At 35.8% G+C, this 120,977-nt stretch overlaps 5 protein-coding genes and 1 long non-coding RNA gene across 12 annotated transcripts; 4 read left to right on the top strand and 2 right to left on the bottom strand.

Annotated features, from left to right (window-relative positions):
* Positions 1 to 1,207: 1,207 nt before the first annotated feature.
* Positions 1,208 to 62,111, top strand: LOC115437818 (discoidin domain-containing receptor 2-like). The gene is made up of 17 exons (XM_030161169.1): positions 1,208 to 1,324; positions 3,654 to 3,760; positions 9,369 to 9,471; positions 21,466 to 21,703; positions 26,121 to 26,268; positions 31,606 to 31,708; positions 31,890 to 32,073; positions 37,501 to 37,741; positions 41,788 to 41,850; positions 42,892 to 43,028; positions 45,389 to 45,599; positions 50,763 to 50,977; positions 51,266 to 51,393; positions 53,401 to 53,616; positions 53,700 to 53,934; positions 59,179 to 59,328; positions 61,285 to 62,111. The coding sequence occupies exons 2-17, from the start codon at positions 3,685 to 3,687 to the stop codon at positions 61,417 to 61,419; spliced, it is 2,583 nt and encodes an 860-aa protein (XP_030017029.1). The 5' UTR covers positions 1,208 to 1,324; positions 3,654 to 3,684; the 3' UTR covers positions 61,420 to 62,111.
* On the bottom strand, positions 16,179 to 34,326 carry LOC115437820 (uncharacterized). Its single transcript, XR_003937986.1, has 3 exons — positions 34,217 to 34,326; positions 28,367 to 28,370; positions 16,179 to 16,190 (listed from the first exon to the last, which is right to left on the bottom strand). It is a non-coding gene; the product is annotated as an uncharacterized LOC115437820 (long non-coding RNA).
* Positions 62,112 to 64,150: 2,039 nt separating the features above from the next.
* LOC115437819 (3-keto-steroid reductase-like) lies at positions 64,151 to 75,136 on the top strand. Its single transcript, XM_030161170.1, has 9 exons — positions 64,151 to 64,338; positions 65,864 to 66,067; positions 66,152 to 66,244; positions 66,373 to 66,487; positions 67,400 to 67,594; positions 69,657 to 69,761; positions 69,847 to 69,903; positions 70,997 to 71,095; positions 74,953 to 75,136. Exons 1-9 carry the CDS (start codon positions 64,304 to 64,306, stop codon positions 75,085 to 75,087), a joined length of 1,038 nt encoding a protein of 345 aa, XP_030017030.1. The 5' UTR covers positions 64,151 to 64,303; the 3' UTR covers positions 75,088 to 75,136.
* Positions 75,137 to 80,905: 5,769 nt separating this feature from the next.
* serbp1b (SERPINE1 mRNA binding protein 1b) lies at positions 80,906 to 91,113 on the top strand. 6 transcript variants are annotated; one of them, XM_030159604.1, is made up of 9 exons: positions 80,906 to 81,281; positions 82,046 to 82,226; positions 83,462 to 83,602; positions 84,031 to 84,102; positions 84,323 to 84,397; positions 85,604 to 85,799; positions 86,122 to 86,187; positions 86,732 to 86,920; positions 89,380 to 91,113. In XM_030159604.1, exons 1-9 carry the CDS (start codon positions 81,026 to 81,028, stop codon positions 89,437 to 89,439), a joined length of 1,236 nt encoding a protein of 411 aa, XP_030015464.1. In that variant the 5' UTR covers positions 80,906 to 81,025; the 3' UTR covers positions 89,440 to 91,113. The 6 variants fall into 6 exon arrangements, with proteins under 6 accessions (XP_030015464.1, XP_030015465.1, XP_030015467.1 ...); XM_030159605.1 differs by having other exon boundaries at positions 80,907 to 81,281; positions 86,735 to 86,920; XM_030159607.1 differs by having other exon boundaries at positions 80,907 to 81,281; positions 85,604 to 85,790.
* Positions 91,114 to 91,947: 834 nt separating this feature from the next.
* LOC115436696 (UDP-N-acetylglucosamine/UDP-glucose/GDP-mannose transporter-like) lies at positions 91,948 to 105,660 on the top strand. 2 transcript variants are annotated; one of them, XM_030159611.1, is made up of 13 exons: positions 92,162 to 92,352; positions 92,953 to 92,986; positions 93,424 to 93,510; positions 94,716 to 94,783; positions 97,180 to 97,251; positions 97,334 to 97,402; positions 97,492 to 97,594; positions 97,675 to 97,767; positions 102,323 to 102,390; positions 102,466 to 102,544; positions 104,242 to 104,324; positions 104,405 to 104,457; positions 104,528 to 105,660. In XM_030159611.1, exons 1-13 carry the CDS (start codon positions 92,162 to 92,164, stop codon positions 104,536 to 104,538), a joined length of 1,011 nt encoding a protein of 336 aa, XP_030015471.1. In that variant the 3' UTR covers positions 104,539 to 105,660. The 2 variants fall into 2 exon arrangements, with proteins under 2 accessions (XP_030015470.1, XP_030015471.1); XM_030159610.1 differs by having other exon boundaries at positions 91,948 to 92,352; positions 104,405 to 105,660.
* Positions 105,243 to 118,244, bottom strand: mier1b (mesoderm induction early response 1b, transcriptional regulator). The gene is given in 14 exon segments (XM_030159603.1): positions 105,243 to 106,804; positions 106,806 to 106,990; positions 108,055 to 108,182; positions 111,302 to 111,429; positions 111,736 to 111,830; positions 111,935 to 112,016; positions 112,860 to 113,011; positions 113,163 to 113,235; positions 113,758 to 113,825; positions 113,925 to 114,054; positions 114,146 to 114,331; positions 116,465 to 116,613; positions 117,387 to 117,411; positions 118,178 to 118,244. Coding segments are annotated over 14 exon segments (1,542 nt in total). The 5' UTR covers positions 118,187 to 118,244; the 3' UTR covers positions 105,243 to 106,672.
* Positions 118,245 to 120,977: the final 2,733 nt, after the last annotated feature.

Here is a 120,977-nt window from a genome sequence, read left to right on the forward strand (position 1 = left end):
CACTGCTCTATCTCATGCCCTATTTTTTATTATGTACTGTTTGGTAGAATATATTTTGAGGCACTATACTTTATTGGAAACTGTTTTGAACATAACAGTCTACTGTTTAGGTATGTTTTGCCAAGAACATCCACTAGTTGATGCTGTGTCTTTGACAATGTTAAGCCTTTTCTGTGGCAGCAATGATAAATCCTCTCCAGACAAAGTGACTAAACGGTAAGTATATTTTTTATACATATACCACATGAGGCACCAAAAAGAGTCCATTTTTAGACCAAGTAATTTTCCACAAACATGCTCCAAATTGTCATTGTTATTTTATGGTAAACATAGTGAAACTACAACTCGGTTCTGCTCATTTCTTATTATTTAAACATTTTATGCCTGAGCAAATTTAAGGAGTAACCTATAATAAATATTTTTACTGTCAAAAACATGCTCTACTAAATTTATATTCATTATTGATACACTATGTAAATCAGTCCCAGATTTTAAAACGATATATAATTCTCAAAAATGTGGAAAATGCAAAGACAAAATGTGAGAGAACAGTATCAAACCCATTCAATTTATTTCACTCATTAGACAGATGTAAAGATGTCATATTGAAAATATTAATATGGCCTGTAAAAGTGTAAAAGAAGACATTAAAATACATCTAGACATGTGATACATATTGGACTTTCCAAGCTTGAAGTCTTTGTGATTCATACATTGTTTATTGTGACCAAAACAGGCATCTGCATTCTTTCTGCTGCAGCTTCTGTATCCGTGCATTTCCATTTTAATCCCAGTTATGACTCATTTTGTTTGTATGCTGTGTTACTTCTTCTGAAGCGACACGTCCCCTGCAGTAATTAGCAGGTTCTCCTTTGCAGTAAAAGTGAACTCGGGTCTGTTTTTGTCGGTAGCTGCCAGATATACTGCTGCTCCCGGCTGCTTCTCCAGGCCATATAATTGGAACCATTTGTGGATCAGGTGGAATTCTGGGACTCTGGCTTCACCTCAAACTCCCAAAGCGTGTTATTTTCTCTCTCTTTCCTCTAGCCAGAAAGCCTCTTACATCAGCCTCCGTTTCCCCTCTCTCTCTCTCTCTCACTCTCTCTCGCTCTCTCTCTCTCTCTCTCTCTCTCTCTCTCTCTCTCTCTCTCTCTCTCTCTCTCTCTCTCTCTCTCTCTCTCTCTTTCTCCCTCTCTTTTCCATTCTCAGAAACTCCTTCCGAGGAAGAGGTCAGCAGTTTGCTGTGTTGAAAGCATCAGCTCATAGATGTGGAATATTCCCTGAGACAGATGGTTTCAAAATAAGGAAAGAAGAACTTGAAAAAGTAAGTCTGATGCTTATTTTTTCCTCATCTAAAAGCATTAAAAAAGATGCTTAAACTTACTTTAACTAAAGGTTGGGCCATTTTGCCTGAGAATAGACAGAATATGTATGAAATTAACATAAATATCAGTACATGATAAAGACTTGTATGTGTGTACATAGTGGTGGAATGTAAAAGTACTTTAACTCAAGTACAATTTACAGGCAGTTTAGCAACTTTGTGCTTCTACTCCACTGCGTCTCAAAGGAAAATATTGCACTTTTATTCCAGAAAATTCATCTCACTTTCAGTTACCACTTACTTTCCATATGTGACTAAAGGATCAAATGTTCCCTGTCTGTCCTGGTTCATAAACTAAATAAATAAACCTTAACAACTGGAACATACCCTGAAAACAGGCCTGTTTTTCTGAGCTTATAAAAGTCAACTTTTTAGAGATATGTGGTCTATACAGAACAGTGGTGCCATAAACACATGATGATCTTATGGAATATGTGGCTTTGCTGTAAACGAAAGTACACGACAGTTTATTAAGAAGTTAAAGTGCATGAAAAGCATGAACATCTAAAGCAGTAAAATGCAACATAAACATTCAAGCAGCAGTAAAATGACTCCTAAAACATCAAACACTGACAGGAACCATTGTAACCACGGTAACTACTTCTTTTACTTTCCATACTTTTAGCTTTAAAGACCTATAACTGGTTTTGTGGTGACATGCGAATGAATTTTTCTCTTCTCTTTAGTGGTTTATCAGCATTTATTATAATATAATATTCCTCTGCATTTTTTTTTTTTTTTTTTTACAGTTTTTATTTATTTCTCATTTTAACACAATCCAATCTCCTCAGGTTGAGGCGCAAGAACAGAAAATAACCAAATGAAAAGAACAGCCTGTGTTTGTGTCAGAATATGTTTAGGTCCCTTAATAAACACATTTGTCCCTGAATGTCAGCCATTTTCCCCAGTTTTTTATAAAGACGATTTCTTTCAGCTTCAGTTTATATGCAAGATGTTCCATGACGAGTATATCATCCATAATTGAAAGCCATTGTTTGTAAGATGGAGCATCAGTCTTAAGCCAATTCTTTGTTATGGCCTTCTTCTTGGTCACCAGGAGGATTTTGACAAGATATCTGTCCCCTTTATCCTCTGCATTCTTTCAGTGAAAAGCAGGTATTTTCCTTATGTTTAATTAACTGACTATGATGGTGTTCAATTAAAGCTCAGAGTAAGTTCAAAGGTTATTATATCAAAACAGAGAAAACTGAGGAAAAAGTGACTTTTTCAGAAAAGAATATATAATTAAATGAACATTTTGGTTATATAATGTAAATAGTGTTGAATGAGAATGAGTTCATTGTTCTGGCTTGAAGTCTAAGGACAGGAGTGAGCATTTAAAACGTTATTATGTTCAGTTATTTGATGATGAGAAGGGGGGTGGGATTAAATAAGTTTTTTTTCTTCCCACACTTTTTCGAATGTAGATGACTGATTTTGGAATTTTGAATTAGCATGTATTCTGTAAATGCTTGAAATAAACAAAAAAATGAATGAAATGAAATGAATTGAATGAACATAAAAACAAGTGTGTACAACTACTATCATTTATCAGACTACATGCTTTATGGGTGAATTGGTGTAGCAGAAGATGACTGTATTTCCACGTTCACTATGTTCATATATGATGACCATGAAAAGCCAAGAAACTGTATTTTACTTGAATTATTTCAACATATTTGAACACATTTTAGATCGGTAGATGCTTTGTTCACGTGTGGATGCTAATATGTTTGAGAGTTAAGTACATTTTGTAGTTGTAATGTAATTATTAGCTCAAGGAAATCATGGAATATGTGGTTTTGTTTAATTTGTATGTCCAGTAGCTCTTAAACTTACAGGAAAATCAGAGTCATGTTAGCTCTTATTCAAATGGAAACTTGATTCAATATGTGCACTTTTACTTGTGAAAGACAGTAATAGTATAAATGACACATACACATGAATACCGTCGCTGAACCTATCATGCTTCATACTCTAAGTGCTCCTTGTGAACATAATATAGTCCATAAATCACTGCAACCCTCACGTGGCTTTTACAAGGTAAATAAAGCCCGGGTTCACACTGAAAGTACTGTGGTGAAGAGAGCAGGACTGTGGATTACAAGAGGGACTCTGTGTGCATTTACCACAGCGTATCTCTCCGGGGTTGTGGCTTGTTACGCACTGTACGACCATTTGTCACATCCCTCTATCACTGAAAGACAAGCTATTACTCATGTGAAGTTTTAAAAAATAAAAAGTGCATCTCATCTGCTTGGCATTTTAGGAGAGCGGCTCCAGGAGACGAGATAAAGGTCATGGAGGTTCAGTGGATCACACATCACGTCATCTTTACGCTTTTGGCGGCCACTGTAAGACCCCAAGTTAACCCAGGTAGGGATTAACTTTCTGTTTTCTCGTCTTAGTCACTCATTAGTTGCATTGTGTAGCTATCATAGGCATCAAACTGCTGCACGTGCCCATCAGATAGATAATAATTGAAGTTTAACAAGTTTTTAATAGGTGATTATAGGATTAAATATGAGCCAGTCACTGTGGAGATGTCACATATGCAGTACACCTAAAATAACTTTCTTCATTTTCCTGAGGTATGAGTTCTGAATGTTGACAAGATGGAAAAGGAAAGCAATTTTAGGTGGGTGGGCTTATAATGGACGAACGTGTATGTATGCATGTATGTGTGTGTGCGTGTGTGTGTGTGTGTGTGGTTTACCTAATGGTCAGACAGCAAACATCCAAAGAACAGACAGGCCTTTCACAAGCAGGGGGCATTAAGGGAAGAAAAAAAAAAAAAAAAAGGTAGCAAATTTTTAGGCGTAGTTGCAGGTATGACACACACTCTATTTCATACACACACTCACACGTTGTGTTTCCATGTGATTAGAGACGTTACATCGGAGACTCACCTTAAACCACAACATACATAACTGTAACTCTATGTAGTGGGATTCATATTTATTATAATATTTTTAAAGCAGTTTAAGGTAGCACTGATATTCCAAGTCATGTACCAGAACATACTCACAGCTTCGAAAACCACTAATGAATCAGTGCTATGTACCCACAGACTGTATCAGACACTGAATCCAGTATAAAGCTCATTGTTTACATATATCTGTATTATGGTATCATCAAATTTTTCCCTTAACCTCCTAAGACCCACTGTCCACATTTGTGAGCTAGAGTTTCACAACTTTTTACAAAAAAAAAAAAACAAAAGAAAACTGTCCACCACAAAGGACATTCCATAAAAATTTTAAAAACTACACCTGAAAAAACTGTTGCATCATGACGTTTCCAATACAGGCACTTATTTAATAAAAAACAGAAAAGTCCTCCAGGCTTATCGGATAAAGGATACGATGTTTGGACACTTAAGGGGATAAAGAAAATGCATGATTTATATGAAGGTTCTAACTTGCTATCCTTTGAACAAATACAAAAGAAATGCAATCTTCCTAAACATTACTTTTTCAGATATCTTCAGATTCGTGACTTCATAACTAAAAAAAAACTGCTTTCAATACTAATAGCACAATATCATCAGTGGAGCAGTTACTTCTCCAGGGCCCAGTCAAGAAAACCATATCCCGTTTCTATAATGTGTTGAATCAGACTGATGGGTTGAACATAAACACTCATAGTGTAGCACAGGTGTGGCAAAATAAACTTGGTGTAGACATCAGTAAAGAGGAATGGGACACAATCTGGAACCATACAAAAAAAAATCTCGGTATGTAACCGCGCAAGGCTGTTGTAATTCAAAATTCTGCACCGTGTGCAAATTTCTCCTAATAAAAGACACCAGATGAATAACCAGCTTTCACCTCTGTGTTTGAAGTGCAGGTCTACTATAGGAACCTATATACACTGTGTCTGGTCATGTCTAAAAATTCAATCCTACTGGGTAGATATTTTACAAGATATGGAAAAGATTCTCGGAGTGTCTTTGAAACTGGACCCTTTATCTCTACTCTTGGGACATCCAAGTGGGGACATTATCGACACCAGCTTGAAAAGACTGTATGATATCTTCGCATATGCTGCAAGGAAAAATATTTTCATGTCTTGGATAAATGACAAACCTCCCACTAAAATGACTTGGCATAAAATCCTTCTGGAATGCTTTCCTATGGACTATTTGACCTGTTTACTTCATTCTTCCAAGGGACAGTTTATGAAAATTTGGACTCCATACTTCCGTTTCACAAACTCATCAGTCACTTCTATGCTTTCAGACCTCATCAATGATTGAAAATCTTTGGTGCCTGTTTACAATTAGATCACCACTGATCTCACCTGTCACTGCTTGATTGTCTGATCTTTGTTTTATCTTCACTCTAACTCCAGACTGTGGACTAATTGCTTTATCTTGGATTAGTATACCTTTTTTTTTTCCTTTCTCTCTCTCTTACTCTGCTTATCTTCCAGCAGCTTCATTTTTTTCAAATTTTCTTATAAACCGGATGTTGTACTGAGCCATTTGTTGAAAAAAAAAAAAAAAAAAAAATGTAATAAAATCTAATAAAGATAATTGAAAAAAAAAAAAAAAAAAAGCTTCTACTTTGTTGACATTTCCTGGGTCTTAGGAGGTTAAAACAAAAATTCAAGTGGTCAAAATAATACTGTGACTAATAATTGTAATGTGCTGCATCAGCTGATAGTTTACATTATAGCTCTGTTAGCTTAGCTCTGTTTTTAGACACAAAACAGTCACAGTAAAACCACAAATCACCTGTTTTCTGTACAGTTTGTGTTGCTAATAGCTGCACTAAACATCTGTTTGAAATCAACCAAACCGTGTCAGATGTGTCATAGTTTAGTCTGAACCATGGATCAACAAACAGCAAGTTAGAAGAGATAATAACATCCCATAATAACTTTATACTTTCATAAGACTCATAATTAATCTCACCCGTGTAGAAGAAACGCTGCCATTTCAGCATCAAACTCCATTCTTTTCATTTCCAGCTGTGTCCAGTGGAGAAAACAACAACAGTGCTTCTATCTTTTAACACTTCGTCACTTTCTTTCACACTAGAAGTTGTTTCCTCTTATCCTCACCTCAGCCCTGGTGTCATATGAATCTAGCCAGCATGTCCATGTGGGTTCCATTTGGGCTGCGTGTAAGGGTCCCATGTGGGTTTGTCCACAGTTTCCAGGGTGACCCCACGTGTTTGCCCAGATCAGAATCAAAATCAGAATCTCTTTATTGTCATTTTACCAAGAACAATGAAATTGAGGTAGAGCTCTCAGGTTCAGTGCAAGAATTTACAGACAGACAACAAATATGAGTAAAACAACAACACATAGTAGTAAAACAATAACAAATATGAGTAAAACAACAACACATAGTAGTAAAACAATAACAAATATCAGTAAAACAACAACACATATCAGTAAAACAACAAGAAATATCAGTAAAACAACAACACATCAGTAAAGCAGCAACACATAGTAGTAAAACAATAACAAATATCAGTAAAACAACAACACATATCAGTCAAACAACAAATATCAGTAAAACAACAAGAAATATTTGTAAAACAACAAGAAATATCAGTAAAACAACAACAAATATCAGTAAAACAACAAGAAATATTAGTAAAACAATAATAAATATCAGTAAAACAACAAGAAATTTCTGTAAAACAACAACATATATCAGTAAAACAACAACAAATATCAGTAAAACAACAACAAATATCAGTAAAACAACAACACATATCAGTAAAAGGCACAGTTATTTACATTAAAAAATAGAAAGTATTGCAAACTAAGAGATTTGTAAAAGAATTTAAGTCGTGCAAATAATATTAGAAGTGCAAATGACATGAAAGAAAAATATTGTGGGATAAATAATGTGAAGAATGAATAATATGAGATATTCAGATATCTGATTCTGATTCTGATCTGGGCAAACACATGTGGGGTCACCATGGAAACTGCGGACAAACCCAAATGGGACCCTTCTGGGGCCCACATGGACATGCTGAATGGAACTCTGACCCCATGGAAATCTGACCCGTGGGTCACTTTTCTAATATGGAAAACTGACCCACCCCATAGCATTTTGAGCCCTTATATGAATTTGTAGTGTATGTTAATGAAAATGTTGTGATTCATTTCTATATCATGATAAGTTTAAATATATGTGTATAATTTGACATTTTTACCAGAGACAACTACATTTATTCATTCATATAGAAAGTGAAGTAAATAATCTGTGTTCATTTTCGAGTTGCTGAACATCATAGACATGAAATCAACCCTAAATTGTGAAAAAATTGTGTAAAAAACAGGTTTTATGTATTTGTTTTCTAATATATATATATATATATATATATATATATATATATATATATATATATATATATATATATACACACACACACAAAATCTACCCTAAATTGTGAAAAAATTGTGGAAAAAATAGGTTTTATGTATTTGTTTTCTAATATATATATATATATATATATATATATATATATATATATATATATATGTGTGTGTGTGTGTGTGTGTGTGTGTGTGTGTGTGTGTGTGTGTGTGTGTGTGTGTGTGTGTGTTTAAATGGGATAGACTCCAAGCAACCCCCGTGACCCTAGTGAGGATAAAGCAGGTTCAGAAAATGAATGAATGAATGTTTAAATACATTTCTGTTGCTGTAGAATTTCAATTCCTTGTAAATATTTATGTTTTATAATGTAATGTAGTTGTGATATATAATGTAGGTCACTTTTCCTTGCTATAGAATTTTGACCCTTTGCCTATGTATATGTTTTATTATGTAATGTAGTTGTAAGATGTCATGTATTATGGCCTAGATACAAAATAACAATGTCTTACAATACTCTTTCAATATGATACAGTTATAGTTATAACCATGTTGTAAAAACTGTAAATGCATAATTACTGTATGTTGCACAGAACATTGTACCAGTATATAAATTTGTAATATCACGTGCTTGTACATTTCTGCAATGCATGATTGTTAATAATTTTTTGTGCTTTTCATAACTTTTTTTGTGTTTTACTGGTGAGTCAACATTGTAGAAGATGATAATGTTTCCACGGTAACTACAGAGCCTCTGAATGTCAAATGGGTCATATCTGATGACCATGAAAAGATGAAGAACTGCATTTTCCATCAATTATTTACATGTATTAGTGTATCAACAGGGATTAAACAGTTTATATCAGTAGATGATTCTGGTAAATAGTGGATGTTTGGATCTTTATGGGTTAAACGTGTTAAAACTAAATTAATTAGGCCGTTGAGTAGAAAGTACAGATATTTGTATTTAAATGTAGGCAGTAAAAGTGAAATATTCACTGAAAAATAAATACTCAAGCCAAGTATAAAAACCTGAAATACAGATATAAACATTTTGATTTTGACTTGACCACGTTTTCTATTTTCACAGTAGGATTATTTGTTCTCTGTTGAAGTGCACGTCAGGCGTTTCGCTGTGAAGGTGGATACAACACAGACTTCCCCTAATTACCAGGTAGAGACGGTGAGGCTAAACAGTGAGTCTGGCAGATGCAGAGACTGAATCACATTAATACTATGGTGTAGCCTCTGTTGTTGTCAGGCTGATATGTGCCCACGCAAATAGGCACCAGATGCTTGTATTTAAACAAAAATACAACAACAAAAAAAAAATTCTCCTCACGTGGCTCTGGTTGAAATCAAAAAAAAAAAAAAAAGGAATGAAAAATGAAGAGCAGGCAGGCTTAGAGACCACTCCCATCTCATTTTGCTTAGACTGGCACCTACACAGTGATGCCTCTGTTTGGCTTTAGAGGCCTTGCGGGGCTGCAGGAAGGGGGCAAGAGGAGGAGGGGAGCGCTGACCGCCTAACACTCAACCCCTTACATCCTGCAAAAAAAGGATAAAAACTCACATGTGTAAATAAAACATACATTCCTATAATGTGAAAGGCTTGTGTGTCACTGACGGTTTCTGTGTTTGTAGAAATGTGTCGTTATCCCCTCGGTATGACCGGTGGGCAGATCCAGGACGAGGACATCTCTGCTTCCAGTCAGTGGTCAGAGTCGACGGCTGCACGATTCGGAAGGCATGTCTGCTTCTTCTACTCCCTTCTCCTTCGTTTTAACTTCTTTCACGTGGCAGTAGACCAGGGGTGTCAAACTCATTTTAGTTCAGAGGCTAAATGCAGCCCAATGTGATCTCAAGAGGACCAGACCAGTAAAATACTATCATAACAACCTAGGAATAATGTCAACTCAGAACTTTTCTCTATGTTTTAGAGTGGAAAAGGGTTAAATTACATCAAGGAAAATGTTTACAGCTATAAACTAAACTTAAAAATAAAAATAAATAAAAATAAAAAAAACGTGAATAACATGAAAAAACTGAAATTTCTTATGAAAAATAAGTGCAATTTTAACAATATTCTGCCTCAGCTTATCATTTACACACATGCTTTACAACTTAGAGATCACAGTGGATTTATAAAGACAGAAACCATTTCATAACAGGTAGAATATTATTAAAATTACACTTACTTTACTTAAGAGATTTCAAGTTGTTCATATTTGATATTTCTATTCGATATATTTGTATAATGTTAACTGTTTTTAATATTGTACCGAGATGTAAAATAAAATCTAATTCCACTGTACTACTTGTGATTGACAATGACAAACTCGATTCGATTCGATTCAATTCGATTCGATTCGATTTGATTCGATTCTATGATAGGCACCTAAAATTAAAACAATGTAAAATTGTGCCTATTTTTCTTAAAACATTTAATATTGTCCATATTTGTTCAGGTTTTTCACATTATTTTATAAAAGGATAGTTTTGTAAATGTAAACATTCTCAGGGCTGCTACAAACCAATATCACTTCATGTGTTTACTGCATTTTAACTGTATTTTAACTGCATTTTAAATTGGATTTTAAACTGTATTTTAATTGTTTTGCACTATGAAGCACTTTGTGACTCCCTGCCTGTGAAAATTGCTCTGTAAATAAGATTTGCTTTCTTACTTACTTACTATGTAATTTAACTTTTTTTATACTAAAGCAAAGAGAAACATTTGTAGTTGTCATTATGATAGTATTTTACTCGTCTGACCCATTTGAGATCACATTGGTTTGTATGTGAGCTATGAACTAAAAATATTTTCACATCATTTGATTGTTACAGCTTCAGTGTAATTTTTGCATTTCACTAATTCATCCCACGGGCCTGAGTGGACCCTTTGGTGGGCCGGTTTTGGCCCACAGGCCTTATGTTTGACACTTCTGTATTAGACAATATTAAGCACAGGGGTGTAAGAAAATATCGGTTCCGCAATATATCGTGATATTTCATTTCACAATACTGTATCGATATTAAAAGTACTGTATCGATTTTTTTATTTATTCAAATGCAGATATTGTGGAGGTTCATTTTTGTTTTTTTGTTTTTCTTTTTTGTTTCTATTTTATTTATTATTATTCAACACTCTTATTAAATAATGTTCGTTCCTTTGTTGGGACTGAACTCAAATACTGTTCTGATGTTAGTTCTGAACTAATAGAATCTGAACATTTGAACAGGATCTGAAACTGTAACGTCTGCAAAAGAGAATTTCAGTTTGAACACAGGAACATTTTGTGATATAGCATTAGATCCAGTTCTGATCAAATAAAAATGTGTTTAGTTTTTGTGCAGGTTTCTGGTGTAATTCAATTCTTTCAGGAAATAATCATTTTTAAAAAAGAAACCAACAAAAAAAATTGCCTTTTTAACAGTATCATGATATATCGTGATATATCGTATCGTGATCCTAGTGTTGTGTTTTGTATCGTATTGCCAGATTCTTGCCAATACACAGCCCTAATTAAGCAGAGGTGTGGAGAGAGTTTCTACATCTTTCAAACATTCCATCACAAGTAAAAGTCTCTAGGTCTCTGGAGAAATGTGGATTAAGTATTAAAGTATTAAAGTAAAAGCCCTGGTTTTGTCCGTCAGACTGATGTGATTATATCTGACATAATTAGAGTATTAATACTGATGCATTGTTGTCTCAGCTTGTTACTGTTGTTTCTTCCGGAGGCGGAGTTTGATAAACAGAAACAAATCAACCTGTGATTAATGGGAGGTGAAAGAAAAAAACACAAGTTCTGACACAGTCATCTGTTTTCAGTTTGCGGGCTTTTTCTCTCATCTTTAATTTTTGGTGACATATTGGATGATTTACATATTTATTGGAGCGAAACCATATGAGACGTTTAGGGGGGAAAAAAATCAGTATTTAGTGGAGCTGCTGACATCTCATAAATACATGAAATGTGACCTGACTTTGTGCTGCTTTATGTGAGTCAGAAGACAAACCACTAGTTTAATCTAAGGCCTCATGCAATAAAAGTCAGACTATAAATTTGTTCTTCAGTACCACATTTAGCTGCAGTCAGTTTTTTTTTTTTTATATGTATTGAATCATCTTCCAGGTATAAACATGTTTCAAAAGTAATCCAGACTCTTTGTAGAGGTCATGTCTAGTTTGTTGGCTTTATTTCTTCCTCTTCAATAAATTGCTGTGTATTTTATTACACTGAGATCTTTTTTTTTTTAAATAATTTTATTTGTGGATTTTCAACAGCATAACATGGATGTATCATACAATCTGTACATTTCTGCTGACTTTTTGAACACAAGTCCCCACCCCTAACTTAAATATAAACACAAACATGTAAATATATTTACCAGAAGACATCAGGATTATGAACAGGAGGCATATAGCATTCATACAAAGTCTAGATGTGATAACATAGTAAAAGCAAAAATAAATACATAAAATTGAATAGATACACTATATTGCCAAAAGTATTGGCTCACCCATCCAAATAATCAGAATCAGGGTCGCTCTCAGGAGCTCAGTGAATTCCAGCGTGGAACTGTGATAGGATGCCACCTGTGCAACAAATCCAGTGGTGAAATTTCCTCACTCCTAAATATTCCACAGTCAACTGTCAGCTGTATTATAAGAAAGTGGAAGTGTTTGGGAACGACAGCAACTCAGCCACGAAGTGGTAGGCCACGTAAACTGACGGAGCAGGGTCAGCGGATCCTGAGGCGCATAGTGCAAAGAGGTCGCCAACCTTCTGCAGAGTCAATGGCTACAGACCTCCAAACTTCATGTGGCCTTCAGATTAGCTCCAGAACAGTGCGCAGAGAGCTTCATGGAATGGGTTTCCGTGGCCGAGCAGCTGCATCCAAGCCATACATCACCAAGTGCAATGCAAAGCTCTGGATGCAGTGGTGTAAAGCACGCCGCCACTGGACTCTAGAGCAGTGGAGGCACCTTCTCTGGAGTGACCAAGCGCGCTTCTCCATCTGGCAATCTGATGGACGGGTCTGGGTTTGGCGGTCTCCAGGAGAAGGATACTTGTGGGACCGCATTGTGCCAAGTGTAAAGTTTGGTGGAGGGGGGATTATGGTGTGGAGTTGTTTTTCAGGAGCTGGGCTTGGCCCCTTAGTTCCAGTGAAAGGAACTGGGAATGCTTCAGCATACCAAGACATTTTGGACAATTCCATGCTCCCAACTTTGTGGGAGCAGTTTGGAGCTGGCCCCTTCCTCTTCCAACATGACTGTGCACCAGTGCACAAAGCAAGGTCCATACAGACATGGATGACAGAGTCTGGTGTGGATGAACTGGACTGGCCTGCACAGAGTCCTGACCTCAACCCCACAGAACACCTTTGGGATGAATTAGAGCGGAGACTGAGAGCCAGGCCTTCTGTCCAACATCAGTGTGTGACCTCACAAATGCACTTCTGGAAGAATGGTCCAAAATTCCCATGAACACACTCCTAAACTTTGTGGACAGCCTTCCCAGAAGAGTTGAAGCTGTTATAGCTGCAAAGGGTGGACCCACGTCATATTGAACCCCATAGACTAGGAATGGGATGGCACTGAAATTCATATGTCAAGGCAGGTGAGCAAATACTTTTGGCAATATAATGTAACAATTATACATATATTAAAAGAAAAAGAAAAAAAAAAGACAAATAAAAATATGTACCATACCTACAGTTATCCAGGTGATGAGTGGTGATTTGGTGTTAAAGTCATGATATATTGCTCATTCTATAAGTTTCTGTGAATTTTAGAAGAGGCTGCCATGCTTTATAGAATGTTGCAGTTGATCCTGCTAACGTACATCTCATCTTGTCCATATGTAAAAACCTCATAATGTCTGCGATCCACTGATCATGTGTGGGAAGGGATTTCTGTTTCCACCTCAAAAGTATAAGACATGGTACAAGTAGAGAAGCAAAGGCAACAGCATTTGAATAATATTTAGAAATATGAATGTTTGGGGGAATCACTCCAAAAAGTGCTGTCAGGGCTGAAGGTGGAAAGTTAATGTCATATATTTTTGAAAATGTAGTAAATATAGATGTCCAATAGTTATGAAGATTAGGACATGTCCAAAAAGTGTGGAAAAGTGAACCGGTATATGCTTTGCAAAGACTGCAGAGCGGGTCAGTGCCCGGATAAAATTTGGCTAACTTTTCCTTGGAAATATGTAAAAGGTGAAGGATCTTAAATTGGAGGAGTCCATGTGTTGCAACACTGAGATCATTTTAAACCTTTCATGCATGAACTGTGAGAACCTTAGTCAAGATTTTTTTCTTCAGTGTTTTTATTCCTCCTTAGGCAAGAAAAAAACAATGCAATCGAGTTTTTTTTCCTGTGGAGTTACAAAAATATTCATGCATTTAATTTTTGAAGTAAAGAAACGTGTTTAAAACCCAATATCAGAGAGGGATATAAAAACAATGAAATAAAAACATGTTTAATGCTGCTAATCTGATGTCTTCTCACATTTTAACATGCTAGTAATTCCTGTCTTCATCGAGATAATATGCAAAAAAAAACCTTCTTGTCTAACAAATAACAACTGATTTACACTAAAACATGTCACTGCAGATCAGGTTTATCAAGAACAGCAAAGTTACAGTAATGGTATGAATGTCAGGGTATGAGATGGTGCGTAAGTGTCCACTGTGTTGGCTGATATGGAACTAAAACAACAAAACCCATTAACTCTTTCATGCACGAATTATTAGAACCTTAATCAGATTTTTTTCCTGAGTGTTTTTATTCCTCTTAAGGCATGAAAAAAACCATTTCAATTTAAAATTTTCTTCTGAAAAATAAATTAAAAAAAAAAAAAAAAAAAAAAACTAAATTAATTAAATAAATAAATAAAAACATTAAAAAAATAATAATGAAAACAAATTCTTATGAGCGTATTTTTCGGGAAGTTGCAAAAATGTCCACTCAGCTGGACACCACACGTTTAATTTTTTGACGCACAGAAACATGTATTTACTGATAAATTGTGTGAAAACTATGGGGAGGGCTTGTGATTCTGGGGGTTTATGCTCAGGAGAGATCTACATAATGTTACCAATTCATGCCAGAAAAGATATGTAGTGTCTTAAAACTTTAATAAAGATATATGTAAAAAAAAATAAATAAATAAAAATAAATAAATAAAAATAAAAAACAAAACAAAAAAAGAAAAGAACAACAAAATCCATGAATATACAAGAGAACAGCTGGAGAATAGCTGTCCACTGGAGTGACTTATGCATTAAAGGGTTAAAGCCCTTCACACATCTGTTGACATTCTGTTTGATGCAGCTGGCGGCATCTATCATATTTAATGCAGGTCATTCATAACAGTTTACTGAGGTTATGAGCATTTGTTTAATCTGACAAGCCTGTCATACCAACAAAAGTCAGATAAAATGTCAACTTTTCTTGCATTAGACCCACTTGTAAAACCATCAACTGTGCAGGGAGAGTTTTTATATTAAAACTAAGTAACTAAAACTGTAGTGGAGTAAAAAAACAAATGTACTGACAGTCAATAAAAATGCATCACCATGAAGATATGCTACTTCATGTCTTCTGAAAAAATAACCTGTCCTAAATGTAGGCTGTCGTTCGCAGAGGGTTGAACTGGAATAATAATTAAGCAAAACAAACAAAAGCAGAACAATACAGCAAGATACTTTTTTTTTTTTCCTGAGTGTTTTTATTCCTTTTTAGGCATGAAAAAACAATGTTATTGAAATTTTATTTTTTTTTATAAACCTATTTTTCATGGATTAACAAAAATATCCACTCAGCTGGACACCATACGTTTAATTTTTGAAGCAAAGAAACCTGTATTTACTGCCATACTGTGTGAAAACTATGAAATAAATGTTTTTTTAATGTTGCTAATCGGATGTTTTCTCACATTTTAACATACTATAATAGTTGTTATTACTCACTCAAATAATACGCAAAAAACAACAAAACAACTTTTTTTTTTTTTTTTTTAAACCTGTTAATTACAGTCTAATAACAATTATCAATTGATTTACACTCAAATATGTTGCTACAGATCAGGTTTCTCAAGAACTGCAAAGTTACAGTAACGGTATGAATTGCAGTGTATTATGGGATGGTGCATAAGTGTCCACTGTGTTGGTTGATATGCAACTGAAACAACAAAACCCATGAATATACAAGAGAACAGCTGGTGAATAACTGTCCACTGTAGTGACCGCTGTGCATGAAAGAGTTAATATAGAGAATAATTGTGAACTGATAACCAATCCTTAACATCTAATTTACAAATACCTCTGAATAATTGCAGGCTTTTGACAAAATCTCTGAAAATTCCCCTAAATTATATAATAATAGACAATCTGGATAAATTTCTATTCACAGGACAAGGTTATAAATCTATATACAGAACACATATTTCACCATGTCTGAGTACTGACATTCATTAAAGGAGTAATATTTGTCTTTTTAAATGGAATTATGCATTTTCAAACATTTCCCTGTGGTCTACATAAACTGTAAATGCTCTGCTTGGGTCTGAATTCTTCACTAATTCAACTCCACAGGTCCATCTTCAACCCTATTTCTGACTAGTGACATGAGAAAGGTCGTTTTGAGCGCTGGCCCTTTAAATGCAAATGACCCACCCCCTCCAGGTTGTTGGCTGTGCTGCTCTGTCCCATTCAACCAACAACTGAACATTTTAGGTAATCGGTTCGAAGTTTGGACATATTTTCAGTTTTTACTAGAACTGCTGCTTAGGGTGGTCCAACAATCCTGGTACAAAATAAAGTTTCAGATAACCTCAATTAGAACCCTGCATTAGGTTTTGGTATTCAAATGATGATTTAGGAAAAAATTTGGAAGAAAAAGGAGATATTTTAGAGGTTGCATAAAGCCTCTACATCAGAGCATGGTTTGAAGCCCCATCACCAGCCAAAGCCCCTGCAAATGTTTTGGCATTCCTTAAAAAGTTGTCACAGTCTGAAAATTCAGATGTCATAAAGCAGCCTTAATAGCTTTGGTCCACATCTGTGGTACTGGCATTCTGGGACTCCAGTGTGACACCAGAGCAGAAGCAGCTGATGGATGACAACATGATGGAAAATGCAGGTTCTTTGGGTTCCACTAAAGCGTTGGGATGTCCTTAATCCATCAGATTCTGAAGGGACGCAGATCAGGGCTTTTGTCCCCACCAGCACCATGCGTTTGTTTGAAACTTTGGATCTGCCACAAACATTCTGAACAATTCCTCCAGTAGACTGGGCTGATGATGCAGACTTTCAGAAGGAGGAGAAAACTGTGCATTCCAGAAAAGTTGTCAATGATGTCACTGACAGAGGGGCGGAGCTTATTCCAGACTTCAACTGTAGCTGAACAACAAATGCAGATCACAAACAGTACTGGCAACAAGTTGTCAAAGAACACAGGAACATTTTTGGTCATTTCAATAAACCAACAGTGGTTGCTGGACTTTCTAAGGAACATTTTTATGCGAGTTGCAGTTTGATTTTGAGAATAAAATTACAAATTATTCTAATCTGCTTTATTCATTTGGCTAGTTCTGTTATAGGATATATGAGCAATCTGCACCTGTCTGTGCAACCTCTAAATATTAATTAATTTGCAGAAAATTTGGACCGAAGTAATTTGGCCAGATATGGAGCCAGATGCAGGGTTCTAATCCAGAGAATCTGAGAAAAAAATTTTGGACCACCCTACTGCTGCTGCTGCTGCTGCTGACAAACAATTATGGCATACCCTGAGAAATGTTTGTCGGAAGTTTTGACCTTACACAGTATGTACAAATGTCGTGACGTAACTTGTTCCTGGAAGGAATTAAAACAGGTTGTAGAAATCCACTCGATTTTGGCCGGAATGAATAACTTTGCAGCACCTGGAGGGTTCAAATTCAAACTTTATGAACTATTAGGGTCCAAATACACAAATAAATGTACCAAAAAAGACTAATAAAAATGGGTTTAGTAAAATATGACCCCTTTAAGTCTTGACTGAATGCGTTATACATCACAAAATGCCTGGTAATGTCAGTTTTAGAAACTCGAAAATTGGGTTGATCTGTTTTCATTGACTGTCAGAACACAATATGATGAGTTTCTTTTTTCCGTCCATAGTTGCATTAACCTACAAAGACCCAAACAGCCACCGACGACCAAAACCATCTGCTGATCTAAAATGTTTAGTAACTTCTGATCCACTAATCCTATCACTACATGTAAATAATTGGCGTCATCTTTTCATGGTCATCAGATGTGACCCATTTGGACATCAATTTGGTCAATGACAGTGGATGGAGACACTTAGTTTATGTTCAGTTAATGATATATTTTGCTGAAAAAGTCCCATTTTTTGTTTCAGTTTTCTCTGTCTTTGATATAATAACCCTCAACTTTAATGAACATCTACATGACCAGTGAATTGAATACAGGAAAATACCAGATGTTCACTGAAAAAAAAAAAACAAAAAAAAAAAACGTAAAATACAAAGGATAACGTCATAATAAATAATGATAAATCACTTAAGAGGAGTTAAATATAGAGAAAACAATTTTTGGAACTGGCACAAAAGTAGAATTGGGTCTTTATGGGTTAATTTGTGCCATCATGTGTTGATAATGGGAGAGTGGCAGCAGCACATTGGTGTTCAGGTCTGGACTCTGTGGTGTCCAATTCATGTGTGAAAATGACATTTCATGCTCCTGAACCACTCCTTAACAAATGGAGTCTAATGAATCCTGGCATTGTCCTTTCTTTATGCTCCTGACTAAATTAATAGCTGTTTCAGAAATGAGAAGCTACTCACTGCATCAGTTGAGGTTAAATAACCTGTTGGACCTGAAATATATTAATCACTGCAGTAATTATCCAGTGGAAGGCCAATCTATTTGCTCTGTTAGATCGAGTCGAAGGACTGTTTTAAAGCAGCACCAAATGGAAACACTTAAAGAACTGCAACAGTACCAGTCATGTTCCACTGTTGAACAGTAATCCATAAATATGAGCTCATTCTTCAGTGTTAAGACATTAACCCATAAAGACCCACACTCTCAAAACTAAAGGTACGAGATCAGAACATTTATGTACCTATAAGTACATTTTTTAAGAATGTTCTCTCAAAAGTACAATATTGGTCTTTAGGAGGCTAGAATTGCACCTTTAGACTATGAAAAAGGCTCCAAAGTTCTGTAAAGTACAAATGTGTACTATAAGGTACCCTGCAGCATTAAAAACTGTGTGTAGACCATGAGAATAGGCTATAGGCTAGGAAGACTGAACAGTAGGATGAATTAGAGTTCAAACATTAGGCTGAGCACATTATTTATTATATATCCTACTGTAATTACTCTATATTATATTTAATAATAATTTGTGTTTTAATTTAATAGCCCAATTAGCTCAATGATAATAGCCTAATAGTTTATTTATCTTATTCGAACCTCTGATTATTGCCATAATCTCTGTTTTATCCAGTTTTCATTCACACCTCCATGTCTTGATGTCGTAGCTTGCCTATGCCGTTTTTTATTTTTTTGTTTTTTTCTATTAGGTCACCGGTTCAAACTTTAAACATCATGGCATTATCAACTATACGAGAGTTTTCTTTCTATATAAAGTACTTAAGGTACAAAAATGGACCATTTCCAAAGGGTACAGAAATGTCTCTCAAAAAAGTACACCCCCAGAGACAAGCACTTGTACCCTTTTAGGTACAAGCTGGTACCTCGATTTTTGAGAGTGCAGTGCTACATATGTGGCAGTTCCAAACTAGTTTTTTTTCTCTATATTTAGCTTTTCTTAAGTAATTTATTGCCATTTTTTATAATATTGTCCTCTGCATTTTGTGGTTTTTCAGTGAGAATCAAGTATTTTCCTATATTTAATTCACTGATCATGTAGATGTTCATAAAAGCTCAGATTAAAGTTGAAGGTTATTCTATCAATAACAGAGAAAACTGAAGAAAAAATGACTTTTTCCGTAAAATATATCATTAACTGAACATAAACCCAGTCTGACCATCTACTGTCATTAATCCAACGCCATGGGTTTTACTGGTGAATCAATGTCGTAGAAGATGATGGTGTTTCCACAGTAACTACAGAGCCTGTGAGCGTCCAAATGGGTCATATCTGATGACCATGAAAAGATGACAAACTGTATTTTACACCAATTATTTACATGGATCAATAGTTATTTAACCGTAGATGGTTCTGATTGACAGTAGCTGTTTGGGTCTTTATTTGTTAAATCCTTCAATAACATTTAACCCTTTGACAACTACAATCTCCCCAGCGCTACATTTGCACTTTACAGCATTCAAATTGCTGTAACTCCTGAACCAGTTGTGCTATCCACACAATTCAAATGGCATCAGAAAGCTGAGATCCTAAGCTGTCCAACACTATATAACACTTTGCAGCAGCAATGTGAACTCTATTACAAGTAGAAAGGCTCTTTTTCCGTGACTTCCGCACAAGCTTAAAAAATGTCTGGAAATAGCATCAACTATGAAGCCATAATATGGATACTGAATGTTCAAGACCAAAAAGTACATTTGAGCAGATGTAAAACAGTTGAAAGTTTAGTTTTTCAATCTCAGAAAGTTTCATTATGGACATTTACAGTTGTTTCAGATAATAAATATGCTAAAAATTTATGAAGTTATTTATTTATTTATTCATTCATTCATTCATTCATTTATTCATTTATTTATTTTTACTACAGTTTTTTGTTTGTTTGTTTTGTTTTGTTTTTACATATAAAAACAAAGAACATAGTTCCGTTGTTTGATCCAAAAGTCAAACAAATAGACAAAAAACATGCAGAACAAACCCCCCTCCCCTGGCACACATCCCCTCCAGATTACAGGAAAAACAAAAACAAATAAATAAATAAATGGTAAATAAATACAAAATAGAAGTGCAAAATTCCCGCTTTAAATGTTACCACAAAAAAAAAAAAACTAAAATAACAATAATAATGGTAATGATAAATCACAACTGCTAAGGCACACCAATACTGTATAATACAATACTCAGTCAAGAGAAACATGACAGATAGACACTGTTTTAAGCATTTAGTATTTATAATAATGATAATTAATGGCCAGATATTGAAAGTTAAGTTCTTCCTGAAAACAAAGGTGCAAAAGAATTGGCAAAAAAAGACATTTTCTGACACTTTTATTGCAAAGAAAACATGAAGACACCTAGGCGGCCTGTTATAATGTCAGTCTTAAAATTAAATATCATGAAGTTTCTTCTTTAAGGTCAAACACAGTTGCAGTTACAGTCTGTACTAACTTCTTCTGTTTATTCCAGGCTCACCACTGTTTTGTAGCTCTGGGCTTGAATAGACAACATAAAACTGCCTAAAATAATGCATTGCCTGTTGAAGTTAAATGAAGTGAAGCTGTGAATAAATCCTGTACTTTTAAAAGTCCAGTACCAATGTAGTGTACCAGTGTTGAATTCATTGAAAAGTCCATGCATAATAGATAAGTACACTCTTGACTTGAGTTTTCCATCTCAATAGAATTTGCCTTCTTCACTATTTCTTTGTCCAGCTTTTATGTATTTTCTGTCTTTATATTTCTTTCATCTTCAGCTTCTTTTCTTCGCCGTCTTCTCCACCTGTACCCGTCATCCTCCTTTTCTCTCTTTGATTCGTTCTGTCCTTTTCAGACTTGAGTTTGACAACGGAGATGGGGACGGCGCCTGGTGCCCTGACATCATGTCAGAGCCGGATGGCCTCAAAGAGTACCTGCAGGTGGATCTGCGCTCGCTGCATTTCATCACGCTCGTGGGCACCCAAGGTCGCCATGCCGACGGAATGGGAAATGAGTTTGCCCAGAGATACAGGATCAAATACAGTCGTGATGGCAGCAACTGGGTGGGCTGGCATGACCGAAAGGGGAGGCAGGTGAGTGGAAAGACAGTAAACACAATACTATTATCACTAAATGCATTAACCTCACATCTTTTTATCAAGTATGTTGGTGTATAGAGCATAAGCACGACAGTTATGTATATTATAGTGAATTATAAATTGCACCCTTACCCATAAAGTTGGAATAAATAATTTTTCCCTCTTCTCATGAATGTGATTTATTCTTTGTAGAGTTGCGGAAAAAATTATTCAACAATCAAAAGCCATCAAAAACAATGGTTATGCAATCCAGTACAAACTCCTGTGTGTGTCATGTGACTAAAACAGACAGAAAAGAAAACATGGAATGCCTAAAAGCACTGTTTTTGTCAGTACAATGACACAGATATTGATGTAAGAACTGAAGTGATTTTGGTTATTATCAAGAAACCATGGAAAATGGTTAGATATCAGCTCTGAAATTAAACTACTATGAGCTATTTTTGTTGTTATCATTATATTTGTCCAAACAAGTGTACCTGTAGTTGTACCAGGAATTAAAATGACCAAGAAATTGAAGAAAACAAGGGATGGTCTAACAATTTTTGTCCACGACTGTAGGTAAAGTGTAACTGGGACTCGGTATGTAATCATTGCACCTGGTTAAAAGTGATTATTTATGTGTATAAATAGGGGGAAAAAAGAGAAATGTGTCTGAAAACAACATTTTTCCACTTTTATGGGCAAAAGTCTTTGTTTTGAAGATCCTGTGAACACATCTGATTGAGTTTAAAGATTTTCTGTTCAATTGTTTTAGCAAAACATGCAAGAAAGGAAAGTAAAAAATTCTATTTCCTTGGAGATTTTAATATAGTCATAAGATAAAGTAAACAAATTGGTGTACAGATTAAACATCTGGCAGCTGATGTGATAGTAACACACAAACTGGTGATGCCAAACTGTGACAATATTTGACTATAAGTAAATTCAAAACCTTAATTAAGCTTAAGTATATAAATGTACTTTGCAAAGCATACTAAAGTATGCAAAATGACAGTAGATATTATGTGGTAAAATGATCCCTTGTAGTGTTTATTACAACCCCATCTGCAAAACATTATGTACAATGTAAATTAAAAAGAAAAGCCAGTGATTTGCAGATTTCACATATACATATTTTGGTCACAATACAACAAAGAAATCATATGTAATGTTTAAACTGAGAAAATGTACTATTTAAAAAAAAAAAAAAAAAAAAAAAAGGAATTTTGTGATGAATGGCAGCAATATGTCTCAAAAAATGTTAGGATGGAAATTTTGGAACATTATCAGAATAATGTTCCTCAGTGTGAAGTTGCAAAGACTTTGAATATGTCCATTCATCTACGGTATATAATCAAACATAACATAATCATATTTGAGGAAGACAATTCTATGTCACATACTACATCTGTTATAAGATTATGGCTGCGTAGTGGCAGAGTCTGGGTGCTGACATGGTCTGTTCACAGTCCAGACCTTAAACCTTCTGAAAACATCTGGTAACAGAAACAAACTAAAAGTACAACAAGTGGTGCCAGGCACAACAAACCCCACCCCTCACACGTGTTGTAGTTTATTTTGGCATCGATCCAGCTGATGTCATCATGTCTATGCATGTGATGATGTCAGCATATTAGTTGCCTCTATATACGTATGTACCAAGTTTGAAGTAGATTGAAACAAAATTGATGTTTTTATGGACATTTGAAATTCCCCCCATTATAAGTAAATGGGGGGGGGTTTAAAATTCATTGAAAATTTGAACTTTGACCTACTTTTCTCAATATGTTGAACAGAGGACCCAATAGACCCAGAATACATCTATTCTGGGTCATTGGCAATCTATAAACCCAATTTGATTTGATTTGATTTGATTGGATGGATGGATGGATTGATTGATTGATTGATTGATTGATTGATTGATTGATTTCAAACATGCAAAGAAACAAAGTAAAACAAAACAAAATAAACAAAATAAAACATTTAAATGAACAGAATCTATCTTCAAGCACATACAAGTCTGAATTTTGCATAGTCGAAAAGGAGTAGGAAGAAGTATAAACTTATTTAATCCTACCCCTCAGTGCTTTTACACCTTTATCACTAACTTGATACAAGAATCAAACAAGACTATTTTCCTAATTTTGGCATCGAACCACAACAAATACATAATGCAGTAACAGAATTATACACAACAATATGATCATGGCAGTCCAGTCATATAAACAGACTCAACAATTCAACCATTTTCTTCAATAATTACAGCAGATTTATCAGTACAACATCATCCATAAACAAACGGGCCTCAGTGTCATTATTAAATACTTTACCTGTCAAGAATCATTTTTTTTATTTAATTTTTTTTTTTTATTATTTGGTATGAATTCAACCAATAGTTTTGCTGCTCCAGACATTTGAAATTTTGCCCATTATACATAAATAGGAAAAAAAAAAAAGACATAAAAAAAATTCATTAAAAATTTTAACTTTGACCTACCTTTCCCAAAATGTAATGACCTCTATTTTGGGTCACTGGCAATCTTTAAAACCAATTTGGTATGAATTCAACCAATCGTTTTGCTGCTAGAGTGTTAACAAACAAACAAACAAATAAACCGAACCAAAAACATATTACCCCTTGCCTCCCCTTCAGAGGGCGTCATAATATGAACATCTGCTGAGCAGCTAGAATCTTATATCAGACAAGAATGAGACAACATTCAACTGGTCTCCAGATGTTTACAGACCGATGTTAAAAGAAGACCGGATGCCGCACAGTGGTCAACATGGACCTGTCGTAACATGTTTGTCGAATTCAAAATGATCCTATTTTCTCTCAACTTTAAAATTCTAAATGTATGTTTTATATGTTGTATTGTCATTTCATTGCTTTTCACTCAGTGTCTTTAGACGTCACACAGCTTCCAAACTGTTTTTAGAATTGAGGGTGTATTGATGCCATTATTCTATGTAGGTATTTTAAAGCTAAATTTTAGACGTATATTTTACTTTATTTTTTAAATTAGCCTTAGATTTTAGTCGATTTTCATGTATTAATTTATTTATTAGTTATTTATTCTATATTGCTATAGCAAATACAGGCCCTCATTAACTAGTTCCATTCTTTCTCTGTGATAGAATGATAAATAAACTCCTTTGAATCCTTTTGATATATGATGTTTTTGTATTTATTTTGCTCCTTCATCAACGTGTAAGTTGTAATATATTAGTGTAGGTGTGTAAAACTGAGCTACTGCTTGAGCTACTTTAGATACAGTTGGTGGTTTAATCTACACAATACATCGTATTCTATAAAATTCTCATGTTTGTTGCATTGCTCACCTGTGAGAACCACGTATCTTTAAAAAGTAAAGTTTTCATTTGTACAGGAAAACATGGCTTTTTACAGTATATTGAGAATAATAAGATGAAGAGGGAGGAGAATATTCCCAACACTTAATCATTTAGTTTATCCCTTATAAACATCTATATATTTAGATGTGGTAAGGTTGTAAATAATCCCAAAAACTTTGTGATGATGCACTTCCCATCAAATCCCACAGGTTTGGTTCAGTGTTTACTCTGTAGTTAAGATGAAGGAGGTGAATTTTAAAGCAGTTTATCAGAAACGCTTAAAATCAACACATTTAGAGATTCACAGATTTCACAGGACAGAAAGAAGATGAAAAAGTTTAATACTGGTCCTCAACTGAAAAGCAGTATAACTTTACCAAGTTTGAGACACTAATAAGGAAAAATCGAGTCAAAACTGCTGGTTGGCTGTAGTTTCCAAATTACAGTCTTGGGTCGGAATGTGAAATTGTGAGAATTAATGAGAGAATGGGTTTTTACCCAAAGGAATTTTTGTCTCAGAGCTACCAGATCTACTTCCAAACACTGTCTGCACATTACAATACATTCACTTTACTGGTTCTTTACAGTGGAACATTTATAAATCTATTGTATAAATGTACATAAACCAATATATATGTGTAATAACACTTTATCGTATACATGGAAAACATCAGCTAAGTAGCACTTTGATTTGTTTCCAATTCATCTTATTAAAATATGTAAGATTTAGAACATTTCATCTATAAGGCAGATCATTTCTGAAAAATTGTAGCTCAGTGTTTTCTGATAAATGTAGTGAAGTAAAAATTATGTTATTTATCGCTGTAGAGTAGAAGTATAGACCAGCAGAAAGTATAAAGCGCCTCACATTTGTCCTTAAGAGCAAAAAGTCATAAAAAAAAAAAAAAAAAACTAAATTACATTCTGATCACATATTAATAGGAACATTATTTCATGTAGCAGCTGCTCAGATCCACTACAGAGCCTCAGCGTCTTGTATATTTATGGTGCGGTTGGATTTTTATCCCTGACACGTTTCAGTCATAACTCTTGTCGTCTGCTGCTGCTCTGCCAGGTCATTGAGGGGAACAGGAATGCTTATGATGTGGTGCTGAAGGATCTGGAGCCTCCCATCATCGCTCGTTTTGTCCGTTTCATGCCTGTGACCGACCACTCCATGATCGTGTGTATGAGAGTGGAGCTCTACGGCTGTGAATGGCTCGGTTAGTCATCCAACAACACACACTATAACGTACACCTTTAGTATCTGCATTTTTACTCAAGTCTGATTTAACACTTTTGGACTTTTTTTGCGTTTTTATGTTTACATGTGAGGGAGTTTAGGTATTCTTAACAAAACATGACATAGCCTGATGGAAATTACGTGATTGGTGTAGGTTAAAAAAAAAAAAACGTTAAGATAATAAATAGCATAAATAAGGTCATAAGTAGAATACATAAAGTTAAAGTTTAAAACCATGTGTGGCAGTATTAAAAACTTTATGTTTGATTTGTGAATTTGTGCATTGTATTGTTTACATGATGTTGAATGCAATGTGTTTGTTAAAATACTTATTTAAAAATAATATCAATAATATGGAAAGTCAGTGCAAATGTTTTATGTTTTTGTTTAAAAAAAATGGAAAAGTACATTTTACATTATGTGTGACATGAGCCTTGAGAATGTAGTTGTAGAATGTAGGGTTAAAGCTAACAGGAAGTAGGAAGTAGAGGAGAGGAAAGAACATAGTGAAGAAGAGGACTGTTAAAGGACGATTTGAGTCTCCGGACGATGTGAGTCGCACACGCATAGAAGCATTTTTCTTTTGCGACTCACTACGGCAACCTCACTAGGACAAATCACAGTTGTATGAGTCACATTATGTAAAAGTTTACCTTCAAGGAGTATCATTCTAGCAATCAGAAGTGATTTTGAGAGTCATTTTACATGCCTACTTTCAGTTTCTGTCACAGCTTAGACAGCTAACAAATGTTTTGATCTGAATCTGGGGGAAACTGAGTGGTGGAGGGTAATCGCAGCTCTATGCCAACGATGCAGTCTTCGAGGTTGCCATAGCGAGTTGTTTGTCCTAACGAGGTTACCGTAACAAGTCATAAAAGATGGCCGACAGTTAAATGCTTCTACGCATGCACGACTCACATCGTCTGGAGACTCAAATCGTCCCTTGACAGAGGACTCCTATTTTTTGGGACATTTTGCCTGGGGCTGGGGTTATGGCCACTGATGTGTTTGATGCGGGTTCTTGTGTTGGCACAGTGTCATAATCGGGTTATACCTTAACCCCATAGTCTTTAACACTTCCACAGACTCCCATTGTAAAAAATGGCGGACGGAATATGGACCTACTTCCAGGTTCTGGAGGGGCCGATAGTTCCAACATTGAGTGTAATGGCGTTGGAACACATTCATTTCTATTGCAGCTGATCTATCAGTTCCAGCGCTAAGTTGATAAGATATCATCATCTTTCAAATTATCAAGTGTATTTCCTGTATTAGCAGACATTTATATTGTAAATTCTGTATTCTTTGGTATGTGTTAACGTTTGTATAAATTTGTCTTAAACGATTCGATTTTCAGCTGTAGCCCTATAGAATTATGTTGAGTTTTTAATGAGTTTAGCATCTGTGCTAACTCTAGCATGCCAAGTTATGCGCTATGCTATCTGCTGGTTAATGTCGTATTGTGTGTGTTATCAGAGCAGAGCTCAGCAGGCACACAGTGTTCACAGCTAACCACTGTTTTCTGCTTGTACCTCAGTCCTATAACAGTAAAACTTCAAAATGGTAAATTGTCTGTCTCATTGTGAGTACAGTACAATTGTGATTTTGTGATTTAGTGATTTATTCCGAACATGCAATGAAATTTAACATATATGCACTTGCAAAACATACATAATAATACAAATATCAAGAATCATAACAAACTTAGTCAGAAGAAAAGCACAATAATTCCATTTACATGCCCGAAAAGGGGTGGGAAGAAGTGCAATTTATTTAATCCCACCCCCTCTCCCTACAATATTATTAATAATATATGTCCCTCTTCCTTTTACATTACTCTTCTATATTTTGTAGCAAGAATAGGATACCAAATTATTTATTAATTGAGTGTTGATTTATTGATTAATTTAATTATAGATTTATAACCAAACTTAAACTTAAATCAACTCAAAACAATAATTTGGAAATTTTGCATAGGTTGATAGTTTGTTGACTGCACAGTGAACCCATGTGTGAATAATAGTACACAAAGCACAACTGAGGCAATGGATTTATATACATATAAATACTTTATTAACTAAACTAAGACACACAAATAACATAAAGACAAGAGACAAATACAACAAAAGGAGCAGGAGATTATGGACAGGAGAATATGTAAATTAAGTTGGCAGATAGCTATATTCAAGAGATTATAATGTTAGTGAGGTTACGTTGAGGTAAACCTACTTAAATTGGAATAACACCAACTCAGATAAATCAGGAGCAAGTTTTCTTACAAGTTGTTGCGGTGCGGATGCAGCAACTGGCACGGCCTTGACGGCGGATGGATGAAGTCTTCTGACGTAGTTCGAAGCAGGAACAGGCTGTGAAGCGACGTGCTTGCGCTGGAGGCCTGAAGGTCTGGAGTTCTGAAGTTCTGATGGCTGGAGGAGGTTCACAGCTGGCTCTGGCGGCTGGTTCTGGAAAGCTCGCCAGGAGAAGTGGAGAACAGCGAAGATGGTAAAGCTCTTTGGAGAGCTTAGAGGATAGAACAGCTCTGAGAGCCAAGGAGATGGTCAAGACTCCTTGGAGAAAGCTCTCTGCTCTTAGGTGAGAGCTCAGAAGAGGTGGAGATAGCTCTTCTCTTTGCGTAGGTGAGAGCAGCAAGGGTGGAAAAAGCTCTTTGCGTAGGTGAGAGCAGCGAGGGTGGAAAAAGCTCTGCGTAGGTGAGAGCAGCAAGGGTGGAAAAAAACTCTTTACGTAGGTGAGAGCAGCGAGGGTGGAAAAAGCTCTGCGTAGGTGAGAGCAGCGAGGGTGGAAAAAGCTCTGCGTAGGTGAGAGCAGCGAGGGTGGAAAAAGCTCTGCTGAAAAGTTGGTTTCATTTACTTTTATAGTTTGTCCAAAAACCAACCCGGAACGCCTTCCTCATGAATATAGATGAGTCATCGATGCCTTGGGGCGTTGCCTTCTTTGTCTGTTTTCGACGGGAAAACGCTTCCTCGTGAATATTCAAAAATATCACGTTTCTCTTCCCTCTTGGGAAGACAGAGGGGGAGAGGACTGTGGCCTTGTAAGAAAACTTTACATCCTCAGATAAGATTCTTAAACTTTATACATCACCTGTAACCTCACTTAAGCATCAGTAAAATAATAGCATGATTATTCAGACATGCTATAAGCAGTGATACTCTTACTTTCACATAATTCACCGTGAACATGATCAGGATACACATATGTGAAACCACAGGTCAGGCGAATGGCTTAAGTATTACGTGCATAAAAGAGTTAACGTGCTGAGTTAATCAACATTAACACATAATGTAATACATTATTTACATGGCACCTAGAGTGATTTTGTCATTCAGTCCTTTGTTCGTTTCTGGGTTCATCTTCACCTCTGGATAAGCAACAAGATAAAAACAGATGTTGAGAGGACAAAGTCGACTAGTTGTAAACACCAGTTTATGGGTCCTCAATTTACTATGGCCGAGGAAATGGCTCTTGATGAAGAACAGATGACAATAGCTGAGGAAGTATTTTTTTAAGTCCATTAGGCTCATTCCTTAAGATCATCTGTCTTCGTAAATGTCATTTGCAAAGGATGTCCCAGCATTGACCTGGTGACGGACCAATCAGCATGGTTGTTCAGGAATTTGGTTTGACACGGAGAGGAAGATAATATAATTTATGATTCTGTTTTTGAGTCTGTTCACTCACTCCACCGTCATCCGGCTACAATTTATATATCTATTCACACACACACAAACACACATACACACACACTCATTCATCCATGTACACATATATACGTTTATACATATACACACATACAAATACACATATAATCTTTTACCAATGCCTTTCTTAGTTGTGCTAGCTAATAAATAAACAAATAATAACTAACTCAAGGAAGGAAATATATACATAAACAACAGTGAACATGTGGTGAATTGCAGAATGGATGAATTTGTAAAGATAGCACCACTCACATAAGTAGCCTACCCGAGCTAACACCAACCTTTACCCCCAAAATGTAAGTTTTCAAAGTAATAAAGTCAGTCCTTTCAGTGGTCAACCCCACTACTCAAAAGTAGAACACACACAACAGTACATACGGTAGTGACACGACAGTTGTGTGTGGTTTATTTTCAGATTTACCATGTTCACTGCTGTTTGTCCAATAGACGAACATGACAGCGCTTGGTTTGTTTGGAACAATTGTGGCTTACATGAACCACGTGATCACCGGAGCAACAACATCAAAGCGTGTCATAACTCTGTTTTTAGGGCTCTGCCTAACCCTAGCCCTAACAACTAAAACGTAACCCTGCCCCTGGGCGAAAGACGTACAATGAAATGCCCCCTAAAATATGAGTGCTGGTGAAGAAGGAGCCAGGAGGATGTTTGAGTGAGAAAAGATATTTGAATGTGAAAGCAATGATTTTTTGTTCATGATTGACTAGATAATAATCTGAGTAAAAACTTGAATATTTTATATATCTATATCTATATCTATATCTATATCTATATATATATATATATATATATATATTTTTTTTTTTTTTTTTTTTTTTTTTTTTTTAATCTGTATACTGCATGTCTATCATAGAGTTAAAGTGATTACTGTGATTATAAAAGAGTTCATTTAAAGGGTAAATGGATTAAAAGAATAAGTTACATTTTGCTAAATACATTACAGAAGACAGAATAGAACATAAGTATAAAGGAAAGTTAATTAGAGAGAAGAAGTAAGAGATTACACATTTAACAAGTACCAGGGTAGTTACCCCTGTCAAAGCCTGGTGAGAAAAGGGGCGAGACAACAAGCTTCCCTGAAAACACAATTTGCTCTAAAATACTGACAATATGCTATTTCTATTATTCTGCATCTTCAAGCATCAAATAGAGCTATTACCGATGTATGATTCATGCATCAGTCTTACTATTATGAACAGCTACATATAAGACGTACAGTAGGTGGTCTTTATAAACAGAAACAGAAATGAATACAGTAATTTATTTTTTATTCGAGGCAGGTCAGAAACAGCAGATATAACATCCATAAACCACCTGATTTTTCTTTTCACTTTCGCAAAACAGAAATTTGTGCTATTACAACTAAGTAAAAGTGTTTTAGAAATATTTCTCTCATTTCTGGCCATGAAAACATAAAAAAGCCAAAGCATAGTAGTGCACACTGTAGTAATTTTTGACATGTGATAGAATAATCTGAACATAATGTGAAATTTCTCCCGGACCTTCTGCATGAATGGACTTGGTGGTGCAGTATTTTCAAGGCTGAAGTGAATTCTCCGTCTGAACGTGTCTATTTCAGACGGCCTGGTGTCTTACAGCATTCCAGATGGGCACCAAATGATCTACAGAGGCTTGGATGTCTACTTTAATGACTCTGTGTACGATGGAGCATCTGCAGAGAGGTCAGGGTTTTACTGCCGCTTACACACAGAAAACAACTTGTACCAATTTGTGTCATTTCTTAAAATAAAGATTCGAGGCTGTAATATAAAGTTTTATATGGGGCTGAAATAGCTGTTGGTAATTCAGAGATGATTGCACTGACTCCTCGTTGTCCGTTTTGTCCATCTGTCTGTCCTGCAGACTGACAAAGGGCCTCGGTCAGCTGACAGATGGCACCTGGGGTCTGGATGATTTTCTCCACAGTCACATCTATGGCATGTGGCCAGGCTACGACTACGTGGGCTGGAACAACAAAAGCTTCCCGAAAGGTTACGTGGAGATGACCTTTGAGTTCGACCACGTCCGAAACTTCACTTCCATGAAGGTAAAAAAAAGTCACTGTGAGGAGGATTTAGAGCAGGGGTGTCAAACTCATTTTCTTCCGTGGGCCACATTCAGCCTAATTTAATCTCCAGTGGGCCGGACCAGTGAAATAATAGCATGATAGCCAATAAATCCTACTATAACGGGCGTTTCTGTGTCCGGCGCGTGTCCCGATGTTGCAGCACAGGAGGGCATACGGGTGCAATGACGCTGTTGCACCACAGGAGGGCGTTATCGTACAATGGCACCACAGGTACAATGCTGCTAGTAATTACAATTCCAAATTGTTTTACTGCAAAAAAATAACATTCAATAATACCAATATTTACGTTTACAAACTATCCAAACAAAAAGGATGTGAATAACCTGAAAAAAAATAAATTTGTTTATTTTATTTAATTTATTTTTAATTTATTTGCACAAAATAAAAACAGCAATAGAAAAAACAATAACATTCAAACAAGTAACAAAATTGTCCAGGAGAGGTTAGAAGCCAAAAAGAAGGCTTATATGAATACCTCCCCCGGTATGAACAATACACAAAAACAAAAAAAAAGAATTAAAAAATACAATATAACTGAAATAATAAACTAAAGTAAAAACAATAACAATGTAATCCACATTACAAATCATCAAATACAAATCAAGTGATACACAGCCTTACATTTTGTCATGAATTAAACCATTTTTTTTTAAACAATGATAAAGTTAAGAAAGATAAGTGCAATTTTATTATCAATATTATGCCTCGACTTATCTTTTCTACATATGCATTACAGATCAGATCTACAAAGTTACAAAACATTTAATAACAGGCAGAAAATTGCTAAAATTGCGCTTTATTTTCTTTAGACATTTCAGGTTGTTTATATGTGTTCAGGTTATTCACATTTCATTGTTAAAGGATAGTTTGTTAATGTAAATATTTTCATAATTTAAGGTTTTTTGCACTAAAAGAGAAAAAAATGGTGTTGTCATTATATATAGGTTATTATGATATTATTTTTGAGTTTGATGCCCTAACTTGCACTTCGCAAATTCATCCCACGGGCCGGATTGGAACCTTTGGCGGGCCAGTTTTGGCCCCCGAGCCGCATGTTTGACACCTGTGATTTAGAGATAAGCAGCTAAAGAGTGGGATATTTTTAAAAACCGCTGAGTTGACACTATGTTAAACTGAGCTATTTCTCTCTGGCACAGCACCCATTTTCTCTGACTGCTGAGGATTTTACTGGGACAAAAAGCTTAGAAAATAGAAGCAAAATAATATGCAGTAAGGGAAATTATCTTCTCTGGATAATCAGCCTATTTGTCAAAGATAAGTGCTGTTGCTAAAGATCAGAAAGATACAGCATCTTGAAATGTTTTAAAGCACAATTTGAGAAAAAAAAAGAATGACTGATGGATATTACTTCCTTTATAATAAAAGGATGTTTGACCATTAGGAAGATTGCTTTTGAATGTTTTGATACAATTCAAAGTTAAAGTGATAATGCAGAAAAACAGACGTTTCTATGAGCGTATGTAATAACAGCCACAACAGACACATAAAATATATTAAAACTGCAGAATAGCATGCATATAAAAACACATTAAATATTTTAGAATAAGAAAACACCACATAAAACATAAAAATAAAGGAGGCTTTGAACACAGTGTTTCACACCAAACACATAAATATATGACAAATGCATGAATTAAACCTGAAACACTAGTCGCATTTCCAATGACGCTCAAATTGCGCAAATATAACTTGCACATAAAAATTTACCTAATGGAAAAACAACAATTTTGGCAAAAGTCTCATTTTTCGATAAAAGTTTTTGCGCTGGCAAGAGGTGGTTTTTTGGGCGTAGCGCAAATGGTATATCACGCAAAACTGCAATAGAAAGACCTTTTTTCGCAACTAGAGTCGGGTGACTTAAAAAAAAACGGATGTTGACGTACGTTACAACAAGCAAAGACGAAGAAGAAACATGTTGTGGTATGTGTGGACACAGCAGGAAACCCAATCATTTTTTAATTTAGTATGAAATAGAGGGCTAATATATAATAATAATGAATATATCTGTAAATCAACACCATATTTATGTTTGTTACCATGTTTATGGAATGACCTCTCATGTCATCTCAAGATAATAAACAAATCATCACATTTGTGATTTAATGGAAAAACCGACATTACGCACTTCTGTTTTTTCAACATTTAGTTAATATTGGTAAATTTTGGAGCAGATGTCCAACAGAAAAGCAAGTAATGAAAGGCATATTCTTCATTAGATGTGTCCTCATACTAACACACACCATGACACACCTTACACTGCTGACTTACTCCCACAGATTCCATTAGTTTAATTGTGTTTTCATAAAAATAAATTACTTTTCATAACTCATGTTGTCTCCCTTTTTGCCCCAGTCTTAATCCAGCCTGTGACAGATCATAAATAAAGTGCAGTAAGTTAAGCAGAATTCAATAATAACACTAGATAAAATAATGTGAAGAGTACAAATAAATTTAATAAAATCTTTGGCCAAACGTTTCTATGTCATTTAGTTTTTTACAGTTCTTTTCAGTTTTTGTAACACAGGACACGTACAAAGTCAGTCAGTATTAGTCAGTGTCAGGCGACAAATATATCATTCCAGATCCTAAAGCTTAATGTGGTTCATTTTCAGCCTCTGTTTTACTTTTGTAATGAAGCGAATGAAGTTTGCCATAAATATCTGCCTTAAAAATACATTGTTTTTACTGTGTAACTCAGATAGAACCTTTTGGAAGTCTATCTATCTATCTATCTATCTATCTATCTATCTATCTATCTATCTATCTATCTATCTATCTATCTATCTATCTATCTATCTATCTATCTATCCATCCATCCATCCATCCATCCATCCATCCATCCATCCATCCATCCATCCATCCATCCATCCATCCATCCATCCATCTATCTATCTATCTATCTATCTATCTATCTATCTATCTATCTATCTATCTATCTATCTATCTATCTATCTATCTATCTATCTATCTATCTATCTAAGGTAATAAAACAGAAATCATCACCATCATCATAATGAGAATGGATGAATATACCAGAAACATCTGTTTTAGAAGTGCAGTGTTTTTACTGTGTAACTCAAACAGAACCTTTAGTTTTTAGAATTTAGAATAAACTTTATTGTCATTGTACTCCATGTTACAATGAAACTGTGCACACACACACACACACACACACACACACACACACACACACACACACACACCCCAGTGCAATTCAGCATAAACAAGATAAAAACACAATAGTATATAGATAAGACTTAAAAAAATATAATGATAATAAAAATCTTAAAATAAATATTTAGACAAGACAGTTAAAACTTAAAAGCTTTAAAATTTTAAAAGTTTAAAAAAAAGTAGTACCCCAAGTTTACTTATTTAAAAGCCTTATAGCCCAGGGATAAAAAGTGTCTCTGAGTCGGTTTGTTCGGCTCCCCAGAACCCGATACCTCCTCCCTGAGGGTAGGGGGTTGAAGAGGCACCGGCCAGGGTGGGATGTGTCCAGGAAGATGTTCCTTGCCCTCTTCAACCCCCTAGAGTTCGCAATAAGTTCCTTATTTATGAAGTTAAATATAAACTAGCGTGTTGACCCGTGGGGAGCCATGAGTTCTAGATGATTCTATCATTCTGGGTAAGGCTATTGTAAGGCTCTTGTATTCCAAAATTACTGTCTCACAAAATATTGGTCCTATCAACAAGCCATTTTTGCTAGTCTCTTCCTTGACCAAAAATACATAAGTATACCAAAATACAACAGTCAGCGCTTTCCGGATTTTACGTGATGCCCGAGACACACACACACAGAGACCACTTCCCTTTTATAATATAGGATGCGCTTTACATACAAGCAATTTTGCACTAGACTGCAAATACTTTCAAAGTTACATCCATTGAAGATTAAAGAAAGAAATCGTTAATTATTCTTTTTAATTTGTCAGTATATACAGTATTTTCCATGTGGACATGCAACGCACACTGAAACTGACCCTCTGCTTTTCACCCACCACTAACTGAACACACATGAACACACTGCAGAGCAGGAGCAGTGGGCTGTCACGACAGGTGCCCAGGGAGCAAGCAAACTGTTGGCAGGGAGCCAGCCAACAATTTCTCTGCTGGTTGATTATTATTATTATTATTTTATTACCGTGTTAGGACTGAAACATATTGACTATGAGTGACTGGATGTCCAAATAAGAGAAACTAGACAGCTGAAATGTGCTTAGAGGTCTTATTTCTGTCTTCGTGCATAAGAAATCAATCTAAGTGAATCCCCAAAGGAACTTTGTGTTGGTAAATGACAGTTGTTCAAATGTACAAGATTTCAGTTCTGTTCAACATGTTGATGCTCATATGAACTATGTTTTCAGCTCAAAAATGTCCAATTTCAGCACAATTAATGCTATATTTTCATGTCACAAATGTTCAAGTTATATTTGACCTGAATTCACCTGAAAAACAAATATTCTATTCTTTTAGATTCCCCAGTTTTTCTTCCCAGATTCTCTCCTACATATCACATGTTTTATTTGTACAGGTTGAATCTGGAGTATGGTGCTGATCCATCCTGCTTATGTTACACCAATACATACATGAAGAATGGCACACAGCACTGTTTAAATCAACAGTTTTCTAATAATAAGCACTTTTATAAAGAAATAACAATTCTATATTGTTCTTTCCTCTTTAGTCTGATGATAAACTGTACAATAAATAATTCTGATCCTAGTTTTTGCACAGAGATCATTAGTGTAAACGGTGACATGGCTGCAGAGCATCAGTATGATGGGATCCACAACAACCATGTCACATCCGTCCACTGACACATTTAGTGTTTTTGTGTCAGCTGGTATTGTTTTAGATCCGCAATACTAACATTTATGAATAAGAGGAGAATTAGCAATAGTAAGTCTATAAGTTTATTCCTAATAAAGTACTGGTACTGACCAGAGCATCATGGGTAATGTCACGTCCGTCCACCAGCAAAAGTTTTCACATACACGTGCTATTCCAAATCCAATATTCATGAAAATAGAGCTTCCACTGTCAAAGAATATCAGTAGTCTGTGCACAAATGGATTAGCATTATTTACACACACTTCTATGCATTTCTTACAACTTTTTTTTTTTTTTTTCGACAAAATGGACACTCATTTGACCCTCTAAGGAAATTTTAGCCGTAGACAGCTCCGCTTTCCCTGATTTTAAAACATGCAGGTAAGATTCAAAAGTTGTTGAACTTATTTAGAATAACCATTTAGTCTTTGAGGGTTATGGGATATGTGTCACAGTCAGTAAGTGTGGAAAAGCAGAATATCCAAACCAGACATATCTGTGCATGTTTATTCTTCATATATTCCACCACAGGTTCACTGTAATAACATGTTCAGCCGAGGGGTGAGGATGTTCAGACAGGCCACTTGTTACTTCCGGTCTGGATCAGAGTGGGAGGCTGACCCCGTGTCCTTCAGGCCCACTGTGGACCGTGGGAGCCAAAGTGCCCGTTTCATCACCGTACCCCTCGGAGACCGCACAGCCAGCGCTATCAAGTGTCGGTTCCACTTCAGTGACCTGTGGATGCTGTTCAGTGAAGTGGCCTTCCAGTCAGGTAGGGTGGCAGTGGGTGTGGGTGTGGGTGTCGTCATCCTGTCAACACCTCATTAATTTATAATAATTTCATAATGTAACTCATGTTAGGTTTGCTGTTTGTAACTTAGAATTTCTCCTGAGGTCTATTTCCATCATACTTAGTAGAATTATATATTAACTACTGAAACTGTTATATGAGCAAAATCTCACTTTAGAACATTAGTTGGTTGGTTGATGTATTTATTTCAAATGTTAATGTCAAAACAGAAGAAAATAAATAAACAAAACACTTAAACATAAGACATTGGACTTATAATATGAGTTAAAAAGCCTATATTATATTCAGATATTTATATCGGCCATTAACTATTTGCTCATTTGCACATATCAATAGCATAACAAGTTTTTATTATGAAACACTTCTGATCCTACTCTACAACTCCGACGCCATTAATTAACACTTTTCACTCAGTAACCTTCAAACTAGCATGTATTGACAGTAAGTAAAGAAGTTGTACAAGAATTTACATAGAACTTAATCAGTCGGTACTTGTGTTTTATGAATAAGAATTAGTCGTCTTTATTGAAGTGTTGTAGGTAAGCTTTGATTTATTGATGTTGTTGCTTATACTTAATAATTGAAGCCGTAGTCATAGTAATGAATGTATGTATACAGCACGACTGAGCCCAAAGCAAATTTACATTATATCCTGATTATATCCATCCTTCCATTTTCTGAAGTGTTTATTTGTCATGAGCCAGGGTCTATCCTGGCTATCTATTGGCAAAAGTGGGGTACATCCTGGATTTTATTGCCAGTTCATCATAGACCTTGTATTGCAATTGTATAGAATATTTTCTGAAAAAAAAAAAAAAAGTAGAATGACCAGATCTTAACCCATAAAGACCCAAATATCCACTGGGAACCAAAACCATCAACTGATCTAAAATGTTTAATAACTTTAAAACCACTAATCCTATCAATATGTTGAAAATGTGGTGTAAAATGCAGTTATTCATCTTTTCATGGTCTTGAGATACGACCCATTTGCACATTCAGAGGCTCCGAAGTGAACATGGAAACACCGTCGTCTTTTTCAACACTAATTCACCAGTAAAACCCATGGAGTTGGATCAATGACAGTGGATGGACACATTTGATTTATGTTCAGTTAATGATAGATTTGCCTGAAAAGTCACTTTTTTCTGAAGTTTTCTTTGTTTTTGGTACAATAACCCTCAAATGTAATCTCATCATGTTCAATAAAGTACATGATCTGTAAATTTAATATAGGAAAATACCTGATTATCACTGAAAGAATGCAACATTTAGAGGATAATATTATTAAATATGGTGATAAATCACTTAAGAAAGGTTAAATAGAGAGAAAAGTTCATTGGGGAACTGCTGGAAAAGTAACACTGGGTCTTTATCGGTTAAAAAGGATTCTATAAATTTAAACTGGTGAAAATAGCACAAAAAACTAATGGTAAATTTGCACAGCACTTGTAAATGGGAATTGCATGACCAACTGTGAGGTCAAGTCACTAATATCATAGTGTAGTTATGCCATTTGGATTGATTTAAGTCAAGGAATATTAATTTGTTCTTTATGCTAACACGAAAAAAAAAAAAAAACTATATGTCATCCAATATTTCATGCCTCTCCATATCAGAGATGCCTCCTCTCTGTTTTTAAATCCCTTCTTCAAACCCATCTTTTCTCCTTGGCTTTTGAAACCATGTGAGATATTTGAAGGTACTATCTTTATTCTGTTGTTTTTATTTAGTAGTGGTTTATTGTTCTTATTTATCTATTTTATTTATTTTGTTATTTTAACTTGTATGGCTTTTTAATCTATCCTATATTTTATTCTGTTATTTGGGTTTTATTTATTCTTCTGTATAGCACTGTCTTTTCTTTTTTGTACAGTTTCTGTGTCTTTAAATCAATTCTGTATTTTATTCTTCTATTTTGGTTTTAATTATTCTTCTGTACAGCATTTTGGTTCACTGCAGTGTTTTTAAAGTGCTTTACAGATAAAGTTGGATTGGATTGGATTGGATTGGATTGGATTGGATTGGATTGGACCCAAAACCAGTCCAAAAACACACCATGTACAGTTCAGCTAGTGATATTATAGTCTATAGTCAGCACTCACTCACTCACTCACTCACTCTTTCTTTTTCTTCTTTCGTGGATTTTATGATTCCAATAGCATGTCATCATATAAAGGGTGAAGTCTTCAGTCACACATCTAGTGTCAGGAGGGTTTGTGGTTTATCACGTACTTTCGTTTATATCAAAATCAAAGTGTCCTGACAGCGCTGATGGTAATCAGGCTGCTATATAATAACTTCAACTCATAAAAGGGCAATCACAGAGTTGAAGATGATGCCGCATGAATTACAGTCAGTTACCAACCAATCTGTTTTTAATTAAATTACAAATGCACTCAGCCTCCTCTGGAGACTCATTGTTTCAACTGCTGTGTGATGCTGGTATCACACAGAGCATCAGTGGCAGAGTTCTACACCCACAGAGTAGGAAAGAGCACTATCGCAGGTCGTTCATCCTCACTGCTGTCAGACAATTCAACACAACAGCGTAACCCTGTCATGTATGTGTCTCATCTGAACTGTCTGACATTTTGTAGTTCCACTCAGTTGTAAATATGTATATAGTCTGTATAGTTTGTAGTACTATTATTAGTATTATTATTGTTTTTGCACTATCTTTTTGCATGTATATAATTTCTTGCATGTTATTCTGTTGCAGCCTTGACCATCGAATTTCCCCATTGTGGGATCAATAAAGTCTAGTCTAATCTAATCTGATCTAATCTAATCTAATCTAATCTAATCTAATCTAATATAATATAATATAATATAATATAATATAATGTGACCTTACCTAACGTAACATAACATAACATAACATAATATAATATAATATAATGTGACCTAGCCTAATCTAATATAATATAATATAATATAATATAATGTGACCTAGCCTAACCTAATCTAATCTAACATAATATAATATAATATAATATAATATAATATAATATAATATAATATAATATAATATAATATAATATAATATATAATGTGACCTAATCTAATCTAATATAATCTAATATAATATAATATAATATAATATAATATAATATAATATAATATAATATAATGTGACCTAGCCTAATCTAATCTAATCTAATATAATATAATCCAATATAATATAATATAATATAATTTAATATAGTATAATGTAACCTAACCTAATTGAATCGAATCGAATCGAATCGAATCTAACATCTAATGTTTATCATCAGTGCTGATAGATAATGTTTCTGCAAATCCCAGATACCTTCAGCGACATAAATAACATTTTAAAATTGGTTTTAATCCAATATGCTTCATCCCTGTCTGTGTCACTTTAGCAGCTGTCAATTATTTTCATGGACACTTCGTTTATTGTGTTTAAGGTTCAAAATAATGAGAAAGCAAAAGACGCAAAGTTCATGGAAGCTGGTTTCTGATTGTGGGGGGCTGTGAGTGTGTGAATCTCTGCTAATCAAAGAAATCTAATTTAAGGGTTTTTGTTCTCTGCAGTTTTCATTATGTTCCATTCTGTGTGCGAAAATGTAGAGAAAAGCCTGAAACTCTGGAAACTCTGATGCAAAACAAGGGCAAATTGCATGCAGGTGCAACACGTGTCACCAGCGCAAAATCTTCTGTGAATAGGTTCGTAAAGTGGAGCAGATTGCTGCTGCAAATGGAGCTCAATTTATGGTGTAGTAAGTGGGTACAGTGCATTCTTTGTGGATTTGACCCTTTCCAAATCACCACCAAAGACAGACTTTAGTCATTGTGGACAGTTGGTATTTTTACATAAGAATAAGCCATATTTATTAAGACTATTAAACATGACCTCATTAAGGTCAGTGTGATGCTTTCATGGCTTAAGATATGTAATGTGTTATTAATTGCATTTTAAGATCCTTGCATCCAGTCTGACATTTCCTCTTTTATCTTTCCTTATCTATTTCTTCCTTTTCCAGGCTCAGCGGTGTACAACACATCTCTGACTCCACGCAAACATGGACATCCCACAAACACACCAGGTGACAACATCTAACAGCTGAATTCACCCTATGACTTACTTCTTAAATTAGTGCATGTAAAAAGAGAGACAGACTGGTTTGATATGCTTCAGGGAATAGAATAGAATAGAATAGAATAGAATAGAATAGAATAGAATAGAATAGAATAGAATAGAATAGAATAGAATAGAATAGAACAGTCTTTATTGTCATTGTAACATGAAACATGTACAATGAAATTAAAAAGTGTCCACCAGTCAGTGCATAATAAAAACAACAACAACAACAACCCAGACACAAACATCACAATAGTAAATAAATAATTATAACAACAAACAAACACACACAGCCATTCATTCAATCATTGCACAGTCTCCATCACTGTATATATGTGTTGTGTTACAGATTGCTTTTTATGGCATTGAGGGTGGTTATTGCTGTTGGGTAAACATTGTTTCTGAATAGAATTTTGACTTGTTTATGGCAGAAAACACACATGTAATTGGTATCATTAAAAATAGCTGCATCCCATTTAGGTGAATCATTTCAAACCTTTGGCGCCGTGCATGCTGGGTCGGTTGGAATATCCTCGTAGCGAAGCGAAATGGAACAGAGCCGTGGTTAATCAATAACACCTCTGCTTTGCATGTGGAAATGTGTAATGAAGAGAAGGTCAAATGATGTGGTGGGAGAGTCAACATGAACTGACTCTCGTTCTCATTTTCTTATTCGCAAGGACATTTCGGAACATTTATATAAAGAGACTTAAATCAGAGTTTAATTAATGTGAATTGGTTTCATACATCAACATTTTTACAGGCCTTAAGTGCAAGTTATAGCAAATTAAAATGTGGTTTAAAAGTCTGGCTTTTTTGGTTAAACAGTGCCCCCTTCTGATTATATTTGACATTACAGATCCTTAAAAATAACAGGCTCCTGCTGCTGCTATCCTTGCAAATAAACATCAATGGGATTAAAATTTTAGGATTTCAGAATATAATAGGAGCTTTATTCGATTCAGACAAATCTGTCTCAAGGATCGGCTCTTATTTGGTCCATTAGGGGATGATCCTACTCACAAAGTGGATGACAGCAACACCCGGATCCTGATTGGCTGCTTGGTGGCCATCATCGCCATCCTGTTGACAATCATTGTCATCATCCTGTGGCGACAGGTCTGGCAAAAGATGCTCGAGAAGGTACGAAGACCTTAAAGTATTCAATATGATCTGATCTATAGTACACTGGAAAAGTCTTTGGGCACCTCTGGGTTTGTTGTTTGTCCAGGGTTGGAATGAACATACATACTTATTTCTCATCCTGTTTTCTTCAGATACAACAAGAACATACAGTTAAAAGCACGCACAGCTTTAAAAGACTGGAAAAACTGAACTGAATGCATTCTAAAAGTTAATGTCACCATTTATTTTGACCTCTGACCTCATGACAAGAAGTAGCACAAACAATTAGAAACATCTGACATGTGTTGAATGAAAGCTGGTATAAAACAACAGAAAATTAATGCAACAAATTGCATATTGTCTGAATAGAAGTATTAACAGTCACACTGAATACTACCACTTTGATTTAGAGAAGCTGTTTTTCTCTTAACCCATAAAGACCCAAACAGCCACCAGCATCCAAAAGCATCTACTGTTGTAAAACATTTAATACCTGTTGGTCCACTAATCCTATCAATACATGTAAATAAATGGGGTAAAATACAGCTTCTTAGATTTAAATCTCATCAGATATGAGCCATTTGGATGTTCAGAGGCTCCATAGTTACCATGGAAACACCATCATCTTCTACAACATTGATTCACAGTAAAACCCATGGATTTGGATCAGTGACAGTGGATGGAGACACTTGTTTTGCGTTCCGTTGTTGGTATTTTTGTCGAAAAGATCATTTTTTTCTTCAGTTTTTGATGTAATAACCCTCAAAAATCTGAGCTTTTATGAACATCTACATGATCAGCAAATTGAATATAGAAACATACCTGATTTTCACTGAAAAAAAAAAAAAATACAAAGGATAATATTATAATAAATGGTGAAAAATCACTTAGAAACGGTTAAATAGAGAGAAAAATTTACTTGGGAACTGCCACCAAAGTAGCACTGGGTCTTTATGGGTTAAACATTTGTTTTAACTGCTGTACATACTTCACATATATCAGACTGTACCTTAATACAGAGACTAAGAAATGCATATGTGTGGTCATTAGAACTAAAGATTCAAGATTTCGTTTATTATCATTGTATACACAGGATACACAATGAAATTCTGATGCACCTATAAAAAATGGTACTTCTTGAGTAAAAAAAAAAGGAAATATACAATGCAAAAAAAAATGTAAATAGCAAAAGCAGCAAAAACAGTAAAAAAAAAAAAAAAAAAAGACACACATTCCACACACTCCTATTCTGTCACAAATTCACACTTTCATACTTAGTTAAAGTGCAGATGACAGTGAGAGCTAAATAAAGTGGTTATTACACATGTTAGATTTTCATTATTACACATTGCTGATTGTGATATTAATTAATCCATACAGACCCAAACAGCCACCAGCGACTAATACCATCTACTGAACTAAAGTATTTCATACTTGTTGATCCACTAATCCTATCATTACAAGTAAATATTTGCAGTAAAATACACTTTGTCATCTTTTCATGGTCATCAGATAAGACCCATTTGGACATTTAGAGGCTCCGTAGTTACCGCGGAAACACCGTCATCTTCTACAACATTGATTCACCAGTAAAACCCATGGAGTTGGATCAATGACAGTGGATGGAAACACTTGGTTGATGTTCAGTTAATGTAATATTTTGTTGAAAAAGTCACATTTTCTTCATTTTTCACTGTTTCTGATTATTATGACAGTCAACTTTAATATAAGCTTTTATGAACTTTACATGATCAGTGAATTAAATATGGGAAATAATATAAATAAATGGTGATAAATAACTTAAGAAAGGTTAAATAGAGAGAAAATAGAGTTTTTATGGGTTAATGTTGATAAGCCAATAAATATTTTGATGGCCTTGGAGTTTTGCACAGTATCAAGGTAAAACAGAACAACACTTGATTGTCAAGGCAGGATGCTGAAAAAAACATACAGATAAATGTTTTCTTTTTTTTTTTTCTTTTTTTTTTTTTTTTACTCCCTGGAAAAATGTCCAAATAAAAGAGGATACACAAGCAAAGGTGTCAGAAAAATGGGCAATGATGACTGGGAGTACAGTTGGTGTCGGCTGCTGCCTTATCGGTACAGACAGCTGCCTGTCAGCCAGCTGAGCCCATAAAAAAAGAAAAAAAAAAAAAAATGAGGGAAAAAAAAAAGATAAATGTTTTCATAATCCTCTTATGACTGTAATTTTGTTGATAATACAGAGACTGTGCATATGTGTGGTCATTATAACTTTACTAAACTAACAAACCTGATACTGGCCTCGGACATTTGCACAGTTCTGTATGTTTGTGTTGTTCTAATGAAAACAGATTTGCATTCCAGTCTGATTTCTCCTCTTTCTGACTCGGTCTTAGGCGTCTCGTCGTATGTTGGATGATGAACTCACAGCTCGTCTTGCCGTCCAGACCCAGGCCTTCTCCTTCCATCACTCGTCTCTGTCCAGCGAAGGCGGCTCCACCTCAAACTCCACCTATGAGAGAATCTTCCCCCTCTGCTCCGACTACCAGGAGCCCTCACGCCTCATCCGGAAACTACCTGAATTCGCACAGTCCACTGAGAACCTCGGTAAGACAATTGTAATCTGAATATATCTCTATTATACTTTCTACTGCACTACAGCTTTATTTACATTTACATTTATGCATTTGGCAGATGCTTTTTTCCAAAATGACTTACAGGATTAAAACCAATCAAATCAATCAATCAATCAAAATTTTATTTATATTGCACCAGATCACAACAAAAGTTATCTCATGACACTTTATATACAGAGTTGGTCAAAACCAGACTCTAAGCCAATTTACAGAAACCCAACAGAATCCTCCAGGAGCAAACACCAGTGACTGGTGACAGTGGAAGGAAAAACTTCCCTTTAACAGCAGAAACCTGGAGCAGACCCAGACTCCTGAAGGATGGACGTCTGCCCCTAAAGAAGAAACTCTGATTTCAGCATCAAACCCCATTCTTTTTATTTAGAGCTGTGTCCAATGGTGAAAATAACAACAGTGCTTCTAACTTTTACCACTTTCTCACTTTCTTTGACTCTATAAGTTGTTTTTTAGCAGTTCTCATCCCATATATTTGTATAAATGTTTATATTTTGTTTAAGCTGGGGAAAAACGTAAAACGCTCTTTACTCTTACTTACTCTTACTATTTACTCTTCAGATTACAGTTTTTATGTCTCCTGTATCTCCAAATGTATTGATTTTTAATATTTCAGATAAACTAAAGTATTAAGTGCTCCTTTATGAGTTCCCCTGTTTGTTAAATTAAATAAATATCTAAATATTTTTAACTGAATACTCCCTCAAACAGATGCTTTCATAAGAACAGTTTGCAAATGTAACTCTGTTCCAAATTTTTCCTCATCTAGAAATATCAACGCAGATGTCTAAATTTACTGTGAATGAAGTTTGTGCCGCTTTGGCTCAGTCAGAATGTGTCTCCACACTGTAGATAGTCACATACATTTATGTACATGACAATAACTACAGGTACTTTTACTTATTTATTGGCCTTAAATAGAAATTTGACATTCTTTTTTGTGGTATTTTGTGCAGATTCGTACATATACTCCAGTACATCACTACATTTGTCCTTCAATTTTAGTCACTCCTTACTTTCCAAATGTGTTTATTTTTAGTGTTTGCGATAAATTAAGGGATTAACTGTTCTTTTATCAGTTGAGAAAAAAAATCTCTGCCTCCTTGAGCCAAATAAACTCTTTTAAAACCCTCCTGTAAACACTGTAGAATACAGATAAAGCTGGAAAGTGAAAACCTTTTTCCCCATCTTAAAAGAAATATAAAAATTTATACAAATATATGGGATGAGAACTGCTAAGAAACAACTTATAGAGTCAAAGAAAGTGAGAAAGTGATAAAAGTTAGAAGCACTGTTGTTATTTTCACCACTGGACACCAGCTCTAAATAAAAAGAGTTTGATGCTTTCCTCTTTAGGGGAAGTTTGAAGATGTAAAGCTTATTAAAATATAAAGTTATTATTTGGTGTTATTATTTTTGCTAAGTTGCTGTTTGTGGATCCATGGCTCAGACTAAACTGTGACAGTTCTTACCTCGTTTGGATGATTCCAAACAGACCTTTAGTGCAGCTATTTTTTATTTATTTATTTTTTTATTATTGACATTCAGCATCAGACATTCACATTCAGTACATCACATGTACATATAGTATACAGGGTGGGGAAGCAAAATTTACAATGAATATTTAGTTGTTTTTTCTCAGCAGGCACTACGTCAATTGTTTTGAAACCAAACATATATTGATGTCATAATCATACCTAACACTATTATCCATACCTTTTCAGAAACTTTTGCCCATATGAGTAATCAGGAAAGCAAACGTCAAAGAGTGTGTGATTTGCTGAATGCACTCGTCACACCAAAGGAGATTTCAAAAATAGTTGGAGTGTCCATAAAGACTGTTTATAATGTAAAGAAGAGAACGACTATGAGCAAAACTATTACGAGAAAGACTGGAAGATACTATTAAAGAAGAATGGGAGAAGTTGTCACCCGAATATTTGAGGAACACTTGCGCAAGTTTCAAGAAGCGTGTGAAGGCAGTTATTGAGAAAGAAGGAGGACACATAGAATAAAAACATTTTCTATTATGTACATTTTCTTGTGGCAAATAAATTCTCATGACTTTCTATAAACTAATTGGTCATACACTGTCTTTCAATCCCTGCCTCAAAATATTGTAAATTTTGCTTCCCCACCCTGTACATTTGTTGTCTGCTCTAAATGCCAGAATAATTTTTTTTTTTTTTGTCAAATAACCAAATAAAAGAGAGAGAGAAAAAAAAAGAGGAGAAAAAAAACTATGAACAGGTAAGGAGTGATCTTTTCCATTCAGTTAGTGCAGCTATTGACAACACAAACCACACAGAAAACATTGGGGATTTGTGGTTTTACTGTGACTGTTTTCTGTCTAAAAATAGAGCTAAGCTAACAGAGCTATATGTAAACTATTGTAAGCAACATGGGTGTGTGTACGAAGGAACAAATCAGTCAGAGCAGGTACAGGGTCTTCCTCATAACTTTTTAGTCAGCTCCAGTACAGTACAGTTGACTCCCTCATTAAACGCCTCTTTTTGAACAGCACCCCCCTAGGCGAAATCCCTGACAACAGAATATCAACTTAACCCTTTCATGCATAGTGGTCATTCCAGTGGACAGTTCTTCTCCAGCTGTTCTCTTGTATATTCATGGTTTGTGTTGTTTTAGTTCCGTATCAGCCAACACAGTGGATCATCCCATACACTGACACTCAGACCATTACTGTAACTTTGCTGTTCTTGATAAACCTAATCTGCTCCAACATGCTTGAGTGTAAATCAATTGCTCGTTATTGTTATTAGACTGTAATTAACAGTTTTTTCTCAAACAAAAAGTTGGGGTTTTTTTGTTGGTTTTTTTTGCATATTGTCTCCAGTATGTTAAAATGTGACATAACATCAGATTAGCAGCATTACATTAAAAAAAAAAAAAAAAAATCATAGTTTTCACACTGTACTTCAGTAAATACATGTGTTTTTTTTGCTTCAAAAATTAACCCTTTCATGCACGAATTATGAGAACCTTAGTCAAGATTTTTTTCTTCAGTGTTTAGCCATGAAAAACAAAATGCGATCGAGTTTTTTTTTTCTATGGAGTTACAAAAATATCCATGCATTTAATTTTTGAAGTAAAGAAACGTGTTTAAAACCCAATATCAGTGAGTGATATGACAACAATGAAATAAAAACATTTTTAATGCTGCTAATCTGATGTCTTCTCACATTTTAACATATTCTAATGCTAGTAATTACTCACTTCATGGAGATAATATGCAAAAAAAAACCTTCTTGTCTAACAAATAACAATTGATTTACACTCAAACATGTTAGTGCAGATCAGGTTTATCAAGAACAGCAAAGTTACAGTGATGAATTACAGTGTATGGGATGGTGCGTAAGCGTCCACTGTGTTGGCTGATATGGAACTAAAACAACAAAACCCATGAATATACAAGAGAACAGCTGGAGAAGAACTGTCCACTGGAGTGGACAGTGCATGAAAGGGTTAAACCCATGATGTCCAGCTGAGTGGACATTTTTACAACTCCATGAAAAATAGGTTCTTAAAAATGTTTTCAACTGCATTGTTTTTTCATGCCTAAAGAGGAATAAAAACACTCAAAAAAAAAAAAAAAAAATCTTGATTATGGTTCTCATAGTTCATGCATGAAAGGGTTAACATTACTGTAAACCTATATATGTAAATAATCATACAGTAATTATGTGAGGACATACTAATACCATGTCTGTATAACATCATCATAAACATATCTTTACTATTACTGTGCTTATGTTTAACTCAGAATATTCGCTTTTTATTTGCATTTCCCATTTTCACTCTTACACTATCAGCTGATGCAGCACGTGAAGATTAAAAAATACTGTTATTTCGATCAACTGTCAAAATAAGACGTTTCTATTTGAAGAAGAAAACTTGATGGTATCATAATACAGATGTGTGTTAACAGTCAGCTTTATACTGGAGTAATATAGTCTATAGATACATGGCATTGATTTATTGATGAGTTCAGTCGTCTTTAGTGTGTTCTGGTAGAGCACAGGTGTCAAACATGCGGCCCGGGGGCCAAATCCGGCCCGCCAAAGGATCCAGTCTGGCCCGTGGGTTGAATTTGTGAAATGCAAAAATTACACTGAAGAGATTAACAATCAATGGTGTCAAAATCATTTTAATTCAGGTTCCACATACAGACACATACAGTCTAATTAGATTTCAAGTGGGTCAGAACCAGTAAAATATGATCAGAATAACCTATAAATAATGACAACCCCAAATTCTCTCTTTGTGTTTTTCGATGTAAAAAAGTACAATTACATGAAAATGTTTACATTTACTATACTTGTTCAAAAAACGTGAATAACCTGAACAAATATGAACAAACGGAAATGTCTTAAGAAAAGTAAATGCGGTTTTACCAATATTCTGCCTTTTACTAAATGTTTTATGTGATTGTAATGCACATGTGTAAATGATAAACTGATAAACTGAGGAAGAATATTGTTAAAATTGCACTTGTTATTTGCAAGACAATTCAAGTTGTTCATGTTGTTCAGATTTTTAAGGAAACTTTGTAGATGTAAATCTGATTATAATATCATTTAAATTTTTCACTGTTATTATTTTACTGGTCCGGCCCATTTGAGACCAAATTGGGCTGAATGTGGAACTGAACTAAAATGAGTTTGACAGCCCTGTGGTAGAGAGTTTGGAATATCTGTACTAGATAGATAGATAGATAGATAGATAGATAGATAGATAGATAGATAGATAGATAGATAGATAGATAGATAGATAGATAGATAGATAGATAGATAGATAGATAGATAGATAGATAGATAGATAGATAGATAGATAGATAGATAGATAGATAGATAGATAGATAGATAGATAGATAGATAGATAGATAGATAGAGACTTTATTGATCCTTTGCAGGAAATTGTTTCGTTACTACAGCAGCAGTACAAGAAAAACACACTGACCCATCACGATGAACATCCCACAAACAACCAACAATGGAACGAATAAGCAATTCAGAATAAAAAGATAAATAAATAATAAATAGAGCCCCTTTAAGACTTGTTTTTAATTTGTACTTTACTGTCTGAATCCTTCCCTCCATTGCAGGACCGAACAGTTGCAGTAAAGGCCTCGGTCCAGACGCTGCCCCCCACTACGCAGAGGCAGATATCATCAGCCTTCAGGAGTCCTCAGACAGCAGCACCTACTCCATCACGGCTGTCAACATGAATCTGTTCGCTGGCACTGATTCGTCTATGAGAGAGTTCCCCAGAAACAAGCTCACATTCAAGGAGAAGCTGGGAGAGGGCCAGTTTGGAGAGGTATACCTAGATTTATACTGAAAGTCTGACTGAATTTGCATCAGGATTTTAGAAATACCATCAAAAATAGTCATTAGATTCCTTACCGTGTCCCTTCATGCCCATAATTTTGTTGATAAATCTCTTCGTGCTTTCGCTTTTTAAGATAAATAATGAAGGCAGTGGCAGTGCTATGTGAGTTTGAAGCCTGAGTGTGATGCCACTTAGTGATATTAAACAGAGCTGAACAGATGGGTTTACCCAGCGCCAAGTGGATGATGGAGTGACAAGGGACTCTTTAAAACACAGGTGCACTTGTGTGAAGCAGAGGACATGCAGGACTTCCTGGACGAGGACTTGTCCATAGAGGGAAACAGTGAGTCACCTCTACTTGTAGCTGTGAAAACATTGAGAGAAGATGCCAACAAGAACGCAAGGTAAGCAGCAGTAACTTTACCTTTATGATTTTAAAGAAAACTGTATTAGTTTCAATACTGTCTTTGAGTGTCCAAAAAAGCGCTATATAAGTGTGATGTATTATTATTATTATTATTATTATTATTATTATTGTATTGATCACTGGTCTATGAATAAAAAACCTCTAGAGTAAAACTAGTGAAACTTTACATAGTTTCAGTCACTAATAAAGAAAAATAAGTCAAATACTAGTTGGTTGTAGTTTCCAAGATACAGTTTGCCCAAAATGTGAAATTACAAGAATTAATAAAAGAATGGGTTTTATTCAAAAGGAATGTTTGTCTCAGATTCACTTCAAAACACTGTCTGCATATTACAGTACATTCACTGTCATTAGACTGGGTTCTTTCTAGTGGAAGCCTGGAAAATTGTAGGTCCTACTTTAACCCTTTGATGCATGAATTAGGAGAACCATAGTCAAGATTTTTTCTTGAGTGTTTTTATTCCTCTTCAGGTATGAAAAAAACTATGAGATTGAGTTGTTGTTTTTTTTAATTAACCTATTTTTCATGGAGTTACAAAAATTTCCACTCAGCTGGACACCATATGTATTTAAATGCAATATCAGAAAGTGATATACTGTGTGAAAACAATGAAACAAAAGCATTTTGATGCAGATAATCTGATGTTTTCTCACCTTTTATCATCCTTTAATACTAGTTCTTACTCACTTCATAGAGATAATATTTAAAAAAAAAACAAAAAAAAAAAAAAAACTTTTTGTTTAAGAAAACTGTTAATTACAGTCTAATAACAATCAGCATTTGATTTACTCTCAATCATGTTACTGCAGATTAGGTTTATCAAGAACATAAAGTTACAGTAATGGTATGAATTACAGTGTATGAGATGGTGCATAAGCATCCACTGCATTGTTTTTCAACCTTGGGGTCAGGACCCCACATGGGGTCGCCTGGAATTCAAATGGGGTCGCCTGAAATTTCTAGTAATTGATAAAAAAAACAAAAAAAAACAAAAAAAAAACCTTACTGAAGTGGCAAGGTTTCACTGTAAAAGGATCAACGTTATTCCAATGCAAACTTTGGTGCTGCTGGTGGTGAACCTCTAAATAAGACCCTCTTTCCTCCTCATTTCAGTTTAACCCCTTGAACACTGGTTTCAGATGCTTGTGGTGCAAGATTTTATCAGTTTGAGAAAGAACAGACTGTACCACACAACTGAAAAAGGGGATTGGGCGCAGTTAATGCAGTGTTCTTTAACCTTGGGGTCGGGACCCCACGTAGGGTCACCTGGAATTCAAATGGGATCGCCCAAAATTTCTAGTCATTGATAAAAAGAATTTTAAAAATTAAAACTTACTAATAAAAATTTACATTATATAACCTAAATGTTGTGTAAAATTAATGTTTATTTGCAACATATTATAGCAAACTATTACATGATCAAAAACAAATTGATTTTAGCAACAAAAAAAAAAAGTCTCTGCTTTGAATGTCTGGGGTCACCTGAAATTTGTGATGTTAAAATGGGGTCACGAGCCAAAAAAGGTTGGAAACCACTGGTCCACTGTGTTGGCTGATATGGAACTAAAACAACAAAATCCATGAATATACAGGAGAACCGCTGGAGAATAGCTGTCCACTGGAGTGACCAGTATGTATGAAAGGGTTAAAAGAACCTCCAGTTTTCCAGGCTTCTGTTTTGTTTGACTTCCTGATGAAGGCTTGAAGCTGAAACGCGTTGAAGTGTTTTTTAAGGTCTATACATGACCATGCCGTAAGAATAAAGGCATTTTAATGCTTAAAGAGTATGTATTTATTTCTCTGTGTTGTGCTACATGTGCATAATAAACATTTCATTCATTCATTTATGTTGTTACTGTTGTTGTTTGATAAAAAAAAAAAATGGTTGATTAACTACACAAATGCAGATTATTCTCCCTCTGGTTGTTTACATTTATCCAATCAGGCAGTAAATTACAACAGTTTCCTCCTGCTGTGTCACAGAAATGATTTCCTGAAGGAAATACGAATCATGTCACGTCTGAGGGATCCCAACATTGTGCGTTTGCTGGCGGTGTGCGTTGACACGGACCCCCTGTGCATGATCACTGAGTACATGGAGAATGGAGACCTTAACCAGTTCCTCTGCAATCTGTGGCTGAAGGAGGCTGATGAAGAGAAGCCGGAACAGGAGGAGAAGGAGGGGAAGAGTATGGTCAGGTACGCTCATATGTCATCATTAGATACAATAATATAAAAGTACAACTACTGCACATTTCACTTTTGTCTTTCTCCTTCTGCAGCTACAGTAAACTCATCAGCATGGCCGTGCAGATTGCATCCGGTATGAAGTATTTGTCTTCTCTTAACTTCGTCCACCGAGACCTGGCCACCCGCAACTGCCTGGTGGGTAAAAATTACACCATAAAAATAGCTGACTTCGGCATGAGCAGGAACCTGTACCGTGGGGACTACTACCGGATCCAGGGCCGAGCAGTCCTGCCTATTCGCTGGATGTCATGGGAGAGCATCCTGTTGGTGAGGAACTGGGAAAAGAGTGATATGACAAGGGACAATTTAAAGGAAAACAACAAAGGGATGAACATATTGAATGTACAGGGGTTGGACAAAATAATGGAAACACCTTAAAAAATCAACAAAATATAATTTAATATGGTGTAGGTCCGCCTTTTGCGGCAATTACAGCCTCAATTCTCCGAGGTATTGATTCATACAACTTGTGAATTGTTTCCAAAGGAATTTTAAGCCATTCTTCAGTTAGAATACCCTCCAACTCTTTTAGAGACGATGGCGGTGGAAATCGACGTCTTACTTGAATCTCTAAAACTGACCATAAATGCTCAATAATGTTGAGGTCTGGGGACTGTGCCGGCCATACGAGATGCTCAACTTCATTAGAATGTTCCTCATGCCATTCTTTAACAATTCTAGCTGTATGGATTGGGGCATTATCATCTTGAGGTGAAGCTGTTTCCATTATTTTGTCCAACCCCTGTAGATGCCTCCATTTAGTAGGAAAGGTAGGGCAAGTATATTTGTATAGACCAGGGCTGTCAAACTCACTTTAGTTCAGTTCCACATTCAGCTAAATTTGATCTGCAGTGGGCCGAACCAGTGAAATAATAACAGAATAATATAGAAATAATGTCAACTCAAAACTTTTCTCTATGTTTTAGAGCGAAAAAAGTAAATTTACTTTATGAAAAGGTTTACATCTACAAACTATCCTTTCAAAAGATGTGAATAACATGAACAAACTGAAAAAATAAGTGTAATTTTCAGAATATTACACCTCAGTTTATCATTTCCACATGTACATTATAACTTACAGATCAGAGTGGATCTACAAACACACAAAACATTTAGTAACAGACAGAATGTTCTTTAGATTTGTACTGACTTCTCTGAAGACATTTCAGATTATTCACTTTTTTTTTTTGCAAAATTATACTTTATTTTAGTGTAAATACATGAAAATATTTACATTTACAAAGAGAAAAATTTGGAGTTGTCATTATTTCTATGTTATTATGATAGTATTTTACGGAATCTCGCCTGCCTGAGATTAAATTGGTCTGAATGTGGAACCTGAACTAAAAGGATTGTTAATATCTTACTGTAATTTTTGCATTTCACAAATTCAACCCAAGGGCCGGACTGGACCCTGTGGCGGGCCGGGTTTGGCCCCCGGGCCACATGTTTGACACCTATGGTATAGGTAATTCGTACATATAGTATTTCAAAGTGCTTTAGAAAAGACAAATTATAAAAACATAGACAAGAATACAGATAGGTATATTCTTAAATAGAATGTAATAAAATTTAAATAGATAAAACAAGAGAATTGTGCAGATAATACCATTTCACTGGCATATGCAGAGATAAAAAGACATGTTTTCAGCTTGGACTTAAACATTGTCAGAATTGGGTTTTGTCTAATATCACAGAGACTATTGCAGATTTGAGCTGCAAAAAAGTGAAACGCTGCTTCTCCCTGTTTAGTCCTGACTCTGGACATGAGCACAAGGCCTTTCCCTGAGATGGTTCAAATGACAGCAGCATGTCAGAGGTGTAGGATATAGTATAGATACAGGTATATTCATGTGATTTTTCATCGTTTTTTTTTTGTTTGTTTGTTTTTTGTTTTTTTTTACCTTGTACTGTCTTTCATGTATTTTTATGCTGAGGTCTTGCAACTCATTTTCCAAAGCAATTTTTCTGCAAATGGAAAATAAACTGAATCTGATTCTGAAATTCTCAGAATCAGAGATGGTTCATATGACAACAGCATGTCAGAGGTGTAGGATATAGTATAGATATAGGAGATGCAGATATCGATTTGGTTTGATTTGATTTGATTTGATTTGATTTGATTTGGTTTGGTTTGGTTTGATTTGGTGAAATTCTGAACATGCAATGAAATTTAACATATATGTGAACAAGCAAAACATGCATAATAATGCAAATATCAACAATCATAACAATCTTAGAAGAACAGCACAATAGTTCCATTTACATTTACCCGAAAAGGGGTGGGAACAAGTGCAACTTATTTAATCCCACCCCCTCTCTGTAAAATATTATTAGTAATATATATATATATGTCCCTGTTCCTTTTACATTACTCTTTTATATTTATATATTGATTGATATATTGATCTATAGGTATAATAAATCTATAGATACAGTAAATTTAGAAATTTCTGGCATGTATAAAAATGTTGAGCAGATGTTAGACCAGAGACAATTTAAGGAGTATGAAAGAAGGTTATTTGTGTTTGGAAGAAGCATTAGTTGCAGGTGGCAATTGTTTCAACCGAATCCATGACATTTAGATCAACAGGAAAGACAGGGTGACAGCACACATTCATTAAGACATGCAGTATTGTGCAAAAGTCTTAGGCCACCTTTAGGTTTGTTATTTTTGCAGGGTTGAAGTGCATATTTATGTGTCATTCTCTTCTGATCAAACAGGAAAATACAGAAAATATGTGTATATCCTTCAAAGACACACAAACAACTGAACTAAATGTGTTCTATGTGTTAAAGTCACTATTTAGTTTGACCTATGACCTCATGACTTGAAGCAAAACAAACACTTAGAAACATTTGACATGTGTTGAATGAGACCGGGCATAAAACATCAGAACATGAATGCAATAAATCTCATATTCTCTGAACAAAAAGCATTAACGGTCACACTAAAACACATACAGGTAAATGTTTTTAGTAGAACTGCTTCTTTCAGTGCATTATCCCTCAGCATCTGAATTCACAGCAGGTCTGATCACACTACCTGTTTAACAGACACGGCTTCGTATCTCATTAATTTCATTGCGTTTCATGTCTTTTTTTTTTTTTTTTATCTTCTGTCTTGTTCATCTCACCCAGGGAAATCAAACCTCACAACAAAATCAAACAGTGTGTACAAAGCTGTGATTCTGATAAATACGGGCACAGCTGTGCATGTTTACAGAGTATTTTCCATGCTTTCTAACGTGGCTCAGATACTCCGAATCTCAACTATAGATCTGAGAGGATTTTAATGATGTAGTTGATCAATGTCAGTTTTCAATAAATTGTACCTTACTGGCTACATTAGTGGTAATAATACATACAAGCGTATAATTTAAGGGAAACATGTACATTTTAATACAAATATGCATTCATCCCAGTACAAAAACCATATACGCTGGTCTGCAGAGATAAATCAGCCTTCACCATATTCTCCAAATGTGGGTATATGAGTCACTCCAGACCTGCAGACATAGATCCAGAGCCTCTGTTTTACACTGTGGTCTCATTGCTTTTGTCCCTTTACACCAATGGACTTTTTCAGCTCAAAACCCAAAAGAGAAGCAATTAAGTAAAGTAAAAATGACTTATATGGTGCCTTTTAAGACCATACCTCACAAAGTGCTTCACAGTATAGAATAAGAGTAATGAAAAGCCATAGAATATAGCATTTAAAAAAGATATGAATGAATATCACTAATTAAAAGTAAGCCTGCCATTATGAAAGTTAACAAACATCCAAAAATACGTCATAAATAGCCATAAGCCTATATTAATACTGACTGATAGTGTCAGAACATTGTCTCTATAGCAATTTTTTGACTTCTTGCATCTTTTATAGCATTTTTTTTGTCTTATGTTTTTTGTGTCTTTTTTGTCTCATTACATTTTTTTATTTTTTTTTTTACTTTTTTTTGGTAAACTTTCTTTATTGGAAGCAATTTCACATGACAGTGCAATGTGATAGAGAGGACTTCTATTGTTTCATTTTTCTTTTTATCTCTCCCACAATCCCACCCTATCCAAAGGAAGACAGTTCTTGATGTAAATCCAATATTGACATGTGAACAGCACAGAATACATATGACAATTACCTAAATAAGAAAAATAAGTAAATAAAATAAAATATTACACTTATACTTAATTATTACAAGGGGTATTGTTTTTGGTTCGGTTTGTTTGTTTGTTTGATTATTAACAATCTAGCCTCAAAACTACTGGTTGAATTCATACCAAATTGGGGTTATAGATTGCCAGTGACGTAGAATAGATGTGGTTACAATTTGGGAAAAGTAGATCAAAGTTAAAAAATTTTTATAAATTTTTAAAATCTTTTTTTCCCCATTTACTGGGTGAAATGGGTGAAATTGCAAATGGCTATAAAAACATCAATTTTTTTTCAATTTACTTAAAACTTGGCACATACATAAAGGCAATTGATATACTGACATCAGCACATGCATAGACATGATGATATCAGCTGGATGGACGGTAAAAATAAGCTACAATACGTGCGAGAGGCGGGGTTTGTTGTGCTTGGCACCACTTGTTTTTAGTTTTGTTTTGCATAAGTTGCTGCATTTTTACATCATTTACATTTACATTTATGCATTTGGCAGACGCTTTTTTCCAAAGCGACTTACAGGGGAAAACCAAAAATTAAAAAAATAAATAAATAAAAAATAAAATAAAATACAAGAATAGATTAAAGACATAAAGCAGCTGTACAATTAAAAACAGTGTCGTACAGAAGATTAAAAATCAAATTATAGACTAAAAATACAAGAATAGATTAAGAAGACATAAAAACAGCTGTACAATTTAAAACATTCATTCATTCATTCATTTTCTGAACCCGCTTTATCCTCACTAGGGTCACGGGGGTCGCTTGGAGCCTATCCCAGCTACATAGGGGCGAAGGCGGGGTACACCCTGGACAAGTCGCCAGTTCATCGCAGGGCCAATTTAAAATAGTGAAATAAAAATACCAAGTAAAACTACATCATGACACATCACAACAACATCACTTTTATGATTTAACATCTACAACTGGCGCCATTCCTCAGCATTCCACATGGCTTTGGTGAGATCAATATTTATAAACTCTTCCTGAAAACACTCTACTGCAGTTTTACTTAGGAAAATGAATTCCCTTCTTCTGCCAGTTGGCGTCCCAGTAAAAACAGCTCCATGATCCAGTTTAGATCCTGGGCCTCAGTCTGGGAAAGACAGTCACAGTGGGAGGACGCACTGCAAATCAATACAAATTTGTTCTGAGTGATCACCTGTACTCTGTGATGAAACGTCGACCCTGGTGGGAACATGAGGGCACTTCATCAGAACCTCTAATGAGGGAAAACCTTCTTGTAGAGTTGTTTTTTGTCCCTTGTAGCTTCTCTGGAGGCACACGGGAGAACAACCCTCCTAACAGAGCTGTCATTAAGATGTGTGTTGTCTGACTTCCAGGGTAAGTTCACCATGGCCAGTGATGTGTGGGCGTTCGGAGTGACCCTGTGGGAGATTCTGACTCTATGTAGAGAGCAGCCTTACTCCCAGCTCTCTGACGAGCAGGTCATCGAAAACACAGGCGAGTTCTTCAGAGACCAGGGCAAACAGGTGAGCGTCGGCCTCAGGCTTTCACACATCATACAAGGAAACAAGGAATACCTGGAGTGTCAAACAAAACCTGCCAAACTGTCCAATCCAACCACGGGATGAAAATGTGAAATGCAGATATTACACTAATCCAGTGGTTCCCAACCTTTTTTAGCCCATGACCCCATTTTAACTTCACAAATTTCTGGTGACCCCAGACATTCAAAACTGAGACTTTTTTTTTTTATTTTTTTGCTAAAATTAATTTGCTTTTGATCATGCAATAGTTTGCTATACTATGTTGCAAATAAACGTTAATTTCAGAGGACATTTAGTCTATATAATGTATATTATTGTGGACGGAGGCAGTAAATCCAGGTGTAGATTACTGCACAAAGTGAGAATTTGATTTTCCTTGGTCAGGATATGTACAGTCAGTCCAGCTGTGATTTACAAAGAGGACAATTAATACTGAACAAACAAGAACTGAAACTATGAATTATGAAAGAGCTGCAGCATCTGAAACCGACCACAATGAACATTTGACAGATAAACAGAACCACAGTGCTGCAGTTTCAGCTTCACAGTTTGTCATGTCTGTTATGTATTGGGATTGTCTCTGTCAACTCACCATATATTTTTTATTTGTAAGTTTTTTTTTTTGTTTTTTTTTCATTTTTGTCAATTGCTAGAAATTTTAGGCAACCCCATGTGGGGTCCCGACCCCAAGTCTGAAAAACACTGCACTAAGATGTTAACAATCAATGGTGTCAAAATCCTTTTTAGGTCAGGGGTCACATATAGACCAATGTGATCTCAAATGGGTCGGACCAGTAAAATACTATCATTATAACCTATAAGTAATGACAATTCCAAATTATTCTCTGTCTTTTGGTGTAAAAAAAAAAAAGTAACATTACATTGACAAACTGTCCTTTCACAAAATATGTGAATAACCTGAACAAATAAGAACAACATAAAATGCATTATACCTTTGTGGATCCACTGTGATCTGTAAGTTTTAATGCACTTGTGTAAATGATAAACTTAGGCATAATGTTGTTAAAATTGAAGTTATTTTTCTCAAGAAATTTCAGGTTGTTCATAGCTGTTCATGCTACTCACATTTTTTAAAGGATAGTTTGTAGATAGAGACATTTTCATAATGTAATTTAACTTTGTTAACTCAAAGACGTAGAGAAAAGTTTGGAGTTAATATTATTTATAGGCCATTATGTTATTTTTATTGGTGCAACTTGCTTGAGATCATATTGGGCTGTACAGTATGGGACTCCTGAACTAAAATGAGTTTGACACCCCTGGTCTACTGTGTACTAATAAATCCTAACAATCCAGACAATGTTTGTGTGTCTGTCTAAATTCTAAAAAGACGCGCTACATCACTGATCAAAACATTTTAATTACATTTTGTCCCTTCAGATCTACTCCCCAATATTTGATTTTTTTCTCCTCCTCCTGCTGAAAATAAAAACTTTGAAAATCTGATTTTTAAAAAAAAGCATAATAAGCCACTCTTACACCACTTTTACTCAGAAATACCTTGATTTTATGAAATTTGTTTTGTTTACAGCTGTTTTAATGTTAATTTTCATTTGCTGGAAATGCAGAGTAAAAAACCGAGCTGATTATGTCAGTCTCTAATGTAAAGTCCAGGCCTTTACACTGAAATGGACAGTTAAAATATGATACTACTACTAATATGCACCTACTGCATGAATACTGTAGACTACTAACAATGGTATACAATTTTTTTTAAATCCTCTGAGTCATAATCACACAAAAGTAGTGAATGGTAGTGCAAAGAAATTAATGGGGTTTTTTTTGCAGGTTTTCTATTTTTAAAAAAAACTGTTTCTGCAAGATCAAAATATTAGACATCATTATAATATGTGGCACATGGGAATAAGAGTTCCTCATAAAGCGATCCCAATGTTTCCATTACTTTCTTTTTTCCAGGTGTACCTGCCCAAACCGCCCTGTTGTCCAGACAGAGTTTACAGCGATCTGATGCTGAGCTGCTGGAGGAGAAACGCCAAACAGCGGCCGAGCTTTCAGGAGATTCACACTCAGCTGATGGAGAGCGTGGCGTAGCAGACGGGACGAGGAGTTTATCTTTCCCAAGCACTGTCATGTTTGCCCTCTTCAGTCTAGAGTCAGAAAACAAGACCATCTAATGTTTTTATTTTCAGATATTTAAGATTGTTTCCCAAAGTTGTGCTGTAAATACTAAGATATAAGGAGAATGTATTCATGCTTTTGTGTTTTATTGTTTACTTTTCATCAGACTTTTGTCTATTTATAGGATGCTCTATTTTAATACTAGGTTTTCAAGCACATTTGTGAATATTTTCTAATTTCTATACAAATGTAATTATACTGCATATTTATTAGAGGATGTTGATACAGTGTGCCTAATTTGGTTTATAATTTTAACTTGAACAAATGACATGTTTAAAAATACTTAATCTATGACAAACTGTATGTTTACTCTGCAGTTTTTAGTTTTATAAAAGTGTCCTTTTGCAGAGATAAAGTGTATTTTGTTGAAGAGTAGTAAAGAACTAAGGTTTTTAGTAGCTGTCAAACCAAAGATTTGTAAATAACGATAATATTTATATCATTGTTGCTTTGACTGGGGTTTATTTTCCATTTTTATTTTCATTTTTTAAAGAAAAAATGAAAATAAATGTTATGGTATTTCATAAGCTTATCATAATGATGCCAACTTGAATGTGTGCCGAATTAAAGCTAAAGGCGGTCTGAATAAAAAAGCATTGTTTTGTTTTTTGGCCAGGCTGTGTGTAATTGTTACCATACTTAATAAATTATGATATATTAGTATGGATTAAGCTACACTACAGAAATCAAAATGAGGAAAAATCATTTACAACTATAATTTTGATAACTCAATGATTTTGGTAGAGTTTTAGAAATACATGGTAGGCTACTGTAAATTCAACATCTGTCATAAATGTGATTTATTAAACCATCAGGGTGTCCTTGATCTAAATGTGAGGCATAAAGTCAAACCTCAAACAGCCTTCAGCATATTTCCATTGACTACTTTAGAAATATTTTGATAATTCGGTTTTTATTTATGCTTTTAATGGAGAACCTTTTAACCCTCCGGTATCCGGGTGCGCCTTTTAGGCACACTATCTGCTTCGTGTTAAAAAACTTCATATTATTTTTCACAATTCAAATAAGGTTAGAATTCAAAAGTTGTTCATTTTTGCATGATCTTTAAAATTCTGGCCACCAACTAAAATGTGCACATTGTAAACAAAAGAAAATTACAAGACTAGCATCTGTCTGCCAAGAGTGCCTAAAAGGCACTATTTCTTCTTATGATTAGGGCTGACCTTGATTTACAAAAATAAAATCAAATTAGAGCAGAAAAATAAATCAATATACACTGAACAAAAATATAAACGCACCACTTTTGTTTTTGCTCCCATTTTTCATGAGCTGAACTCAAAGATCTAAAACTTTTTCTATGTACACAAAAGGCCTATTTCTCTCAAATATTGTTCATAAATTTGTCTAAATCTGTGTTAGTGAGCACTTCTCCTTTGTTCTTTGCTGAGATAATCCATCCACCTCACAGGTGTGGCATATCAAGATGCTGATTAGACAGCAGGATTATTGCACAGGTGTGCCTTAGGCTGGCCACAATAAAAGGCCACTCTAAAATGTGCAGTTTTACTGTATTGGGTGGTCCAGGGGGGTCAGAAAACCAGTCAGTATTTGGTGTGACCACCATTTTCCTCGCACAGTCTTCTTCATGAATTCTCTGAAACAGCTTTGGAGATGGCTTATGGTAGAGAAATGAACATTCAATTCACAGGCAAAAGCTCTGGTGGAGATTCCTGAAGTCAGCATGCCAATTGCATATTCCCTCAAAACTTGTGACATCTGTGGTATTGTGCTGTGTGATAAAACTGCACATTTTGGAGTGGCCTTTTATTGTGGCCAGCCTAAGGCACACCTGTGCAAAAATCATGCTGTCTAATCAGCATCTTGATATGCCACACCTGTGAGGTGGATGGATTATCTCAGCAAAGAAGAAGTGTTCACTAACACAAATTTAGACAGATTTGTGAACAATATTTGAGAGAAATAAACCTTGTGTGTACACAGAAAAAGTTTTAGATCTTTGAGTTCAGCTCATGACAAATGGGAGCAAAAACAAAAGTGGTGCGTTTATATTTTTGTTTAGTATATAAAATTTCTTAGTTTGATTTATAGGTGTGCCTTTTTGGCACACTTGGTGACAGATGCTAGTATTTTTGAACATTTGACCTAGCGCCAAAAATAATAATGCAAATTAACCAATGTTAGAGTTAATCATTGACATATGCCAGGATGAAAAAATCAAATAATATGTGATCCACTTTTTATGTAGTATATTGGGGGGAAGGTGTTTTTTGCATCTAAAAAAAAAATGGTTTGTTCACAATACAAACACAGCATTTAAAGGGTTAAAAAATGTGACAATTATTGAGTATTTGGTATTTTTATTTACGGCTCAAATTGATGAAATAGAAAAAAGTGTAAAAGAATTAAAAACAAACTGTATGAAAATTTTTTTTGAAATTATTCCACAAGTGTGCCAAAAAGGCACACTTGGTGCTTAGTAAGGATCTTGCTGGACGAGATACTGGAGGGTTAAGTTTTTCTCAAAAACTGACTATTACTGATATTTCTTACGCTCGATTCCTGGAAAGTTTTCTGTTCACACTTTTTGGACCTCTTGGCTCTCCGTAGTAGCAGCGGAATGGTCAGCTGATTGATGGCGTCCAATCAGATTTCGTCTCGTGCGTGTGCTCATGGCGCATGGGTGCTGCTCATTGGCTGTCAGTGTTGTTGTCCTCGGACCATGGGGCTGTGCACACACAGGGGCTGAGCATGTACAACTTCAACGACAAGTTGTGCTCCTGTTTCATTCAACATTTGCGGTGAAATTGTGTCAAACATGGAACGAGTTGTTATTATAACCGGCGCGAACAGGTGAGCAAATTAAAAGCTGCGTTATAACGGCTAATCTGCTTTTAAGAAGATTAATGTGTGTTCAGCAAACCACATGTAGCTTCACGATTATTATGAAGATAAATCTGTACGATTAAAAACAGCGGATAAACAAGTGTTCAGATCGTTTTAAAAGTACTAATATCAAACTGAAAATGCTCCACTATCAGTAAAAATGTGCATTCAAAGGCTGACCGAAGTAAAAAAAAAAAAAAAAAAAAAAAAAAAAGGACAAAAAGTAAAGTTATAATTGTCCATTGCAGTTTGTTGTTATTATATTTCATTTGTGTGTGTTTTGTATTTTAGTGCTGTACTTATTGAAGGTAGTTGGTAGCAATGTATCACATTCCTTTTTTTGTTTTTTGGTTTGTTTGTTTTTTTGGCTTGTTTATGCTTATTTTGGTGAGATAATTTTGTAAAACTCTTTGGGCGGTTGTTGCTTAATTTTTGTTGTTTCATGATTTTTATTTTTTATTTTTTTATTTTTTTTTTTGTGCAAATTAAAAGAAATAATATAATAAGAACAAATTAAATGTTTAGTTAGTGCTGAAAAACGGTGTTTCTAGCTTTTGAATTTAAGATTTAGACCATCCTCCAGTTTATCACAAATATTCAAAATTAACATATTTGGAGTTGCATGACTACTAAAGAACAGTAACTGAACGAAAACTGAAATCACCAATCTGAAAGGGAACGACAACTTTGAAAAAATGATGGTGGAGTAAAAATTACAATTTTTGACTCTGAGATGTAATGTGGTAGAAGTATGATACTACAGGAAATTGAAACATATGGTTTATGTATTTTTATACAGATGGATTTGACCATTTGTTAGCAATTCTTTAATGGTATCCCATAGGAAACAGAAGGAACTAATGACAACTGGGTAATTAAACCATTTTGGATGTAATCATTTTTACAAGCATATTTTAATGTTGCCATATTATTATTATCATTATTATTATTATTATTATTATTATTATTATTATTATTATATAAGTAGGATGAATGTTCTATATTTCTTAACATTTTGCTCCTCAGAAGGTGTCTGTTATTTTCTAAAATGAAGCATTTAAAACCACAAATAATAATCATTTGGCTTCTCAAACTTTCATTGAGAATCGAAAATCAAAATCTTTAAACTGGAAAGAAATAAAGATTTGACTTTCATCGTGGTAATTATCGATATGATATGATATGATATGATATGATATGATATGATCTAGCCCGGGAACTAACCAACAATATGTAATACTCAAAATATCACTCTCATACTGATTTTCAATAACAGTCCTCAAGTTAACATGTAATTGTTACTGATGTTAATGGCTGCATATGCACGATACATCACATAATGATGTCGTGAAAATTCAGGTATTTTACCTTGAAAAGTGGGAAATATATCAAGTACCAAAATTAATTAGTTTCTGATTGTTGCAGTTTTTTTAAAAAGCCTATCACTTACAATAGGTGATGCTGTTTGTCTTCCATCTGTTGTGTCCTGCAGTGGCATCGGCCTGGCGTTGTGTGAAAGGCTGCTCACAGAGGACGGTCAGCTTCGTCTTTGTCTGGCCTGCAGAAACATGCAACGGGCTGAGGCCGCCCGCACCGCGCTGTTGACCTCTCACCCCGACGCCCACGTGGACCTGCTGCACCTCGATGTGGGCTCGGTGCAGTCAGTGCTCAGTGCTGCTCAAGAGGTCAAGACCAGGTACTCGATCAAATTATGAAAATGTTCATGCACTTTACTTTCATATGAAGTAAATCTTTGTTGCTCATTTGTGTTTTTCTGCAGGTACAGCAAAGTTGACTTTCTGTATCTAAATGCAGGGATTATGCCCAATCCACAAATAGACATCAAAGCATTTTTTAAGGGTCTGTTTTCCAGGTAAATATCTAAATTATATTACTTTTCTTTGCTTCTCTGATACATGGAGCTATTGCTTCATACAGATCCAAAATATCTGTGATAGTCCATGCTCTTACTCTATGCAATTCTGTATTTTCTCACTGTAGAAATGTCATCAACATGTTTGCAACAGCAGAAGGTCTCTTAACTCAACAGGACCGTGTGAACTCAGATGATCTGCAGGAAGTGTTTACCACTAACCTGTTTGGTCACTTTCTTTTGGTAGGAAACACTCCACAGATGCATACATTAAATGAAAGACAGTAACAAATTCCATGTAATGTAATAGTATAGATAATAAAGCCAACATGGGGATGACCAAATCTCAAACTAATGGCATCAAAACAGCAGTTCAACACATCAGATGTTTTTAGCTGTTTATGCTGCTTCCTGTCATGGGGTCAGAGGTCACAGTATACAGTGACTCTAACCTTTAGAACCTGTTTAGTTCAGTTTTTTTGCATCTTGCAGAATGTGCACATATTTCCTGTATTGTCCTGTTGTATGTGAAGAAAAGAGAAAAAGAAATAGATATGTATGATCATTCCAACCCTGAAAAAACAACAAAGCTAAAGGTGGACTGAAACTTTTGCACAGAACTATAGAAGAATTTACATAGAACTCTGTAAAGTCAAGTGAAAACCAATTCCTACAAATCATTGTCAGTTAATTTTTTGTCAAAGAAATTAAAGAAGTGAATGTTTTATAGGCATTATATGTAGAGTCTGTGGTTCAGAGCTATACCTTTGTTTTAACTTTGTTTATAGAACTTTTCAATATTTATAGAACTTTTCAACATTAACAAATATAGCACTTACAATCTGAAGTAATGGGTTCATAATACAAAGTTTGACACTGGACATGATAAACAAACAGAACCCATAGAAAGAAAAAAAACAGGCGATACAAACAAAACATGCATAACAAGACAGTCAAGACAGTGCATTTTGGTACATTTAAGGAAAGAAAATAAATAAATAAACAAACAGGTCAATCACAATATCAACAACTAAAATGTATTTACAGTTCCAGACCAGGTAACCAGAGCTGTACCATTTTGGATCTTGTTTCTCTCTCCTTCTTGATTCTTTGACATTAGTGTGTATGTAAACATGTTCACTCTTGTGTCTACAGATCAGAGAGCTGGATCCTCTGCTGTGTCAGTCAGATCACACGTCCCGGGTCATCTGGACCTCGTCAAGTAACGCTCGGCGCTCTGCCTTCAGCTTGGACGACATCCAGCACAGGCTGGGGACAGAGCCCTACAGCTCCTCTAAATACGCCTCAGACATGCTCAGCTTGGCGCTCAACAGGCAAAAGAACAGCCAGGTTTGTGAGTCACATACTGTGGTGCCTGCTACTACAAACACATTTAAGTATTTCAGAATCATCTGTACATAAACACATACAAGGAATTCTTTGTTGGTAATTGTTGTCTCTCTAGTCAATTATAAACACAAGATATAATAAAAAAATGTAAGAAATGTAAAATATGAAAAAAGAAACTATGTACATAAAGACACAGTATCATATTTCTCTCCTAACAAGAGAGGACGTGAGAAGTAAATTTTATGGAAATTCGTTTAATAATTGATTATTTCCAGTCTGGACAGAGAAAACTGTCAAAGGTACAACCACTCTGCCACGGCTGCAGTTACATTAAATCAGCCATTACAAGCTCCTGTTCCACCGCAGGAACTTTACCAGACACATTTACTTTACCCGGAATTTTGAAAAACCTTGGCAAAGAGGTAAAGTCTTGCCCGTTCCAGTTGTGCTCCAGAAGAATCTGTAAAAAGTGAATATTTCTTAATCCTGTCTTACTTATATTATCATTTCGACATACAGTGCTGTGCAAAAGTTTTATAAGGTTTCTTGTTTGATTAAGACTAGGATCACTCATATGCCTTTCTCAGTCTATGTAGTAATATATGTACATCTAGAATATACATCTGGAATAAACAAAAATGTATGGCAGAAAAAAATATTAATACTGTAGAAGCTAAATGGGATCATCTGGACAGAGAAAAGGTGGTTTATGAGATGCAGTTCTCTGCCGATTCACACAAAACTAGATGTTGCTTTACTATCTTTACCACAAACAGTGACTTTCAGTGTATAAATAATGTCTCTCAGTATTAGCTGACATTATTTTTTTCCACAATAAGGCCCCATAAAACACAGCAGATGGAACCGGACTTCACCTCTATTTTCTCAGTGGTTTGTTTTGGATAGTCAACCTCTCCACAGTCATTGCCAAAATTAGTTTTTGCAAACTGCGCTACTTCATTTTATATTTTTGATTTTTTTTTTTTTTTTCATATGTTTCTGGGGTACATTGGAGAACATTTATAAGCATTTCATAGGTTTGAAAGACATTTATTGGCCCAAAAAAATTCACATTTTTGCCAAACTTTTGATCATGACTGTACATATGTTCATTATCACACACACTGATTCATATCCACCAAAACAAACCAAGACATCGCTCTTGTTTTTCTACACCAAAGTATTTCACAGACAAGATGAATACACAGCATATTCCTTCCAATAAAATCATAATATTATATATTGATGAGTGCAATGTGAAGTATACTGTGGTGTTCAGGGACCTCACTTCTTTTGTGTTTTTGTGAATGGAGAAATGATAGATACAGTATTTATAAAGCACTTGAATTAGCTTTTATTTATCATGATTTCTATTTGTAAAACAAGGAAAATAAGAATACAGATGCAGCTCTGTGTCGTTTTGGAGAGCGTTTATTTCAGTAGTTGTAGTAGTACACATTATTGCTATAATAATAATAATGATAATAGAAAACATGTTTAATATGTATTCTCTGTTTCTGTAGCAAAGCAATGTTGTAATGTTTTTGACCATGAAAATAAAGTATTTCTCTCTTTAGAAATGAAAATGAAATTGCTTTTTATCATTCTGAAAATGTGATCTTAAATGAGAGATGTATGACACCTTAATTTAATCTGTTTTACACAGTTATTCTCATGTTAGGATATTAATAACATTAAGAGTAGACATTTCTGTACATATTTCAGCATCATGTAGGCTTCGTGGAGAGGCACAGTATAATTTATTGATAGCAGGAGTACATGTTCTTGCTGATACAGATGGAGACAGAGTTTTTTTTAATCCGTCGTAATGGCAAGAAGAGCAGCAGGTACCTTATTAAAACGAATTAACGATGAATCCCTCTCATGCATGAATCATATGTTACCTAATCAGACCACTTTTATGCATGATCCATGATGGTGAAGATACAGAAAAATAAAAATGTATGAAGAAGAGCATATTGGCAATATTTCAGAAACCTCACAAAATTTCAGTTGAGTATTCATTATTTGTCTTCTTTTTTTTTTTTTTTTATTGCAACAGGGCCTCTTTTCATCTGTGATTTGTCCAGGCCTGGTGATGACTAATCTGACCTACGGCATCCTCCCCTCCTTCTTCTGGACTCTCATCATGCCGATCATGTGGTTGGTAAGTTTGTATTTATTTTTTATATCACCTGAGTGGAATTATAAAGTGTCTAATGGTGTGTTATGTTTCTTTGTGTTCTGAACAGATTCGTATCTTCACAAACACATTCACCCTTACACCGTACAACGGAGCAGAGGCGCTGGTATGTAATGAATATGAAACTGTCAACACCAAGAATGATATCTGTAACTGTAACGATAACATGAGCCCCATTTCCACCAGATTCCCAGGATCTTTTATTACCAGGAACTTATTTACCTGGGTAAAAGAATTCCAGGGAATATGTGCGCATTGCATTTCCACTGCACCCCAAAGTTCCTGAAAATTTATTCGAATTAGGGGGAGTTTTGAGGATATTCAGCAAATACTTTCAACAAAGTCCAGGCCGCTTTGAGTGTATTTATTGAATGCACTCTTTAATCTTTTCAGATGGACAGACAGAACTTTTTTCAGAGAAACTTTGGGTTCAAGGGAAGGTTTTTTACCTGGGTAATAACAGTAGATTCGCGCCAAGACAAGTAAAAATTCCTGGAAAACTTCCTGCGGTGGAAAAGGGGCTATTATCGTCAAAAGAAAACCCCAAACACAAAAAAATTAACACTTTATCACAGTAATCATAGCTGTTGATCTCTGGAAAATGTTAGAATATAAAAATTCTCACATATTTAATAAACAATGTTTTATCGTAGTTTCATCATATCTTTTGTTCACACTTTGGAAATGGTCAGTTTTTTTCTATAAATCCTTCAATATCCTCTGTCATAATATAAATATTGGTGTGTTTCTGCTTCTGACCACAAATGTGCACTTCTCTTTTGAGCTTCCATTTCTACAGGAGACGATCTTTGTCTTAAATACAAATGTCTCAACCTGCAGTAAAACACACAAATTAGATTCAGTTTCAGTTTGGAAAATGCTCCATTAAAAACTGTCTTAATTCAGAATATCCAAATGGAATATGCTGTTTACATAATGCCTGTCATATTTGGAATAACAGTGGTAGATAAGTGCAAATGTTAACTTATTCTTTTATCGTTACATTACTCTGATATCTGATATCTGATATAGTTCATCACTGCTGTCATTAAAATTGTTGCATAAGCAATGTTAAAAGTTTTATAGTCATAGTTAATCTTTATAGTTCTTGGTGTGGACGGCCTCACACTGCTATAAGCATTTATTTCTATTTTACTACTGAAAATGCACAAAAAATGTTCCTCTTTGCTGTTTTTCAGCTCTGGCTGTTTCTCCAAAAGCCTGAATCTCTGGATCCAAAGGCAAAGTATCACAGTTTAACATCAGGCTTTGGAGTAAATTACACTGAACCTCGACAGGTGAGTCACTACATTTTACTGACAGAGATCACACTGAGCTCATGGAAACCTCAGAATATGAATATTAGTGCTGCATTTAAAGTAGTCACAAATTAGCTCAATGTTCATTCTTAAAAGGGTTGAAATTACAAGCACCAAGAGCACAGATCAGAAAAAAAGAATGGATAGATAGCTAGAGAGAGAGAGAGAGAGAGAGAGATAATAGCACAGAGAAACAGCCAATAACACAAGCCCAAAAAGAAAAAACAAAACATCAACCCAGGGTTAAACACCTGTCTGAAAAGATAAGTTTTAAGCTCCTTTTTGAAGAAGTCATTGGACTCTATGCTACATAGAGTTAGAGGTAGTGCATTTCACAGGCGTGGAGCACTGGCTTGGAAAGAGTGCACTCCTCTGGTTCTAAATTGGGTGCAGGGAACCATCAAGAGTCTCTGGTTTGATTACCGTAATGAGCGCCAGGGAGAATAGGATCTCAGGAGCTCTACTGTGTACAAAGGGGCTTGATGGTGAAGGGCTCTAAAGGTACGGACTAAAATCTTGAACAGAATTCTAAAACTGACTGGCAACCGATGGAGGGAATATAAAACCAGAGTAATGTGATCCCTTTTCTTGGTTCCTGTTAAAAGCCTTTCTGCTGCATTTTGCACAGACTGTAGGTGATCGACAGCTTTTTTGTTAAAACACATAAAAAGAGCATTACTGTAATCAAAGCGGGAAGAAACAAAACCATGTATCATCTCCATTTCAGTTTTTGAAACCGTAAATCTCAATTTTTAACTATTCCGAGAGTGATAAAAGCAGTTTTTTACTAGCTGCTTACAGTGACAGTCCAAGGACATGGCTTTGTCAAAGATTTACTGATGATGCATGTCATAGTGGAATTAATCCTCATCAGCCTCACAGTTCCATCCATTTATCTCCTTCAATCTTATTCTTAGTTTTTGGTTTTACTGCACACGGCTGTTTTTCCATCAGTTAACACCAACAGCTCCGTAAATATTCATTTATAAAGTTTGCAGCATAAACGGCAGCATCTTTTCAATATCAGAATCTATAAGACTGTGCTCAGTACATAAATATTACAGAAACACAACAGAAGCCCTTTTGCATTTCAAGTAGAGGTGTGAAGATTCACACGATGGCGCCTGAATCAAGAAATTTCCACACCTCTAACATGTCTCAGTATAGCACATTTTTCATCAACTCAGTGGCTATTTTATGTAAGAGCCATATGAAGAGGCCCGAGAAGCCTTATTACATTTATACAGCCAAAAAACACAGCGCTCTTACTCATATTTAATAGTATTTTCTCCTTTGATTGAGAAGTTCTTTGCACATTTTCGGACAAGGTCAGGGTTCCCACGCATCCTGGAAAACCTGGAAAATGATTGACCAGATTTCCAGGCATGGAAAACATGGAAAATGAGAAAAAAATGTCAAATGTCCTGGAAACAGTTATGTTATCCTGGAAAATGATTCATCCTCCCCTTGCCTTGTGACTTTTTGAGCCTAAACTGAGATGAAACAAAGGAAATTGTTTTTCACTGATTTGTTGAAAACAGGGATGTAACGATTACCGGTATAACGATAAACCGTGGTAAAATTCCCAACGGTTAGTATTAGCGTTTAAATTCTAATTATCATGATAACTGTGTTTGATTACCACACTTTCAACATAAACTTGATATGGAAAATGGTCAAAAAATATCTGTAAGTTTCCATCTTTAATGCACATTTGTATGTTTGATGTTTACATGTTAATGTTTGGATGTTTCTGCCAACAGAAAGTATATTGTGCCTGTTATTTTATTTGGGTTTGTTTGTTTGTTTGTTTGTTTGTTTTTTGGGGGGTATTTTTTTCAAAATACAACTTGGTTAAATTATTTCAGGTTGTGTGTAAGTATTTTTTGAACATTTTGAGCACATTTCAACAATACCATGATAGTAATGATAACCGTGATAATTTTAGTCACAATAAGTTTGATATGAAAGTTTCTTATCGTTACATCCCTAGTTGAAAATATACAAATGTTTTTAGAGGAAGAACAGGAGAGAAAGTAAAAGAGAAGAGAAAGTTGAGTTTGGAATTGCCCAATTGAACATTGTAACTGCAGTTTGTCAGGCTAATGAAGTGCTACGCTGTAATCTGTGGGTGTGTTTGCATTATTCTAGAATACATTTGTCATAATTATTTTTCATAGATAAATTATAGCCATAGACTGCACATCAAAGAGTATAAACATAGATAAATGAGGGGGACGGGAATGTATTATTGCAGTGGTTCCCAACTTTTTTTGGCTCGTGACCCCAGTTTAACCACAAATTTCTGGTGACCTCAGACATTCAAAACAGAGACATTTTTCTCTTGGAGATGTCTTAGCGGGGCCAGATGGGTGAAGAAATCTTTCCATTTTGTGTTCGGTCCAGACAGGTGTAGTAACGCACGCAGTCACAAGATTGGGTCGATTAAGATATGCCCTCTCAGATACTACATCCTGCATTTTATTTGAACTTGATTTTTATTACAAGTGTGTGATGTTTTAATTATAATCTAATATATATTGAATCACTAAAAATATTTCTTATTAGTAATTTTTTTTTAATCAATTACTAGAAATTTCTGGCGACCCCATTTTAATTCCAGGCGACCCCACATGAGGTCACGACCCCAAGGTTGAAAAACACTGTATTAGTGATAACTTGTCTCTGTAGTGGCTGAAAATGCCCTGGACAAGTCCTGGAAAATAATCTCAGGGAAAGAGTGGGAACCTTGAAGGTGCAGATTAAAAATAAGATTTATGTTCTTCTTACTGGTCCTTTCCAATCCTGAAAAGTGTTGATTTGTATGTATAATGAATCTGTGTGTCTATTATAGATTGTATTATTGTGCACTCTCATGAAAGGAACAAATAAAAAACTATTGTAGCTGTATATAAACAAAAACACAGGCCTAATATAGTAGATAGTTTATTTTGGTTATGATATGGGTATTATTGCTATGAAATGGATAGAGTTTATTTTTGATATGTATATTACTGCTAAGAAATGGACAGTATATTTTGATTTGTGCATTATTGTTATAAAATAGGCAGTTTATTTTTGTTCTTTATGTGTATTACTGTCATGAAATGGACAAGAGTTTTTTTTTGTTTTTGATATAGGTATTATTACTGCTACAAAAGGGACAGAATTTATTTTGATGTGAAATGCTGTTGCAAAATGGACAGAGTCTATTCTTGATATGTGTAGCGTTTTTGTGTTTTGTGCTCAGTCAGAATTTAGTCTGATATGTGTAGAATTTTTGAGTTACTTATGGGATCTGACATAGGAATTTAGGGTAGGTAGAAGGATGGGGTAAGGGGGTGGGAGATTATACATTTTTATTTATGAATTTATAAATATAATTATGAATTAAACTTCATCCCACTCCTTTTCAAATTTTTTCCCTTCTTTTTATATAAATCTTTTTGGTTTTTTGGTTTTAATGTTATATTCGAAATAAATAAACAAAAACAAACAAATATACATTTAAAAAAGAAAATAACAAATTATAGCAGCAAAGCATGATTTTTCACCCGCATGTTTCATTTTTATGTCTTGGCTTATATGGCTTCACTTTATTTATTGCTGTATCTTTTCTTTCCTGGATGAATATGTTTTGTGTGGAGGAAAGCATAGTGTAGCCATAATGACCAAAAATATGGAAATTAAGGGTGTGAAGGGTGTTAATGAAAGTGAGACTTGTAACATGAAACAATAAACAATCTGTCTTTGCATGATAAATATATTTCATATCTCACAGCCTGATTATGATACTTCATTTTCTGTTTCTAATCTGGATTTTTTTTGTGTTTCAGATGGACATTGATGATAAAATGTCTGAGGATCTTTACGTAAAACTCCTGGAACTTGAAAAAACAGCGAGAAGAAAACTGACTGAGAGAGGCTCGAATGAAGAAGCTTATCGACGATACCTCAACGACGTAGAGTAGAAGTGAAAAGATTGACATTTTAGAATAAATCTCGTGCAGTTTTTGATAAGATTCTGCATTTATTTCATCCTCTGCTGATTTTACAACAGCTGTACCTCCTGGTGTGTTCAGAAATGAAGAAAACGGGGCCTGTTTTGGCGATGCCGGTGCTGTACTTTGCTCCTTTTACGGTTTATATTATTACCGTCCACAACGCTGATGTTACACAGTCACGGGATCGATAAACAGGAGTCTCATCTGACGCTGCTTTGCCGGTGTAACGCTGATACCTCCACCATCACCTGATATCCATATCACGTTTCTTTCTGAACGTGCCTCTGAAGGCTTATGGTGTTTGTTTATGGCCTGTTTACTGAAACGGCTGCTAACACCACGACCGACTGTTGAAATAAATGACTAAGTGTATGAATAATGTGTTTACAGATTCAGATGGAGGATGTTTAGTGTAACCTAACTCTTCCTTCAGAGACTTCAGCCTCAGACATATGGTTAAACAGAGCTTTGACTACTGAATTATTCTTTTTTTTTTTTTTTTTGATCAATTTTTTTTATTTGTTTTCATTGTGCATCTCAGAAGTACAGTACAAAAGAAAAAGAAATTCACATTTTATAATACAAGATTCTGTGACACACAAAGTATAACCCCCCCACACACACACACAGGACCAGTGGCGACCCCTATACCAACCCAATCTGGACCTCAGAATACAAAACCAATTAATAAAGACAAATAAAGACAATTACATGTATATAGATGAAAGAGAATATAATTTACAGATATAAACAGAGTAGTGATCAGGAGAGTCATAGACAATTGCACTCTTTCTTTAACCATAAAATAAATACCATCCCACATACCAAGCGTTTTTCGACTGGCTGCATGCATCCGGGCCACTGACCTCTCCATCATAACTATATCTACAAAATAATTTATCCATTGTTGCTGTGATAAAGTATGAGGTGGTTGCCATCTCAATGCCAGCATTTTCTTGGCTGCAGTGAAAGCAGCCCATAATATACACCTTTGCTGAAGAGAAAGTTCTAAGGTAGAGTCATCATTAAGCAGAAGTAAAGATGGTGATAAAGGAATATTAATCTTCAGCATGCTACTGAATTATTCTGAGGTGTTGATGGTTTTTCAGTCCAACCAGAAGCAGATTTCACGAAAATAGACCCTAGTAAAGCCTTAGATCACAGGTGTCAAACATACCGCCTGCCAAAGAGTCCAATCCAGCCCCGTGGGATGTATTTTTTTAAATGCAAAATTACCCAAGAGATTTTAACTGTCATTTTAATTCAGACTAATATGATCTGAAGTGGGTCAAACCAGTAAAATACTGTCATAATAACTTATAAATAATGGCAACTCCATATTTTTTACCCCACCTGCCGAAGAGAAGGCAAGGGGTATTGTTTTTGGTTCGGTTTGTTTCTTTGTTTATTAACACTTTAGCAAGAAAACTGTTGGTTGAATTCATACCAAATTTGGTTTATACATTGCTAGTGACCCTGAATAGATGTCATTAAATTTTGGAAAAAGTAGGTCAAAGTTTAAAATTTTTATGATTTTTTTTCCCATTTACTTATAATGGGTGGCATTTCAAATGTCTTTTGCAGCAAAACTGTTGGTTGAATTCATACCAAATTGGGTTTATAGATTGCTAGAGACCCAGGATAGATGTGATTACAATTTGGGAAAAGTAGGTCAAAGTTCAAATTTTTATGAATTTTTGAAAATCTTTTATCTTCTCCCATTTACTTATAATAGCCAAAATTTCAAATGTCTATAAAAGCATCAATTTTGTTTTAATTTACTTCAAACTTGGCACATATATAGAGGCAATTGATGTGCTGACATCAGCACACACGTAGACATGATGACATCAGCTGAATCCATGCCAAAATAAGCTATAATAAGTGCAAGAGGCGGGGTTTGTTGTGCCTGGAACCACTTGTTCTTTGTTTTTAAAATAAAATTACATGAAAATGTTTACATCTACAAACTATCCTTTAACAAAAAATGTGAATTACCTGAACAAATACGACCAACCTGAAATGTTGTAAGAGAAGTAAGTGCTATTATAACAATATTGTGCCTTGTTATTAAATGTTTTGTGTATTTGTAGATCCACTGTGATCTATAAGTTGTAATATACACATGTCAATGAAAAGCCATTCACATTCCACAATATTAAACCACAAGCCACCGATTATAAGTAATGCTGTAAGTAATTAGTTCTGCATTACATGGTTTTGTTAACAGACCAATTAAGATCTCAAGTGATCGGACCAGTAAAATACTGTCATATTAACCTACAAATAATGACAACTCCAAGTTTTTCTCTTTGTTTTGGTGTAAAAAAGATTAAATTACTTAAAAATGTTTATATCTGCAAACTATCACAAAAATTGTGTATAACCTGATCAAATATAAACAACCTGAAATGTCTTAAGAAAAATAAAGTTTTTGTGTATTTGTAGATCCAGTGTAAGTTGTAATGCACATGTGTAAGTGATAAACTGAGGCATAAAATTGTTAAAATTGCTATAATTTTTCAAAAGAAATTTCTAGTTGTTCCTGTTATTCACTTTTTTTTTTAACAATTTACTTCTTCACTCTAAAACATAAAGAAACATTTGGAGTTGACATTATTTTTATTATTAATGATCTGGCCCACTTCAGATCGTATTAGGTAGTATGTGACCTCTGAACTAACTTGTCGCCTAGAATGTATTTCATCAAATAGAGAATGCAAACTAAAACATGTTCTTTTACTCAAGTTACTTGAGCAATACATTCAACAGATTTAAGCTTTTTATACTTTAGTTAAATGAGCGGTGTATTAAAGTGATGTGAAATGAACTCTGGAACGCAGTCATTTCTGCATTTGCTGAAACTTCATGTTGATTTGATATAGAATTATTTACTTTGTTAGTACAAGTACATCGGCCTGAGACTCTTTCAGAAATAGATCCCCTGTTTTGTCAGTTATAATATTAAAAAAATAGTTTTAAAGTCCATAAAAAGTAGCAACTGGTAATGTAATTGCTTTGTTAGTCACCTTTTCAGTGCCAAATCACATTTATTCAGGACTTTCTTACACATCCTGCAGTCTCATTCTCTTTATCCTGAATCTTGTGACACATATTCATTCTTTGTTCAGTTAATAAATCTTTTTAGTCTTTAAATAAGATTGAGTTCAGATAAACAATAAAAAAAGGCTGTTATGCAATAATTTTGGCTCTTTTTTATGATTGAATTACCTTTTAAGAGATGCTTTTCTGTAATAATGCGCACACTGAATGAAGGACAGCCCATTCAGAATATAAGGTTATACTGAATGGAAGAAGTGCCTCCGCAGCCACAATGATACTTCTTAGTGGAAAGACTTTATGGATTGGTAGAAATGTAGCCACCAGCTGTCACTCAGCATGTCTCTACCAGTCCTTCCACTCCACTCACTGCTTTTTATAAACTGACAAATCCCACTTAATCAGTGAGATATATGTGTCTGTAGCACCAGCAGCGCAAAGGGCATGTTATTTTTATTTCTTTTGAGAGTGTATGTGTGTGGGTCTGTCGGGTTCTTAGTTATCTGGGAGTTTTAGTTTGTGTAAAATATCTTCTAACTATATTTTATTGATGATTTTTAAGACTGGTTGATTTCTTGATTTCTTTATATTAACAAAACAGGCTGAACAATTTCAACTCAAAAACCACAGTTTCTACAGGTCCTTTAAAGTTTAACCCTTTCATGCATACTGGTCACTACCAGCTATTCTCCAGCTGTTCTCTTGTATATTCATAGGTTTTGTTGTTTTAGTTCCATATCAGCCAACACAGTGGACGCTTATGCATCATATAACTTTGCTGTTCTTGATAAACCTGATCTGCAGTAACATGTTTGAGTGTAAATCAATTGTTATTAGACTGTAATTATCATTTTTTCTTTAACAAAATGTTTTTTTTTTGTATATTATCTCCTTGAAGTGAGTAATAACTAGTATTAGAGCATGTTTAAATATGAGAAAACATCAGATTAGCAGCATTAAAAGTGTTTATGTTTCATACTTTTCTCTGTATATCAGGAAATACATGTTTCTTTGCTTCAAAAATTTAACGCATTGTATCCATTTAAGTGGACATTTTTGCAGCTCCATGAAAAATAGGTTTATAAAAAGCTGTCAATTGCATTTTTTTTCATGCCTAAAGAGGAATAAAAACAGGGAGGTGGGGGGGATCATGATTAAGGTTCTCATAATTCATGCATAAAAGGGTTAATATCCAACAATCTCAAGTTTAAGGCTGTAAACTATCTTAAAGATGACTTAAGTTTTTCTTTAAATGTATTGATAGCATTGACTTGAATGTTTTGTATAAGCAACAAATGTATATCAACACAAGTAAATTATATCTGAGCTTCATCCAGGGTTCCCACAGTCCAGATGAACATATAACGTTTGATAAAAATCATTAAATTTCATTTTTAGGGATGCAAACCCTTCAAGATTTAGCAAAATTGTTCATATTTAAATCAAAATATGTGACGAGAAATTTTGCAGCATAGTAGAAATAATTTCCATATAACAGAATGGGTTTGAAGGTCAGATATTTATGTGAAATTTATATTTTATCCTATATATTTTTATTTCATGTGTATTAGGATCATGCTGCATGCTGATCCTCCACTTTAAATCAAACATCAGTTTCATCAAAAATAAACTGTGAACTCTCCTCATCAAATAAAAAAAGTTAATGATGGTGCATAAATTATTCCCCACAAGCGACATTATTTTATCATTTATTTATTTATTTAGTATTTTCATCTTTTATCATTTCAGGTTTTTGGAAAATGTTATAGATTAAGCATGACAGATGACTTCTAGTTTGTTTATGAATTTATTTATTAATTTTAATTTTTTTAAATTTGATTTTTATCCTGTTTAATTATTAATTTATATTCTCATACATGATGTTGTTTTATCTCATTTCTTCATTTTTTTGGCATTGATTTGGCAAAATCATGTTACGTTATCCCTGCCCTCTTTACTCGGATTCATTTAATTTATTCGAAGTGTCACGTTTTTTGCATTTGTTGTACACATCTCTCTCATTGTGTTGCTTCTGTTTTAGTGTTATTATTTGCTTCTTGTATCCTGCCGTTGTGCCTTCTGTCAAAGCACTTTGTAAACTTTGTTTTTAAAGGTGCTATACAAATAAAGCTATTATTATTATTATTATTATTTCCATATAACAGAATGGGTTTGAAGGTCAGATATTGATGTGAAATTTATATTTTATCCTATATGTTTTTATTTCATGTGTATTAGGATCATGCTGCATGCTGATCCTCCACTTTAAATCGAACATGAGTTTCATCAAAAATAAACTGTGAACTCTCCTCATTAAATAAAAAAGTTAATGATGGTGCATAAATTATTCCCCACAAATCAAGTGACATTAATTTATTATTTATTTAGTTAGTTAGTTAGTTAGTATTTTCATCTTTTATCATTTCAGGTGTTTGTAAAATCTTATAGATTAGGCCTAACAGATGACTTGTAGTTTGTTTATCAGTCTTGTATGAAATCCATTTGTGATCAAAGCGCATAGAAAGGCTGAACCGTGGATGGATGACTGTTATGTCATAGATTCAGATGTACTGTACGTCTGACTGCCTTGTATCGTCGTGTCAGTGATTACAACCGGCTTATTCCACGATACATCATTACATAATGTAAATAACAACATCATTACATAATGTAAATAAAAACACCGCCGCGCGCTCAGATTGGTGCGCGCGGCGCGGTGTCCCGGATGGTGCTCGCACCGGAAGAGAAGGGGCCGTTCTCCCAGCCATCTTGTGGCAGCATCCAGCGAATTGTTCGCATCAAGCCTCGTAGAATCGGAGGTGAATCCCGCTGAAGGGGCGCCATCATGCCCGGACACCTGCAAGAAGGCTTCGGCTGCGTCGTGACGAACCGGTTCGACCAGTTATTGGATGATGAGTCCGACCCGTTCGAGATCTTAAAAGCGGCGGAAAACAAGAAGAAGGAGGGGGCCGCCGCTGGTTCCACCAAGACCGCGGCTCAAGCAGCCAAGCAGCCGAAGAAGGAGTCCCAGAAGGACAGAAAGAACCCGCTCCTGGACAAGAAGGAAGAGTCCCAGGCCCCCGTGCCCCTGAAGAAAGAAGGTCGGTCCTGTCCCGGTTCTGTGGCTCTTATTCCGTGCAGGAGTATTTGAATGTTTTCGTGCCAACTGTCATGTGCAGGTCCTGTTAGCTGTTAGCCTGGTCTGAAACACGGAGGTCAACATGGACCCTGTCCTGCTCCCATGAGCTAGAGGACAGAGGAATGATCCGCAGACCCAGGTTAGAGCAGCTGTTTCTGCTACAGAGGACTAAAGCAGGGCTCCGGTGCAAAACCTCCGGTAAAGTCTCGTGCAAACTGTCGAGTCTGTGTCGCAGAAATGGTTTCCAGCAGCATCCGACAGGAAGGTGTAGTGTTGGGTTACTGTCTGCTGGAGGAGGATGCTACATGCACCGGGCACGCAGCTCTCAGAAAGCTGCAGCATGTGCAAAACTAATATGCGCAAATGTATCAGTCTGTGAGGTGGTAAAACCGAGCAGATGGTTCTTTGTTTTGACTGAGGGACAGGTTATAGAGTGGAGTTAGAAATGACCACAACAGCCACATAGAAGAAAAGACAGAGGCCCACTGAAACAAAGTGTTGTGTCCTGGTTTTACAGCTGCTGGTCAGGAAAGGTGAAAGACATCAGAAGTTTACAAGTTGTCTTTGCATGTTCCTGGATGGTTAATTAGACAAGAGTAATGAATGAATGATGAATGAAGAAGAAGACTACAACCTAGTATGTGCATAATTTGTGCAACCAGTATAATTAATAATGAATACAGCCAAGAATGTTGATGGATGTTTGACTGTTCTTGTGATTGACAGGTATCAGACGGGTTGGCAGAAGGCAAGACCAGCAGGGGCAGCCCGGGTCCCAGCACCAGGGTGGACCGGGTGAGGGGCGACCTGGAGACAAGAGGCCGGACAGGAGACCACCTCGCGAGCGGCGCTTCGAAAAGCCAGCAGAGGACAAGCCAGAGGGAGGTGGAGAGTTCTCTGCAGACAAGTGAGTATCTGTCATGAATGACTAAGAGCATATTTAAGCGCGCTGATAAGCCTGGGGCTGTCTGCTGCGATTACAGGATCAGTGTAGGGGCGGACGCAAACAAGTGTTGTTATTGATATAATCTTGGACCACATGACCTCCGCATCAAAAGGGAGTCATTTGTAAATTGCTGGCTTCATAAGCTAGTGTAACCTTTGACAGTTTACAACCACTTACAATAAGAGCAGAAATGCTTGTAGTATTTCCACTGTAAATTTAATATGGCTGTGCTGCTTTGGACAGTAAACGTAACTTTCTCATATCTCCTATTTGGGCTTTACTTATGTTGAGAGTAGGAGTTGTAATGTTTAATATCTATTAATAAGTACATCACCACTTCTAAAGGGTCCAGACTATATTAGGTTTGTTGCCAATAATGTTAAAGCTTAGATACTGTTTATATGCATATGTATATTTGAAGAAACCCTTCTTTGTATAGAATATGAAGCTGTGTTGCAACATCAAGACATTTAAGTGTAGGTTTAACTAGAGTTCAGTAAAACTATAGTTGCACAATGTAACTTAGCAAATATTTAGTACATTGACGCAAACGATGATAGAGTTCAGTAAATCTAGATAACGTCCAACCCAGGTTGAAATGACGTGAAATGGACTAGTACATATAAAAGAGGTGGAAACTGTTGTCTCGGCTGCTCTGTGTTCCTTTTGGAAATATGCCATTACAAAACTTTCTGTAAATAATTCAGGCGAATACTGGTTTGAGCTGATGGATGTTGAATTTCTCCCTGCGGATTAATAAACTTTATTTGTATTGTTTTCTTTCTGAAATGTTACCACTGGGTTGATATAGAAACACTCATTTGTCATCTTTTGTGAGACACTTGTTGCTATGATTAATGGAGCAGAATGGCCAAATAAGAGAAGATTAAAAAGGGAGACCGTCTGCCAGCAGCTTTGGTCTGGTCTTCCTGTTCAGTTCCGTAACGCTTTCTTTGTTCAATCGGTCTCTTGGGAGAAATTCAGCTGCATCACAAAACCACCATGGGTTGAGTTTGCTCCCTGATCTTTCTTTGAGGAACTTCATTACTTTGCTCAATCCAGATATTTTAGTTAAGTAAAACAACCTCATGCGCAACTAAATTGGAACCCAGCTTTGGTTCTGATCCTTCCTCTAGTGCAGTCATATTTACACACCTGTCATATTTGAATACTGAATGTGTGTTTCCGTCCCCCAGGCCTTCTGGAGACAGGCCCCCCAGAGGGCGTGGTGGCGGCAGGGGTGGACGTGGTGGAAGAGGACGGGGAATGGGCCGAGGCGACGGCTTTGACTCCCGTGGGAAACGAGACTTTGACAGACACAGCGGCAGTGACAAATCGTGAGTCAGCCTGAGTTTAGACCCCGGCAGACCAGTCAGTCTATGAATAAGAAAGACGTCCTCGCTAAAGTCAAACTCTTGTCCAGTTGTTCTGAATTAAAAGTTACCTTATTATTTAGTTTTAATCCCCAAAGTCCTTGCTAAATTTGTGATAATATTAACAAGGTGGATTCGTCAAAGAAATTGTAAATATGTTTTGAGAATACAGAATTGCAGCGATACCACAAAGCTTATCAACCCAAATGTCGTTTTCGAAACTGTTGATGATTAGCACCTGCAGTTTTTTACATTAGTCTTCTGCTTTGCACAGATGTAAGATAAAGGGTTGCTGTTGCTTCAGAGTCATTCTTCACTGTGGGCTGTGAGTATTTTTAGACTGTGTGCATCAGTATATGTGCTTTCTTTCCTGTTTTTTTTTTTTGCTCTAGCAATCAGAAAAGTGAAGAGAAGCGTGGTGGCAGTGGCTCAAACAACTGGGGCAATGTGAAGGATGAAGTGAGGTGAGTTTTCAGCAACAGACACATGGCCTGGTTATCAGAACGCTGTTGTCTGCAGGAACATGATTCACTCAGAACCGGTTGCACAGACATGAATGTTTCGTATCAGCTAAAGGTTTTTTATCTTCTATTCAGATGCATAATAACCTAGATAAAACAGATATAATAAACTACTGAATGCTGGTGCTTGTACTGATGTGTTGGCTGTGTGTGTTATTTTCAGCGAGGCCGAGCAGACGGCTGCTCCTGAGACGACCCCAGAGGGAGAGGAACACGCACCTGCCGGATCTGAGAACAAGTGAGTATCCGATCCACATCAGGTTGCATTTCAGGCTTTAAAATGTCCTAAACAGGATTTTAGTTTAGTGGCATTCATTACAGGAGAGGTTTCAAATCAGAAACAACTTATGCCAACACCTCCCCTTAAAAGATAAAATTGGAAACAATCTGAATATCATTCCAATCCAAAATCTACTTCAATATCCTCCTGAGACCCAGGAAAGTTAAAGTTTTGGGTGTTTTGCATTAAATAATTGCTGTGATTGGAAACGGAATGATGCAGGTAAAGCTGTGAAACTCTTATACCCTACAGAGGACAAAAAAGCATCGTAAGAAAGATGCCAAACAGCAGAATTTACATGGATAGCCTCTAATTTTAACCAATCTCGGTAAGGTTTTGATTACAAAAGTGAAATTAACTCCACAAAGTTGCATTAAGTAACTTTATGGACCACACTGAACCGATGACCACTGATGCAAACAGCACAGCCTGGTCATAATATAGTAAAACAAAAAGCGTGACACACCACACACAAATACAGCTACTTTTAGAAGTAACGTGTTAGAGCTGTTTCTTTTAGCATTACTCGTTCTAATACTGGTAGGTGTAAGTTCAACAAGATTTGGATCTGGAAGAACAACACATTTAAAGACTGGAGGCATGCCACAAATTGTGTAAGAAAACTCCCAAATTAGAAACTTAAGTGTCAAATCACTGGAGTTTCTTGGAAAGTTTGTAAAACCTAATGTACGTGAGATTTTTATTTATTTATTTATTTATTTATTTGAGGTTTGGATGTGAAATATGGCTGGAATTTAATTCATCGTGGTTGTAAAACATCCTAAATTAACTTCTTGAAACTCTTTCGTCAAGTTAATGCTACCTGTTTTCTCCTGGAGAGGTTATTTACCACTAAAGACTACTGTGTTTTTATAAACAGTGAGATTCTGACCTCGAAGGACCTCACCTAGTTGGATTGTCTGTACCACTGTTTATGTCGTTCGTTCTTTCGAGTGAAAGGCTTGAACTGTCACACAGTCTCCCAATTTAGAAGTCAACAACCTGTGCACAAACAGTTTGTCTGAATGTGCGTTTTCGTCACAAAGGTTTAGTACAAATGGGATAAACCTGCCATTGCCCTATTGGCCTTTTGGATTAGAGAGCGTGTATGGCACTAAGAGGATTGCCAGTTTGTGGTTTAAGTGTCTATATTGTTGTATCCTGGCTTCCTAGGGAGAATGAAGTTGAAGAAGTTAAAAACGAAGGCCCCAGAGAGATGACCCTGGACGAGTGGAAGGCCATGCAGGACAAGGAGCGCACCAAGGTGGAATTCAACATCCGGAAGCCCAACGAGGGAGCCGACAGCCAATGGAAGAAAGGATACGTGCTGCACAAGTCCAAGAGTGAAGATGTATGTGTGGTGAATGAGCTTTGGTTTTTCACCTGGGCTTTAAGGGCACAGTGTGTGTTAGGGATGAAAAGGTTGTGAAACTAAATCTGAGTCCGTGATGCAAACATAATCAGTCTTGAGTTGTGATTCCATCTTTGACATTGTGTGTTCATCTGTGAATTATTTATTGTTTGATTGATTCGGTTTGTTGTTAAAAAATTGAGCAAGGAATCGGCCACATGCTAAGATTACAATCTCTAAACAGCTCAGGTTGTTCCAAAGGCTGCTTTGTCTTTCTCCTAATGTGACCTTATGTTCGTTTGTGTTGACATTTCTTGTCTTTAAATTTCAGAGACCTGTTGGTGCTTTGATTGACGCATCAGAGATGGAAGCAGAGGCACACACTATGTACCACAAGGTGTGCGCATTTTTCACTTTTATTGTATTTTAGGGGAATTAAGAAGAAACCTAAACCATACCAACCTAGGCTCTCGCTCCATCTTCTGTTCCTGTTTCATGATTTAACTCATTTGTTTCGGTCACAAAATGTTAAAAAAAAAACAAAAAAAAAAACACCTTGATTAGCTTAGTTTCTTGTCTGGTCCAGAGCCAAAGATACTTAGTTTACACTTGAGGAGTAAAGAGACCAAAGTAAGAAGTACTTGTGAACTAATAACAGACAGGAGGAATACAAAACCACTAGTAAAACCACGATCATTTAATTTTTAATGAATTGAAGTGAAGTGAGTAAAACAGCACACAGACATTATGGCAGGCAGCAGTCACGGTCAAATGTTGGAAATAGTGCTGAAATAATGAAATTCCCAGACTATCTGATTAAGTTTATTCTGTACTAACTGAAGTATCTTAATTTTGACTCATGGTTGGGGTAAAAGTGCATGTTATAAACTAATCCGTCACTACAGAGAACAGTTAAACTACAGCTGACTCGTTCACATCAGCAGGGCAACCCTGACGAATCCGCGGACCACCACTTCCGTAAACCAGCCAATGACATCACATCTCAGCTCGAGATCAACTTCGGAGACCTCGGCCGCCCTGGACGCGGGCGTGGGGGCGCTCGCGGAGGCAGGGGAGGCCGCGGCGGGGGAGGCAGCAGGACGGCACGTGGGGGAGGACGATCCGAAAAGGTAACAATAAGAGCTGTTGTCACTGCTAACGGCACGGTTTAGTGTCCCACACAAAAGATTTAGTTCACTGAATCTGAACAGAAGGCAAAACCACTGACATGGAAAAGCTGCTGTGGAACACTAAGACCCTGTCATAACAGAGCGCTGACCACATCCATGTGTGTACACACAAAAACACTGACTGACCACATGTTTAGACAGCAAAGAGCTTAGTTTGTGTTAACTAGAGTTGAAGTATTTGAGGAGTGTCAGACATTCAAGGCCAAACACTGGTGTCAGAGGTTTGCATATCCTTAAAGTTTAGAGTTACTGACTCTTATCAAAACCTTGACTAATTAGTGTTTTGTGTTTGTGATGGCTTATGTTAAGACATTTTTAAAGTTTGTGTTTGCAGAAAAGTGTTATCGTAAGGCTGCAGTAAATTATTTCATGTTCAGTAAATTAGTTTTTCTTGTCAGAAAAAAACAAAGCAACGTGTGATTTTTCTTATTGATAATTTAACTTTCAGATGTTGGAATACAAAAGCTGCAACAAAGAATCATTTGGCTCATTGTTTAAATGGCTACAAACAATTATACATAATAGATGAAATTTGCAGGAAATTGCTGTCAATTATGAACTGTTAAGGTGTTCCTACCAAATAACTTGGCTCTAAAAACTAAAAACCCTGGTGCACTTGTAGTAGGAGTTGATTTTTCTTCTGATGCATCAACATAAGCTTTTTTGTCATTTCTTTTCACACATTTATCTCAACAATAAGAAACAGCATCACACTTGTTCCAACTTAGTTGGAAGTACCTGCTCAGATTTGGTGAGGTGTAGTGTCAGGTAAAGCATGCAAATAATGACACAAAAAGTCAACTGTTGAAGAAGCTCTACTTATTTATGGGCACTTATGCTCAAACACTAAGATAAGTACTGGGTGCTGTTACACAGATCCACAGTGGTGATGGGAAAAAACCAAATAATTAGAGAAAGATACAGGAAAGCAACACCATAATGTAAGAAATCTAATAGCATAATGAAAACATAAGGCCATTGGTAGAGTTCAATGTTTCTCTGACATGAAACAATTAAAATGAATAACTATATGATTAAAGTTGCTGTTCATCAACTTGACATCCATCAAAAATCCATCATTAATGGTCTCTGATATTTATGAAAATATCAGCAAACAGATCACACTGATCACGACTGGACTGTAAACACATGCAAGTAAGCGATGGAGCTGCGTGTTTTTTTCTGAGATGAAAAACATGAAAATGAGAGCACATAAGAAAAAAACGCTTTTTTTTTTTTTTTTGCACCCAACATGGATCATTAGCACTTGAATACAAAAACAACTCAATGAAATTTGTCGAGAAATGCAAATGTTGAAGTGTTTTTTATCCAGCAAACTTCAGGAAAGAACCTCCTCAGTTTATGTGTATTTACAGGCCAGTCTTGGCTAACTTCACTGACTCTAATAGGGTCACGATTTGAATGTATGATCTACCAGCCATTGGAGCACCTACATAAATACAGCATATGTTTGGAAATAGAGAAACCACATGTGGTTGTAGAAACTGTAGAGGAAAACCCTTCAGCACTGATGGTTGTGTTTTTGTTGATCAAAGCAGTTTATGAAAACCAAAGTAAAATAGTAGTAATGAAATGCACTCAATAAATTATTTACACAGACACATTTTACACTAGATGACATGCATTTTCAAAACATTAAATGCATTATTTACATTTATAAATGAGGTTAAGAGAATCTAAAGTAATTTATTACCCAGTGAAGACCAGAACTGCATGATGAAGAGATCTGAAATCAGCAGTAAAGCTGTTTATCACAACCTTCAGCAGAAAATGCAGTAGAGGTCACTGGTAATGGATTTATTAAGACCAATATAACACATTTGACTGATTATTTATACATACTTACTTAGGTGCAGAAAATTTAACATCTCAGTTAAAGTAATGAAATAAATCTTAAACTGACCATCAAATCAAGTGGACAAATCTTGGCAAATCTTCAGGTGTGATTATTTTCTGTCATGTTGAGTAGTTCCAATTTGAAACCCTGACATTAGTCCAGTCTAGATCTGTCTATACCAGTAATTTGTAAAATGACTTAAATTACCCCAATTAATTAGTGAGTCTCTAAGTTGCCACCAAGATGCACAGACAAAGAGGCAGAAAATGCATTTCAATACGTGGTCACAGTGGTCTGATAATTACTTCCAAAGCTGCCTCTTCTACAACTGTGTATGTGTGAACTCACTTGGACCTTGTACTAGAGAAAACGCTGGATGAAAATCCATTTCAGCTATCTAGGATATGTTCTTCTCATGCCTGTTCCCTGTACAATGTCCAGAAAATGTCCAGAGTTCGCATCATGTGTCAACAGGACTGCGTTCTAACATTAATCAGATAACGTGCACCCTGCCATCTGAATGTGTTTTTCTTTCTCTCAGGCCAGTGGAGTGTCAGTCCCCAACGTGGATGATCCCGAGGCCTTCCCAGCTCTGGCCTAAAGGCTCCGTTTCCACCACCAGCCCACCCATCAGCCCTTCCGGGCCCCTCCTCTACGAGGCTTGCATGCTTACCACATCTTCAAGTATATAAGAAAACAAAGAAAAAAAGATTTTAAAGACGAAAAAAACTGTCATCCCATACTACTCACACCACCAGAGGACTAAAATTTTACCTGTTTTAAAGGAGAACAAAAGACAAAAAAAAAAAGACGGGAAAAGGACCTCTTGTTACACTGAAGTTTTGTATTTAGGAACATGAAAGCAGGGATGTTTTCATACTTTTTCTTTTTGTTCACAGATTATGCATACTTCATGATGATGTTTTTTTGTGCTGCTTGAATTTATGCATTTCTGCGATTAGGTTGAAGTGTTTGTATCTCTCTCCCTGAAGCTTTTGTGCTCTTTCCTCATGACTTCAGCTTAGTATTATGGGGTCATCTTAGAAAACATTTTGTACTGGAGTTTTTTCCCCAGTAATACACACTGATGTGGTAGCACTACACTACATAGAGAACTTGTAATAGTTACTGAAGTATGGCTTAACTTGCATTTAAAGTGTAATTACTCTAAACCTGACTACCCATCCCTTTGCGAGGCACAAATTCCGGATGGGTAACCAGGTGAAGTGACTTCCTACTAAAAAGCTTGGTATTTTTCTGCTTGTCGTGCAGTGAAAGTAAATGCCTCTTTTCCTTTTTGATAGCTTGCCTTTATTTTTCAGTGGACCAGTGGTTAGTTAGCTTCGTATCCCCTGATCCAGATGTGCTACCTGTGTTTTCAGGGTGTCCCAGGGCCCAATGTATATCTTTAGGCTGGTCCTCTTAGGTCATACAGACTTGTACTACTTGTAAGTTCAGGACCACTAAGCAAATATTGTAATTTTTTTTTTTTTTTTTTTTTTTTGTTAAGGATACGTGTGTGGGTGTGTGTGTGCGCGCATGTGAAAGTGTATGTGTGCAGACAAGTGTGAAGCTGAATGTGTGAATATGACAGCTAGTTACTTAGAGTTGAAGTACTCCTCTGCTATGATTTCGGTGCATTCTCGCCTGATGTAGTTCATACTGTCTTTCTGAGAAGAGACTGTTGAAATCTAGGTGGGAATGATGTAGTCCGCTGACATATCTCGCTCTTAGAGAATCTTTAATGTCTCAAAACATTTGGTTTTATCAGCGCCAGTTTCTCTCTCCCTCCCCCCCCTTTCTGTAAACCATACACTTGCTGTTTTTAATTTTTATTTTTATCAGAGCAGCAGCACCAATGCATAATTTGTCTGAAAGAAATGTCTGCTGTCATCGTGGAACAATCAAGAGCTACAGAATGTAATGTAAGCTAATGGTGCTTTTAGCCAGCTGTGTCAGCATTTCCAGTGAGCTTTTTATTTTAATGAAGCGGGTATATATTTCACACGGGGTGGGAACGGGGAGGGGGCGTGCCGTAGCCATGACTGACTTAATTTAAAGCTTTATGCTGTGCTCTGCAAAGACTTGCTGGTGATGCACTGATACAGACGGCTGGAGCAGTTTCTTGTAGGACTGTTTGAGCCACATGACGGTAAAAGTTTCTCTGCAAACATCCCTGTTCTAATAAATTGCTTTAGAGGTGTTACATGTACTCTGCCAGTGGCTGTTGGGTTGTTTAAAATCAATACTGTGATTTTAAAGGTGTAAACAAACATGCTGTGGACTCTTCATTGCTTTAAACACAAAAAAGGCTACTCAACACATTGAAGTAGCTGCACTAAACTGCATAGTTTGTAGCTGAATAACTCCAAAGTTCTAGTTTATCAGGTACATATGGATACAATTATTGCAGCCTGATAGTACTGCTAAGTGTTTGGGTTTTTTAAAGGTTTGGCAGGTATTTTTAATTTCTTTTACATTGACTTCCATTTATACTATTTGATTTTTCTGTCTGAAGATATTTTTTTTAATTTTTGGTGGAGTCCACATTTCTAAACCTATGCTTGAATGCAGACAGACAGAGTTAACTGAAAAACCAGTGTTACATAAAACATACCTGTTTAACTGCAATGCTTGAATAAGAAAAACTGTCCAAATCGTATTTACAGGGTTCCTGCAGGGTCTTCAAAAGTCTTAAAAGTCTTGAATTTACAAATCTTCATTTAATACCTTAAAACGTCTTTAAAAGGTGTTAAATTTGATATGGTAGGTCTTAAGTTGTGTTGCTATAAACTTGTTGGCTGTATTGTTTTTAAATGTGTACAATTTGCAAAAAAAAGTAAAGTTAGTCGACTCAGTTACACCTGTTTCAATCCACCAATTTATATTGAAATTAGGAACTAATTATTGCTAACTTTATAGCCCCTGGGGAGAAATGACTCCAAATTGTGGGAATCAAGGTGTTGGAGTAAATAAATACATTTTCCCAAAATTCTTGGAGTCAGGCTGTGAAAAGAGTTGTTAAATTCTGTTCTAAGTAGTCTTAAAAAGTCTTAAATTTAACTTGTAGGAACCCTGTATTTAACTAGCTGAGCCTTTAAAAAGACGCATTTATCAAATTACAGTCTCCAAAGTTCATAAAGTTGTCATAAACACCTTTATTTTAACATTTTATACTAAAACTAAACAGTCCTTTTTACTCACCTGTGCAGCTGAGTGATACTTCACAACTTCCGGAATAGCTTCCGCGTTGAGCCCGTTCTGCGCATGTGCTTGACGACTTACCGACTTCCGGTATCTGAGTGTCATTCCATTTGTAAATCATGGCACAGGTCCACAAACGAACACACGACCTCGGTGACAGAAAGTTGTCAGCTGAAGGAGCGTCCTCCAAACCCAAACCAGCCACATCCGGGGATAATGGAGTGGTTTTAAAGCTGCTGGCAGCGGCGTTTTACGGAGTCAGTTCATTTCTTATCGTGGTTGTAAACAAAAGCGTCCTCACCAACTACAGGTAAAGGTGCAAAGTACAACATCTGGTTAAAAAAATAAGAAAAAGGTGGATTTCAGAGGTAGAATTAATACTAGTTAAGATGTTTTTTGTGCAAAAAGTGCAGGAGGTGTTAAGTAAAAATAGGCTTCTCATTTTGTAGTTATTTCTCTCAAGTTACTAAGTTTAACTGAGTTAAGGTGTTGCATGTTAAATGTGTAAAGGCATTTTAATGATGTGCCAGTTTTAGATACGACCATGTATTCTGCTTCATAGAATAAAAGTATGCTATGCTTCATTATTAGAAAAGTATTGTTTTTAGAAATGTTAAAAATAATAACTTGTCTGGCTGTCAGATAATTGGGTAATATTAGTAAAAAAGTAACTTGAAATATAAATGTTAGGCACTTACAAGTAGAGTGGGGCAATGTGAATATTATGATGTTTTTCAGGTCTTTTTAATTCAATGTTACACATATTAGGTCCTAAAGATCCTTATATCGTCATCCATCCCCTGTCAGAATTAAAAATAAAAAATTTAAAAAAAAAAAAAAAAAACCCACACACAATCCAATCTCAGATGTGAATATGCATTTTGAGCTGTTTTGTCTCTTTTCGTTACAGATTTCCATCATCAACATGTGTTGGAATTGGCCAAGTAAGTTTATCTCATCAGTTTAGTCACTGATAATGTTTAAAACACACCCTGATACAGTTGAGGCTAAAGTTTACTCACTCTTTGGCTACACTTTATGGATAAATAGTAGCGGAGATCATTTTTAGTATTGGCTTTTATTTGTCTAATTACATATCAAGTTTCTGGAAGTTGATGTTATGACTTGGAAGAGAAAATCTAAAGAAAATCAGCCAAGACGTGAGGAAAATAAGATAAAAAATTTGCATCTGAGTGCTGTGGCACAGACCTTACCTTTTTTGCAGGAAATTATAAACAATTGAAATGTCTAATGTTCAATATGGAGGAACAAGGATGGGTCATGTAAGTATTAGTGGGAATATGTCTTGTCTGATTGCATGTATCTGATGTGTATTTATGTCTGTCATCAGCTCTGGTTTGACTCTTCATTGCTTTTACAGATGCTGGCTACAGTCGTAGTACTGAGAACTGGAAAGATGTTGGGTGTTATCTCATTTCCAGATATGGATTTAAGTATTCCACGGAAGGTGAGTGGAGTAGTTTTATTTCAAAGATCATTAAATACTTCTCATACAACCCCAAGACTGCCTTTTATTTTTTACTCTGCTTTATTGCTTGTTTTATACTCTCCTGTTTTACTGTTTTACTGTACAGTGTCCTTGAGTGCCAAGAAAGGTGCCTATAAATAAATGTACTATTATTAAACTAAAACAAGAAAAGCACTCGGAGAGCGCACACCTCCGCCAAGACAGATCTGCCCCCCCCCGATCACCACCAAAATTTAATTATTTCTTCCTTGTGCCAGTATCAACATTTCCTGAAAATTTCATGAAAATCCATCCATAACTTTTTAAATTATCTTGCTAACAAACAAACCAACACACATGCATGCACACAAAGCAAAGCAATCACAATACCTCCTGGCAGAGGTAACGATAGGAGTAATATTGAAATATACTTGGTTAATTGCAAACAGTATATTTCATATTTCATGTTCTGGTCGACTTCATTTCGTTTGTAAATATAGACACATTCTCGACACTCAGGCTGCAGCAAAAACCTTGTGGCAGTTGCATTATTGGGCTAAAAATCAGTCAAAGTAATAAGTAAGTAAAGCACAACATGTAATGAAAAGATGTATCTAGATGAAATAATATTAAAAAAAAAAAACAGATGAAAATTTAAAAACACAAAATTCAAAAAAAGAAGACCCTGTAATGTGTCACAGCTTAAGAATGGGAGAAGAAAATGACACCTGAAACTTTCACGATTTAATGATTTCAGTCCCTGAACATCTTTTAAAGCTGTATGAGCTGAAACTAAGAGGAAGAAAATGCCAGAATTTACACAAAAAAACATACTGAAAGACTCCATCAGTATTGGACAGAATCTGCACAACAGTGAATACATCTGTTGATCATATATTTAACACCTAAGGGTCTGAAAACATCTGTGATCCTGCAAAATATGTGTCATTGGGTGAATTTTTTACAACCTGAAAATGATGCTTAAATTTCATGTCCAGTCAGATCTTTGGAATTCCTGTACACTGTAAGATTAATATATCAAACACGGCAGCTTAGCATGGTAAAAAGATGATTTATTGATCAGCCTTTTGGTTTTATTTGTGATTTAACGTGCAGTTTGAACTTGGGGTTGTACTTGGAGTAAATTAGATCATTAAATTATAAGACCAAACCTTAGTAATATTCTGTGTCTGTTGTTGTTGTAGATGTTTCCTCTGCCTCTTCTCTACGTTGGAAACCAGATATCAGGACTGTTTGGGACACAGAGACTCAAGTTAGAGCTTGTTATCCACTCATTTCCCCTTTTTTGACACCTTCTGAATCATGTTTTATTTAATTTTGTTTTGTTTTTTTTTAGTTTATTTAAGACACAGAATAAGAAAATGTGCTTTTACATATCAGCAAATTGACCACATTATAAATAAAAAGGAGCAGAAAGAAGAACAATCTTATATTTTCTGCCCCTCTTTAACAAAATACTTGCATTTGCAGTAATAATTTTAACCCTTTAACCCCTGAGACATTATTCTAGGGAAACGTGCTGCTGTGAATTTGCGTCTGTTTCAGTGTCATAAAAGCTGTTGTGAGTATGTGCTTGTGTTCCTTTTCTTCAGTGGTTTTGCTTTAATGTGTGTTTTAGGGTCACAACAGAGTGGAAATAACAGAAAAAGACTGAGAGAGGAATTGAAGTTAGACAGATTTTTACGAAATAAGGCACTCAGAATGTACATCAATAAGAGATTTAGGATGTTGAACATGAACTGTGAACTGGAACACACTGAACAATGACAAGTGTTTGAATTTTGGCCCAGTAGTTTTTGTTTTGGGGCTCTTTTATTCGAAATTTTTGGCTCCTGGTTGAACTCCAAAAAGCAGTTACACGGTCAAAACTTGGTTAAAACACATTAAAAAAAAAAACAAAAAACAAAAGGAAAATCACCACAATACTGCAAACGACAGTAAAAACAAAAAACCTCAAGAAAAATGATGTAAAAAAACAAAAAAAAACCCAAAAAAAAAAACAAAAAACTTTTTTTATAGTGAGTCTGTCTCACTCACTCACTGCTCTGTGTTTTACCCCCCATTACAGAGGTGGTGGGGGGTGCACTGAGCATCCTCCTCTTGACTCGCATATGAATTTAAGTGACATCCCATTCCTAGTCTATGGGGTTCAATCTGACGTGGGTCCACCCTTTGCAGCTATAACAGCTTCAGCTCTTCTGGGAAGGCTGTCCACAAGGTTTAGGAGTGTGTTCATGGGAATTTTGGACCATTCTTCCAGAAGCGCATTTGTGAGGTCACACACTGATGTTGGACAGAAGGCCTGGCTCTCAGTCTCTGCTCTAATTCATCCCAAAGGTGTTCTGTGGGGTTGAGGTCAGGACTCTGTGCAGGCCAGTCCAGTTCATCCACACCAGACTCTGTCATCCATGTCTTTATGGACCTTGCTTTGTGCACTGGTGCACAGTCATGTTGGAAGAGGAAGGGGCCAGCTCCAAACTGTTCCCACAAAGTTGGGAGCATGGAATTGTCCAAAATGTCTTGGTATGCTGAAGCATTCACAGTTCCTTTCACTGGAACTAAGGGGCCAAGCCCAGCTCCTGATAAACAACCCCACACCATAATCCCCCCTCCACCAAACTTTACACTTGGCACAATGCGGTCCCACAAGTATCGTTCTCCTGGCGACCGCCAAACCCAGACCCGTCCATCAGATTGCCAGATGGAGAAGCGCGATTGGTCACTCCAGAGAAGGCGCCTCCACTGCTCTAGAGTCCAGTGGCGGCGTGCTTTACACCACTGCATGTGGCGCTTTGCATTGCACTTGGTGATGTATGGCTTGGATGCAGCTGCTCGGCCACGGAAACCCATTCCATGAAGCTCTCTGCGCACTGTTCTGGAGCTAATCTGAAGGCCACATGAAGTTTGGAGGTCTGTAGCCATTGACTCTGCAGAAAGTTGGCAACCTCTTCGCACTATGCGCCTCAGCATCTGCTGACCCTGCTCCGTCAGTTTACGTGGCCTACTACTTCGTGGCTGAGTTGCTGTCGTTCCCAAACACTTCCACTTTCTTATAATACAGCTGACAGTTGACTGTGGAATATTTAGGAGCCAGGAAATTTCACGACTGGATTTGTTGCACAGGTGGCATCCTATCACAGTTCCATGCTGGAATTCACTGAGCTCCTGAGAGCGACCCATTCTGTCACAAATGTTTGTAAAAACAGTCTGCCTGCCTAGGTGCTGGATTTTATACACCTGTGGCCATGGAAGTGATTGGAACACCTGATTCTGATTATTTGGATGGGTGAGCCAATACTTTTGGCAATATAGTGTACATGTCTATGGAAAGAACAAGGTCTATTCTATCAGCACGTTTGGAAATTTTTCGTCTTGAGTAAACAGTTGAATTTTTATGAATATTAAATAAATTGTACATTCAGAGCGCTCCCCACAGACACCTCAGGGGTTAAAGGGTTAATAAAATAAAATAGTAAAATCAGCCTCTTAATACAATATCTGCCATCGCTTATTGCTGCAGTTCATTATTTGCAGAAAAAAAATCAACAATTTTTTTCTTTAATTTGTCATTTTCTGTAGCATCCAAGCACTTTAGTACAAAACCAGTTTTATTTCTATGTACAAAACCCAGCCTTTGTGTTTTCCTAGTTTACCCATGTTCACAGTCCTGAGGAGGTTCAGTATTTTACTCACCATGGTGTTTGAGGGAATCCTGCTCAAGTAAGTCCACATTTCAGAATTATATTTATGCAACTGCAAATGAATAACTGTAAAAACTCAAGCCTCTTCTATTCTCGTATAGGAAGACATTCTCTACTCCCATAAAGACCACTGTGTTTACGATGATTTTTGGTGCTTTTATTGCTGCGAGGTGAGATGGTTAAAACGCCAAACGCACTGACATTTGCGAGGGTTTATTCATAGTTCATCTCATTCTCTGACGTGCCCTGTGTGTTTCAGCTCTGATCTGGCCTTCGACCTGGAGGGATATATATTTATAATGTTAAATAACGTCCTGACGGCGGCCAGCGGGGCGTACATGAAGCAGAAACTGGACTCCAAGGTTAGCAGAGCACAGTGACTAAAGCCACAGCAGAGTGTTCAGATGTTATTTTTGTTAATCGTGTGCTGATGCTTTCATAGGAGCTCGGCAAATACGGCCTTCTGTACTACAACGCTGTGATTATGATTCTCCCAACTGTGGCCTACGCTTACTATGTCGGCGAGTTGCAGAAGGTAAGACAGATTTTCTGTTCTGTCATAAAACCAGACTATCTTATCTGGGAAAAAAAAAAAACCTCAGGCCATTTTTGCACATTTTAGTCATTTTTCTTTTGTGATTTGGTGAACATTAGTTGTGTTTTAGGTGCTATTTATCCTACTATTGTGTATCACTTTTAACCCTTTCATGCATAGTGGTCAGTCCAGTGGACAGATATTCTCCAGCTGTTCTCTTGTATATTTATGGGTTAAGTTGTTTTAGTTCCACGTCCTCCTGAGACCCAGCAACGCATTTTGTCCTCTGTAGGGGGAAAAAGTTTGACAGTTTTACAAAAAAAAAAAAATGCTGTTCATTGCAAAGGACATTCCGTTAAAAAATAAATAAATAAAAATAATTTTAAAAATGGAGGATTCTGTTGGGTTTCTGTAAAGTGGCTTAGAGTCTGGTTTTGACCAACTCTATATATGAAGTGTCATGAGATAACTTCTGTTGTGATCTGGCACTATATAAATAAAATTCGATTGATTGAGTGATTTAATTGGTTTTCCCCTGTAAGTCACTTTAGAAAAAAAGCATCTGCCAAATGCATAAACATAAACATAGAAATGTATCTGAAAAAACTGTTGCATTATGCAGTTTCCAGTCAAGATGATTGTTTAATGTAAAAAAAGCTAAAAATGTTCACTTTCCTGGGTCTCAGGAGGATATCAACCAACACAGTGGACGCTCATGCATCATCTACACTGACACTCAGACCATTACTGGAACTTTACTGTTCTTGATAAACCTGATCTGCACTAACATGTTTGAGTGGAAATCAACTGCTAATTTTCTCAAACAAAAGTTTTTTTTTTTTGTTTGTTTTTTTTTTTTGTATTTTTTTTTTTTTTTGCATATTATCTCCATAAGTACTATTAGAATATGATAAAATGTGAGAAAACATGAGATTAACTGCGTTAAAAATGTTTTTTATTTCATAGTTGTCACACAATATATCACTTTATGACGATGAGTTTTAAATATATGTGTCTTCAAAAATTTAACGTACGCTTTCCAGCTGAGTGGACATTTTTGTAATTTAATGAAAAATAGGTTCATAAAAATAATTCTATCGCATTGTTTTTTGTTTTTTTTTTTCATGCCTAAAGAGGAATAAAAATCCTCTGGAAAAAAAAACCTTGACTAAGGTTCTCATAATTCATGCATGAAAGGGTTAATATTTTGTTGCTGCTGTATGGAAACCTCGTAAGTCCATTTTTGGTCTTTTTACCCCGGCCCCCGAAGGTGAGGCAAGGGGTAGTGTTTTGGGTTCAGTTTGTTTGTTTGTTTGTTTAACACTCTAGCAGCAAAACTATTGGTTGAATTCATACCAAATTGAGTTTATAGATTGCCAGTGACCCAGAATGGATCTGATTACATTTTGGGAACAGCAGGTCAAAATTCAAATTTTTAATGAATTTTTAAAATCTTTTTATTCCCCCATTTACTTATAATGGGTGAAATTTCAAATGTCTGTAGCAGCAAAACTATCGGTTGAATTCATACTAAACTGAGTTTTTAGATTGCCATTGACCCAGAATAAATGTCATTGCATTTTGGGAAAAAGTAGGTCAAAGTTTAAATTTTGTATGAATTTTCCAAGTCTTTTTTGTTTCTCATTTACTTATAACGGAATAGATTTCACACGTCTGTTGCAGCAAAACTATTGTTTGAATTTCTACCAAATTGAGTTTATAGATTGACAGTGACCCACAATGGATGTGGTTAAATTTTGGGAAAAGTAGATCAAGGTTTAACTTTTGTATGAATTTTTCAAGTCTTTTTTTTTTTTCCCATTTACTTATAATGGGCAAAATTTCTCATGTCTGTAGCAGCAAAACGATTGGTTGAATTCTTACCAAATTGGGTTTATAGATTGCCAGTGACCCACAATAGATGTGATTACATTTTGGGAACAGTAGGTCAAAATCCAAATTTTTAATGAATTTTTAAAATCTTTTTTTTTTCCCCATTTACTTATAATGGGTGAAATTTCAAATGTTTGTAGCAGCAAAACTATTGGTTGAATTCATACCAAATTGAGATAATAGATTGACAGTGACCCAGAATAGATGTGATTAAATTTTGGGAAAAGTAGGTCAAAGTTAAAATTTTTTATGAATTTTTAAAATGTTTTTTTCTCCCATTTACTTATAATGGCTGAAATTTCAAATATCTATAAAAACATCAATTTTGTTTCAATTTACTTCAAATTTGGCACATATATAGAGGCTGACATCAGCACACACACAGACATGATGACATCAGCTGGATCGATGCCAAAATAAGATACAATATGTGCAAGGGGCGGGGTTTGTTGTGCCTGGCACCGCCTGTTTTTGTCATAAAATGATTCTATTTGTTAGTTTTCATGTTGGCTTGACAATTTTAGAAATCTTTAACCGATGAAAATTGTTGAAAATGGCTTGTGACTACGTCTCCTTTATTTAGAATATATTTATTTTTTCCAGTTTCCTGAAACATTTGGGACATAAGAGGTTTCCACCCAACAGCAATGATATCTTATATTTAGTCTTATTTACACTAGTTTTAGCGTATCTTGTATTTTTATCTATAACTTTGTACAGCACTTTGGGCAATTTGCGTTGTTTTAAATGTGCTATATAAATAAACTTGACCTTGATCATTCTGACTGTGTTGCAGCTTAGGGCATGAATATTCTGCCTGAATATTTCTTGAATCTAATGTCAGTGACTTTTACTGGTCTATTATGTGATATACAGACATTCTTTGCGCCCTCTGGAGACCCTCGAGACAAAAATGCACACGTAAAAAACAACTATGAAATCATCATGTCCTCCTGAGACCCAGGAAAGTACAAGTTTTGGCTTTTTTACGTTAAATAATTATGGTGATTGGAAACAGCATAATGTAACATAATGCATAATGTATGGGATGTCCTTTGCAGTGGAAAGCATTTTTGGTTTAAATTAAGCTGCGAAACTCTTGTCCCCTACAGAGGACAAAATGCATTGCTGGGTCTCAAGAGGATATGTCTTAATCTTATCATCTTATTTTACCCAAAAGTCACACCTACTACCACTTAACGCTTGTGCATCTGTCTAATTTCTAACCTTCTGGTGAGCCTTGAAAATATACATGCACAAAAAATACTGCTATGAAATCATCATATATTAATATTTGTCTGCATTAATGTCTTAATCCACTTCAGCTGTGCTCGAAACTACCAAATGTTCAATACGCTTCAGGATTTTAACCATTGAAATGCCAGTTTGAATATGTGATGCCACTTACTTTATTTGGAAAAAAAAAAAAGCACAAAATATGAGATTTATGGAAGTAAATCTCTCATCAGATTTTGAATTATAAAAGCCAGTGAATTTCTAGCATTGATTTTTTTTTTTTTTTTGCACTGAAATTAAATATCTGAATTTTTTGTCTCTCAATTTAACTATGTTCATAAATTTAGAATTAAAAAAAATTCATATACAAAAAATTCCGAAGCAAAAATTTCAGATGCAAAAAAATTCTGATCACACATCCGGGACACCAAGGATAAACAATCCATTCTATCTCAAGTCGAACCGACGGCCAGCCAATCGAGTTACGTTAGGTTGGACAAGTGATGCCGATGCAGGAAGATGGTTAGCGCAGATGTGTGATCTGAGCTTTTTTGCTTCTGATTTTTTTGCTTCTGATTTTTTTGCTTCTGAATTTTTTGCCTCTGAATTTTTTGCATCTGAATTTTTGCTTCGGAATTTTTTGCATCTGAATTTTTGCTTCTGAATTTTTTGCCTCTGAATTTTTTGCCTCTGAATTTTTTGCTTCTGAGTTTTTGCATCTGAATTTTTTGCTTTGGAATTTTTGCTTCGGAATTTTTGCTTCTGAATTTTTTGCTTCGGAATTTTTGCATCTGAATTTTTTTTTTATTCTAAATGTATGTACATAGTTGAATTCAGAGACAAAAAATTCAGTTAATTTCAATGCAAAAAAAAAAAAAATCAGGGCTAGAAATTCAATGGCTTTTATAATTAAAACTGATGAGACATATTTACTTCCACAGATATTTTCTATATAATACATAGTGTTAATACATTTATCTTGATATTTTTTTTTTGTATTATTATTTATTTAAACGATGACATGCCGGAATGAAAACAAGCTGAAATGAAATAGGAGTAACGAGGCTATTTTTAAAATGTGAGGAGTAGAAAGTACAGATAATTACGTGAAAATGTAAAGAGTAGAAGTAAAAAGTCGTCTGAAAAATAATTACTCCAGTAAAGTATAGATAACCAAAATTTCTACTTAAGTATTTGTACTTTGTTACTTGACAACTCTGAACACAATACACTAACATCTTACCACACTCTTTATTCTAAACATTCTAAGATCATTTCTGAATATTTTAAGTGAAAATACAACATAAAACTCCTTTAAACTGTTCTGGTATCGCTCTATAGATGAGTCTAAACCCCTTATGAATCCAGCCTCTGTTTGTGTGTGTTTAGGGCTGGGACTGGTCATTGTTTGTGTGTTTATTTGCAGGGTTTGGACTTCGCTGGATGGACTGACGTGCTGTTTGTTGTGCAGTTTGTGCTTTCCTGTGTCATGGGGTAAACTCCTGTTTCTACATAAGGTCTGAACAGATGATTTTCTCTCGTCTAAATCTGCTTCCTTCTCTTGCACAGGTTTATTTTAATGTATTCCATCATGGTTTGTACTCAGTACAACTCAGCGCTCACCACCACCATAGTGGGCTGCATCAAGGTGAGTCATGACGGCGTTTTTAGACACCGATTCCTGAAGCATCTCTGACTCTGAAAACATTAACACTTGTACCAAATATTAACATATAAATTCAATTTTCTCTGCTTTACAATCAGTTTGTGATTTTACCTGCACAAAAATATAAACCCAAGTCACTGTTTTATTCAGTTATTGTATTAAATGACAAGATGTAGCTTTGTGTTTTTTTTTCAGAAACATCCATTCTCCTCCTATTTGTATTGATCTTGTAGGAGTATAAATGCACTTCACTGAGTAAAATTTCCTAAAATAATTAACATTATTATCCTGCCCCCAAGGGGGAGGCAAGGACTATTGTTTTTGTTTTTGGTTCCGTTTGTTTCATTGTTTGTTAACACTCTAGCTGCAGAACTATCAGCTGAATTCATACCACACTGGGTTTATAGATTGCCAGTGACCCAGAATAGATCTGATTATATTTTGGGAAAAGTAGGTCAAAGTTAAAATTTTTAAAGAATTTTTAAAATCTTTTTTCTATCTTATGCAATGAAGCTAATGATATGTGTTGATTATGAATGAGTGTGTACTGTAACCATGCAAAAGTGCTTTAATTACAAGATTTTTATGCAATGTGTCATATTTAGCTTGTTTGTATTAGGGTCAAAACACGGTATTTGAAATCTCTCTGACGGGACATTTTAGAGACAATTTGACAGATTAGTGTTGCTAAATGACCCACATCTTTTCTTTTTAAATTTCTTTTTGCTTTAGTTGAACCTAGGGATGTAGCGACATGAAAATTTCATATCACGGTTATTGTGACCAAAATTATCACGGTTATCATTATTATCGTGGTATTGTTGAAATTGTGCTCAAAATGTTCAAAAAGTACTAATACACACACTGAAATAATTTAACCAAGTTGTATTTTGAAAAAAAACAACAAAAAAAACAAATAATTGGCACGATGTTCCTTCTGTTGCAGAAACATTCAAATATTAACCCTTAGCGGTCTGAGCCTGTTTTGTCCGTTTTTCAGTCCTTTTGATTTTGCCTTTATATACTATATAAACAAATGTTTACTATACCCATGTTTGGGATCTGTTTTTTTTCAGAACAACTTCATTTGTATCAACTGTCTATTATTTTTTCACTTTAACCTACTATAAAAACATAAAAGGACAAAAAAATATATAAAATCCGATTTGAAAAATGTATATAATTTATTGCATAAATAACACAAAGATGCTTAATGAACTTTTTCAAAGACTTTAAAAGTGAATATTGGTTCCAAATATTAGGAATAGAAAATCAAAATTGTAATAAATTAAAACTATACTCAAATGTTTGACATAAAAGCAGATCTTTACATAGGCGTTTTTCTCCTGAAAGTGCGGTAATCAAACACAGTTATCATGATAATTAGAATTTAAACGGTAATACTAACCGTTGGCAATTTTACCACGGTTTATTGTTATACCGGTAATCGTTACATCCCTAGTTGGACCATAAGGGATTATCCAAAACAAGGAGCTACTTAATATTGAAATAAATGTTGGAATGTTAATTAATTAAAGTTCGGTCTCTGATGAGACAATACTGTGTTTTGACCCATTAGAGATTTTGTGGTTCATGTGTTGACTTTTGCAAAAAAAACAAAAAAACAAACCTAACGTAATTCCGTGTGTGTGTGTTGGCTTCCTGTGCGATTCCTGCAGAACATCCTGGTGACCTACATTGGGATGGTGTTCGGGGGGGACTACATATTCACCTGGACTAACTTCCTTGGTCTAAACATCAGGTAAAACAGTCCCACTGTTGTGCAGATGTAGTCGGTTACTGTTTTCTGTTTACTGACCCTCTTCTTTTATCCTCTGTCAGCATCGCCGGTAGCCTGGTTTATTCCTACATCACCTTCACACAGGAGCAAACGAGTAAGAACAGTTGGATTAATGTGAATCACAGTCGATGCCCAAGGTAATTATTTGCATCTGATTTTAACAGAAAAGGCGTGAATCTTCAAGTTTCATCCTGACGATCGACATTCCACATACATGTTACATCTGCCGCGGGAACACTGAGTGGATACGGACGGATTTGTTTAAACTAGTGCTGTCGAACGTTTAAAGGTTTGAATCAGATTAATCACAGGGTTGCTGTTGATAAATTTCGATTAATCACGATTAAATATCATTAATTTTTTAATCTATATTAATTGTTTCATTTTACATGAGCAAACAAACTCGAGAAAGAAGGATATATATATGCACTTGTATCTTTGTAACGGATCATCTGCTCATTTGCACGTGACAGTAACTCTACTTGGACAAACTGCCCCAAATGCATCATTCTGCAGTGCATATGGGTTAATTGCGTTAAAATTTTTAATCGGCTTAATCATGATGGATTAATCTGCGTTAATTTTGACAGCCCTAGTTTAAACCAATTTTTTTTAAATTTTCAATAGGTAAAACATCAGTTTTTTTAAAGACATAATTATTAACTGGTAAATGTACTGTGATTATGATAAAGTGCCTAAATATTTTATAATTTTTTATATCAAATTTAATCGTGGTATTTTTATACTTAATGAATAAAAATTAAGTTTCACATTTTTATCGCAGTCTCTATCTGTTATCAGGATTTCTGTTTTTACAAGTAAATAGACTTTTGAAGACTGTTTTGTGCAGTTTGGAAACTCATAACACAAGTCAAATTTATTAATACATTTATTAAATATAACCAATGTTATTCCATTCATAGCCAGTCTTAGAATACACTTCATTTACAGAGGAAAAACAAAAGAGACGATTTTCCAAACAAAAGAAAAGAAAGGACTACATGGATCGACTTTATTTGAGACAAACTTATCATAATTATGACAGTTGGGATACAAAGTAAAACACTTAGGTATTAAGCTGCTACTGTACCAAAAAAAACAAAATAAAACTAGGTCTTCCAGGTCACACTGACTACACCGTGGTGTAAAACTGCTGGAGTCCAGAACTGTGACGCCACGAACTGATCAGAGACAGTTAAAGTTAAGCTGCACTGAATCACAAAGAGCTTTTTACGGATTAAACAAACATTACAGAATGATATGAGCGTAGGAAGGGCTGCCGATGGAGGAGAAAAAAAAAGGAATGGCTACTTGTTTGTTACATCTCAGAGCAACAAAAATCACAATGTACGAGGAAGACCCGAAAATACGGAGATGAACATAGTTATCAAAATGTACCAACTGCTCAAGGTAAGAAATCTATACAAACTTTACATTAAAAATCACAGACATTCTGTCTAGTAAAAACAAAGTGTTGAGCAAAGCACTGACTATGAAAATCCAAAAATACAGCGATCTTCTACATGATGACTTATAATACAGGACATCACTGATGTCAGCTGCTTTACACAAACAAACCGGCTGGTTTATTTCTAGGGTCAGAGCCGCAGTCGAGGCCAGAGCGGGTTCAGGAGTGAAGGAGTCAAAGTGTAATTCTGCTGGGTTTCGATACCACTCCTGATCAAAAAGATGAGACGAACATACAATCAAAGTGCAACAGCGAACCGACCTGGTGCCGGAACCGACCTGGTGCCGGAACCGATCTGCTCTTCGTGTTTGCCTACCTTGCCTCGTTTTGACAACTTAAGTACATACTTGTTTAAAACATGTCCCGTTTCATCAAATGCTTAAATGGCTTGGGCAGCAAAAACCCAACATAGATTTTTTTTTTTAGTTAAAAAATATAAATATCTCTTGAGTAAAAAAATATCACAGGTGATTTATTTTCTTTGAGTACAAATACAAGAAAGAAATTCTTGGCAAGATCTTCTGAGTCAGTCTCCAAAAGGGAATAAGATGATGGAAGATGTTTTGGTGGACATGGAGGAGCTTTGGGATGAGCTTTGCAGGCAGCAGGTACATGGATGGTCAGAGGGGGCGGGGCAAGACCAGGCCACTGCAGTTCATTGGCTATGTTCTTAAAACAGTGTTTTTCAGTGACCTTTGACCTCGTTGAGAGTCAGTGAGTCTCTGCTCTCAGGCCAAACAGGTTTAAGTTGTCGTCGTCGTCGTCCTGCCCCGGGATGTGAACAGGGAAGTAGCAACAAACGTCACCTCATATTAGCGTCTTTTCTAGAACTCGACTCGCTTCAGTTCTCCTGCGTTCTCGACGGTTCCACCTCGTTCGCGGCCAGCGGTTCTGCCTCAGTCCTGCACCTCTTAGCGGGCCGGTCGAGGGCCATGGCGGGGTCTCTGTGGTCCAGCGGCGGCTCCAGAGAACCAGTTTCTGTCGTGGATGGGGGCGCCGGGCTGGCTGCAGCCGTTGGAGTTGTTGTCTGAAATGGGAGGCGGGGCTTCTGCCACCAAATGGGCAGGGCCGTTGGACTGAAGAGGTTCGGGTTTGACTGGATTTGCTGGAGGTAACGGAGTACCGTCTACTGTGTGGCTCAAAGTGTGACCCGCGATACCTGTAAAGACATGGAGAGGTAAGTCTGAGACCTGATGAACAAACCCCAACAGAACAGATTCATCTGAATGAACTGGTTCAGACAAAACATGACCAACAACATGACTCCAACTGCAGCTGATGGACAACACTGACGCTCAAAGAAAAATTAAACGTGCATTTTCCTGGAAATTCACCACTGGTTTCATGTTCAGTGATCCACATTTATTTATGCTGGTATTTATTATTTTAGGGCTGCAACTAATGACAACTTTTTCCAATTTGCTGTCTTGTTTGGTCCATAAAATCGCATAATAATAATGGATTAGATTTCTATAGCGCTTTATATTATTGATTCATTATTCATTCGCTCTCACATTCCCATTCTTGTGGCGGTAATCTACATCTGTAGCCACAGCTGCCCTGGTGAAAAGTATTTTTCCCCGAAGTACAAGACAACAACTCACAAGTTTTCAAGTGATACGAGTCATAGAAGAGGAAAGAAACCACAATATTCACATTTATGGAGACAGAATTGGAAGATGTTAAGTGTTTTTCTTGATAAAAAGATCATCAAAATAGCTGCTTTAATTTGGACGTTTATGTCATCTGTTGTTGAATTTTTAACAAAGTAAAAATTACTTTTTAACTGTTATATTTCTTCCAGCTCAGTGATAATGACCTTTATTGTAATACAATTTTTAGTTATGTTATACAGTGATATTTTTCTTGGAGACTGATATAATTTTATGTGGCAAGAGTTACCACAATTAAAAATGTTATTTGTCTTTAGGGTTTATCTCCTCAATGATCTGCTGTTTTACTTCATTATCTGAGGTTGAAAAAATATTTATTTATTGCTCTGAAGGTTCTACCGTTAGACTTCTGTTAAGTTCTGAATGTAAAGACAGGACTAAACTACAAAGAGACGATGACTGGAATTTCGTTGCGATAAACATCAATGCAGACTGATAACACTTGTTGTCATGGTAACATTTTTGGCGATAGTTTCACATCATCTAGGTAATTGGACGCTATATCAGTGTTCTCCTGCTCCATCGTCGTCGTCGTCTGTGTTGTTCGTACCGTTCTGGCTGCTGCTGTCCTCTCTCTCCGAGTGGCTGGTGCTGCTGCTGGATGTGGTGGGAGGAGGCGACGCTGCTCTGCTGGATGTTGCACTCTCCGTCTCATCCAGCAGCCGGTCCATGTAGTCTCTGTTGACACATGAAACGCACCACCTGTTACTCACAACCACGGCCCGGTAAGTGGCTGAAAATAGCCTCATCCTGCACAGTCAGACCTCTGTCCACACTTCAGGTTATCGCTGATCCAGAGGCTGAAAACAGGGAGAAACAGTCTGGTTCGGTATTTAGTGAAACCAGACATAATCGTTTGAACTCAGGATGCAGAGACTGTGCCTTTGTAAAATAGTGCTGTTGAACCTTGTTTTGGTGGAAGATTCACACATAGGGAAGTGAGATTTCTGACATTTAGACAATAATGAATATACGCTGAGACCCATTTCACATCCGGTCTCATTGGACTGAATTTAACACAAAATTAGAGACTTTTTACAGCAGTTTTGAGGTTTGCCTGAAACTTTTTTTTCTGGTTGCTGCTTCTTAAAAGTAAAGATTTGCTCATTTGGACCCAATTCTTATCAGACAGATAATGAAAATATTTGGTCTTGCATAATACAACAAGCTTTTTGCACTATTTTATTATTCCAATGTATTAAATTTAACCTGCTAAATAAAACTGTGGTGCATTCATAAAATCAGCTGATATTGATACTAGCTAAAGGGCTAAAACTATAATATTTATATTTTTAATGAAGATTTCTTCATTAAAGCTGTGTATGATTTTCGTCACCAATTTTTCATAAAATCTGTAAAACCTGAGTGATAGCCTAAGTATCATGAATCTGTTAGTCTTTCCATGACTACGCACCTGAATCACTCCCCTCACAGTGAAGAACTTCTAAGTGTACTCCACAAACACTTCATTTCTTTACATACCAAAGCAAAACAGTCACTCGGGTTTTTTCGGAATTCCACGCAGCCGCAGTATGCCCGCAACAGCAACAAACACGGAAATGGCTTCATTTGCTTCTTGCTACTGCGGTTGCGTGGAATTCCCAAAAAAACCCGAATGACGATTTCATTTAGGTTTCGGTTTGGTATGTAAACAAATGGACTGTTTGTGGTGGAGTACACTTCGAAGTTCTTCACTATGAGGTGAGTGATTCACATGCGTAATCACGGAAAGACTAACGGATTACTTAGGGTGTATTCACACCTGCCTTGTTTGGTCCGTTTAAAACGGACCAGAGTTCGTTTGCTCCCTTGGTTCGGACCTTTTGGGCTGGTGTGAATAAAAACCACCGAACTCTGTTCCGGACCAAACAAGCGAACCGAGACCCAGTTGAAGAGGTGGTCTCGGTGCGGTTCCATATGAACCCTGGTGCGGTTCGTTTGAGGTGTGAAAGCAGGCCGGACCCGATCCGACACAGTTGGGTTTTTTGTACCTAACGAGCTCCTGTCGTGCGTCGAGCATTATGGACAACAGAGTTTTACCAGAGAAGCGCTCAGAGTGAGGATAGGCTACGGAGCTGAAAATGAGCTGTGGTCAAACTTGGAGCTCGGAAGGGACACGCTGCCTTTTGGACATCTGGGCAGATGTGCATGTAACACAGCTGCTAGAAAGGACACAGAAAAACTCCGACGTTTTCAGCTTGTTCAGCGAGAGAATGATTAGGATGACGGTTAGATTTGTCTGTTGTGCTTGAAATAAAAAATAATAAACGACTTCATCACCCCCAGCAAACTTTACCTGCGTTAAGGAATTCTGTCCCTGGCTAAACTCAACGGTGATATAGGATAGATACGCATAGGTCAGCAGTACGGAGCACTAATGCTTTTGGAGAACAGTCTTTTCACATACTAGCAGAATTCACACTTCAGACCTGTTCTGTCTTGCGTGAATCAGACCAACAGTCACAACATGATGTGCACACATGAGCGCTGTCCTCCATAGCTGTCTTGCCCTGTGTCTTCGTCATTGAGAAATGAGTTCTACAATACTGTAAACCTGACGTTGCATCAAACGCTCTTGCTGCTCAAACACTTGTGCAGACGTCTGCATCTGTAAAAACCACTATGACGATAACAAAAACAGCACGCAAAATTTCCACGATTCTGTCCTTTCACTTTGGACTGAGCGCTTTAATGGACACTGCTCATTTCTGTCCAATGGATGAACGACCTCAGCACACGTGGTTTTGTTTACAGATTTTGGTCCACTTACAAAAATGTACAGTGTGAATACGAACCGCACCAAATTTAAAAAAAAAAAAAAAAAAAAAAAAAATTTGGTCCAGACCAAAGCAAGTGAACTATCGGACTTTCCTGGTGTGAATACACCCTTAGGCTATCAGTCAGGTTTTACAGATTTGATGAAAAATTGATGATGAAACTCATACACAGCTTTAAGGGAGAATAAAAAGCCTAAATACAGAAACATTAAGCAGCATCAATATTAGCATTAGCTATCAGCCAAAACAGTTTTAATTCAAGAATTTTGCAATCGGTGCATCCCTAATCACAAATGTCTTTGAGACTTTTTTTTTAGATTTTTGCAGGAACCCTGTAAAATTGTTACATCCCTGCAAGATAAAACTGTAAGTAAAACACATAAGTTAACTATGTGTAGTTCCGGCTCTGAGGTTGTTGTTTCATGTGGGAGGAAAACAGTAACACAGAGGAAGGGAAGTAGCAGGATAACTGCAATAGTCAGCCAGTTTTAGTCTTTTTTTGGACTTCATGTGAGTGAGATCAAAAAGGTCAGATGTACATTTTTGGGTCTGATTTTTCCCCCTAGGTGAATGTTAACAGTGACTGCTGCTGAGGTTTCAATGCCGTGCTTCATTTGCACTTCCAAAGTACATTTCTCTGAACAAACCGCATTTTTTTACCAAATCACTGCACTGAGCATAGAATTAAATTACTCTATTTTTACCTCCGCCAAGGAGGTTATGTTTTTGCCAGGGTTTGTTTGTTTGTCTGTCTGTTTGTTTGTTTGTCTGTCCGTTAGTGTGCAACATAACTCAAAAAGTTATGGACAGATTTTGATGAAATTTTCAGGGTTTGTTGGAAATGGGATAAGGAAGAAATGATTAAATTTTGGTGGTGATCGGGGGTGGGGGGGCCACTGATCAGCCTTGGCGGAGGTCTGCGCTCTCCGAGTGCTTCTAGTTATTTATGTTTTCTTCAAAAGTTTACAAGTCATTTAAAAAGGTGCAATATTTGCAACATGTTCTACAAAAGATACTTACGTGACACCAGGGTGAAGGTTGTATTTCCTTTTCCCAAGTCTGGTTTGCTGTGCAAAGAAATCATAACGCTCAGACTTCTTCCACATGTAATAAAAGGCCACACATTCTCCTACAGACCTAGTTCTCACCTGAAAGATTTAATTCAGCAGACATGAAATAACCATTATTATCATTGTCTGAAGAAATTAGGTCAGTACAATTTCAAATAGGAAACACATGGAATTACAGTGTGTGACAACAGGAGTCATGTGATGTTGTAAAATGGTAACATTTAGTTTTTATGTTCAATATGGTTCCAATCATGTGCATCCAACAGCCAAATACATGCAAACACACAACACAAACAAATGTGTATTTATCAGTTATATGATGACAATATGGTCAGGTAGACACATACAGTAGAATGCAGAACACTGGTTGATATATTTTCTTACCTTGTTGGCCTGAATTAAATGAAAATCTTTTCCATAAACTTTTAGTCCTTGTTCAAAATTTCTACATTCCTCCTCAGTCCAGACAGACAACTCCTCTGTTACACAGAACAACAGAGTTAATGTCGCACATAATTAAAAATAGACATATTTTATCATATTAGATCAAAATACACAGGACATTTCAGCATAGACGACTCACCTCTGGCTGCTTTGACATTAAACCTAAGTCGTCTTAAAGCTTCCTCTGTGTCAAACTCACATTTCACCAGTTCATACAAAGCCTAAGAAGAATCAAACACATTCATGTTAGTCAAGAAAAACACACATCCACATTACACATCTATATTTTACATGCTCTCCACAACTCACATAAAAAGACCAAAAGTCATGTTCGGGTGCATGAAAAAGGTGACAATTGTAACCGACATATTGTAACTTCTACACTTTATAGGATTCACTAGAGGATAAATGAGCCTTCTTTACCAAGAAGGCCAATACCAATAAATAAAATTATATTTTGCCATTAGCTGATACTTTATTTTTGTCATTATTTGTCCAACACTTAACAAAATCTTTTTTACAAATTTATAAATAACATAATATTTAAAAGTCTATCAACTCCTCATCACATTATGATTGAATGAACATGGATTCAAACAAATTTATGAATCAACCTTTAAAATAACATGACAGGTAAATATCTGCCACTCTTATATGCCAACACCAAGACTGGCCAATATACTGTATCAGTGTATCCATTAAAAATGAAATTTTATTCTCAAGGAACTTCCCTGTTAAATAAAGGTTGAATATAATATAATGTTCAAAAGAGTCAAAAAGCTTGTGTTCTGTGAGACAAAAGATGTTTTCAGCAGCTGCCAAATAACATCCAGATCCAATTGAGCAAATCTTTACTTTTAATAAGCAGAAAAGGGTTAGGTTCCACTAAATGAGTCTATCAAAATCATTTCTTTGAACTAAATGAAAAGTGCTTATGAGCATACCTAAAACAAAATGCACATATTCAGTCAACCCTTTCACACAACTTTAGGTCTTTCCATTATTGATATGAAAACACAGAAAAAAACTAAACATTGAAACAAACCAAAATACCCTGCCCTTACTTGTTCATTGTCTTTGATATGAGATCCCTCTGGGATCGCATCGACTCCTTTCTCCTCTCCCGTTCGCCTCGATGCCTCCGTTAAAAACTCAACAACTTTTCCTTCAGGGAGGCATTCAGGGTTCCACAAAAGTTGGTCATCATTTTCATAAACTATGGGATGGATTTGAAGAAAAGGGGGAAAGTGTCAGAAAAGACAATCTAAATGTTACAGATTGTTAAAGCACAATGTACATCACTGATCCGTAATGATGGATATAGAGGGTATTACAGGACATGTTCAGATAAATCGTTTTCATCTTACCTTTTTCATTGTCTTTATATTTACACAAACCAACTGGAGTTTCTGCTTGATACATGGAACCAACCATAATCTCCTGTTAGAAATAAACAGTTGAAACAAAGTCAGAAGTAAATAACATTTTATTACTTTTTTTGTTTTATTGTTTCAAAATATATTGTGAAAATCTAGATCTATACAGTACAATATTGAAAAAATAATGTGGCTGATAGCTGATTCTGACATCAATGTTATTTTCTGTTCATTTTGGGGTTTTTTTAAATCCCCTTCTTTAGATTTGGCTAACACTTTCAGGCCAATGTCACACTCATTTTCTTTAAATGAGTAAAAATCCATCACACACATTTATGAAACAGGTGACTGCTGCCTTCAGTGAAATGACATCTTATACCAACACATCCATGTGTCCCTAATCTTGAATAATTATAGTTAAACATTTTGTTTTTGATAATTACGTTTGATGTTTACACTCTACACCTACATTAAAATAAATGTTATGTTATTTTTTATTTAAAAATTACCCATCCATTTTTTGTTATGACACATTTATTCAGGGTTTCATTCATGGCCTCACACTGACAATAAGATTCTTACAAACCTTTTTCCAGTCTTCAGATGGAACATAGTCCTCATCTTCATCTGACTCTTCCTCTGCATCATTATTACCTGAGACACAAAGTAATACCAGTTATTCTCACATTAAACACTAACATTTTCAAATACAGGCACAAACACGTATAATTGATCAAATCAGATAATACATACTTTCAAAGTATTTTAGTTTCTGTGGGCGAATCAGTTCTGCTGTACCGAGGGACCTGACTGGTCGAGTGCGAACCTCCGAGACTGCCTGGACTTCATCCCCCGGTCCTGACGAGTTTTTTACCAATTCAACCTGCACACAGTTAAAGGTTACAAACAACGATGATTTAATTAACATTCAGCAAAACCCATGTGTCTGAAAAGATTCATGACGACAAACATACCTCATTTCTTTTCAGCTCCCCTGTACTTCTACTACTTTCGTCATTGTCAAGGTCCTCTTCCTCATCCTCTTCGTCATCGTCGTCGTCTTCCTCGGGTTCTTCATCTTCCTCCTCTTCATCATCTGCTGGTGAACCGCTCCCGTAGCCGTACAGACTTAAAAGCTCATGAATGGGCATCTCTCCCTCCTATTTAAAGAAAAATGAGAGAAGTAAAGTATCAGTCTAAATAGGGTGACTTTAAGTGCAAATGTGATGCCTTTTAAGATTTTTTCATACTTCTAAATTTAACAAATTCACACAGACAAATAAAAGTTTATTTGTATAAATCTAACTTGACTGAATTCTCCATGGCAGGTTCTGACTCTTGTGTGACATTGACCGATAGGATGTTGGAGTGTTCCAGTTCACAGATAAAAAACACAGAGAAGAGATCAGTGCTTTAACATCCACTTCTCTAATGGAAGTATTAACAGCCCACACTGTTCTCTGTGTGACAAATGAATGAACACAAACCCTGTTTTGTGTTTTGTTTTTTTGCTTTGAGGGTTTTCACAAAACAGGACAGCCAGTATCTAAGAGTAAGTTATGATTAATATTACACATAATGTTTCACACACCAGTTTCTGCAGTCGAAGACTATGAACTCTGCTCATTCTTATTAAAGTTCTAAAATACAAACATCGAGTCTGAACTTACATGACATGTTTAATGTTTTACACAACTGCTGCATCTACTGTCCACAATTTCCAATCTTACCACAATAAAAGCTGTAGAACCTACTCTGATGAAGTGAAACACATCATAAAATGTAATCTGATACACTGACCACCATAACAAACAGAAACATCTGCTTGCACCACAGCCTGAACTGCAAACATGCAATGCTGAAACCCTCAAAAAAAACCCAATCCTAAATCATTCCAGAATTTAATATCTTACATAAACATATTAGAAAAAAAACTACATTCAAGATGTTTAAGACTTTTTAAGGGACCATAAAGTCTCTCATTCTAACAGGGAGTGTCATCTGCATTTCTACAAAGATGAAGTCAACTTTCAGAAAAAAACAGATGGGAGGAGGATGAAATTGTCTCCTGTTATTTTTAGTAGGTGTTTATCAACAGCCTTTCATTGATTTTTTTTAATCTACAACTCTTTGCCTTGAACCAAGGCCAGGTTTCTTTAAAAGAGGTTGAAAATAGTCTTGGACAGAACCTGAGGACATTTACAACAGAGAGAAGACATGGCACAGTGACTTGTAATTCATCTTTCAGACATTTGTTGCTTGAGTGTCATGGTTGTGGGAGGATAAGTACATGTGACACAACATCGAGCAAATTTGTCAAGGAAATAGGATTAAATTACTGAACAATGAGGGTGTGCCATCTGAAGAGGTAAGGTGTGTTATAGAGGATCTGAAACCATAAACCTTTTCAACAAAACAACCCATAAATGTATCACTGTCTTCATCAGAAAAGGCTAAGGAGTGCAGTTTCCAAGTTTATCAGTGGTGTTGAAAAACTGAAGAATCTTTTTAAACAGCTTTCAGTTCTGTAAAATATTAAAATCTCTCTTCTTGATTTATAAACTAGAAGCAGACTGAATCTCTCACATGAAGTTGTTAGTTTAGCTGCATCTTAGCCAACATAAAAGGCCCTAAAAAGAAGCAGTGTAACCTAAAACTGCCATAAAATTGATCAACCAGGTCATTTAGATCATAAAATGTCATCAAGCTGCTACACTGAGATAGAAAACAGGTGAAAACTTGTCTGCCTGTATCTGATTAAGACGGGAAATGAGCAGCAACTTCAATAGTAATATCCCTATTGGGTGTTTTTGTGCTTTATATAACTAGATAGCCACATGTAAAAAAAAAAATTAATCCAGGTGATGGCATATCAAATGACAAAATCTTTCCTCTTCACTGCCAAAAGATATTAAACTAATGATTTCCACATTGTGCAACATTAGCTTTGAGGATGTTTCCTCTTTTTTGTTCTATTAACTGAATTAACACCAATAAAACACATTTTCCGGAGAATTTTTTTGGAGTTTATTCAAAATTGTGATGCCTATATGTAAGGACTGATTTTTTCACAACATATTTTGGGGCAGGTTCCTGTCTTTATTTGTAAGATAATAAAAACTTGGCAGAAAAGACATGCTTTCTACAGATACTATACCATAAGGCAAAGTGTGTACAAACCAGAAAAATGCAGTTCATGGTTGTTGCCCTTAAATCCTTAACCACCTCTTGAATTAAATTTCACTTTCCAAAAACACACAAATACTGAGATGTGTTAAAAGCTTCAAACTCACCCGTGCTAGATCCTCAATTTCATTAGCATTGGTTTCATCTGATGCTTCCAACATTTCCTCTTCCTCCAGGGTTCGCTCATCATCAAAGTCATGGACAAGCATATCTGCTGATGGGTCGAAATCATGGTCATCGGAACCTGCTGAACCTCCTGTAAAAGTTCATGAAAGCAAAATATCTGAGGCAAAAAAGACAATTATTTTACAGAAGACGTTGCTGATGTTTGGGTCTGAAATAAACAACACAACACAATATGAAAGAGAAAAATCTGGTGATATGACAAGGGTTGCACTTCAACATATAGTGTGTATTATAAAGTAGGTGATACCTGGTGAATCCATTAATTAAAAATTTGACAGAAAACCATGTTATAATCACACTCAATCAAATGTATAGACACAACACTATAGGAAACAAATTTGAGTTAAAAAAAAAAAAAAAAGTTTAGTCAAATGGCTGAAGACATTGAGGACTTTGCTCATAAACTATTAATGAAAATCAGCATTTTTGATAATCCTGTCAGAAAATATGTCAAATTATCAAGTGTATCAATAATTCTTTACATTCATAAAAACTGATTTATGATTTTCATCAGAGCTGCATAATTAAGTGAATAAAATTGTTGAATGCATTTTTCTTAAGTTTTAAAGTTTCATACTAGCTAAAATTAGATTGTGTTTTAGCTGAAAAATCCACTCAGTAATCTATGCATTTTTCCTGGACACACTGGAACCCAAATACTAAATCTTCTCCCCCACAACTATCTATTTAACCAAAAATGCATTGTGTAATTTTAAAGTTCTGATAATAATCATATATAAATACACTGAATATTGGATAAAAAATAATGATTTCTATAACTATTCAACTCGAATGAAATGTTTTGCATCTATCACATATCAGAAATCTTCAAACTTCATTTACCTGGGCTCGTATTGCCGAGGGAGGACTGGAAAACAGAAAAGACCGAAATAATATCGTTAAATAGCGGCTTAGGAGCCAAACATTACATGACATATACATTTAGAAACAGTTTGCTGCTGTATACAAACACAGGATTTTCTAATCGGGGGTAAATGGGAGTTAAGAAAAAGCGCGCCTGACCCGGTGCCCTAAAGGCTACTCAGTAAAAAAGAAAGAAACAAAGACCGGTACTACTTCCTGTGGAAACATATCAATATCACCTCAGTACTGTGAATACTATAAATACAGCAAGGACTATTCACTGTATTCACTCACAGGTTAATATTTACGCGGTTGCAAACTAAGTTTATTTTCTCAACTGGCTAACTTACATTCCAAGTTGCAAGCTAAGTCTCCTTTATATATTCGGCTAACGCAACCCCATTAATCCTCCTAACAGCCTGGAAACAGTTAGCGAAAACAAACACACTGAACGTCTCTATCCACGTAAAAGCAGCAACATTTCAAGCCACACTAAATTAATTTGTGTGCAGAGTTAAGTGCTCTTTAACGAAACCGCGAACTAGCGTTGCTAACGCCGCAGCTACCTTTAGCGAAGCTAGCGTTAGCTAAATCCGAAGTTTACTAAACAAGCTTCTGTCAAAAAAAGACCACCGTCTAGCACTGCGGACGGCTCCTTTGTGATTTCGTGTATAAAAACTACAATTAACACAAAGAGTACACATTCGACTGAACAACTATCTTGTGGGGTAAATTTATATTTTTCCTAATATTTATTTCACTTTTCCTACCTCCGCCATGTTTGCGATCCTGCGGGTTCACGTCAGGGGTCAGCGAAAGAACCCGGATGAAGAGCCCCGCCCCCTGCAGCATCAAGAGCACGCAGCAGCAAAAGTCAACAACAAATAAACAAAAAACACACGTTCAAGACGCGGTATCTCATAGTTTATACCGTACAATTGATGTGAAAATAAAGCATTTGTCTTATACTTAATAAATATTTTTCTGTGGAGACTGCACGACATCCAACATACTAAGACAAGGTATCACATTTAGGTTTTTTTTTTTTATTCAAGCAGATTAAAGTCCAAATGTGTCACACATTTAACCAAATTTTAAGAAATCTAAATTAAGAAAGTGAATTTCTACTTATTTTAGAGGTAGTTCAGTGTAAAAACATGTAAGACACTGATAAGCAGATAAGGAGATGATTTTCCTAATTTTTAATTGACTTTTTATTATTGTTATTGTTATTGTTTTGTTTATAACTTTGTTCATATTTTGTGCATTGTTTTGTTTACTCTGTTGATTTAGTACTTTTTTGCTCATTTTAATTAATCTTAGAAAATTTCATTTAACAAAATTTAAAAAATAAACATAAAGAAGAACCTTCCTCTTCTTTTTATTTTCAGTCACAGAAGGAGAATGTACCAAGTAGGGTAAAGTGTATCTAAGGAAACAAAATTAACTGCTATTTTGATCAAAGATATTGTATGTGTTTATAAGTCAGACATTATATTAAAAGTGCAAAACTACATCTAATAACTTCCTCCTCTTTCTGTCTCCCACATTTGGCTTCTTGGGATCAACAGAAGTTGAATATCAATGTAAGGTGTACCACACATTTGTAAGACTTTTTCTCTGTCTGATGTATATTAATTTAATACAACAAAATAAAAATAAAAAAAACACCACAACATGAATCTACTGGAACAAAAATGACATTACTGATTAAGAAAAAAGTACATAGTAGTAGTAGTGCAGTAAACATTAAATAAGTAATAGTAGTAAGTAAAGGTTTTGAGGAAAATAATTAGACTAATCATCTTGTCTACAATTCTTTGATTTTCCTTTTATTAAAATCAAACAAGACATTCTAATAATAATAATATGAAATGGCCAATTTATTTCTACTAGAGCCTTTTAGTTTCAGCATTTAATTCAGCACAATTCAATCATCCATTTGGCAGTTTTGGTAAGAAGAAAATATATTAATTATTCTGAATGGTTAACAAGAGATGAACAACCTTGTCATAATTCGGTCATTATTGCAGCCAGATTTTACATATAAACTTTAATATCTAAATACTGTCACATTTATTTTTAATACAATTCATAAAATAAACTTACTTCAATTTTTTTAGCTTGTTTCTGAGTTAGTAAACCTATTGTGAGATTTAACATGTAAGCTTAATTGTTTTATTGAGTTTTCCACACAGTCTAGATGTTTTAAATCAGTTTTTTGATTGTCAATAATACATGAATTAGTAAGAAAAAAGAAAAAGACAGTGTCATTTTACTTAATGGAAACAGCCTCCATTAAAAGATTCACCACATGCAAGATTTTACCACCAGAGTAAAGTTTCCACGGAGGCTGATCCTTATTATGACGTTTTGCTGTTTGTGCTTTAAGAACATGCTGTTTTGATATTTAGAAAGGGGATAGTAATGATTATTTAGATGTCATCCCTATCCCATGACACTGTTCATTTTTATAACAACAAACCGGTAAATGCAAAGGTCTCTTCTCGTAATCTCTGATTTATTTGCGTGATAACAGCCACAGACTCCACTACGTTGCTATGCAGAGAGCCATCACTGCAGTCTGTCCATGGAGGGGTATCTCATGCAAACCATTAGAAAACACTTTGCTAAATCCATGGCAATAAAAGTCCTGCATTTCTGACATAAAGCAGCAGTTCTGTCTCCTGAACATTTGGGAAAACATGGTCGATGAGTAATTCTTCTGATGGCATAGATTCCCACACATGTTCCAAATGGACAGAATGACATCCGTTGTTAAAAGCAAATGATGATTGCACAAGATAACGCAGTGTTTTCTCAGGATTTACCTGAAAAAGGCGTGGGATATTGTGAGTCATCTCTGGAGAGTGTGTATAAAAGTGGGGACCGGGTCAGGTGGGTCAACTTCAGAGGGTATTTGTGAGTTTGGAGTCTCGGTCCAGAGTATAGACTCGACTTTAAACATCTCCATGAGGTCCTCCGTTTTGTTTGCGATGCTGCTGTGTGTGCTGTACGTAGCACAGGCTGAGACACACGACACAATGAGGCTGTGTGGTCGGGCGTTTGTGAGGGCCCTGGTGTACACCTGTGGAGGATCAAGGTGGAGAAGACTGACGGTAGAAGACAACACTCTGCCAGAAGGTGAGGATTCACTTCTGTCTTCCGAGCTTTGGTCTCAACACTGCATTTTTAAGTCACAAAGTAACAGGTTTGACTCATTGTAAGTAAAAGCTGACATCTTTTGGCAGGAAGCAGACAACTAAATCCTAAGAGAGCAGATGTTTTGGAAGCAATAGACCGTCAACAGAGAGACCAGAACCAGGCCTTAATGACAGAGTGCTGTCAATTCGGCTGTCGAAGGACTGACCTCTCCACGCTCTGCTAGAAGAGGAACATCCCAAACAGATCATCATCCATCTGTCACAGTTATTCATTATTTTAAAATATAGTCTTTGAAATACTGCAATGGCACAGTAATTTGTGTTCATTTTCATGCCAGAAAAAATAAAAACCACTATGAATTTTGGTTAGAAATTCTTGTTTTTTGTCCAGAAGGTCACTTAAAGA

The sequence above is a fragment of the Sphaeramia orbicularis genome, chromosome 17, assembly GCF_902148855.1.
Source record: "Sphaeramia orbicularis chromosome 17, fSphaOr1.1, whole genome shotgun sequence".
Taxonomy (NCBI): Eukaryota; Metazoa; Chordata; class Actinopteri; order Kurtiformes; family Apogonidae; genus Sphaeramia; species Sphaeramia orbicularis.

Excerpts from the sequence above, each read along its gene's own strand:
- LOC115437818 (XM_030161169.1), top strand. The coding sequence starts at position 3,685 with ATGGAGGTTCAGTGGATCACACATCACGTCATCTTTACGCTTTTGGCG. Across the intron at positions 41,851-42,891 it reads ACATCCCACAAACACACCAG|GGGATGATCCTACTCACAAA; the intron begins GTGACAACATCT and ends TTGGTCCATTAG. Across the intron at positions 50,978-51,265 it reads GAGAGGGCCAGTTTGGAGAG|GTGCACTTGTGTGAAGCAGA; the intron begins GTATACCTAGAT and ends TTTAAAACACAG.
- LOC115437819 (XM_030161170.1), top strand. The coding sequence starts at position 64,304 with ATGGAACGAGTTGTTATTATAACCGGCGCGAACAG. Across the intron at positions 66,245-66,372 it reads TTTAAGGGTCTGTTTTCCAG|AAATGTCATCAACATGTTTG; the intron begins GTAAATATCTAA and ends TTCTCACTGTAG. Across the intron at positions 69,904-70,996 it reads ACAACGGAGCAGAGGCGCTG|CTCTGGCTGTTTCTCCAAAA; the intron begins GTATGTAATGAA and ends GCTGTTTTTCAG.
- serbp1b (XM_030159604.1), top strand. The coding sequence starts at position 81,026 with ATGCCCGGACACCTGCAAGAAGGCTTCGGCTGCGTCGTGACGAACCGG. Across the intron at positions 81,282-82,045 it reads CGTGCCCCTGAAGAAAGAAG|GTATCAGACGGGTTGGCAGA; the intron begins GTCGGTCCTGTC and ends TGTGATTGACAG. Across the intron at positions 83,603-84,030 it reads CACAGCGGCAGTGACAAATC|CAATCAGAAAAGTGAAGAGA; the intron begins GTGAGTCAGCCT and ends TTTTTGCTCTAG.
- LOC115436696 (XM_030159610.1), top strand. The coding sequence starts at position 92,162 with ATGGCACAGGTCCACAAACGAACACACGACCTCGGTGACAGAAAGTTG. Across the intron at positions 97,768-102,322 it reads ATGTCGGCGAGTTGCAGAAG|GGTTTGGACTTCGCTGGATG; the intron begins GTAAGACAGATT and ends GTTTATTTGCAG. Across the intron at positions 102,391-102,465 it reads GTGCTTTCCTGTGTCATGGG|GTTTATTTTAATGTATTCCA; the intron begins GTAAACTCCTGT and ends TCTCTTGCACAG.